Source organism: Pseudophryne corroboree, chromosome 1 (assembly GCF_028390025.1).
Source record: "Pseudophryne corroboree isolate aPseCor3 chromosome 1, aPseCor3.hap2, whole genome shotgun sequence".
Classification (NCBI taxonomy): domain Eukaryota; kingdom Metazoa; phylum Chordata; class Amphibia; order Anura; family Myobatrachidae; genus Pseudophryne; species Pseudophryne corroboree.
Genome location: NC_086444.1, coordinates 110,301,845 through 110,446,023, shown reverse-complemented (window position 1 = coordinate 110,446,023; position 144,179 = coordinate 110,301,845). Strand labels below are relative to the sequence as shown.

The 144,179-nt window shown below is 46.4% G+C and overlaps 1 protein-coding gene across 1 annotated transcript; it reads right to left on the bottom strand.

Annotated features, from left to right (window-relative positions):
* Nucleotides 1–46,987: 46,987 nt before the first annotated feature.
* On the bottom strand, nt 46,988–122,092 carry LOC135056579 (chondroitin sulfate proteoglycan 4-like). The gene is made up of 10 exons (XM_063961933.1): nt 121,771–122,092; nt 90,535–90,698; nt 78,875–82,423; nt 64,116–64,586; nt 61,325–61,501; nt 59,357–59,555; nt 58,360–58,491; nt 57,802–57,974; nt 49,760–49,943; nt 46,988–49,339 (listed from the first exon to the last, which is right to left on the bottom strand). The coding sequence occupies exons 1-10, from the start codon at nt 121,865–121,867 to the stop codon at nt 47,301–47,303; spliced, it is 7,185 nt and encodes a 2,394-aa protein (XP_063818003.1). The 5' UTR covers nt 121,868–122,092; the 3' UTR covers nt 46,988–47,300.
* Nucleotides 122,093–144,179: the final 22,087 nt, after the last annotated feature.

Sequence of the window (144,179 nt, the reverse complement as noted above, 5' to 3'; positions counted from 1 at the left end):
GTGAATAAAGTTGCAGTACTGTGTGGCGTAATTGGAATTGGGATTACTACTGTGTGGCCATGCCCCTTCTCAGCAAGAAGATGCCCGTTTTTGGGCTGTGCGTCAAATGTGCGAACTGTTCCTATTTAAAATATAGGGGGTACAAGGACTGCTATGGGTGAGGGGTGATGGTTCTGGGAAAGAGGTGCAAGGTCACCAGCCAAAATCTTGCCTAGGGCATCATATTGGTTAGGGCCGGCTCTGGCCTCAAGGCCCAAATGGCAGAGCATGGGGTGGTGGAGTGGAATCACGTCACAATAGACACCTGACAGCACACACAGCTCAGCGCCTTTAAAATGACCTTATTAGATGCCTCCTTGTCCCGGGCTACTTCTCACCTTTCATTGCTCCCAGCCTTCTTTCTAGGACAGGCCCCTCTCAGGCTCCACCATTCTAGGGAATGTCACTAAGAGAAGTTCTGCAGGTATATATATATATATATATATATATATATATATATATATATATATAGAAAGTGAGAGAGAGAGAGAGAGAGAGAGAGAGAGAGAGATAATGGTAGGACCCAGCGCCTCTGTGTTAATGGTTTCCAAGTGCAAATTAAATAATAATATGCGTACCACATCCAGTGTATATTCCAGCCTGTAGTGTAGATCTTTCCTTCTACTGGTCAGTTTTCTAGCTCTCTCAGTAGTCCGGTATGCAAACCGTAGGAGAAGTGAAAAATGATAATGGTGCAATATTGCCAGCATAATGTCTAGGTGTGCTCATATAATATTACGATATGGTTAATATTTATAATCATGCAGCAGTTTAGATAACGCACCCAGTGTTAGGTTTTTAGACAAATCGGTGTGCCTACAGCCTTAGGTAGTAATAAATGAATACCCTCAGGACTTGTGCTTCATATATGTAATAGATTCTTTATGAAGATCTCTCTCTTCTTCCAGATAATAACCGGGAAACCTTAAAAGTAAAATGTAGTCTCCCAACAATGGGAAGAAAGCCCATAGTGTAATAACGTTTTATTAAATTTTTAATATACACACATAAAAACAATATATACAAAATGGACCCGTACAATGAATAAACAAATAGAGAGGCTTATCTGATATCCTTATGGAGGAGTATGATGTCTGCCCAACGTGTTTCGTCCTTTAGCAGTTTGTGTAGGACTTCATCAAGGGGTTATATATGGAGAGAGAGAGAGAGCGCAAGTCACAGAGCTAGACTACACCTCCCAGCAGCTTAAGCTTCATTAGTTTCAATGTAGATCTGCCACTGTACTACGGACTGCATCAGCTGCAGCCCATAGAAGCCAAAAAGGGCTGACGTATCAGCAAGGGAGTGGCTTCCCATGGACAAAAACTCTCTGCTACTGCATATTGGACTGGTAGTCCCAGGGGAAGTAAACACCTTCCCCAGGTTCTGCGCTTCCTATGGTAAGTTACTGCCACTGCTAGTCAGTCCCTCCCTATAGGTGGCAGATTTTTCTGGGCAGGCTTGCAGCCCCTAGGTAAAATCGCAGAGTACAGCTCTTTCCAGAAGAGCTATCCTTTGTGATTTTAATCACAATTCTAGGTGCATTCCGGCGTTATTAATGCCTCTATGCACCCAATACGTGGCAGGATGTATTGCATACAAAATGTGATGTGTAGCACATCCCGTAAAATGATGTGATCCGCAGTGGTAAGGATGGGTTGTAGAGAGTGGGAATGCATTAGGCCACAGAGCAGTAGGCTAAAGTTTAACGGTGGGAATCAGTGATCAGATTGTCTGTAAAACAAAAGCCAGGAAAAGGTTTCCTTTTGTTTATAAATTCTTTATTTTAAATAAAAATAATTTGTACAACACGGGTGATAATAAAATTCAAGGTAAAGGCAAGTAATTCTACATAACCAAAACAATGCAATAACATCAAGAAATATAATCGGACAGTTACAGGTGTGTTGTAGTGATCATATGGAAAATAACGAGACCATGGAAGAAATGATAAAAGTAACCAATAGTAGAGAAGAAAGTAAATGGGGAAGAGGGGGAGGAGATAGACTATGCAGGTACACAGTGGGGACATATGGATCTGTGGAGACACTAAGGGGGTACAGTCCACTACCAAGGTGACTAGGAAATCATCCAGGACCTTGGAATCAGTACTACATACTGTACTTAGGTCTTAAAGTCAATCTAGGTAAAACACGTCTCCAGAAACTCAGATTGTTTCCTAGGTGAAGAGAGAAAAATGTCCTATAGAAAGCAATACTCTCTGGTGTTGTGTTAGAAGGCAAACTTGGGATCTGCACCAATAATTGCCACTATCATATCAAGTAACACTTTACAACGCTAGTGGTCAACCTAGGCACCTCCATTACTGGCTTTCCACCTTTAACTTGAGCAGAAAAGCAGTAACTGACCGCCACTGACCACTGTGTCTGCAAGTCTGTACAGCATAAATACATTGCTATGCACAGAACCATTCCATACAATGGTGAGCAGAGAGGGGAACCGTTACTAAAAGTGGTGCACAGATTACAATACTGTAATCACAATATACCTTTCAAATTAGTGATCCTGGAATCGGGTCACAGGGGTGTAACGGTGTCAAAGTGGTCATAGGCGATATCCACATGAGGCATGTTTACCACTTCTGTAGCGCTGGGCCGCCTCCTGTCTACAGAAAGCCCATTATATTGCCAGGCACCTGTCTCTACTGTATGTGGCAGGTACGTACCACCCAACCCTACTATCTGCATAAAGTCTAAAGCCACAAGAGCAACACATCATACAGTAAGGAAACACATAGCCGCACGACTACAGTAATGTGTATGGTCCTATGACAGTCCCCACACAAGGGAGGCAGCAGAGGACTATTGCAGAGGACTATTCAAGATATACGTCACTTCTGCACAGCAAAGATATAGTACAAATGGTCTTATTCATGATGTAGTGACAAGCCCTGTTTTGCCCCGGTTTTTCACTGTTTCCTCCCATACACAGATGGGGTTACTGTGGAGAAATCTCAGTTTTCCACAGTGGCTCCATGTCAGGATTGCATGCTTTATAGACAGTGAGTCCTCTAACAAATACAGGGGTGAGGGAATCAGCAAGGACAGGCACATACAAAACAGATTATTTTCTGGGACAGTGGAGAAAACTACATTTGAACTCTGACATAATGAGAAACCTAGTTAAAAACTCATCAGGGGTTTTGGGTACAAAGCTTTTGTTTCTATTCCTCCAGAATAAGGGGGCAAGCTATGAAATCTATCAGTGGAAGGGATTCTTATTGGATACAGAGTTCCAAAGGATACATCGACCCAGGAACAGGTAAGGTTAGTATTAAAAACTACATGGCTTCTGTTAAAGACCTAAGGGATGAATAAGTGACTTCACTAGATTTCGGTAATCAGGAGAAACTCAACACTGCAGATTATTGAGGTTAATGTAACGCAAGGCACTATGGATAAGAGCACAGTCAAGAAAAGAGGATGAAGTAAGGCACCCTACAAGACAACCACCAGACGCCTCTCAAAGAAAAAATTGCAATTACATTACTATATATAACCCAATATCCTTTAAAGATCTCTTCTCTTTCAGCTATGGAAGCCAATAGATGGACAAAAGCAGATGAAGAGGAAATAAAGTCCACATCTAGATACCTACCTGAACTGCCAGCAGAGAGGAAGGCTTCAAATAGTCATTCAAAGACAAAGTTATCACAGATGGCAAGGATGATCAAGGCCAAGCCTCTACCTGAAGAATAATATGGTGACACAGTGATTAACATTGCTCCTCACAGCACTGTGGTCATGGGTTCAATTCCAATGCCGAGCCTATATGTGTGGGGTTTTTATGTCCTTCCCTTTGTTTGCATGGTTTAAATCTGGGTACTCAGACTGCCACCCACAATATATATACGAGTAGGTTAATTGGCTTCTGTCAAATGAATCCTAGTGGTGTATGTCAGTCAGTCCATGTGGTAAGCAATATACAGCAGAATGTAAGCTCCACTGGGGCAGGGACTGACGTAAATGATTAAATATTTTCTGTAAAGCGCTGTGTAATATGTGTGCGCTATATAAATAGTGGTTAATAAAATAAAATAAAATCAGTAGTTACTAATAAAAATGGGAATATTTTCCGTTACTAGTTACATCACCGTATTTGTACAGTATGTGTTTACGTTTTCATTGAACTCAAAAGAGTTGAACCTTAATTCCATGATACTGTCTCAGGGTTGGACTGGCCCACAGAGATACAGGGGAAACCACCGGTGGGCCCTACTGTCTGGGACCCCTCCTCCTCCTCTAAGGATCAGGTTCCAGACTGTGCACTTGAATTATTCATTATACATGTTACCTTATACTGGACTATGGTGTATTTTCTACAGTGCATTGCTGATATTAATCTGGTACATTATCATGCATGCAGTAGCTGAATTGACTGTATATATTTATGAAGGGGCCCAGACCTTGAACTCTCTAATTGTTAGTCAAACCAATGTGGTAGCAGGCCACACCCCCTGTGCACACTGGCCACACCCCTAAACATGGGCGCCTACCACTGCATTCCTCCGGTGGGCCCTACATGTCCCAGTCTGACACTGTACTGTCTTCATTTCTTTCGCTTTTAGGAAGTCACAAAAACAAACTCAGCACATTACTGGTTAACAATTTAGTACAGCGATAGGTTCTGCAATGAAAAAATTCATAGCGAAATTTCCGAGAGGGACTTTGAGGTCAGCTCTTGGCAGCGCTCAGCAAGATTCTGCGTGCAAGGTCATTTTCCCCCTATACTATGACATGTCGGGGCAGCATTCCACCAGTAATTACCTTTCATTCCACACACAATGCATTGATTCACATAAACAGAGAATAAAAGAAAGCTTGGGATTAAAAAAGAAAAAAAAAAAAAACACGAAACCATACCTTAAGTATATAACGTAGGTATTGTTCTAGTATATTGCAGTAGGCTGAAAATGAGTCACCCTGTACAAAAACTTAAACTGCATAATATAAAATATCTGTATAAACATATTGCTGAAATTTCCATCCAGGTTTTAAAGCAAAGTTTATTTTACTTTAGATGGACAACTTCATTGTTCCCAAAGTAAATCCCATGATTCACTTTGCAGGAAAGTCAGCTGAGAGGACAGAAAGTCATCAGTGGCTGGTATATAAAATGATCCTGTAGGATATCATTACGAGCCTGCAAATCTGCGCTGGCTGCTTTTCTTGGTTTGTAAAATAACGTGTAGATTTCGTAGAGATGAGCGGGTTCGGTTTCTCTGAATCCGAACCCGCACGAACTTCATGTTTTTTTTCACGGGTCCGAGCGACTCGGATCTTCCCGCCTTGCTCGGTTAACCCGAGCGCGCCCGAACGTCATCATGACGCTGTCGGATTCTCGCGAGACTCGGATTCTATATAAGGAGCCGCGCGTCGCCGCCATTTTCACACGTGCATTGAGATTGATAGGGAGAGGACGTGGCTGGCGTCCTCTCCGTTTAGAGTGACTAGAGTACTAGAGAGAGACACAAATTTTGGGGAGCATATAGGAGGAGTACTACTTGCTGCTGATAGTGTGACCAGTGACCAGTGCCACCAGTTAGATTAGAAGAGAGAGAGAGAGAGAGATTGACCTGATTTACTGGAGCTTAGGAGTACTGTAGAAGTGTAGAGAGTGCAGAGTTTACTAGTGACTGACCACAGTGACCACCAGACAATGCAGTTTTATTTAATATATCCGTTCTCTGCCTGAAAAAAACGATACACACAGTGACTCAGTCACATACCATATCTGTGTGCACTGCTCAGCCCAGTGTGCTGCATCATCTATGTATATATATCTGACTGTGCTCAGCTCACACAGCTTATAATTGTGGGGGAGACTGGGGAGCACTGCAGTGCCAGTTATAGGTTATAGCAGGAGCCAGGAGTACATATTATATTAAAATTAAACAGTGCACACTTTTGCTGCAGGAGTGCCACTGCCAGTGTGACTGACCAGTGACCTGACCACACTGACCACCAGTATAGTTAGTAGTATACTATATTGTGTGATTGCCTGAAAAAGTTAAACACTCGTAGTGTGACTTCACTTGTGTGGTGTTTTTTTTTTTATTCTATAAAAAACTCATTCTGCTGACAGACAGTGTCCAGCAGGTCCGTCATTATATAATATATATACCTGTCCGGCTGCAGTAGTGATATATATATATTTTTTATATCATTATTTATCATCCAGTCGCAGCAGACACAGTACGGTAGTTCACGGTTGTAGCTACCTCTGTGTCGGCACTCGGCAGTACGTCCATAATTGTATACCACCTACCCGAGGTTTTTTTTTCTTTCTTCTTTATACATACATACTACTACATCTCTTTATCAACCAGTCTATATTAGCAGCAGACACAGTACGGTAGTTCACGGCTGTAGCTACCTCTGTGTCGGCACTCGGCAGTCTGTCCATAATTGTATACCACCTACCCGTGGTTTTTTTTTCTTTCTTCTTTATACATACATACTACTACATCTCTTTATCAACCAGTCTATATTAGCAGCAGACACAGTACAGTACGGTAGTTCACGGCTGTAGCTACCTCTGTGTCGGCACTCGGCAGTCCGTCCATAATTGTATACCACCTACCCGTGGTTTTCTTTTCTTTCTTCTTTATACATACTACATCTCATTATCATCCAGTCTATATTAGCAGCAGACACAGTACAGTACGGTAGTCCACGGCTGTAGCTACCTCTGTGTCGGCACTCGGCAGTCCGTCCATAATTGTATACCACCTACCCGTGGTTTTTTTTTCTTTCTTCTTTATACATACTACATCTCATTATCATCCAGTCTATATTAGCAGCAGACACAGTACAGTACGGTAGTCCACGGCTGTAGCTACCTCTGTGTCGGCACATGGCAGTCCATCCATAATTGTATACCACCTACAAGTGGGTTTTTTTTCTTTCTTCTTTATACATACTACATCTCATTATCATCCAGTCTATATTAGCAGCAGACACAGTACAGTACGGTAGTCCACGGCTGTAGCTACCTCTGTGTCGGCACTCGGCAGTCCATCCATAATTGTATACCACCTAACCGTGGTTTTTTTTCTTTCTTCTTTATACATACTACATCTCATTATCATCCAGTCTATATTAGCAGCAGACACAGTACAGTACGGTAGTCCACGGCTGTAGCTACCTCTGTGTCGGCACTCGGCAGTCCATCCATAATTGTATACCACCTACCCGTGGTTTTTTTTTCTTTCTTCTTTATACATACTACATCTCATTATCATCCAGTCTATATTAGCAGCAGACACAGTACAGTACGGTAGTCCACGGCTGTAGCTACCTCTGTGTCGGCACTCGGCAGTCCATCCATAATTGTATACCACCTACCCGTGGTTTTTTTTTCTTTCTTCTTTATACATACTACATCTCATTATCATCCAGTCTATATTAGCAGCAGACACAGTACAGTACGGTAGTCCACGGCTGTAGCTACCTCTGTGTCGGCACTCGGCAGTCCATCCATAATTGTATACCACCTACCCGTGGTTTTTTTTTCTTTCTTCTTTATACATACTACATCTCATTATCATCCAGTCTATATTAGCAGCAGACACAGTACAGTACGGTAGTCCACGGCTGTAGCTACCTCTGTGTCGGCACTCGGCAGTCCATCCATAATTGTATACCACCTACCCGTGGTTTTTTTTTCTTTCTTCTTTATACATACTACATCTCATTATCATCCAGTCTATATTAGCAGCAGACACAGTACAGTACGGTAGTCCACGGCTGTAGCTACCTCTGTGTCGGCACTCGGCAGTCCATCCATAATTGTATACTAGTATCCATCCATCTCCATTGTTTACCTGAGGTGCCTTTTAGTTGTGCCTATTAAAATATGGAGAACAAAAATGTTGAGGTTCCAAAATTAGGGAAAGATCAAGATCCACTTCCACCTCGTGCTGAAGCTGCTGCCACTAGTCATGGCCGAGACGATGAAATGCCAGCAACGTCGTCTGCCAAGGCCGATGCCCAATGTCATAGTACAGAGCATGTCAAATCCAAAACACCAAATATCAGTAAAAAAAGGACTCCAAAACCTAAAATAAAATTGTCGGAGGAGAAGCGTAAACTTGCCAATATGCCATTTACCACACGGAGTGGCAAGGAACGGCTGAGGCCCTGGCCTATGTTCATGGCTAGTGGTTCAGCTTCACATGAGGATGGAAGCACTCAGCCTCTCGCTAGAAAACTGAAAAGACTCAAGCTGGCAAAAGCACCGCAAAGAACTGTGCGTTCTTCGAAATCCCAAATCCACAAGGAGAGTCCAATTGTGTCGGTTGCGATGCCTGACCTTCCCAACACTGGACGTGAAGAGCATGCGCCTTCCACCATTTGCACGCCCCCTGCAAGTGCTGGAAGGAGCACCCGCAGTCCAGTTCCTGATAGTCAGATTGAAGATGTCAGTGTTGAAGTACACCAGGATGAGGAGGATATGAGTGTTGCTGGCGCTGGGGAGGAAATTGACCAGGAGGATTCTGATGGTGAGGTGGTTTGTTTAAGTCAGGCACCCGGGGAGACACCTGTTGTCCGTGGGAGGAATATGGCCGTTGACATGCCTGGTGAAAATACCAAAAAAATCAGCTCTTCGGTGTGGAGGTATTTCACCAGAAATGCGGACAACATTTGTCAAGCCGTGTGTTCCCTTTGTCAAGCTGTAATAAGTAGGGGTAAGGACGTTAACCACCTCGGAACATCCTCCCTTATACGTCACCTGCAGCGCATTCATAATAAGTCAGTGACAAGTTCAAAAACTTTGGGCGACAGCGGAAGCAGTCCACTGACCAGTAAATCCCTTCCTCTTGTAACCAAGCTCACGCAAACCGCCCCACCAACTCCCTCAGTGTCAATTTCCTCCTTCCCCAGGAATGCCAATAGTCCTGCAGGCCATGTCACTGGCAATTCTGACGAGTCCTCTCCTGCCTGGGATTCCTCCGATGCATCCTTGCATGTAACGCCTACTGCTGCTGGCGCTGCTGTTGTTGCTGCTGGAAGTCGATGGTCATCCCAGAGGGGAAGTCGTAAGCCCACTTGTACTACTTCCAGTAAGCAATTGACTGTCCAACAGTCCTTTGCGAGGAAGATGAAATATCACAGCAGTCATCCTGTTGCAAAGCGGATAACTGAGTCCTTGACAACTATGTTGGTGTTAGACGTGCGTCCGGTATCCGCCGTTAGTTCACAGGGAACTAGACAATTTATTGAGGCAGTGTGCCCCCGTTACCAAATACCATCTAGGTTCCACTTCTGTAGGCAGGCGATACCGAGAATGTACACGGACGTCAGAAAAAGACTCACCAGTGTCCTAAAAAATGCAGTTGTACCCAATGTCCACTTAACCACGGACATGTGGACAAATGGAGCAGGGCAGGGTCAGGACTATATGACTGTGACAGCCCACTGGGTAGATGTATGGACTCCCGCCGCAAGAACAGCAGCGGCGGCACCAGTAGCAGCATCTCGCAAACGCCAACTCTTTCCTAGGCAGGCTACGCTTTGTATCACCGCTTTCCAGAATACGCACACAGCTGAAAACCTCTTACGGCAACTGAGGAAGATCATCGCAGAATGGCTTACCCCAATTGGACTCTCCTGTGGATTTGTGGCATCGGACAACGCCAGCAATATTGTGTGTGCATTAAATATGGGCAAATTCCAGCACGTCCCATGTTTTGCACATACCTTGAATTTGGTGGTGCAGAATTTTTTAAAAAACGACAGGGGCGTGCAAGAGATGCTGTCGGTGGCCAGAAGAATTGCGGGACACTTTCGGCGTACAGGCACCACGTACAGAAGACTGGAGCACCACCAAAAACTACTGAACCTGCCCTGCCATCATCTGAAGCAAGAAGTGGTAACGAGGTGGAATTCAACCCTCTATATGCTTCAGAGGTTGGAGGAGCAGCAAAAGGCCATTCAAGCCTATACAATTGAGCACGATATAGGAGGTGGAATGCACCTGTCTCAAGTGCAGTGGAGAATGATTTCAACGTTGTGCAAGGTTCTGATGCCCTTTGAACTTGCCACACGTGAAGTCAGTTCAGACACTGCCAGCCTGAGTCAGGTCATTCCCCTCATCAGGCTTTTGCAGAAGAAGCTGGAGGCATTGAAGAAGGAGCTAAAAGGGAGCGATTCCGCTAGGCATGTGGGACTTGTGGATGGAGCCCTTAATTCGCTTAACAAGGATTCACGGGTGGTCAATCTGTTGAAATCAGAGCACTACATTTTGGCCACCGTGCTCGATCCTAGATTTAAAACCTACCTTGGATCTCTCTTTCCGGCAGACACAAGTCTGCTGGGGTGCAAAGACCTGCTGGTGACAAAATTGTCAAGTCAAGCGGAACGCGACCTGTCAACATCTCCTCCTTCACATTCTCCCGCAACTGGGGGTGCGAGGAAAAGGCTCAGAATTCCGAGCCCACCCGCTGGCGGTGATGCAGGGCAGTCTGGAGCGACTGCTGATGCTGACATCTGGTCCGGACTGAAGGACCTGACCACGATTACGGACATGTCGTCTACTGTCACTGCATATGATTCTCTCAACATTGAAAGAATGGTGGAGGATTATATGAGTGACCGCATCCAAGTAGGCACGTCACACAGTCCGTACTTATACTGGCAGGAAAAAGAGGCAATTTGGAGGCCCTTGCACAAACTGGCTTTATTCTACCTAAGTTGCCCTCCCACAAGTGTGTACTCCGAAAGAGTGTTTAGTGCCGCCGCTCACCTTGTCAGCAATCGGCGTACGAGGTTACATCCAGAAAATGTGGAGAAGATGATGTTCATTAAAATGAATTATAATCAATTCCTCCGCGGAGACATTGACCAGCAGCAATTGCCTCCACAAAGTACACAGGGAGCTGAGATGGTGGATTCCAGTGGGGACGAATTGATAATCTGTGAGGAGGGGGATGTACATGGTGATATATCGGAGGATGATGATGAGGTGGACATCTTGCCTCTGTAGAGCCAGTTTGTGCAAGGAGAGATTAATTGCTTCTTTTTTGGGGGGGGGTCCAAACCAACCCGTCATATCAGTCACAGTCGTGTGGCAGACCCTGTCACTGAAATGATGGGTTGGTTAAAGTGTGCATGTCCTGTTTATACAACATAAGGGTGGGTGGGAGGGCCCAAGGACAATTCCATCTTGCACCTCTTTTTTCTTTTATTTTTCTTTGCGTCATGTGCTGTTTGGGGAGGGTTTTTTGGAAGGGCCATCCTGCGTGACACTGCAGTGCCACTCCTAGATGGGCCCGGTGTTTGTGTCGGCCACTAGGGTCGCTTATCTTGCTCACACAGTCAGCTACCTCATTGCGCCTCTTTTTTTCTTTGCGTCATGTGCTGTTTGGGGAGGGTTTTTTGGAAGGGACATCCTGCGTGACACTGCAGTGCCACTCCTAGATGGGCCCGGTGTTTGTGTCGGCCACTAGGGTCGCTTATCTTACTCACACAGCGACCTCGGTGCAAATTTTAGGACTAAAAATAATATTGTGAGGTATTCAGAATAGACTGAAAATGAGTGGAAATTATGGTTTTTGAGGTTAATAATACCTTCGGATCAAAATGACCCCCAAATTCTATGATTTAAGCTGTTTTTTAGGGTTTTTTGAAAAAAACACCCGAATCCAAAACACACCCGAATCCGACAAAAAAAATTCGGTGAGGTTTTGCCAAAACGCGGTCGAACCCAAAACACGGCCGCGGAACCGAACCCAAAACCAAAACACAAAACCCGAAAAATTTCCGGCGCTCATCTCTAGATTTCTGGTACAATGGACAAGCCATTGTATTCATCCTCTAAGGTCTCCCTTGCCACATGCATTCTGCTTTCCAATGTACCCACTGAAATAGACAAATCCCAGGATGTCTGGTTTGAGCACTTTCTATAGAAGGAACATACAGCAAAAGGCTGTCAAGCGTTTTCCTTCATGTGTATATATATATATATATATATATATATATACTTTCTATCAATAAACAGCACCTCCCCAAATTCATGGAACTATACAGCTTTCCGCCTAGGTAACATAACTGTGGTTTTTTTCATACTTGTAGTTAGAAGTTTAAAATTGGAAGGTCCGTGACCTCCAATACAGCTCTGAGCCACGGTGGAAAGCATAGAATTTGATGGCAGATAAGAACCACTTGGCCCATCTACAGTAGTCTGCACTTTTAATTATCCTTTTGGTAACCTCAACCCTATTGGATCTTTAGTTCTTTGAAAGGATATTCATATATCTGTCCCAAGCATGTTTAAATTGCTCCACGGTTTTAGGGGGTCATTCCGACCTTATCGTAGCTGTGCAAAACTTAGCACAGCTACAATCACTTACACTGACATGCGGGGGGACGCTCAGCACAGGGCTAGTCCGCCCTGCAGGTCAGCGGCGATGCTTTTGCACTTGAAGAGTAACTCCCGGCCAGCGCAGATCTTACGGCTGGCCAGGAGTTACTGGTCGCTGCCTGGGTCGCACATGGTCCGGCCATGCCTGCGTTGGCCGGACAGCGCCCACAAAATGGCAGCCCAACACCGCCGTGCCGCCCCCTCCCACCCAGCGACTGCCTCTGCCTGTCAATCAGGCAGAGGCGATCGCTAGGCAACGACAGCCGTCGGCTGTTGACCATATGCCTTCGCATGTGCAGTTCTGACCTGATTGATGCGCTGCGAAGAACCGCAGCGAGCGATCAGGTCAGAATGACCCTCTTAGCCTCTACCACCTCCGACAGGAGGCTATCCACTACCCTTTCTGTGAAGTAATTTTTCCTCATATTCCTCATATTTCTCCTGAACCTCCCCCCTCCAGTCTCAGTGCATGTCCTTGTGTCCTATTGCTTCTCTTCATTTGGAGAATGTTTCCCTCCTGAACATTGTTAAAGCCCTTGATATATTTGAAAGTTTCTATCATATCCTCCCTTTCCCTTTTCTGCTCCAAACTATACTTATTAAGATATTTTAGTCTTTCTGGGTATGTTTTGTGATGTAGACCATGCACCATTTTAGTTGCCCTTCTCTGTACAGTCTCTAATGTATTTATATCTTTCTGGCAATAAGGCCTCCAGCACTGAACACAGTATTCTAGATGAAGCCATACCAATGACATATACAGTGGCATTATTACTTCTTTCTTTCTGCTGCTGATTCCTCTCCCAATGCAGCCAAGCATCTGACTCGCCTTCCTCATTGCTGTGTTACACTGCTTACCTGCCTTTAAGTCACCTGAAATTCTGACACCCAAATCCCTTTTCTCCTTTGCTGGTCCCATTATACCCTTGGTACTATATTTAGCCTTTGGGTTTTTGGGTATCGCACTAAACGCCACTGCTGCAGACTGTGAAAGAAAAATCCTGTTTCGATAAGGAACATTTACGACTACTCTTTCACAGTCACCGCATTGTTTTGTCAGCGAGCGTTTGGTGACAACGGAATGTGTATGTCACTTGGGCTAATCAGTCTAGACAGTAGGGTCAGACTGAGATATATGAGGACAATGCCAAATACGGAATGAAAAACCATCAAAACCAGATTCCAATGAAGCTAATATGTACAATGATATGAAACCGTACAAATAATTCACCCAGGATGAAATGATCAATGGTACATTCAGATAAATATATTCAATGGAAACAAGGGGTGATGTAAGAGCTATGGGAGCTCATGTGCTGTGCCCTCACACTATGTAGCATCTGGTGATGTGGCACATGTGCAGTAGAAGATATGGGGGGAGGGTGTGTGATGGGTACAGGCTGTGGCAAATTGGTCGCCTCCTGGACCTATGAGCTTGTGTGCTCCGCACTCATGATAGATATGTCAGTAATTCTAAAGTCACAGATGAAAATACAAAATATTCTCACTTACCATCCCTCCCCGTACAGAGGTTATTATAAGCATGCTATGGCGATGTCAGGGCCTTCATCCCGTTCTGCTCCTTCGCTTGAGCTCATACAACTCGTATTGAACAAAACTGAATGTACCTTAGACAGAACTCTGTTGGAACGAATGGTCATCATAGGGGCAACAGCTGCTGTTTGTCTATGTGTATGCACTCTTTTCTTAAGGAAACCCCACAAGGACCAGTTACTAAAATCCAGGGTAAATTGTACAGATCTGGCAATTCTGTCATCAGGATCAGGAAGCAGATCTTAAGAGGGTCCTGGAGGCAGTGGTTCGACGTCATCCTCCAACCAGATTTATGGTCATACCAAATTTCATTCAGATTACACTCCAGTATTGGTAACCTTGCTGCTTCTGCGTGAGTGTCAGGGAGACGGCATTTGTGCTGGATTACAGGGTGTGTGTGTTGCATTACAGGGCGTGTGTATGACATATTAGCGGAACCTGGTGGAAGACAGAGCGTTAGAGGGGGTCAGTAAAGATGCTAGAATTGATCGGAGTGCAGACTGGTAACACACAGTCACTCTTATAGCAAACTGTCGATGTCAAAAAATATTACAGTACACACATTACGTACAAACACCACATAGATGGCCTCTGTGTGCATACTTATTCGGCCGTGCATGCACATATTCGCAATTTGCGTATGGTCGCTTCCGCGGTCCTGCGTATTAGAGCGTGGTATGAGTAATTACAGTGGAATTTGTACTCGCATGGAAAAGCCACAAAGACATATCATATATCTAATCCATATATTGCATAAATCACCCACTGTTTGCTTTCTCTTCTAATAGCATGAAGATGGGTCACACATAAATTAAACTCCCAGAGCCTCAAATACAATGGCCTTATTTACACAAAGCTTTAAAATTCTATGAAGAAGGCAAACACCTTTGTTTACTCCTATTGTTCTAGGGTAGCCCAGTTTCTATTGAAGACAATAAATACTGGATTGTCATTGTCTTATCTGAAGAGAAGACAAACAAAAAGACAATACCCAGGAACCTAGTTTGAAGAGAAACTCAATTAGCAATAGCTAACAAAATTACAAACCAGACATTTAGAAATCTAAGGTAATAACATTCATAGTCTAAACTCTTGGAGATATATATATTTTTGTGTATATATATATATATATATATATATGATTCCCAACAAATTGTAATAGCAGGAGTATGTGTATATATATATATATATATATATATATATATATATATATGTGTGTGTTTATATGGATATATGTGGATATATGTATATCTTGAGGATGGAAATAGATAATCATATCATGTGTGGGATCATATTGTTCAGAGTCACGTAAATATTAATCTGGTGGGATTAAGAATATTATCACATATTACAACATTAAGTTATTAATAATACCAGATTTATGTATGATTAATGTGATGGGTTTAACTGGTCATGGGGCGGGAACTCAGATGCAAACAACAGAAATCGCATCTCAAGTCTTAGCCATCGCCCACCTCTTGAGCTGACCAATGATCCCCGGTGCACAGGATATGTCCCACCCCCGAACCAATGGAAGAAGAGCACACAGTGTCTATTGTATTAAGTTTTGATCCACTGTATAAAGAACCAGCTGCATGCCAGGTGACTATCACAGACTCTGAAGGTCATCTACCCTGATGACTGAGGACCAGACTGGGAAGCGCAGGTGAAACTAAACACGTATGTACCATTGACTAGCCATTATTCTATTGTATTGTATTGTTATTGTAACCCCCTTTCAGTAATTATATGTTGGTGTGTCGGAATCCGGCATTTTAAATACAATCTGGTGTCGTGTTTCCTTTCCCTGCTAAGGTTATAAGTGTATTACAATCACATGTGTAGCTGCTAAGGGCTCACGGAGTATCTTTGGGTGTGTACGCACTGAGTGTACTTTGTACAGCCAGCGCGGCATTTGTACGCAAAGTACGTACACGGTACGGGGCTCTGCATGCTAATGGTGTAATATGTACGTAGGTTGAGGATTGAGTATAGCGGTCGCAGCAGCTCCATTTTAAGTGTATTAAATGTCTTTTTAAAGTGTTGCTTTTAGTCCTGTAAGTAAACCAGCGTTTACAAAACCATCACATTAGTGAGTTCATAAACTACAGAGCGGACTTACTGGCCATCCGAGCAGGCTCTTTCTGTGGCCATTCCAGACTTTTTTGTGTTTGACAGGCGTGCATAGTTAAATACTTGGTTCAAAAGCTCAGTCTCCTATACATCTGCAGTTTTACATAAATATTTTAATGTCTGTCCCAGAGATGCGCAGTCAGAGACAGACAGTTGCGCACACGTGCCCTTCAATCACTGCACAACAGCTCCCTCCTTGTCTGGCTACTCCATCAGTGGCCATATTACTCAGTTGGCATCCCCCTGATGGCAGAACACCCACTAATCACCATGTCCCCTGCCACACTGTACTAATGGAACTACTGCAAATGTACAGATCACCACTTTAGCTGTACCCGCCGGAGCACAAGACCCTGGCCACGACAGACACTTCACGGACTATAGTGCTTTAGTTAAACCCCATTGTAAACCAGCAATCAAGGCCCAGACTTAGTGCCGTAACTAGGCATTTTAGCGCTGTGTGCAAGAAACGGCATTGGCGCCCCACCCTATGTAAAATATGGGCAGTGCGCGCCTTAGGCGCGCACAAAAATTAGGGGCGTGGCTTCATGGGGAAAGGGTGTGGCCACAAAAACAGGATCTTAATACCTACCGGTAAATCCTTTTTTCCTAGTCCGTAGAGGATGCTGGGGTCCATTTCATGACCATTGAGTATAGACGGTTCCGCAGGAGCCATGGGCACTTTAAGACTTTTCAAGGGTGTGAACTGGCTCCTCCCTCTATGCCCCTCCTCCAGACCTCAGTTATAGGAACTGTGCCCAGGGAGACGGACATTTCGAGGAAAGGATTTACTTTTATACTGATGGTGAGATTCATACCAGCTCACACCTCAACCATGCCGCACAACATGGCATTCAACATAACACACACCAACAGGCATGAACCATGTACAGCAACATGCTGAAAACAAATGTAACACACTTGTGTAACTAACTGAACAAAACTGCAGGTAAAGTATGCACTGGGTCGGGCGCCCAGCATTCTCTACGGACTAGGAGAAAAGGATTTACCAGTAGGTATTAAAATCCTGTTTTCTCATACGTCCTAGAGGATGCTGGGGTCCATTTCATGACCATGGGGTTGTTGGGAGCATAAAGGACTAACAGAGCCTCTGTTTTCCGTATCCAAGCTGTTCTAGCGACATAAATCTTCAAAGCCTTAACCACATCTAGAGACTTTGACTCAGTGAATGTGTCAGTAGCCACTGGCACCACAATATGATGGTTTATATGGAAAGACGAAACCACCTTTAGAAGAAATTGTTGACGAGTTCTTAGCTCTGCCCTATCTTCATGAAAGATCAGGTAAGGGCTCTTGTGAGACAAGGCACCCAACTCAGACACCCGCCTTGCGGATGCCAAGGCCAAAAGCATCACCACTTTCCAAGTGAGAAACTTTAATTCTATCTCCTGCAGATGTTCAAACCAATCTGATTGAAGGAACTGCAACACCACATTAAGGTCCCATGGTGCCACTGGAAGCACAAATGGAGGCTGGATGTGCAGAACCCCTTTCACGAAAGTCTGAACTTCTGGAAAGGAGGCCAATTGTTTTTGAAAGAAAACTGATAAGGTCGAAATCTGGACCTTGATTGACCCCAAACTAAGGCCAGCATCCACACCAGCCTGCAGAAAATGGAGAAAACGTCCCAACTCAAAAACTTTTCCGTAGGAGCCTTCTTGGATTCACACCAAGACACATATTTTCTCCAAATACGCTGGTAATGTTTAGACGTTACCCCTTTCCTGGCCTGAATAAGAGTGGGGATGACTTCCTCGGGAATACCCTTTCGGGCTAGGATCAGACGCTCAACAGCCATGCCGTCAAACGTAGCCACGGTAAGTCTTGATACACACACGGCCCCTGCTGTAGTAGGTCCTCTCGAGGAGGAAGAGGCCGAGGATCTTCTATGAGCAACTCCTGAAGATCTGGATGCCAAGCCCTCCTTGGCCAGTTTGGGGCAATGAAGATTGCTCAAACTCTTGTTCTTATTATTTTGAGAACTTTTGGAATCAGTGGAAGTGGAGGGAAAACATATACCGACCGAAACATCCTCTGGGACACCAGTGCATCCACTGCTATTGCTTGAGGGTCTCTCGACCTGGAACAATATCTCTGAAGCTTCTTGTTTAGACGAGATGCCATCATGTCTACTTGAGGAACTCCCTAAAGACTTGTCACCTCTGTGAAGACTTCTTGGTGGAGGCCCCACTCTCCTGGTTGGAGATCGTGTAGGCTGAGGAAGTCTGCTTCCCAGTTGTCCACTCCCGGAATGAAAATTGCTGACAGAGCTCTAACATGTCTTTCTGCCCAGAGGAGAATCCTTGTCACCTCTGCCATTGCCGCTCTGCTTTTCGTTCCGCCTTGCCTATTTATGTACGCGACTGCTGTTACATTGTCCGACTGGATCTGCACGGGATCTTGAAGAAGATGTACCGCTTGTAGAAGGCCGTTGTAAATGGCTCTCAATTCCAGAACGTTTATGTGAAGGCAGGCTTCCTGACTTGACCATTTTCCTTGGAAGCTTTCCCCCTGTGTGACAGCTCCCCAGCCTCGGTGACTTGCATCCGTGGTTATTAGGACCCAGACGTGAATCCCAAACCTGCGTCCCTCTAGTAGGTGAGAACTGTGTAGCCACCACAGGAGCGAAATCCTGGCTTTGGGGGGACAGGATTATTTTCCGGTGCATGTGTAGGTGGGATCCGGACCACTTGTCCAACAGGTCCCCCTGGAATACTCTGGCATAAAATCGGCCATACTGTTTGGCCTCGTAGGCCGCTACCATTTTCCCCAACAACCGAATGCATCGATGGATCGACACGCTTGTTGGTTTCAATATTTGTTTGACCATTTTCTGGATTTCCAGAGCCTTTTCCACTAAAAGAAATACTCTCCATACTTCTGTGTCCAGAATCATCCCTAAAAAGGACAATCTTGTCGTCGGTTCCAACTGCGACTTTGGAAAATTCATGATCCAACCGTGTTGTTGGAGTATTGACAGGGAGAGTGCGATGTTCTGCACCAACTATTCCCTGGATCTCGCTTTTATCAGGAGATCGTCCAGATAAGGAATTATATTGACTCCTTTTTAACGAAGGAGGACCATCATCTCCGCCATCACCTTGGTGAATACCCTCGGTGCCGTGGAGAGTCCGAACGGCAACGTCTGGAACTGGTAATGGCAATCCTGTACTGCGAATCTCAGATAAGCTTGGTGAGGAGGATAAATGGGAACATGCAAGTAAGCATCCTTTATATCTACTGACACCATGAAGTCCCCCTCCTCCATACTGGAAATCACTAACCTCAGGGATTCCATCTTGAACTTGAACCTTTTCAGGTAGAGATTCATATTTTTCAGGTTTAAAATCGGTCTGACCAAGCCGACCGGCTTCGGAACTACGAAGAGGCTTGAAAAAAAAAACCTTCTCCTTGCTGTGGCCAAGGGTGCCAGGACAATGACCTGATCCTGACAATTTTTGAATTGCCGTTGTTACTGCCTCTCTTCCCGGAAGAGAAGCTGGCAAGGTCGATTTGAAAAATCGGCATGAGGGGACATCTTGAAACTCTAGTTTGTACCCATGGGACACTATTTGTAAAACCCATTGGTCCAGGCCAGATTTAATCCAGATTTGGCTGAAAAGTTTCAGACGTGCTCTCACCCGAGCGGACTCCTTCAAGGGAGCCCCAGCGTTAGGCTGCATATTTGGCAGAAGCAGTGGTGGACTTCTGCTCCTGCGATCCGGGAGATGCTGCGGATTTCTTTCCTTTTCCCCTTCCTGCAAAAAAGGGGGAACCTTTGGCCTTTTTGTATTTGTTGGGCCTAAAAGACTGCATGTGAAAGAGTGATGTCTTTTTCGCCGGTGTAGGAGCATAAGGCAAGAATGTCGACTTACCTGCTGTAGCCGCCGAGACTAACGCATCCAGCCCATCACCAAACAAGGCCTCACCTTTATATGGGAGAGCCTCAATATTTCTTTTGGAATCTGCATCAGCATTCCACTGGTGAATCCACAACGCCCTCCGAGCCGATACTGCCATGGTAGCGGTTCTTGATTCCAAAAGACCAATATATTTGATGGTTTCTAGTACGTACGCAGCAGCATCTTTTATATGACTTAACGTTAGGAGTATCTCGTCTCTATCTATTGTGTCAATGTCTAATGACAAGTTTTCTGTCCACTTTTCAATAGCACTACTAACCCACGCATAGACAATGGTAGGCCTGAGTAGTGTCCCATTGGCCACATCAATAGATCACCTCACTCACTTGCGGTCTGTCGGCTCCTTAAGTGAAGCCATTCCACCTTTTCTCTTTTATGACAGGGCCCTGTCTAAAATGCGGGATGACTCCCACCTTTTGGAAAAAGGTAAGCTGCCTGAATTCCTTTTGGGAATCTGAAATTTCTTTTCAGGTTAAATCAGACTCCCTCCAAGAGACTGTTCAACTCCTGAGGTGGAGGGAAAATTACATTACTTCTTTACTAAAGTAAACCCTCTCCTTGTGGTAAAAGAGGGGGCTTTGTAACTTCTAACACCTCCTTTATAGCTAAAACATGTTTTGAATGCTTTTTGCTAACTTAGGACCTATTCCCCTGGAATCACTAGTGTCGACACAGGAATCAGAGTCTGTGTCGGTATCAGTTTGTACTACTTGTGCAAATTTGTATGTGACCCAGAGGGGTCCCTGTGGATGAAAGGCAGAACTATTAAAAATCACATCTTCAACAGATTATATTCAGTTTTCTGAATGAGATTCAGTCCAACCTCTTACTGATATGATTCACACTATCATGTAACCTTTCACCCAGTCAGGCTCTAGGTGTCATATTACACCTCTGTGTCTCTAACATGTCTCCCACAGAGGAAGAGTTCCCTGCCACAGACATGTCACACATGTGCACAACCACACCTCAGACACTCCGGGACTTATAGGGGACAGACCCACAGTAAAATCTGTCAGAGGGACACAGATCGGATTTGCCAGCTCACAACCCAGCGCCAGTAACACAATGTCTGTGAACACAAAATGCCCACTGACATGCAGCGCTTTTATAATGCTAATCACACAATTATATAGCACCAAATTCACTGGGGCCCCCCTGTTTTGCACCCTGATACTTGTTCAGTAGTGGAGGACCAGCGTTGTCTCTGCAGCCTGAGGAGAGAAAATGGCGCTGAGCAGTGTGCTGGCTGACTGAGGAGGAAGCTCCACTCTTCAATGGCGTGTTTCTCCTCAGCTTTTATGAGGTAATTTTTTATACTGGCGGGGGTAGGACTGTGCCTCAGCAACTTATGCCCCTTATTTATGCCAGTTTCCATAGGTTTTATGCTGCCCAGGGTGCCGCCCCCCCCCCCCCCCCCGAACCCTGCAGTGCCTGTGTATGTGTGGGCAACATGGCGCGCTGCGCTCCCACCAGCCGCGCGGTACCTTTAGCTGTCACTTGATGGATGATCCGTCTTCTAACACTCACCTGTCTTCTGGCTCTGTTAGGGGGTGACAGCTTGCTGTGGGAATGAGCATCTAGGCACGGCTAGGTTCAGTTCCCTTCAGAAGCTAATGGAGTCCTGTCAGCCAGAAGCAGAGCCATGAAACTCTTTAGGAAGTTGGTTCCTACTTCTGCCCCCTCAGTCCCACGAAGCAGGAAGACTGTTGCCAGCAGTTCTCCCTGAAAATAAAAAACCTAACATAAGTCTTTTCAGAGAAACTCAGTAGAGCTCCTCTGGAGTGCATCCAGTCAGCCTGGGCACATTTCTAAAACTGAGGTCTGGAGGAGGGGCATAGAGGGAGGAGCCAGTTCACACCCTTGAAAAGTCTTAAAGTGCCCATGGCTCCTGCGGAACCGTCTATACCCCATGATCATGAAATGGACCCCAGCATCCTCTAGGACGTATGAGAAATAATACCAATTCATACTACGGTGCACAGTAGTCTCCATTATTCAAAGGACACCGCACAGTAGCGCCACGACACCAGGTAGAGCCCCTTTTACACATTACGGCAGACAGCATCCCCTTTTTACACATTACGGCAGACAGCGTCCCCCTTCTTACACATTACGGCAGACAGCGTCCCCCTTCTTACACGTTACGGCAGATAGCGTTCCCCTTTTTACACATTACGGCAGCCAGTCCTCCTTTTTACACATTACGGCAGACAGCGTCGATAGAGAGAGACAGACAGATACTTACCATCTCTCCCCGCTGTCCTCTGTGACACTGGCTGGTGCTGTTGTGCTGTGCTGTGGCAGGCTGTGGCTGGGCAATGGAGCTGAGCGGCTCCTGCAGCTGGGGCATGTTGGCGGGTCCTCCCCGCTCTGAAGCTCCGTACAGTGGAGCTGAGGCTTGTGGCTGGAGCATGTTGGCGGGTCCTCCCCGCTCCCATGCTCCGTAGTACGGAGTATGGGAGCGGGGAGGACCCGCCAACATGCCCCAGCCGCTAGCCGCCTCAGCTCCACTGTACGGAGTCCGTACAGTGGAGCTGAGGCGGCTTGTTGTGCTGGGGCGGGCTGCGGCTGGGCAATGGAGCTGTACGGACATTTGGGCTGCGGCTGGCCAATGGAGCTGTACAGAGCTCTGATGCTCCGTACAGTGTGAAACAGGGCCATGACTGTGCGCTCCCCAGGGCTCTGCGCTGTGTGCGAGGCCCCTCTCGCACACACCTAGTTACGGCCCTGCCCAGACTTGTTTATATTAACACGGAACCTTTGCCACTTGCCCAGATTTGTACTCCTGAACTCGTCTTCTGATTACATCTATCTGTTATTACTAGCTGCCATTCAGTAAGGCTATAACAGGAGCTGTACCCCGTGGGTAGCCCATGACTCCTTTCTGCAGGTCCCTGGTGTAAAACAAGGTGATCTTTGGATATCACACTCTAGGTTAGTGAATGCCACTTCATTACATAAACATTCAATAAAACATCATGTTCAGTCCGGACTTCATTAAAAAACTATTCCATTGATACAGACTTATTATGTGGCTTGCATTTTAAACAAGCCTATTCAATAACATGAGCACATTGGTGCACACCTGACACAGGAAGGATATATCCAAATGCTTGTTTACTGCTAATAACTTTACAAAATGCAACGAGAAGTGACAAGATAATAATACATCTGGTAAGTTTTCCATTTGCTACATAATCATCAGATCCTATATAAGCTCATACTGAACAAAAGATACTGTAATAGTAATAGTAAGGTTGTATACGCCATTCAATTAAACAGATTACTGGAAATCCAGCATTTACCGATTCCAGTGACTCACAATCACAAGTTTTACTTAACCTGACCGAGTTTATTAAAAACTTACATGTTGAGTTTTGGATTATCAAATATTTCAAATGAAACATGGGCTCCCTCTAGTGGTCACTGAAGGTAATGACAAATAACGCAATTATTTTCAGGATAACAGAAGGGGATAAAACAATATAATTCCAGTTCAATAAACAAATCATTTTGTGAGATAAAAGACTAATAATGTATATAATTCATAGAAAAGAGTTAAATTACTTTAAATTAAAACTATTATTGAATGGAACAATGAGGAAAAAAATGTTAAACAAAAACGTTAATACACGAACACCTGTGTGTGCAAACCATTGTGTATTTAAAATAGTGGTGTATTATATAAGAGCAAGATTGGACATTGGTGCCAGTACTGAAATGCACACCTGGCTGACTAGGGTGATAAGTGGTCATGTGACCATGCAGAACAATGCCTTTAGAAAAAGGTAAGTGAGGAGGAGTCTGAGGGCTTTACAGTTAATGCTGAGTGAATTAAGGAAAAAGTCTAGGCATAAAGATACATCTGATATGGGTTGTTGCATGATAACTATAGGGGCTATATTTACAAAGCGGTGGCAAGTGTAAGCCACCGTTTCTCTGTAGGTTGGAGCTGAAAATGTATTGCGGCACACATTCAGCGTAAAGCATGCTCGATTTTACACTGAATGTTAGTTTAAATTTCCGCTAAAACCCACAAAGATGCAATGGCTTACAATTGCCGCCACTTCATAAATATAGCCCTAGGAGTAAAATGTTTTGAGGATTTGGGAAGGGAAACATTTGGAACAATTTTATATCTAGGTTTATACTTTCATCAGCTATAGCATTATAACCACTGACAGGTGAAGCAAATAACATTGATTATCTTGTCTTACAATGCATTATTCTGATGGCAGAGGTCTCTTTCAGCAGGAAAATGCGTCCTGCCACACTGCAAACATTGCTCAGGAATGGTTTAAAGAATACGATAGCGTTTTCAAGGTGTTGACTTGGCCTCCAAAGTCCCCAGATCTCAATCTGATCGAACATGTTTGGCCAAATGTAATGCGGTGCAGTTTTGCACAAATGTGCGAGTTTAGCGCTAAACTCGCACATTTTGCAAAGTCGACCAATGTAATGGGCTGCAGAAACATGCAAAATCGCATTATTATTATTAAATTGTATTTATAAAGGTGTCACAAGTGTTTCGCAGCACCGTACAAAGGACAGTACAGGGAGACAAAACTTCGCATTACAGTAAATAAATAACAAATAGAGTACAGGTAACAAAGAGCACCACAATTCTTAAGACATAATACATATGGCATAATACAGCTAAGATGTAAGTATTGAGGGAGTGATGATCGTACTACTTGGGGCTGGTGGCCATCGATGGAGATGAGCCTTTACCAGCAGGAGAAAAGCGGTAAAGATGGTCGCTGAGTAGGAGAGAGCTGCGAGTGAAATGTGTCGAGAAGAGGGCTTAGATAACAAGAGGAAAGAGGGCCCTGCTCTGAAGAGCTAACAATCTAGTGGGAAGGGTTGACAGACAGATGACATGAGGTGCAAACAAGCGGGAGGTAGCCTGATGGCAGTATGTAAGCAAAGCTGAGATGTTCAAGGCATGAGCCAGGGGGATGGAGGAGCGGCCTCGGGACTCGGTTGTGCGTCGGGAGGGTATGCTTTGATGCATGTTTCCTGCAGTCTAAAAAATTGCAATGGCAAAACTCGCATCCAGATGTTTTGCCATTGCAAACATACAACTCGGGCAATGTAATAGGATGCAAGTTTACAACACGCACCTAAAACATTACCAAAAAATCGCCAATAAAATCTGTCAATCTGGCTGGCGAGACTAACAGAAGCATGCATAGATCAGAGAGATCCGTGCATGCTTCTGTCTGTAAAAGTAAAGGAAGAGTTTACAAACTAAGTGCAGGTCCCCCCTAAAAGCATAACCAGCCCTGGGATCTTTGAGCTGGTTCTAGTTGCTAAAATACGGGTTCCCCGTATTTCAGCAACCAGCACCGGATAGGATATCCTATTGTCATCAGGATATCCTGATGACAGGGGCGTAGCCAGAACTTTGTGGGCCCCATAGCAACATTTTGAAGGGGCCCCCGTCCCAATGCTTCTAGAGAGACACTTCTCTGCAGTTAATTGTATGCCCTATAATAGTGCACTAGTTAATTTTCTGAACCATAGTAGTGCCCTAGTTTCTTTTATGAATCGCAGTAGTGCTTAAGTTCACCCTATGTCACATTTCAGAGCTGCCAGTACACATTATGCCGCACAGTACCCCCAATTCACATTATGGTATATAGTGCTCATTCATATTGTGCCTCATTACAGTGCCCCGGTTCATATTATATAACATTAAATGCCCTCCAGTTCATGTTATATCACACTACAATGGGCATTTCCAGGGGCATACCTAGATATATTGCAGGCCCCAAGGCAAAAGTTTGAAAGGACCCCTACGTACCACCCAATGGCAAAAAAATAAGATTTTACTCACCAGTAAATCTTTTTCTCGTAGTCCGTAGTGGATGCTGGGGACTCCGTAAGGACCATGGGGAATAGACGGGCTCCGCAGGAGACTGGGCACTCTAAAGAAAGATTTAGTACCATCTGGTGTGCACTGGCTCCTCCCTCTATGCCCCTCCTCCAGACCTCAGTTAAGGAAACTGTGCCCGGAAGAGCAGACATTATAAGGAAAGGATTTTGGAATCCCGGGTAAGACTCATACCAGCCACACCAATCACACCGTATAACTTGTGATACACTTATCCAGTCAACAGTATGAACAACAACAGGGCATCAAACAATGGATGCCAACATAACATAACCCATTATTAAGCAATAACTATATACACGTATTGCAGAAAGTCCGCACTAGGGACGGGCGCCCAGCATCCACTACGGACTACGAGAAAAAGATTTACCGGTGAGTAAAATCTTATTTTCTCTAACGTCCTAGTGGATGCTGGGGACTCTGTAAGGACCATGGGGATTATACCAAAGCTCCCAAACGGGCGGGAGAGTGCGGATGACTCTGCAGCACCGAATGGGCAAACTCAAGGTCCTCCTCAGCCAGGGTATCAAACTTGTAGAATTTTGCAAATGTGTTTGAACCTGACCAAGTAGCAGCTCGGCAAAGCTGTAATGCAGAGACCCCTCGGGCAGCCGCCCAAGAAGAGCCCACCTTCCTTGTGGAATGGGCTTTCACTGATTTTGGATGCGGCAATCCAGCCGCAGAATGAGCCTGCTGAATCGTGTTACAGATCCAGCGGGCAACGGTTTGCTTTGAAGCAGGAGCTCCCAACTTGTTGGGGGCATACAGGATAAACAGCGAGTCAGTTTTCCTGACTCCAGCCGTTCTGGCTACATAAATCTTCAAAGTCCTGACTACATCTAGTAACCTGGAATCCTCCAAGTCACGAGTAGCTGCAGGCACTACAATAGGTTGGTTCAAATGAAAAGATGACACCACCTTTGGCAGAAATTGGGGACGAGTCCGCAATTCTGCCCTGTCCATATGAAAAACCAGATAGGGGCTTTTACATGACAAAGCCGCCAATTCTGATACACGCCTAGCCGAAGCTAAGGCCAATAGCATGACCACCTTCCACGTGAGATACTTTAGCTCCACGGTCTTAAGTGGTTCGAACCAGTGGGATTTCAGGAAACCCAACACCACGTTGAGATCCCAAGGTGCCACTGGTGGCACAAAAGGGGGCTGAATATGCAGCACTCCCTTAACAAACGTCTGAACTTCAGGAAGAGACGCCAGTTCCTTTTGAAAGAAAATGGATAGGGCCGAAATCTGGACCTTTATGGATCCCAACTTCAAGCCCATAGTCACTCCAGACTGTAGAAAGTGCAGAAATCTGCCCAGTTGGAATTCCTCTGTAGGGGCCTTCCTGGCCTCACACCAAGCAACATATTTTCGCCATATGCGGTGATAATGCTTTGCTGTCACGTCCTTCCTAGCCTTTATCAGCGTAGGAATAACTTCCTCCGGAATGCCTTTTTCCGCTAGGATCCGGCGTTCAACCGCCATGCCGTCAAACGCAGCCGCGGTAAGTTTTGGAACAGGCAGAGCCCCTGTTGCAACAGGTCCTGTCTGAGAGGCAGAGGTTATGGGTCCTCTGTGAGCATTTCTTGCAGTTCCGGGTACCAAGACCTTCTTGGCCAATCCGGAACAATGAGTATTGTTCGCACTCCTCTTCTTCTTCTTCTTACGATTCTCAGCACCTTGGGTATGAGAGGAAGAGGAGGAAACACATAGACCGACTGGAACACCCACGGTGTTACCAGGGCGTCCACAGCTATCGCCTGAGGGTCTCTTGACCTGGCGCAATACCGTTGTAGCTTTTTGTTGAGACGGGACGCCATCATGTCTACCTGTGGCAGTTCCCAATGATTTGTAATCTGAATGAAGACTTCGTGATGAAGTCCCCACTCTCCCGGGTGAAGGTCGTGCCTGCTGAAGAAGTCTGCTTCCCAGTTGTCCACCCCCGGAATGAACACTGCTGACAGTGCTTGCACGTGATTCTCCGCCCACCGAAGAATCCTGGTGGCTTCCGCCATCGCGACTCTGCTTCTTGTGCCGCCCTGGCGGTTTACATAAGCCACCGCGGTGATGTTGTCTGACTGAATCAGCACCGGTTGGTTGCGAAGCAGGGGCTCCGCTTGACTCAGGGCGTTGAATATGGCCCTTAGTTCCAGGATATTTATGTGCAGACAAGCCTCCTCACTTGACCACAACCCTTGGAAGTTTCTTCCCTGAGTGACTGCCCCCCACCCTCGGAGGCTCGCATCCGTGGTCACCAGGACCCAGTCCTGTATGCCGAACCTGCGGCCCTCGAGAAGGTGAGCACTCTGTAGCCACCACAGAAGGGACACCCTGGCCCTGGGGCACAGGGTGATCAGCCGATGCATCTGAAGATGCGATCCGTACCATTTGTCCAACAGATCCCATTGAAAGATCCTCGCATGGAACCTGCCGAAAGGAATGGCTTCGTACGATGCCACCATCTTTCCCAGGACTCGCGTGCAGTGATGCACCGACACCTGTTTCGGTTTTAAGAGGTCTCTGACTAGAGTCACAAGCTCTTGAGCCTTCTCCGTCGGGAGAAACACCTTCTTCTGGTCTGTGTCCAGAATCATGCCCAGAAAGGGCAGACGCGTCGTAGAAATCAGCTGCGACTTTGGGATATTCAGAATCCAGCCATGCTGTTGCAACACTTCCTGAGGGTGCGCTACGCTGATCTGCAACTGCTCCCTTGACCTCGCCTTTATGAGGAGATCGTCCAAGTATGGGATAACTGTGACTCCTTGCTTTCTCAGGATCACCATCATTTCTGCCATAACCTTGGTAAATATTCTCGGTGCCATGGAGAGCCCAAACGGCAACGTCTGGAATTGGTAATGAGAGTCCTGTACCACAAATCTGAGGTACTCCTGATGAGGCGGATAAATGGGGACATGCAAGTAAGCATCCTTGATGTCCAGAGACACCATAAAATCCCCCTCTTCCAGGCTTGCAATGACCGCCCTGAGCGATTCCATTTTGAACTTGAATCTTTTCAGATAAATGTTCAGGGACTTTAAATTTAATATAGGTCTGACCGAACCGTCCGGTTTCGGTACCACAAACATTGTGGAGTAGTATCCCCTTCCCTGTTGAAGAAGGGGAAGCTTTACCACCACCTGCTGGAGAAATAGCTTGTGAATTGCCGCTACCACTACTTCCCTTTCTATGGGGGAAGCTGGAAGGGCCGATTTTAGGTAACGTTGAGGGGGCATCACCTCGAATTCCAGCTTGTATCCCTGAGACACAATCTGTATAGCCCAGGGATCCACCTGTGAGCGAACCCACTGGTGGCTGAAATGTCGGAGACGCTCCCCCACCGCTCCTGGTTCCACCCGTGTAGCCCCAGCGTCATGCGGTGGATTTAGTGGAAGCCGGGGAGGACTTCTGTTCCTGGGAACTAGCTGTAAGGTGCAGCTTTTTTCCTCTACCCCTGCCTCTAGCAAGAAAGGAAGCACCTCTGACCTTCTTGCTTCTTTGTGCACGAAAGGACTGCATTTGGTAATACGGTGCTTTCTTAGGTTGTGAGGGAATATATGGCAAAAAGTTTGACTTCCCAGCAGTAGCTGTGGAAACTAGGTCCGAGAGACCGTCCCCAAACAATTCCTCACCCTTGTAAGGTAACACCTCCATGTGTTTTTTTGGAGTCGGCATCACCTGTCCACTGCCGAGTCCACAGGACCCTCCTGGCAGAAATGGACATTGCATTAATTCTAGAGCCCAGTAGGCAAATGTCCCTCTGGGCATCCCTCATATACAGGACAGTGTCTTTTATATGCCCCAGGGTCAGCATAATGGTATCCCTGTCCAAGGTGTCCATTTCCTCAGACAGATTATCTGTCCACGCTGCTACAGCACTACACATCCACGCCGACGCAATTGCCGGCCTCAGTAGAGTCCCTGAATGTGTATAAACAGATTTCAGGATACTTTCCTGCTTTCTATCTGCAGGATCCTTTAGGGCGGCCGTATCCTGTGACGGCAGGGCCACCTTCTTAGATAAGCGTGTGAGAGCTTTATCTACCCTAGGGGAGGATTCCCAGCGCACCCTGTCCTCTGGCGGGAAAGGGTACGCCATAAGTAACCTTTTGGAAATCAGGACTTTCTTATCTGGGGAATCCCACGCTCTTTCACATAACTCATTTAACTCATGTGAAGGGGGAAAAGTCACCTCTTGCTTTTTCTCCCCATACATATAAACCCTCTTGTCAGGGACAGGGTTCACCTCTGATATGTGTACATCCTTCATCGCTATAATCATGTAGCGTATAGCTTTTGTCATTTTCGGTTGCAATTTGGCATCATCGTCGTCGACACTGGAGTCAGAATCCGTGTCGACATCTGTGTCAACCATTTTGGATAGTGGGCGCTTTTGAGACCCTGAGGGCCTCTGCGCTGTAGGATCAGGCATGGGTTGAGACCCTGACTGGCCCGAGGTATCAGCTTTATCCAACCTTTTATGTAAGGAGTTTACATTATCATTTAACACCTTCCACATATCCATCCAATCAGGTGTCGGCACCGTCGGCGGCGACACGTCAGTCAACTGCACTTGCTCTGCCTCCACATAGCCCTCTTCGTCAAACATGTCGACACACGCGTACCGACACACCACACACACAGGGGAACCTCTAAATGAGGACAGGACCCCCACAAGGCCTTTTAGAGAGACAGAGAGAGAGTATGCCAGCACACACCCCAGCGCTATATAACCCAGGGATTACACAGTAACTTAGTGTTTACCCCGTAGCTGCTGTATATGATTAATGCGCCTAAATTTATGTGCCCCCCCCCTCTCTTTTTTACCCTTCTACCGTGATTCTGCAGGGGAGAGTCTGGAGAGCTTCCTCTCAGCGGAGCAGTGGAAGGAAAATGGTGCTGGTGAGTGCTGAGGAAGAAGGCCCCGCCCCCTCAGCGGCGGGCTTCTGTCCCGCGATTTTGTGTAAAAATAATGGCGGGGGCTCATGCATATAACAGTGTCCAACTGTCTATATGCAGCTTTTGCCAGGAGGTATCATTTGCTGCCCAGGGCGCCCCCCCCTGCGCCCTGCACCCTACAGTGACCGGAGTGTGTGGGTTAGTGTGGGCGCAATGGCGCACAGCTGCAGTGCTGTGCGCTACCTCATGTGAAGACAGGAGTCTTCTGCCGCCGATTTCGATGTCTTCTCCGCTTCTGCCGGCTTCTGTCTTCTGGCTCTGCAAGGGGGACGGCGGCGCGGCTTCGGGAACGGATGACAAGGTCAGGTCCTGTGTTCGATCCCTCTGGAGCTAATGGTGTCCAGTAGCCTAAGAAGCGCAACCTAGCCGCAGTTAGTAGGTTTGCTTCTCTCCCCTCAGTCCCACGTAGCAGAGAGTCTGTTGCCAGCAGAAGCTCTCTGAAAATAAAAAACCTAACTAAAATACTTTCTTATTAGCAAGCTCAGGAGAGCTCACTAAAAGCACCCAGCTCTGTCCGGGCACAGATTCTAACTGAGGTCTGGAGGAGGGGCATAGAGGGAGGAGCCAGTGCACACCAGATAGTACTAAATCTTTCTTTAGAGTGCCCAGTCTCCTGCGGAGCCCGTCTATTCCCCATGGTCCTTACGGAGTCCCCAGCATCCACTAGGACGTTAGAGAAACGTATATAACACATAACTTTGACAGGGAAGGTGGGCCCTCCTTAGCTCTGGGTCCCATAGCAGCTGGAATGCCTGCACCTATGGTAGCTACGCCCTTGCTTGAAGACAATATGGACATATATTGAAACGTTGATAAGGATCTTCCGCAGTCGTGTGCTTATTTGAGATAGTAGTGCTGTATTACTATAAGTGCCGCACCTTTGCTGTCTTGTGTGTGTGTGTGTGTGTGTGTGTGTGTGTGTGTGTGTGTGTACTAAATATCTGAAGCATATTTAGTTTAACGATTCGGATTCCTTAATACTGTTCGGTTAATGTTGCCCTTTGTAAAAAGAAGGTATCTACATGGTCACTAATCACGCTCTTCCTAGAGTGCTGCAAACAACTTATGCTACAAAAACCAGTGTTAAAGGTGAAGTGTTCAGTATTCTATTCCACTATGTACAAGAGGCTGGACGTCTAGTTACAGCAGCTCCCAATCGCCTGTCCTAGGAGTGGCTATGAGTGCAGATGAAAGCCTCTTTTTTCTATGCCCTTATATCTGCTGACATGACAATAATCCTGACCCTTCCAGCTTGTTGTCATTCTTCACTAGAATTGTCCTTTCTTACTCACATCCAGTTTATATTCAAGTCCTGTTACACAGGTCTAAGAAACATCTCAAAGATATGCAGATATTTCACACAGGACACCTAATTATTGTGCTCAGTCTTCCACATTGGCTGCTGTATGGTTCTTCTTGCTGGTCTTCCTCTACCCAGACTCTCCCCTAGATGCCATGGAAGCAGAAGCCAGACTCATGGTCCACACTCAACGTTTCGCTACTGCTGTACCTATAATAGTCAGTTCCTATAATAGTTGCCTATACGTTACCAAATAATAGGATTTTAATTACCTACCAGTAAATCCTTTTCTCGTAGTCCGTAGAGGATACTGGGATTCCATTTAGTACCATGGGGTATAGACAGGTCCACTAGGAGCCATGGGCACTTTAAGAATTTGATAGTGTGCACTGGCTCCTCCCTCTATGCCCCTCCCACCAGACTCAGTCTAGGAAACTGTGCACGAGGAGACGGACATACTTTGAGAGAAGGATATAAAGGATAATGGTGAGATTCCAAACCAGCACACACAAACCAGAGGAAAGCTATACTAACCCAACTTTAAACAGGAACCGCTGAACCAACAATACTTAAACAAGTAACAGTGCAGAAAGAACAAAGTACCGGGCGGGCGCCCAGTATCCTATACGGACTGCGAGAAAAGGATTTACTGGTAGGTAATTAAAAATCCCATTTTCTCTTACGTCCTAGAGGATACTGGGGTTCCATTTAGTACCATGGGGATGTACCAAAGCTCCCAAACCGGGTGGGAGAGTGCTGAGTTTTCTGCAGAACTAATTGACCAAACTGAAGGTCCTCAGAGGCCAAAGTAGCGAACTTGTAGAACTTAGCAAGCCGAACCTTACCAAGTAGCCGTTCGGCTACTGCTGTAAAGCCGAGACACCCCGGCCAGTCGCCCAGGCAGAGCTGTAAAGCCGAGACACCCCGGCCAGTCGCCCAGGAAGAACCCACCGACCTAGTAGAGTGGGCCTGTACAGATTTTGGAACCGGCAAACCTGCCGTAGAATAAGCATGCTGGATAGTGAGCCTGATCCAGCATGTAATAGACTGCTTTGAAGCAGGACACCCAATTTTATTGGGATCATAAAGAACAAACAGCGAGTCCGATTCTCTGTGACAAGCTGTTTGCTTTACATACACCTTCAAAGCCCTCACAACATCCAAAGACTTTGAAGTAGCAGAGGTGTCGGTGACAACTGGAACCACAATAGGTTGGTTGATGTGAAACGCAGACACCACTTTAGGAAGAAATTGCTGACGAGTTCTGCTCTGTCCTCATGGAAAATTAAATAGTGGCTTTTGTAAGACAAAGCCCCCAGCTCCGACACACATCTTGCTGAAGCCAAGGCCAACGGTGTGACGGTCTTCCACGTAAGATATTTTTTGTCCACCTCCTATAACGGTTCAAACCAGTCCGATAGGAGGAACTGCAGCACCAAATTGAGATCCCAAGGTGCAGTGGGAGGCACAAAGGTAGGCTGGATGTGCAGAATACCTTTCAAGAACACCCGGACCTCAGGGAGAGAAGCCAATTGTTTTTGAAAGAAAATGGACAAGGCCGAAATCTGGACTTTTATGGATCCCAGACGTAGGCCCATATCCACACCTGCCTGCAGAAAAAGCAGGAAACGTCCCAGGTGAAATTCCACTGCAGAATAATTTCTGCTCTCACACCTAGAGACGTATTTCTTCCAAATACGGTGGTAATGTTTAGACGTTACCCCCTTCCTGGCTTGGATCATAGTCCGGACAACCTTGTTAGGGATCCCTCTTCTGGCTAGAATCAGCTGATCAACTTCCATGCCGTTAAATGTAGCCCCAGTAAGTCCTGATAGACGAATGGGCCCTGTTGCAGAAGATCCTTGCGAAGAGGTAGAGGCCACGGATCTTCGAGGAGCATCTCCAGAAGGTCCGCGTACCAGGCCCTTCTTGGCCAGGTTCAAGCAATGAGTATTTCTTCAACCTTTTCCCTTTTTATTCTTTTGAGAATTCTTGGGATCAGAGGAAGTGGAGGAAACACGTACACCATCTAATAGACACATGGAGTCGTCAGAGCATCTACCATCACTGCCTGTGGGTCTCGACCTGAAACAATACCGCTTGAGCTTCTTGTTGAGATGAGAGGCCATCATGTCGATCTGTAGATATCCCCATCGACATGTCAAACACCTGAACACTTCCGGGTGAATGTCCCACTCCCCCGTGTGCAGACCATGCCTGCTGAGGAAGACTGCTTCCCAGTTGTCTACTCCCGGAATGAAGACCGCTTACAATGCCAGTGTTTTTTTCTACCCAGAGGAGAATTCTTGACACCTCTGACATTGCTGCTCTGCTTTTCGTTCCGCCCTGACGATTTACGTACGTCACTGCCATCACATTGTCCGACTGGACCTGAATGGCGCGATCCTGAAGAAGATACGAGGCCTGCAGAAGGGCGTTGTATATGGTACCGAGTTCCAGAATGTTGATGACTTCCTGACTTGACCATCTTCTTTGAAACTGCACCCCCTGGGTAACTGCTCCCAAACTTCTGAGGCTTGCGTCCGTGGTTCACATAATCCAGTTCTGAATTCCGAACCTCCGAACCTCCGACCCTCAATGAGGTAAGAAATCTGCAGTCACCACAGAAGGGAGATCCTGGCTTTAGGCGACAGCTGTATCCTCTGGTGCATGTGAAGATGTGATCCGGACCATTTGTCCAACATATCGAGCTAGGAGGGTTTTGCATGAAACCTTCCGTATTGAAGCGCTTCGTAAGAGGCCACCATTTTCCCCAGAAGGCGAATGCATCGATGCACAGATATCCGTGTTGGCTTCAGGACATCCCGAACCATCGACCGGATTACCAATGCCTTTTCCAATGGAAGGAACACCTTCTGCGACTCCGTGTCCAGTATCATTCCCAGGAATGGAAGCCTCCGTGTTGGTGAGATTTCGGAAAGTTCAGAATCCACCCGTGATCCTGGAGAAGTTTGGTTGAGAGACCAATGTTGTCCAGCACCTCTCCCTGGACGGACCCTTTATCAGAAGATCATCCAGGTACGGAATTATATTCACTCCGTTTGCAGAGTAGAAACATAATCTCTGCCATCACTTTGGTAAACACACTCGGTGCCGTGGAGAGACCAAATGGCAGGGCCTGGAACCGGTAGTGACAGTCCTGCAGTGAAAACCGTAGATAATACTGATGAGGCGGCCAGATCGGACTGTGAAGTTACGCATCCTTGATATCCAGAGACACTAGGAATTTCCCTTCCTCCAGACCTGAGATCACCGCATCTTGAACTTGAACACTCTTAAGAACGGGTTCAAGGATTTGAGGTTCAGAATCGGCCATACCGAACCGTCCCATTTCAGTACTACATAGAATAGTACCCCTTGTTTTGCAGATGAGGTGGATCTAGAACAATGACTTCTGTCTGTACCAGTTTTTGGATGGCATGCTGTAGAGTTATACTTGCCTCGTGTGAAACTGGTAAGCCTGATTTGAAGAATCTATGAGGTGGGAGCTCTTGGAACTCCAGTCTGTAGCCCTGGGAAATAAGATTTAGGACCCAGGGATCACGGCACGAACTTGACCAGATGTGACTGAAGAATTTTAGTCGGGCTCCCACCTGACAGCCTTCCAGGCATCGCAGTCCACAGTCATGCTGAAGGCTTTGAGGAAGCAGAGCCTGAGCTCTGTTCCTGAGCACCTGCAGTTGCTGGTTTGCGTGGTTTACTACTTGCGCCTCTGGAGGCCGTAGAAGCACCTCTGGATTTGCCCTTAAACTTGGCCGTCCGAAAGGACTGTAAATTTACAGCTGAATAAGCTTTCCTGGCTGGGGGAGCTGCGGAAGGAAGATACGTAGACTTACCCGCAGTAGCTTTGGAGATCCATTTGTCTAGTTTGTCTCCTAACAAGGCCTCTCCTGTGAATGGTAGGCCTTCCACGCCTTTCCTGTAGTCCACATCAGCAGTCCACTGGCGTAGCCACAAGCCCCTGCATGCCGACACTGCCATAGCGGTGGTGCGTGCATTAAGCAAGCCTATTTCTTTTACGGCTTCCACCATAAAGTTTGCAGAGTTCTGTATATGCTGCATGAGTAAAACAACATCACCCCTAGACAAGGAATCTAACCCCTCCATTAGGTTACCTGACCATTTAGCAATGGCTTTTGTTCTCCACGCACATGCAATAGTGGGTCTCTGGGCCACCCCAGCAGCTGTGTACAAAGATTTGAGTATAGTCTCAATTTTACAATCAGCCGTGTCCTTTAGGGAGGCTGCATCAGGAACAGCCTAGAGATTGATGCGTCCACTACCGGTGGATTTTCCCATTTTTACCTATCCTCCAGAGGAAGAAGGTAAAGATGAGAGCAACCTTTCAGGGATTTGAAATTTCTTATCAGTATTAACCCACGGTTCTTCAAACAGGGTATTCAATTCCTTAGACACAGGAAAAGTGACTGAGGACTTCTTTTTTACATTAAAATAAGATTCCTCACACTCCTCTGACACCTTATCAGGAATTTGCAGAACATCTCTGATAGCCTCTATTTCCTGTGACAGAGTAGCATCCCCCCTCCTCCATGTCTGATCCGTCAGTCAGACCGCATGATATGGGCCAGAGATCGTTTTTGCGGACAAATAGGAGGGGATTGAGACACTGGTTTGGGGACTGAGTCTCTATACATAAACTCATATACAGTCTGTCTTAAGTATTGCGTCTCTCTCATTGCGGGATAATTTTGTAGAAATATTGGATATCATTCCTTTAATGGAATTAACCCACTCCTGTTCAGCCCTGCTATTCTGGGAAGGTGCACTGCCCTGAGTACCCAGCAGTGAGCTCCCTGGTGAAGAGGAACACTCCGCTGTACAAGAAACACACTCTTTGCCTGACATGTAATTGTGACAGCACACACACAGGAAAAGGCTAAGCACAATTAACCCACAAAGAGCCCTTCAGGCCAGCCGCCACCGCGCCCTTATCGCTAATGCCAAGCTTAGCCGGGTCGCAGACTAAGTAACCTGATAGGGGACTTAGCACACTAATAATTGCTCCCCCCTGCTATGACCCCCTGGTACCGCTGAGGTAAACTGGAGTCACTCCGGAGGAGCTGCGCGTCTGTCAGTCAGCGTCTGTGTCCAATGCAGAGGGAAAATGGCGCTGGTGAGCTGCTGGATCCCGCTTTTTTATACTGTCTGAGGTAATCTGGTGCTTAAGATGGAGAGAAAACAATTTTAAGGCTGTATTTGCCAGTGTGGGTACTGTGTACAGTGTACTGAGACGCAGCTGTGTACTGTGTCTGGAGACACATTCCACCCTGGTTAGAAGCCATACGTCTCAATACCCTCATGCCGTCATAATGGCCGGCGTCCCGCTAACCGGGGTGCCAGCTTAGTACTCACCACTCTTCATTCTTCTGGCTCGGTTAGGGGTGGCGGCGTGCTGCGGGAATGTACGCTCGCCCTGGTGGGGCTTGCGAATAGTTCCCTCAGGAGATCAGTGTCCTGTCAGCGGGGAACGGGACCATTAACCCTTCAAGAGGTTAGGACCCCTCCCCCTAAGTCCCACGAAGCAGGCAGGCTGGTGCCATCCTGCCCTGCCTGAAAATAACCAACATGTAAAATAAATGCAGAAAACTCTTCAGGAGCTTCCATAAGCGTGACCGGCTCCTCCGGACACATTTTCTAAGCGGAGTCTGGTGGGAGGGGCATAGAGGGAGGAGCCAGCCCACACTATCAATTCTTAATCCAAATTCCTCGACAACTTTGCTTCCTGGCTACCTCACTTCCTCTATTCTGACATTCCCTCCATTATCCTAGGTGATTTCAACATCCCTATCGATAACCCCACAAAACCACCTGCCTCTAAACTCCTTAACCTCACCTCTTCACTTGGTCTCTCCCAGTGGACCACCTCACCCTCCCATGTGAACGGGAGCTCACTGGATCTGGTTTTCACTCACCGCTGTGATATTTCTGATTTCTCCAATTCCCCTTTTCCTCTCTCTGATCACCACTTGCTCTCATTCAACTTATCTATCTCTGCTCCCCCATCTCTCCCTCCTAAGGCTACCATCACTAAGCGTAACATTGAGGCTATTGACACCTCATCCCTATCCTCCCTGTTTCACTCGCTTCTCTCTCCTCTTCTCTCTCTCACATGCCCTGAACAAGCCACATCTCTATACAATGCATCTCTTACTTCAGCCCTTGACTCTGTTGCTCCGCCAACCACTATTCACCCTCGCAGATCAACACCTCAACCCTGGCACACCAAATGCACCAGATATCTACAAAAATGCTCACGTACTGCCGAGCGACAGTGGAGGAAATCACGCTCTCAAGCAGACTTCCTCCATTTCAAATGCATGCTCTCATCCTTCAGTGCTGCCCTTTCCCTCGCTAAACAATCATACTTCAAAATCCTCATCTCTACCCACTCTTCCAACCCCCGGCGCCTCTTTGCCACTGTTAACTCCCTCCTCTGCCCACCACCATCTCCTCTCCCTTCCTCATTGTCTGCTCTTGACTTTGCCACTTATTTCACATCCAAGATTGACTCCCCGCTCGACCCTATCCACTCCCACCTCCTCCGCTACCTCTCTCCTTCTGCCTGTTCCCATCTTGCCCACCTTCTCAATCTCTCCCTCTCATCAGGCACACTCTCTCCAACTATCGACCCATCTCTCTCCTCCCCTTTGCCTCCAAAATTCTTGAGCGTATTGTCTATAATCGCCTCACTGCCTTTCTTTCCTCTCACTCACTGCTTGACCCATTCCAGTCTGGTTTCCGCTGTCTCCACTCCACTGAAGCTGCCCTCACAAAAGTCTGCAATGACCTCCATGCCGCCAAATCTAAGGGCCACTACTCTCTGCTTATTCTTCTTGACCTCTCTGCTGCTTTTGACACTGTGGACCACCCTCTCCTTCTGCAAATCCTTCACTCTCTTGGTCTACGCGATACTGCCCTCTCCTGGCTGTCCTCCTACCTCTCTGATCGTTCCTTCTCTGTCTCCTCTCATGATGCTACCTCGCCCCCACTTCCACTAACTGTTGGTGTCCCCCAAGGTTCTGTTCTTGGTCCTCTCCTTTTCGCTCTCTATATGTCCTCTTTAGGTGAACTCATTAGTTCTTTTAATTTCCAGTATCACCTCTATGCTGATGACACTCAAATCTACCTCTCCTCCCCTGATCTCTCCACGGCTCTCCTCACTCGTGCCTCTAACTGTCTTTCTGCTATCTCTTCCTGGATGTCCCAGCGGTTTCTTAAACTCAACATGTCTAAGACCGAGCTGATCATCTTCCCACCCTCCCGCACAACATTACCTCCCACAATTTCATTATCCAGTGATGGCACGACTATCTCCTCTAGCCCCCAAGTACGCTGTCTTGGTGTAATCCTTGACTCCTCCCTCTCCTTCAAACCACACATTCAGCACCTCTCACAAACCTGTCATTTTCATCTCAAAAACATTTCCAGGATCAGACCTTTTCTCACCCAGGATGCCACTAACATCATTATTCACTCACTGATTATTTCCAGACTGGACTACTGTAATCTCCTCCTAACTGGCCTCCCTGAAAAATACCTCCCCTCTCCACTCCAATCTATCCTCAATGCTGCTGCCCGGATTATCTTTCTCACCAAACGCACTACGTCCACCTCCCCTCTCCTACAAGCCCTTCACTGGCTTCCCTTCCCTTTCAGAATCCAATTCAAACTTCTCACTCTCACTTACAAAGCACTCACCTACTCCTCTCCCATTTACATCTCTGACCTCATCTCCCTTTACTCTCCCACCCGTCCTCTTCGCTCTGCTAATGCACGCCGGCTCTCCTGTCTTCTGATTACTTCCTCCCACTCCTATCTCCAAGATTTTTCACGTGCTGCTCCCTTCCTCTGGAATTCTTTACCTCTCCCCCTCAGACTCTCCACCTCTCTACAAAACTTCAAACGGGCTCTTAAGACCCATTTCTTTACCAAACCCAGCCAAATCTCATCCTAACCCTCTGTTCCACGCTCTCTATGTACCCCATCTGTGTCACCCCTGTCTGTCTACCCCTCCCCTTAGAATGTAAGCTCTCACGAGTAGGGCCCTCTTCCCTCATGTTCTTATCCTTTTCTTACTTTAATAATCCTCAACTGCCCAAATCACGCAGTTTTTTGACCACCTGGAACTTATCTCTGTCATTTACTGGTGTAGTTATGCTTAGTTACCCTGTACTTGTCCTAAATTGTCTTCAACTGTAAGTCACTGTTTTCCTGTTTTGATTATGTGCATATGTACTCTGTAATTGGGCGCTGCGGAACCCATATAAATAAAGGATAATAATAATAATAAAAAGTGCCCATGGCTCCTAGTGGACCCGTCTATACCCCATGGTACTAAATGGAACCCCAGTATCCTCTAGGACGTAAGAAAAAAAATAGGATTTTAATTACCTATCAGTAAATCCTTTTCTCGTAGTCCGTAGACGATACTGGGGTCCACATTAGTATCATGGCGTATAGACGGGTCCACTGAGAGCCATGGGCACTTTAAGAAATCAATAGTGTGCACTGTCTCCTCCCTCTATGCCCCTCCTACCAGACTCAGTCTAGAAACTGTGCCCGAGGAGACGGACATATCTTGAGAGAAGGATTCAGAAAGGATAGTGGTGAGATTCGAACCAGCACACACAAGAAGAAAATCATGTTAACCCAACATGAACAGGAACAGCTGAACCAACAATACTTAACCAAGTAACCATGCAGGAAACACGAAGTACTGGGCGGGCGCCCAGTAGACTCTACGGACTACGAGAAAATTATTTACTGGTAGGTATCTAAAATCCTATTTTCTCTTACATCCTAGAGGATACTGGGGTTCACATTAGTACCATGGGGATGTACCAAAGCTCCCAAACCGGGTGGGAGAGTGCTGAGGTTCCTGCAAAACTGATAGACCCACAGGGTCACCAGAGCGTCCACCGCCACTACCTGTGGGTCTCTTGACCTGGAGCAATACCGCTGGAGCTTCATGTTGAGACAAGAGGCCATCATGTCGATCTGAGGAGTCCCCCACCGACGAGTTAAGCACCCAAATACCTCCGAGTGAAGGCCCCACTCTCCTGGGTGGAGGTCGTGTCTGCTGAGGAAGTCTGCTTCCCAGTTGTCCACGCCCGGAATGAAGATCGCAGACAGCGCCACCGCGTGTCTCTCTGCCCAGAGGATGATCCTGGTCACCTCTGACATTGCTGCTCTGCTCTTCATTCCGCCCTGTCGGTTTATGTACGTCACATTGTCTGACTGAACCTGGATGGCTCGATTGTAAAGAAGATGAGATGCCTGCAGAAGGGCGTTGTATATGACCCATAGTTCCAGAACATTGATCGGAAGAATGGTTTCCGGACTACCATTTTCCTTGGAAGTGTTCCCCCTGGGTGACTGCTGCCCAACCTCTGAGGCTTGCGTCTGTGGTTAGCAGAATCCAATTTTGAATCCCGAACCTTCGGCCCTCCGTCAGGTGAGAAGTCTGTAGCCACCACAGAAGAGAAATCCTGGCTTTTGGCGACAGACGTATCCTCTGGTGCATGTGTAGATGCGAGCCGGACCATTTGTCCAGACGATCCAGCTGGAAGGACCTTGCGTGAAACCTTCCGTACTGCAGTGCCTCGTAAGAGGCTACCATCTTTCCCAGGAGACGAATGCACAGATGTACCGATATCCAGGGCGGCTTTAGGACGTCCCTTACCATTGATTGAATGACCAATGCCTTTTCCAGAGGAAGGAATACCTTCTGTACCTCCGTATCATCCCCAGGAATGGAAGCCTTCGTGTTAGTTCTAGGAGAGGTTCTGGCAGATTTAGAATCCACCCGTGATCCTGGAGAAGTCGTGTGGAGAGTGAAATGCTGTGTAACAACCTCTCCCTGGATGGCGCTTTTATCAGCAGATCGTCCAGGTACGGTAATATGTTCACTCCCTGCTTGCGGAGGAGAAACATCATCTCAGCCATTACTTTGGTAAACACCCTCGGTGCCGTGGAGAGCCCAAAGGGCAGGGCCTGGAACTGGTAGTGACAGTCCTGTAATGCAAACCTTAGATAAGCCTGATGAGGTGGCCAAATTGGAATTTGAAGGTACGCATCCTTCATATCCAGAGATACCAGGAATTCTCCCTCCTCCAGACCTGAGATCACTGCTCTCAGCGACTCAATTTTGAATTTGAACACCCGTAAATACGGGTTCAGTGACTTAAGGTTTAAAATGGGCCTCATCGAACCGTCCGGTTTCGGTATCAGAAACAGGTTGGAATAGAAACCCTTGTTTTGTAGTTGAAGAGGAACTGGAACAATGACCGGAGTCTGTACCAGTTTTTGAATTGCTGCTCGCAAGGTCATACTTGCTTCCAGTGAAGCTGGTAAGCCGGATTTGAAGAATCTGTGAGGTGAGAGTTCTTGAAACTCCAGTCTGTAGCCCTGGACGATAAAATCTTTTACCCATGGATCCAGGCATGATGTGGTCCATACATGACTGAAATATCGTAAACGGGCTCCCACCGACCTGTTGATCAGGCAGTGCTGTCCACCGTCGTGCTGAAGGCTTGCAGAAGCAGAACCTGAGGTCTGATCCTGTGACACTGCCTTTGCAGGTTTTCGGGGCTTGCCTCTATTGCCTTTGAAGGCAGTAGAAGAACCCTTGGCCTTACCTTTAAATTTCACTGTCCAAAAGTACTGCAAAGTAGCTGCAGAATAAGATTTTCTAGGCGGGGTTGCTGCGGAAGGAAGGTATGTAGACTTAACCGCCGTAGCCTTGGATATCCACGTACCCAGTTCATCTCCAAAAAGGGCTTCACCTGTGAAAGAAAGGCTTTCCACGTCTTTCCTGGAATCCGCATCCGCAGTCCACTGGCGAAGCCACAAGCCCTTGCGTGATGATAATGCCATGGCAGTGGTGCGTGCGCCATGCAATCCAATCTCCTTTATGGCCTCCACCATAAAGTTAGCAGAATCCCCCCTGGATAAGGAGTCTAATCCGTCAATTAGATTACCAGACCATTTTGCAATGACCCTAGTGATCCATGCACAAGCTATAGTGGGTATTTGGGCCACCCCCGCCGCAGTGTACAGATACTTGAGAGTGGTCTCAATCTTGCGGTCTGCAGCGTCCTTCAATGAAACTGCCCCAGTAACAGGTAAAACTATCTTGCGTGACAGCCTGGAAACCGAAGCGTCCACTATCTGTGGATTTTAAAAATTTTTCCTGTCATCCTGAGGGAACGGAAAAGATGTAATTAACCTTTTTGGAATCTGAATCTTCCTGTCAGGATTAACCCAAGTTGCTTCAAAGAGGGAATTTAATTCCTTAGAAGCAGGAAAAGTAGCAGAGGATTTCTTTTTCAAATTAAAAAAGGATTCCTCCTCATCCTCTGACACCTTGTCAGGAATGTGTAAGACCTCTCTAATAGCTTCAATCAGGGCCTGTATTCCCTGTGTTAAAGCTGCATCCCCTCCCTTCAAGTTCACCTCCCCCTCCTCTGGGTCTGATACATCATCGGTATCAGCTTGCATGATTTGGGCCAGAGTACGCTTCTGTGGACAAATATCAGGGGTCAGACGCTGGGATGACCACTGAATCTCTATTCATCAGGTCATCTACAGATTGCCTTAAATATTGCGTCTCCTTTTCATTTTGGGACAATTTGTTTGAAATATTTGAAATCATCCCCTTTAATGAATCTAACCATATAGGTTCAGATCCACTAGCCTGAGAATGTGTACTTTCCTGAGTACACTGTAATGATCCCCTTGATTGAGAAAAGCACTCTGCTGTGCATAATACACACTCCTTTGACATAATAGTGTAAAAGAACACACACAGAGAGGAATAGGTTAAAAGCACAGTTAACCCACATAGAGCCCTTCTAGGGAGACAGAGTATTGGAGCCAGCCACACAGCGCTCCTATAGCTAAAGTATAGACTTTGCTGGGTCGCAAATGGAGTACCCTTAATAGGGTTCAGTACACCAGATTATTGCTCTCCCCCCCTTTACTATGACCCCCTGGTACTGCTGAGAAGCTCTGGAGTCCGTGTGGAGGAGCTGCGCTTTCCTGTCAGGCTGCTTATTGTAAGCTGCAGAAGGGAAAATGGCGCTGGTGAGCTGCTGGATCCGCTCATAGTGAAGGCCCCACGCTCTTAATGGTGCGCGGTCTTCCCGCTTTTATACTGGCTGAGGTGACAGAATAAGGGTTACAGTGGGTTAAAACCCCTGTAATATGTGCCAGTAGTGGGTAATAACATTGTCTCCAGCCGCCCCTCACAGAGGTCACGCAGTGCCCCTTGAGGCCTGGAGAGCAGCGTGCATGCATCACTGCGCTCCTACCCTGATCCCACCATTACCGGCGGCGACCCGCTAACCTACTCACCACTCTTCAATCTTCTGGCTCTGTTAGGGGTGGCGGCGTGCTGCGGGTCTGTAGGCTCACCGTGGTGGGGCTTGCGAATAGGACCCTCAGGAGCTCAGTGTCCTGTCAGCGGGGAATGGGACCATTAACCCTAGGGAGGTTGGGTCGTTCTCCCCCCCCTCCTAAGTACCACGAAGCTGGCAGTCTGGTGCCAGCAAGACCTTCCTGAAAATAATAAAATAGAAAATAAATGCAGAAAACTCTTCAGGAGCTTCCCCAGCGTGACCAGCTCCTCCGGACACATTTTCTAAACTGAGTCTGGTAGGAGGGGCATAGAGGGAGGAGCCAGTGCACACTATTGATTTCTTAAAGTGCCCATGGCTCCTAGTGGACCCATCTATACCCCATGGTACTAATGTGGACCCCAGTATCCTCTATGACGCAAGAGAAATATAAAATACTTCTAATAACATAACAAAAGATATGTCCCATTTGCTCTGCACAATAAATCTAATCTCAAAGTTTAGATTGTTTTATACATAACCAATCCTCTAAACATTAGCTGGCAACACACTACACAATTTTATATGCAATCATGGCATGTGTAACCGTTCTGCTCAAGCACTGTGTAAGTGTGTACATACAATCCATCGTTTGAGGAATTGTGTGGCGGCATCTTACCATGTGATGTGCTGCAGTTCAGATGGGACAATGCGATGTACAATACAGGGCGGTAGGGTTCTCCACACACCATATATTGTGCTATCATACGGCAGATTGTGCAGTGTGTACGCTGACACGGTATACAACTGTGTCCTCGCACACCTAGCCTCAATATGCCATGCAGCACGAGTGATTCAGACGCAGGCGCATACAGTTATACAAGTGTCACATAACAAATGAATCAGTGCAGTCTTGTGATGCGGTTTATCTGATCGGTTTGAGAGTACAACACATTTTTCGTCTGAAGAGGCGCAACAAAAAATGCTCAGCACAAACCAGTATCACGGGACCCGGCACGCTGAGAAGGGCTGTTTGGCGCGACTGCAGCTATAGTATATGACCGTGATGGCTAACCATGACACTCCAGCTGTTGAACTACACATCCCAGCATGCCCTGCTACAGTTTTGCTATTTGCCATGCTAAAACTGATGCAGGGCATGCTGGGATGTGTAGTTCAACAACAGCTGGAGTGTCACTGGTATATGAGGACACATCTGTGTCGTATCGGCTGCTCAGTAGACTATCTGATTTGTCAAATGTGTACCCAGCTTGATACTGCGGTGTAGATATGCGCAATGGGCGATTCAGAGTTGTACGCTATGCCGATGTTTTCACAACTGAGCGAATATCGGCAGACACTGCATGCCCTGCGATCGCATTACGCATGTGTAAAGGTGCCTCTGCGGGTCCACTGGCAGTGATGATTTCATAGTAGAGTGAGGGGTATATTTACTACAGTGGAGATGATTTCCATAGCAACCTATCAGATTCAACTTAACATTTATCTAGCTGCTTCAAGAAGATTTAATCTAGAATCTGATTGGTTGCTATGGGCAACATCGCCACTTCTAAAAAAACCTGCACCTTAGTAAATATACCCCTTAGTGAGAGGAAGTGACCGTTTAGAGGGGGTAGTGGGGAGAGGCAGTAAAAACACAGGCATGTCATGGCTGTTTCTAGGGCGTGTATATGCTTTCAGCTGCGGCCATGTATGCAGAGAAATATGGTGCCTGCGTCGCTACTGCGCGTCCAGTCTGCACAGCCACAGACCTGCTTGAGCAGTTGATGTTCCTCATTTTTGCATTTAGGCTGTGAATGTGTACGTAATTGCGGTTGAGTTGCAATGGCTCCGGAGTCTCTTATTTCTGGGTGGCAGCCTCACTTACTAACATTCCGTAGTGCCAAGAATTGCAATTGCATTAGCGTACAACTCTGAATCAGGCACAATATCCTCATACAGAGTGTGTATGCTGGCACCAAGAGGTTGCTGGGAAAACATTACTGGTCTTCCAAGTTTCACTGAACTACAATTTCATTAAAAAAAAAAAAAAAAAACCGGCCCAGCACAAAAATGATTGGCCACATTTATAATCTGTTGTGCCATTAATGATGAAATGTGTCTACTTATACCAGATGCCTCCTGCTGTATTACCATATGTAAGCATCGCTGTTGCTTCCAAGGATACTTTCCACAACCGCACCTGAATCTCCCTCTCTATTTGCAGTTGACAAGCCTCCTCCTTTCCCATCTACCCGACAGCTCCCATTGGCTGGGCACCCATGCTGACCGCTTATGCGCCATAATCAGAGTTGTCTTGTGGCTATGTTAGGTTACGCCTATCTCTCAATCTCTCATCTCAGAGCAATATAATCATAGAAGAGATATAATAATGCTATATGATAAACACACATGCATGCCATTTATAGGACTAATAGCATTTAAAATTTGGTGCACAAAGTATACATTTCCAAAGGGATCACATGATAAATGTGTGTCTATTAACACACACAACATTTTAAATCAGGTTAACAGTCAAAACTAGACCATACTAGTTAACTATTACATGAATAAGAAAATGACGTATCTCTTACATAGCATATGAATTTTTTTTTTTAAATAAATATAATGGTTATTTCAGTAAATACCATAAATACACATATTTATAAAATATGTTAAAATATTATAAATGTTTTGGCAGGCACAGTCTGCTATACCCAATACTGGTTGTTCTTAAGAGTGGGGTTAGTCTTCCGACAATGCTCGATCATTTCAGGATCCATCTGCAACCAGTTCTGATGACTATGGGCACTGAAGGAGGGGGCTGAGCCTGTAAGTACATGGTCCTGTCTGACTGGCAGCGCCGGGCTTGCAGAACAGAGGTCAGTGGGTCTTTGCAGAGGGGTCACTGTCACGGTTGGTACAGTGGTGCTTCTTTCAGTGTACGGAGACGGGACCTGGGGCACCATGCTGTAGGAATGGCTGCGGACGTGTGGTACAGCTCGCTTTGCCTTTCGTTTCTTACGTAGAAACCAAACAATGAAGATGATCACAAGTATCAAGATGGCAAGAACTACCAGCGGGATGATGATGGAAAGCGGACTGCTCTGGCTCGGCTCTGCTTTTGGACTAGTGGCAACCGGTTTAGTGATGATCCCTCTAAAGGAAGTACTAGTGGACGTGACATCTGCAGATAGCAGGGGTTCCTCGCTTTTTTGGTTTCCCCAACGGTTGCGATTGCCGAATCTCTTTACGGCAACGTCTGTGTGGTTTTTTATCAGCCAGTGACCTGCTGTGCTTGTCCTGTACGCCAGACTGGTATACAAAGATGCAGCAGTGCTGGGTGACAGAGGTTCTACGGATGTGGTGGCCTCCACAAGTAGCTGTTCATATGGGACCACGGAATATCTGAAGTACCCCAAAGCCGGCGGCACTCCGTGTGCCGAGAGCTGAAAGACAAAGGAATCATTCACCATTTCCTGATCTGTGACATTGGCATCAACAGCCAACAATATACGTCCTGTCTCAATGTCGCTTTGTGTGAACATATCAGTATCCTCATAACCATTTTTTGGAAACACTTTCTTCTTAATTCTTCCATACACTGGTGCATCAAGAACATGATACTCTGGGTCACTGCTGGTCAGGTTGGACAGTTCCGTTGCATCTAAGTCCTTAGTCTTTAATGTATACATTATGCTTGTTGGTATTTTCAGTCCTGGTAGAACATTTACCAGCGGCTCCACTGTGATGTTCATTACCTGTCCCGTGAGGTTGGTTTCTGGAGTGGAGAGCAAAAGCTCAAAACTATCTTGAGATGAGGTGAAGTTAGCGATGTGGAAGGTTACTTTGCCCAGTTCTAGATCCACCTGATCAAACTTGGTCACTGGTATGCTGTCAATTACGATGCTGCCGAACCTGGAAGGCTGCGATATCTCATAACTTACCACTGTACTCTTTCCATCTGTTGTAGCTGCAAGATTGCTACTGGTAATGGTTACAAAAGTCTGCCCTTGAGTGAAGACCAGGTTTGTATTGTTCACCAGGGTAATGGAAACAGGTGTCACATCCAGATTAAAGAGTTTATACAACGGTTTGTGTTTGCCGTCCGTCACGCTAAAATAAAACACCCCAGAACTTGCACTCCCATCTTGAACAAACCACAGGTCACCTTTGTTAATGTCTGCTTGGGTAAAATACTGGACAGAAGCATTCAAGTTGTCAGATTTTGCCAAGTAACCATTGTTCGGTGGACTTATCACAGTGTACTTTATATCTTCTGGGGGGTTATCCAGATCTTCCACGTTTAGGTTTTCTGGAGCAAATGCCATCAGTTTCCCTTGCAGGACTCTCAGATTGGACCGTTTTGTCTTGAGCTCAGGAGCCTGATCATTAACAGGAATTACGGTGATATTAAACATCTCCTCTATCACATCAATGTCTGGCTTCACAGCCGATTTGCTTTTTAGATTTAGCCACGTGGCAAAAGTAAAGTTGTCCGTGGGCGACTCTGCTCCGTCATGCAAGTATGTAATCCCAAACTTACTCACAATGTACTGAGAGAAGTTGGGTTTTTCTTTAGTAATGTTCCGGTCCCCGACAACAATCACGCCGTGTCTGGGTAACGAGATCACCTGGAACCAGACTTCATAGGAGGCTCGCTGAGATTCCGGCAGTCTGGCCAGAAGATTTAAGGCATTTAACTTTGACTTGTCTATCTGAACTTTTCCTCCTTCTACAACGGAAGCACCTGATACAAAATAAGCAAAGTGTCAGTAAATTTGGGGGGACAAACAAATTTGGATATTTGCTTAGAAAACACATTTGGCACATACAAGCACACGAGGCAGAATAATATATGCAAGTTACGCACAGAAGAGGATACATTTGTGCCTGTTTTTATGTACGGCGATTGCCTACTTGCGCTAATGTGAAAATCAGACAATCGAATGGCATTCCCAGTAGGCATTCCCAACAGTTCCATGTGCCTGCATGGTCACCGCCCATTTCTGAAAAGAGTGGTCCTTGCAGTTTCCATCTGTGGGCAAAACCCTGATTTGGCGCATGTGCAGTTGTGCTCTTACTATAGCACGCATGCTGAAACCCGCAAAAGGCATCCACAAACCCACTTGTGTCCAACTCATAACCAGGCCCAGAGACTGTGTGTTACCTGTGTTGGCGATCAGACGGCTGTGCCAGCCGGGATCAGTGACCTCATACGACACTGTGATAAGGAACACCTGCTTTTCCAGGACAGCCGGAGAAGAGGACACTGTGAAAGTGAAGGAATCCTGTGTACTCCACACCAAAACTTCTGTGTCTGTATGCTCATACATAATTACACCTTCATCAACCTACAACATTGGAATGGACACAAAATAATAGAATTTCAGCAACATACAGTCTAACCTTTAAAAAAAGGAATTATTGACCTTTGGATTGAAACCGAGACAAGATGGGCGTATGAGATACATATAGAGGTAAAGGTGCATACACACGGTGAGATGCTTGCTATGCCCGATTTGGACTGCGATTTCCCTTGAACTCCCCCAGAAGCACCGATTTTGACTACTGTATTTACGATTTTGACTAAGTGTAAATTTTGACTATACTTTGTACTAGATAGTACACTAGATAGTACACTAGATAGTCAAGATTGATTTGCCTGCACAGTCTATCTAGCCTTGCGATACCGACCCTGTAATACCGTGCATCGGGATCGAATCAGGATCGCAAGGTGGCTAACACCTTGCGATTTGCAATAACTTTCCTTGCGATTTTGACTATATAGTCAAAATCGAAAGGAGAAATCTCACCTTAAGTATGATGTCACACTCTTCCATAACCAGTTTACACTATATCACATCACTACTGTGCAGGGCATTTTCTCTAGGTAACATTGCTCAAATAAAGCAGATACCAGGTCTCTAGCACTTTCCACGCTCCAGATAACTGTGCAATGATCACTGATCTCCATCTTCCTCTATCTGGAACCAGTTCTAAGAAATGAAACTGGACCAAAAGTAAAGGCGATGGTTCTGCGCACCCATACGTAGCACGACTAAAACAGCATTGAGTGCAACGGAATATGCTGCGCTATATAAGAAACTGTAAATAAATAAATTGCTACTTGGTTATTACAGGCTGTACCAGCTTCACCTCTCAGTAAAGCTGCTCTTGCTCATATAGCATGACGATGCGTATCACATACAGCAATTACATAATCTGATTTCATTACTTTTGGAAAATATATATTTTTCCAGAATATTATTATTAAAACAGACAAAAACAACTTATTGAAGAAAACCACAAATTAAGAAAACAGGAAATACATTATTATAGTAATCTAAAGACAGAGCTTACGTTTTCCAATGCACCTAACCTTGATGATAAGAAACGCACTGATGGTCACAAACCTGTATTTTGGAAATACAGATACTGATAGCAGATACTGAAAGCCAAGAGTCACATTCTTTGACCCAATATCACATATCTGTGAGTGCCAATTCTCCCTCAATAAAAGAAATAAGCACGTCTAATTTTTTTGTCCCATTTGTTTGATTTGCTTCTCTTTATCTACTTTTAGAACGTGTGAAAATCTGAGGAAGTTTTACGGCAAATTTCAGCAGAAGTAGGAAAATCTGAAAGGTTCACAAACTTTCAAGCACCACTGTACATATCTTCCTCGGTGGGTGAGAATTCTAGTATTATAACATTTATAGAGGGGAATGAGGGAAATTCAATATACCGATGCAATGTGATGCGGCGTTCTGGAAAATATGTGAGGTCGACGCTAAAATAAGTGCCCAATCGGTGTGCAGCTGAAAATCCCCATGGCACTTCCCATAGAATCACATTCCCCCATAGAGTGCTTTACAAATGGTAACAGTAATAAAATATGGCTTGATATTAACTGACCAATGAAAAGGTAAGAGGGTAATGCCAACAAGCATTAAGGGGCAGATTTATTAAGCCTGGAGAAGTGATAAGTGGAAGGTGATAACGCACCAGCCAATCAGCTCCTGTCAATTTGCACATTGGAGCTGATTGGCTGGTGCATTATCACCTTGCACTTATCATTGCTTTATCACTTCTCCGGGCTTAATACATCTGCCCATAAAATCCATTGTGGTTTTCAAAGTGCTGCCGCTGGACGTACAGCTTTGGCGACGCTCCCCTGGGCGCTCTGCTGACACCAATCTATTTTTACTAACCCCGTCCTTTCTGTTATGTTACATAGTAGTAGTGGTGGTTACTGGAGTCCCTAAGTCGGATCATATGATGATATTGCAATGTCCAGTCTATGATCATCTGGGATTGCTGTGCTGCGGCAATAAGGTCATGAGGTGATGAATTCGCCACAGCAACGCTATTCCAGCCTATCAGTGTATGAGAGCTGCATCATTATGTAACTGATTGCCATGACACCACCCATTTCTACTGTGTAATAAATAATAAGAATTTACTCACCGGTAATTCTATTTCTCGTAGTCCGTAGTGGATGCTGGGTACTCCGTAAGGACCATGGGGAATAGACAGGCTCCGCAGGAGACTGGGCACTCTTAAAAGAAAGATTAGGTACTATCTGGTGTGCACTGGCTCCTCCCTCTATGCCCCTCCTCCAGACCTCAGTTAGGGAAACTGTGCCCGGAAGAGCTGACATTACTAGTAAAGGATTTTGGAATCCAGGGTAAGACTCATACCAGCCACACCAATCACACCGTACAACTTGTGATAACTATACCCAGTTAACAGTATGAACAATAACTGAGCCTCTCTCAACAGATGGCTCATACAATAACCCTTTAGTTAAGCAATAACTATATACATGTATTGCAGAGAGTCCGCACTTGGGACGGCCTCCCAGCATCCACTACGGACTACGAGAAATAGAACTACTGGTGAGTAAATTCTTATTTTCTCTGACGTCCTAGTGGATGCTGGGTACTCCGTAAGGACCATGGGGATTATACCAAAGCTCCCAAACGGGCGGGAGAGTGCGGATGACTCTGCAGCACCGAATGAGCAAACTCAAGGTCCTCCTCAGCCAGGGTATCAAACTTGTAGAATTTTGCAAAAGTGTTTGATCCCGACCAAGTAGCAGCTCGGCAAAGTTGTAAAGCCGAGACCCCTCGGGCAGCCACCCAAGAAGAGCCCACCTTCCTCGTGGAATGGGCTGTTACTGATTTAGGATGCGGCAGTCCAGCCGCAGAATGTACAAGTTGAATCGTGCTACAGATCCAGCGAGCAATAGTCTGCTTTGAAGCAGGAGCACCCAGCTTGTTGGGTGCATGCAGGATAAACAGCGAGTCAGTTTTTCTGACTCTAGCCGTCCTGGAAACATAGATTTTCAGGGCCCGGACTACGTCCAGCAACTTGGAATCCTCCAAGTCCTGAGTAGCCGCAGGCACCACAATAGGTTGGTTCAAATGAAACGCTGATACCACCTTTGGGAGAAATTGGGGACGAGTCCTCAATTCTGCCCTGTCCATATGGAAAATCAGATATGGGCTTTTACAGGACAAAGCCGCCAATTCTGACACACGCCTAGCTGAGGCCAAGGCCAACAGCATGACTACCTTCCACGTGAGATACTTCAACTCCACGGTCTGAAGTGGCTCAAACCAATGTGATTTTAGGAAATCCAACACAACGTTGAGATCCCAAGGTGCCACTGGAGGCACAAAAGGGGGCTGAATATGCAGCACTCCCTTAACAAACGTCTGAACTTCAGGCAGTGAAGCCAGTTCTTTTTGAAAGAAAATAGACAGGGCCGAAATCTGGACTTTAATGGATCCCAATTTTAGGCCCATAGTCACTCCTGACTGTAGGAAGTGCAGAAATCGACCCAGCTGAAATTCCTCTGTTGGGGCCTTCCTGGCCTCACACCAAGCAACATATTTTCGCCATATGCGGTGATAATGTTTTGCTGTCACATCCTTCCTAGCTTTTATCAGCGTAGGAATGACTTCATCTGGAATGCCCTTTTCCAGTAGGATCCGGCGTTCAACCGCCATGCCGTCAAACGCAGCCGCGGTAAGTCTTGGAACAGACAGGGCCCCTGCTGTAGCAGGTCCTGTCGGAGCGGCAGAGGCCAAGGGTCCTCTGAGATCATTTCTTGTAGTTCCGGGTACCAAGTTCTTCTTGGCCAATCCGGAACGATGAGTATAGTTCTTACTCCTCTCTTTCTTATTATCCTCAGTACCATTGGTATGAGAGGAAGAGGAGGGAACACATAAACCGACTGATACACCCACGGTGTCACTAGAGCGTCCACAGCTATCGCCTGAGGGTCCCTTGACCTGGCGCAATATCTTTTTAGCTTTTTGTTGAGGCGGGACGCCATCATGTCCACCTGTGGCCTTTCCCAACGATTTACAATCAGCTTGAAGACTTCTGGATAAAGTCCCCACTCTCCCGGGTGGAGGTCGTGCCTGCTGAGGAAGTCTGCTTCCCAGTTGTCCACTCCCGGAATGAACACTGCCGACAGTGCTAGCACGTGATTCTCCGCCCATCGAAGAATCCTTGTGGCTTCTGCCATCGCCATCCTGCTTCTTGTGCCGCCCTGTCGGTTTACATGGGCGACCGCCGTGATGTTGTCCGACTGAATCAGCACCGGTTGGTTTTGAAGCAGGGGTTCTGCTTGACTCAGGGCATTGTAAATGGCCCTTAGTTCCAGAATATTTATGTGTAGTAGGGAAGTCTCCTGACTCGACCACTGTCCTTGGAAGTTTCTTCCCTGAGTGACTGCCCCCCAACCTCGGAGGCTTGCATCCGTGGTCACCAGGACCCAGTCCTGAATGCCGAATCTGCGGCCCTCGAGAAGATGAGCACTCTGCAGCCACCACAGCAGAGACACCCTGGCCCTCGGGGACAGGGTGATCAACCGATGCATCTGAAGATGCGATCCGGACCACTTGTCTAACAGATCCCACTGAAAGATCCTTGCATGGAACCTGCCGAAGGGAATTGCTTCGTAAGAAGCTACCATCTTTCCCAGGACTCGCGTGCAGTGATGCACTGACACCTGTTTTGGTTTCAGGAGGTCCCTGACCAGAGATGACAATTCCTGGGCCTTCTCCTCTGGGAGAAACACCTTCTTCTGTTATGTGTCCAGAGTCATGCCCAAGAACAGCAGACGCTTCGTAGGAATTAGCTGCGACTTTGGGATATTCAGAATCCAGCCGTGCTGATGTAGCACTTCCCGAAATAGTGCTACTCCGACTAACAACTGCTCCTTGGACCTTGCCTTTATAAGGAGATCGTCCAAGTACGGGATAATTATAACTCCCTTCTTTCGAAGGAGTATCATCATTTCGGCCATTACCTTGGTAAATACCCTCGGTGCCGTGGACAGACCAAACGGCAACGTCTGGAATTGGTAATGACAGTCCTGTACCACAAACCTGAGGTACTCCTGGTGAGGTGGGTAAATGGGGACATGTAGGTAAGCATCCTTGATGTCCAGTGATACCATAAAACCCCCTCTTCCAGGCTTGCAATAACCGCCCTGAGCGATTCCATTTTGAACTTGAACTTCCTTATATAAGTGTTCAAGGATTTCAAATTTAGAATGGGTCTCACCGAACCGTCTGGTTTCGATACCACAAACATTGTGGAATAGTAACCCCGTCCCTGTTGAAGGAGGGGAACTTTGATTATCACCTGCTGGAGGTACAGCTTGTGAATTGCCGCCAGTACTACCTCCCTTTCCTTGGGAGCAGCTGGCAAGGCTGATTTGAGGTAACGGCGAGGGGGAGACGCCTCGAACTCCAGCTTGTATCCCTGAGATACCACTTGTAGAACCCAGAGATCCACCTGTGAGCGAACCCACTGGTCGCTGAAGTTCCGGAGACGCGCCCCCACCGCACCTGGCTCCCCCTGTGGAGCCCCAGCGTCATGCGGTGGACGTAGTGGAAGCAGGGGAGGATTTTTGTTCCTGGGAACTGGCTGTCTGGTGCAGCTTTTTCCCTCTACCCCTGCCTCTGGGCAGAAAGGACGCGCCTCTGACCCGCTTGCCTTTCTGAGGCCGAAAGGACTGTACTTGATAATACGGTGCTTTCTTAGGCTGTGAGGGAACCTGAGGTAAAAAAGTCGACTTCCCAGCTGTTGCTGTGGATACGAGGTCCGAGAGACCGTCCCCAAACAATTCCTCACCCTTATAAGGCAAAACCTCCATGTGCCTTTTAGAATCAGCATCACCTGTCCACTGCCGAGTCCATAATACTCTCCTGGCAGAAATGGACATTGCATTAATTCTAGATGCCAGCCGGCAAATGTCCCTCTGTGCATCCCTCATATATAAGACGACGTCTTTAATATGCTTTATGGTTAGCAAAATAGTATCCCTGTCAAGGGAATCAATGTTATCTGACAGGGTATCAGACCAAGCAGCTGCAGCACTACACATCCATGCTGAAGCAATTGCAGGTCTCAGTATAGTACCTGAGTGTGTATATACAGACTTCAGGATAGCCTCCTGCTTTCTATCTGCAGGCTCCTTTAAGGCGGCCGTATCCTGAGACGGCAGTGCCACCTTTTTTGATAAGCGTGTGAGCGCCTTGTCCACCCTAGGGGATGTTTCCCAACGTAACCTGTCCGTTGGCGGGAAAGGGTACGCCATTAGTAACCTCTTAGAAATCACTAATTTCTTATCTGGGGAACACCACGCTTCTTCACACAATTCATTTAACTCATCAGATGGGGGAAAAGTCACTGGCTGCTTTTTCTCCCCAAACATAATACCCTTTTTAGTGGTAACCGGATTAATGTCAGAAATGTGCAACACATTTTTCATTGCCGTAATCATGCATCGGATGGCCCTTGTGGACTGTACATTTGTCTCATCCTCGTCTACACTGGAGTCAGACTCCGTGTCGACATCTGTGTCTGCCATCTGAGGTAGCGGGCGTTTTTGAGCCCCTGATGGCCTCTAAGACGCCTGGGCAGGCGCGGGCTGAGATGCCGGCTGTCCCAAAGTTGTTACGTCATCGAACCTTTTATGCAAGGAGTTGACACTGTCGGTTAATACCTTCCACATATCCATCCACTCTGGTGTCGGCCCCGCAGGGGGCGACATCACACTTATCGGCTTCTGCTCCGCCTCCACGTAAGCGTCCTCATCAAACATGTCGACACAGCCGTACCGACACACCGCACACACACAGGGAATGCTCTGACTGAGGACAGGACCCCACAAAGTCCTTTGGGGAGACAGAGAGAGAGTATGCCAGCACACACCAGAGCGCTATATAACAGAGGGATTTACACTAACACAAAGTGAATTTTCCCCCAATAGCTGCTTATATCACCTTTTGCGCCTACATTTATGTGCCCCCCCTCTCTTTTTTACCCTTCTTGTAGTGTATACTGCAGGGGAGAGCCTGGGGAGCGTCCTTCCAGCGGAGCGGTGAAGAGAAAATGGCGCCGGTGTGCTGAGGGAGATAGCCCCGCCCCCTCCGCGGCGGGCTTCTCACGCTTTTTTAATAATGTTAATGGCGGGGGATTAGGCACATATACAGTTTATAACTGTATTATGTGCACATTTGCCAAAAGGTATACTTATTGCAGCCCAGGGCGCCCGGCGCCCCCCCCCCCCCCCCCCCAGCGCCCTGCACCCACCAGTGACCGGAGCGTGTGGTGTGCTGTGGGAGCAATGGCGCACAGCTGCAGTGCTGTGCGCTACCTTATTGAAGACCGGAGTCTTCAGCCGCCGATTTTCTCCTGGTTCTTCCGTCTTCTGGCTCTGCAAGGGGGACGGTGGCGCGGCTCCGGGAACGGATGATCAAGGTCGGGCCCTGTGTTCGATCCCTCTGGAGCTAATGGTGTCCAGTAGCCTTAGAAGCACAAGCTAGCTGCAAGCAGGTAGGTTTGCGTCTCTCCCCTCAGTCCCTCGTAGCAGTGAGTCTGTTGCCAGCAGATCTCCCTGAAAATAAAAAACCTAACAAATACTTTATTTTCTAGTAAGCTCAGGAGAGCCCACTAGGTGCATCCAGCTCTGGCCGGGCACAGATTCTAACTGAGGTCTGGAGGAGGGGCATAGAGGGAGGAGCCAGTGCACACCAGATATAGTACCTAATCTTTCTTTTAAGAGTGCCCAGTCTCCTGCGGAGCCCGTCTATTCCCCATGGTCCTTACAGAGTACCCAGCATCCACTAGGACGTCAGAGAAAATACATGAATGAAAGGATGTCATACTAGATGAAATACTCACCATTAACTGTGTAAAGCTGGACACTTCCTCGGTTGTATTTTGTTGTCCTAACCTAATAATGCGGCCATGTTTGGGAGGACTGGAAACATCAAACCTTATCGTTCTGTTATTCAGACTGCCATCGTCATTAGTTACGGCTTTTAGTACATCAGAAGAAATGACTCTCCGCTTTCCTGGAAAATAACAGTTTAGTAAATATTATAAGCAATGTCTATAAATAACAGCTATATTATGTGATTTTTAAAACAACAACAGGGAACATGGACATAAAACTACTTCACATATACATAAGGATTCTAGGACTGCTTCAGGCCTTGATATAATGAGGGCATATAAACAATCAATGGGGCAGATGTATTAACCGGGAGAAGGCATAAGGAAGTGATAAAGCAATGATAAACGTACCAGCCAGTCAGCTCCTAACTGTCAATTTGCATGTTGGAGCTGATTGGCTGGTGCGTTTATCACCTTGCTTTCATCACTGCTTTATCACTTCCTTATGGCTTCCCCAGGTTAATACATCTGCCCCAATGTTCCTGATGAGCATGCAGCAATTACCTGGAAAAACACCCAGTCCTTTATTAGTTACTATACTGATAACCAGCGTCTTCGCGGTAATACTAAAAATTTGTCTTGGAGCAAAGTTCAAGCCATCTGTAACCTGGAAGTTGAATCCTCCGGACATAGACCCTGGAACAGGATAAAAGCAGACATACAGCATCAAAAAATGCAATCAACCAAAGAATTTTGCAACAACACTAGATGCAATTTACAGTAAACACAGTATCTTAAAGACTTTGGAGTAGATTCAGGGACGGATGCATGAGGAGGTGTTTTAAGTACAAAGATTCCCACTGCAGGCTCCCTGACACCACTGCTGCCCAGCACAAAGCAATAAGGTTGAGTCTCCCTTATCCAAAATGCTTGGGACCAGAGGTATTTTCGATATGGGATTTTTCCGTATTTTGGAATAATTGCATACCATAATGAGATATCATGGTGATGAGACCTAAATCTAAGCACAGAATGCATTTATGTCACATATACACCTTATACACACAGCCTGAAGGTCATTTTAGCCAATATTTTTTATAACTTTGTGCATTAAACAAAGTGTGTCTACATTCACACAATTCATTTGTTTCATATACACCTTATACACACAGCCTGAAGGTCATTTAATACAATATTTTTAATAACTTTGTGTATTAAACAAAGTTTGTGTACATTGAGCCATCAAAAAACAAAGGTTTCACTATCTCACTCTCACTCAAAAAAGTCTGTATTTCGGAAATTTCCGTATTTCGGAATATTTGGATATGGGATACTCAACCTGTACCTGCATCCCTCTCCTGGGGAGGAAACATTTCCCTGTTCCTCCCGTGATATAGATAGATAGATATGTATGTATGTATGTATGTATGTATGTATGTATGTATGTATGTATGTATGTATGTATGTATGTATGTATGTATGTATGTTGAGGATTGAGGTTCCATAGCTCAGAGAGAATAGGAACGGGAGCTATAAAAAATTGCAGAAACAGAATGCTTACCACCATGTACAAACACCAGGTGACCGTCATCTATGTGTTTCTGTGTGAAATTAAGAATACTTTTATCTGGATTGGATCTGAGCGCCAGGTGGCCATTACTGGGAGGTGTAATGGAGAAAACAAGATCTGCGGGGGAGGAGTCCTGGTCTTCTGCAGAAAGATCATTGGAAGTTATTTCTGTCACTGAGCCAACCCAGACCTGAGAGACAGAAAAGCAGGACCATTATACAGAAGAAAAGTCATTTTATTTTTCTAAAAGTAAGATACACCAAATATCTCAGTTATCTAATACATATATATTAATTCCAGGGTCACTGCTGTAAAATACGTTATTGTGTTAAAAAAAAAAAGAACAAAAAAAGAAAAAATAGTTCTTTATTAAATATTCTGCATATCTCACGGTTTAAAATTGCTGTGTGCATCTCTCAAAATATGCAAACTGATGCTGAACCGGGGCCTTAGACCAAACGCTAATGTGCTCAAATTGCTATTAGGCAATTTCAGCACATGCGTGCATTCAGTTGCGTGCATGTGCACATGTGCTGAAATTGCATTCTCTTCAGAACGCAGTCTATGTCCTGCCAGGAGGCGTTGACACCACATTTTGTGGGCGTAGATGCAGCTGCTGCGACAAAATAGATGGCGGCCCTCCTGCCTTCTCAGTTAGGCTGCTAAGGCAGGGGACAACCCTAATCAGGCGTGCGTTTCGTTGCTGAGAATGTTAGCTAGAGGGGTTGGAGGACCCGGCATGCGGGGTCCCAGAGTATGAGGGAACCAAAAGAGATTTGTGAGCTTGCAGGATGTTTTGGGAGAGTAGTTAGACTCCCCTGCTAAAATACAAACATTCTCCACAACTATCTGTCCAGAAACACCCATTTTGGGTCAAACTCTGCCCTCGTTGATGGATTTGTGAGTAAATGTGATGTTGCCATTAGACATTGTATTGTCAGGGGTGGTGGTGGGGGTGTTACTAAATATATATCTCATACAGTTACCTAGCTGCGGGTTGTAGATGGAGACAGTATAGTGCACCATGTCGTTAGACCCCTCCCCTTGGCAACAAAATGCTGTGATTTGTGGGTCTATTGAGTGGGGGCGGGGCCAAAATGAAGCGATTCTAATGTAATTAGTCAAATTGGCTCCGCCCCCCTCCCCACTGACCTGGGAATTGTGGAAAAAAATTGCAGTGAGGGGCATAGATTAATAATATGGTACTCATTCTGGTGTCTGTCAGGTTTCTTTGGGGGGGTACTGAAAATGTGTGTGTATAACGCTACGGATTTTTCTTAAATACAAATACAAAAACAGACAATTCAATAAATAGGTATTCATCTCTTCTGCCAACATATGCTGAACTAAAGGCTGTTGGACTAAGTGGTGTTTTGCAATCATTCATTGACTGGAGTAGAATTTGCATGTTTAAATTGATTAAACGTGGCTTAATCTGAAAAGAAATGGTCACACTGCTTATGATTACTAAGCAGTTTTCTTTAGCAATTTTTAGTTCGTTAGATAACTGGGGTCCAAAGAAATCAGCGACAAGTGACAAAGGACAGCGTTATCTTACCTGTGTTAAGGGCCAGTAAGTCCCTTCCGGTTTAGTTTATATGGCACGGTACTGCCTCGTCATCAGTGAGACAGATCCTCCATATTTAATGTGTACAGTCTAGAACAGAGTAGTGTTAGCACAACTCATGTGGACGGAGACTCGTCACACCTTCTAAAAAAGTGGAGAGGTCGCCTATAGCCACCAGTTAGAGTCTAGTTATCTTTTATCCAGTCCATTCTATAAACACAGCTAGAAATTGAAAGGGGGCTCAAGGCAACAACACTTCTCCCGTTTAGAAAGTTTCATAAATCCGCCCCCCCCCCAGAATTAAAATGCACCTGAAGTGAACTTATTGCATTCACAGATACAGAAAAGAAAAGGTAGCAGTACAAGACAAAATAAGAGAACAAGAAATGTACCTGGAAAATCCTGTTGGCCTTTATAACTGGGAATTCGTCATTTACGGGAGTGACGGTCACAAATATTGTCCGCGGAAGACTTTGTTTGGAGAGTTCAGTGTCATTCACAATTACAGTAAAGTTATCCTGTATTGTTTCACCATCATCATGCACGTAATATATCAGTTCTTGCACCACCTTACAATAAAAAAAGAAACAATTGGTAATAGCATATGAAGGACATTATAGAAAGACACTCATTCCATTGTATATTAAGTATATCAGACATTTCTACTCACATTCCATTTTACTTCACTCTATCCCCCAAAAGACAGGATAATGCAATGTTTAATACTCAATGAAGCTGCAAATCATATATGACTGTAATAAGCTGCTGCAGCATATTGTTTTGTATAAATGCATCAGGGTATAATAAACCCAATTCTCTCTCAGCTTAAAGCTGGGCATACACTATACAATTATCTGGCATATTATCTGACAGATCTGGCTGGTTGGAATGAAAATCTGGTAATGGATGAGAGGAAATGACAATCAACCATTTGCTCCCAAACACTGGAAAGCAGACAAAACCTGTCCAGATAAATTGATTAAATCACGGCTTTAACCAATTTGCATGAACAGTTTTTTTCTAGTATTTCAGTGTTTTGGAGAAAATGGTCGATTGTTATTTGCTCTCACCCATTACCAGATTTTCATTCCAACCAGCCAGATCTGGCAGATAATCTGCCAGATAATTGTATAGTGTGTACCTAGCTTTACTGTATCTCTCTGCAGCTCCTCTCTTTCCTTCCAAACTCTGAGTGGCATGTACACACGTCTGATCCAGTTTTCTCCATTCACTCTTTCCACTCTCAGCCTTCAGGCGTCCGCTCTCTAGCCTCCAGCAAGACCAACCACTAAAGTGACCAATGATCTACCCAAAGTGATGTTGGGTAGGGTATCTGCTCCCTTTAAACCCTCGTTGACCTCTCTGACACTTGCCATACAGTTGAACACACTCTTCTCCTCAATACTCTTCACTCCCTCGGGGGGAGATGTACAGTGAAAAGAGTGGAGAAGTTAGCAAGTGTAGAAGTTGCCCATAGCAACCAATCAGCACTGAAGTAAAATTTCGAATTTGTATACTATAAAATTATACAGAGAAGCTGATTGGTTGCCATTGACAACTGGCTCACTTCTCCACACTTTTCACAAAGCTAAAGCGCAACTCTTAAATTAATTAAAGGAGATTCGAGGTACAGCTATTAGTCCTTCTACAGATCGCAGAGCAGGGCAGTGAATCAGGAGTTGCCTCAGGTACCTTGGATCCTGGTTATGTAGGGCTTTGTAAGCCAATCCTGAAACAGATTTGCCATCTTAAGGCCCGTACACACTGGTCGATATATCGACCGTTCTCTTAAACGGCCGATATATCGCGGGACCATCGGCCAGTGTGTACGGACGATACGTATCGCGTTGGCCGCGCAGCACAGCCGATGGCCAATATATCTACCAATATATTGGCGCGTCGCTGTGTGTGTACGGGGCGGTCGGCCGACCGCCCGTACACATGCTGCGGCGGCTAGCGGTGATTGACAGCTGAACTGTGCGGGCGTGTGTACACGCCCGCCCAGTTCATGACGTCAGTCCCCGACGGATCGGGCAGTGTGTATGCTGAACACACTGCCTGATCCGTCCATAGATATATCTGCAGATCAATTGATCTACAGATATATCTACTAGTGTGTACCCACCTTTACAGGCAGCCAGTGAAGGGAGTAGGGAATGAGTGTTATGTGGCAGAATGAGGCTGGAAAAAGCCTGGAGCAAGGTACAGGGGATGCAATAAGATGTAAACCCTCTGTGACTAGCCTTTCATTTGGGACACCTATGACTTACACAGGTTCTGTGGCGGATTAAAACAAGGTGAAATGCAGGCTTAAATTTAGCCAGCCACAGAATCTGCCTAAACTATAGGGTCCTGATTCAAAGGGTTATTATGGCAAGCCTACCTATGACACCTACTTTTAATCTACCCCTAGTAAGACACCATCAAAAACAGCAGCAGTTCTTGCTGGTACGGGAACCAACAAGCTGCACGCTGGAACCGCCTTTCATGTGGAGAGGTGCTTAGCAGCACAAAACTCTTCAAACTATTTCATATGCATCCTCTCTCTCTCTATTGTGTGCTTAGGGGACTCCGCTGCCTTTACTGACCATCTTTCAGTCTATGGGGGAATTCAATTGTTATCGGGGGTCCCCGCCCACCAGTAGCTATTCAAATGTTTCTGCCGATAGGCGCGAGAACTTCATTTCAGCTCGTTACCCCCAGGGGTGGGGAGCTGAAATGCTCGAAAAGTGACCTGTTTGGGGCGCCCAAACAGATTGCGTCCCTTTTTTTTAGTTGGGTTTACTCGACTAATTTCGACTGATATGGGCGCGATAAATGGGATCAATTGAATATCGCCCCGCAGTCTCCTGTCACTTTAGATGGGAGATGGGGCGCGAGAAAAGAACTGAATTCACCCCTATGAATTCCAGCTTGCCTTCAATCCCTCTTATCACGGCACAGACGGTCACAGGGGCAGAGATTCAGTGACCCGATTGGACAGATAACTGCCTCCAGCAAACTCACCTTAAACCTCCCACATAAAAAACTGCAAGAGGACGAAAAGCTACATCAGTAAGATAATATCAAGGAAACTACATATCAAAACCATTAAGTTTACCGTACTTTTAAAATTTGTTAAAATATACATATTTTAAATTATTGGATTTTGGCGCTCATTAAATCATGTAATATACACTGTACCTGTTTCCTGGTAAATCTAGATAACCTTATCCCAGGAAATCTCGTGTTTTCAACATAGCCGTTTTTGGGTGCATCCAATAAAACAAACTCAGAAGTAAGGTCCTGGAAATGCTTGTTAGGAATGTACAGCTGTTCCTGTGTCAAAGCTTTGGCTGCTCCTTCCCTCACAGTAATGTTCTGGATCTGCAGTGGAATCTGGATAGGAATTATATCCACAGAGAGTGTAATCCCATTTATCTCTCGAACGCCGTTGGTGACATCCAGGGTAAAGTTATCGTGTAACCAGCCAGCCTCAGTCTGTACGTACTGGAGGTTCCCTCTGTTGATATCTTGCTGGGTAAACGTCACGATAGACTTTGGATCTTCGGGAAAGCGGCCTTCCGTAGGTTCAGATCTATGGATATATCCATGTGATGGACTTGTTATCACTGTAAAAACAATCTCGTCTGGCGTGTTATCCACATGGACAACCTGGATAAAAGGAGACACATGCAAGATGATGGGAGAACAGGTCTTACAATACAATAAAATTATTTATTGCAGAGCATAGGATTACATAGAGGGTTCAAATATATTTGTATGACAGTGCAGGTCCACAAAAACTACCAAACCAAGGGCGACACTGCAATAATGTACAAAATTATGGGCCTGATTCTGAGTTGGGCGTAAAGCACATAAAAATGAGTTTTATGGTAAGAACTTACCCTTGTTAAAACTCTTTCTGCGAGGTACACTGGGCTCCACAAGTCTGGACAATGGGGTGTAGAGTAGGATCTTGATCCGAGGCACCAACAGGCTCAAAGCTTTGACTGTTCCCAGAATGCACAGCGCCGCCTCCTATATCACCCCGCCTCCCAGCACAGGAGCTCAGTTTAGTTAACCAGCCCAATGCAGTAGAAGGAAAAGAGACGACAACGGTTAGTAGCCACATACACCACACTCTCACGACAAGAGACGTGTCAGCGGCTAATGCCATATCAACCCAAAGAAGCTAAGTGCGTCAGGGTGGGCGCCTTGTGGAGCCCAGTGTACCTCGCAGAAAGAGTTTTACCAAGGGTAAGTTCTTACCATAAAACTCGTTTTCTGCTGCGGGGTACACTGGGCTCCACAAGTCTGGACAATGGGGATGTCCTAAAGCAGTTCCTTATGGGAGGGGACGCACTGTAGCAGGCACAAGAACCCGGCGTCCAAAGGAAGCATACTGGGAAGCGGCAGTATCGAAGGCATGGAACCTTATGCACGTGTTCCCGGAGGACCACGTAGCCGCCTTGCACAATTGATCAAGGGTCGCACCACGTTGGGCCGCCCAAGAAGGTCCAACAGACCGAGTAGAATGGGCCGTAATGTGAACAGGAGCTGACAGACCAGCCTTCACATAAGCATGCGCAATCACCTTTCTAATCCACCTGGCCAGGGTCTGCTTGTGAGCAGGCCAGCCACGTTTGTGAAATCCAAACAAAACAAAGAGAGAATCAGACTTTCGAATAGAAGCAGTTCTCTTCACATACATACGGAGAGCCCGTACCACATCCAAAGACCACTCTTTGGGAGACAAATCAGGAGAGACAAAAGCTGGAACCACAATCTCCTGATTAAGGTGGAACGAAGAAACCACCTTAGGTAAATATCCGGGACGAGTCCTAAGAACCGCCCGGTCACGGTGAAAAATCAGATATGGGGAACTACAAGACAAGGCACCCAAATCCGACACTCTTCTAGCAGAGGCAATAGCCAGCAAGAACACCACCTTAAGGAAAAGTCACTTAAAGGTCAGCTGAACCAAGAGGTTCAAATGAAGGCTCCAGCAACGCCTCCAAAACCACCGACAAGTACCAAGGAGCCACAGGCAGGACATAGGGAAGTTGGATAGGCAACACACCCTGAGTGAGAATATGAACATCAGGTAAAGTCGCAATTTTTCTCTGAAACCACACCGACAAGGCAGAAATATGAACCTTGAGGGAGGCCAGACGCAGACCTAAATCTAGGCCCTGCTGTAGAAAAGCGAAAAGTTTGGCTGTACTAAACTTGGAAGCGTCATAATGGTTAGATGCGCACCAAACAAAGTAGGAATGCCAGACCAGATGGTAAATCCGAGCAGAGGCCATTTTCCGGGCCCGCAACATAGTTTTAATGATCTTTTCAGAAAAACCCTTAGCTCTTAAGATATACGCTTCAAGAGCCACGCCGTCAAAGACAGCCGGGCTAGGTCCTGGTAGACACAGGGGCCCTGAACGAGGAGGTCTGGGCGTTGTGGAAGTATAAGTGGACGCTCTGACGATAGGCCTTGCAGGTCTGAGAACCAGTGCCGTCTGGGCCACGCCGGAGCTATGAGAAGCAGATTTCCTTTTTCTTGTTTGAACTTCCGAATTACCCTGTGCAGGAGTGACACCGGAGGGAACACGTACGGCAGCCGAAACCTCCACGGCACTGCCAGCGCATCCACGAATGCTGCTCGAGGATCCCTTGTCCTTGCTCCGAAGACCGGAACCTTGTGATTGTGTCGAGACGCCATCAGATCCACATCTGGAAGACCCCACCTTTCCACGAGGAGTTGAAACACTTCTGGATGAAGGCCCCACTCGCCGGCATGCATGTCCTGACGACTGAGAAAGTCCGCTTCCCAATTCAGGGAATTCTGTCGTCAACAGGACCCAGTTGGATATCAAGAAGGGACGGCCTCTGCACAATTGTCGGTCCTGGAGCCACCAGAGCAGCGACAGACGGACCTCCGGAGTCAAAGAGATCATTTGAGACCTGATCCGGTGAGGCAGGCCATCCCACTTGGCTAGAATCAGCTTCTGAAGGGGGCGAGAATGGAATTGAGCATACTCCCCCATGTCGAATGCTGACACCATGAGGCCCAGCACCTGCATTGCCGAATGTATCGACACTTGCGGACGAGAAAGGAAGCAACGAATCCTGTCCTGAAGTTTCAGGACTTTCTACTGAGACAAGAACAACCTCTGGTTGTGAGTGTCCAACAGCAATCCCAGATGCACCATGCTCTGAGCAGGGACCAGGGAGGATTTCTTCCAGTTGATGAGCCACCCGTGGGCTTGTAGAAACCGGACCGTCATATCCAGATAACGCAGGAGAAGATCTGGGGAATTTGCCAGGATTAACAAGTCGTCCAGATATGGCAGTATCCTGACCCCTTGACGTCGGAGTACCACCGTCATCACCGCCATAACTTTGGTGAAGACTCGCGGAGCAGTTGTTAAACCAAAAGGTAACGCCCGAAACTGGTAATGGAGGTTGCCAATAACAAACCTCAGGTATTGTTGATGCGACACTGGTATAGGAATATGCAGGTAAGCATCCTGTATGTCCAGGGAGACCATGTAGTCCCCAGGTCCAAGGCCAGAACTATAGAGTGAAGGGTTTCCATACGGAAATTGGAAACCTTCACAAACTTGTTCAGTGCCTTGAGGTTGAGAATGGGCCGGGAGGACCCATTCGGTTTCGGGGCTAGAAACAGCGGAGAATAGTACCCCCGGCCCCTCTGAGCAAGAGGCACCCTTACTACGACTCCTGTATCCAGGAGGGTCTGTACCACCGAATGCAGAGTGTTTGCCTTTGTCTGATCCGACGGGACGTCTGTCTGGCAAAATCGATGAGGGGGTCGGTTTTTGAAGGCTATGGCGTAACCTCGAGTGACGACTTCCCGTACCCAGGCATCTGAAGTGGTCTTCAACCATTCCTGGGTATACCCTAGTAGCCAGCCCCCACCCTGGAATCCCCCAGGGGGAGGCCCGCCCCGTCATGTGGCAGGCTTATCGGTCTTAGCTGCTGGCTAACGGGCAGCCCAGGCTCTTTTGGGCTTCGGCTTACCAGGTTTGGAAGTGCGGCCTGCTTATGGTACGCCTGACCTTTTGCTTTACCTGAAGTACGAAAGGGGCAAAAGGACGTGCCTTTGGCCTTTGACACAGAAGGAGCTGTATTAGGCAGACAGGCAGTTTTGGCAGTAGCCAAGTCAGCCACTATCTTATTTAAGTCCTCCCCAAACAGAATATCCCCCTTGAAAGGGAGTACCTCCAGGGTTTTTCTAGAGTTCAGATCCACAGACCAGGATCTCAGCCACAATATCCGGCGAGCCAGGACTGATGTAGTAGAGGCCTTGGCTGCTAGGATACCGGCATCAGAAGCCGCCTCTTTAATATAGCGAGAAGCTGTGACAATATATGACAAGCATTGTCTAGCATGGTCAGAGGAGATTTCAGCTTCTAACTCCAAGTCCCATGCTTCAATAGCCTCTGCCGCCCATGTAGCTGCAATAGTGGGCCTTTGTGCAGCACCTGTGAGGGTGTAAATCGCTTTTAGACAACCCTCGACACGTTTATCCATAGGCCCTTTTAGAGACGTGACGGTAGTGACAGGTAGAGCTGAGGAAACCACCATCCTAGCCACATGCGAGTCTACTGGAGGAGGCGTTTCCCAATTCTTAGACAGCTCTGGCGCGAGGGGATAGCGAGCCAGCATCTTCTTTTGAGGCACAAACTTCGTACCCGGGCTTTGCCAGGGTTCCTGACGTATATCCACTAGGTGGTCAGAGTGAGGTAACTTGTTTAATCACCTTCTGACGCTTGAACCTATCTGGTTTCTTAGGAGGAAAGGATGGCTCGGGATCATCCGTAATCTGCAGAATTAACTTAATAGCCTCCAAAAGATCAGGAACATCCACATGTGAACTTCCCTCCCCATCAGCCGTATCTGAGTCAGAACCTGTGGGGTCAGTGTATGTGCTGTCTTCATCAGACGAGGTGTCAGTGACAGTAGTGGATTGTGAGGAGACGAGCGCTCGCTTAGAGGACCTCTTGGACTTAGGCGAGCGTTGGTCAGACTTTTTAGTAGTCAGTGACTGGTTCAACTTCTTCAATTGAGCAGATAAATCGTCCGCCCACGGCGGGTTAGCTGCAGGGACCACATACGGTTGTACCGGCATTGGGGGTCCCATAGGGGGTGTTAGTTTATGAACTAGCGTATGCAGAAGCATGGAAAAAGCGGCCCACGGAGGGTCAGTATGTGCCTCCGTTGCCACAGTCCCACTGGGGGGTGTCATGACTGATTTTGTGAACCCGGTGTTAGTGCAGTCTGTGCGGGCAACTGGGGAACCATGTGAATATTAGGCTGGTCTGTAGGAATCGGTGAGAAGAAGGAGCAATCCCTGACCGGGGATCGAACCCGGGCCTCGGCAGAGGAAGCCGTATCCTGACCACTGGATCACCAGGGACTTTGATAGCAGGATGAATGTATAGGTGAGACTGTACTGGATATAGTGTCACAGGAGCAGGTGCTTATGTACTCTAGGTTACTGGCAAGATGGTAAGACGGACTGGTTACTGGTGAGACTGGGATGCAACTGTAATGCGTGCTGGTACCGGATATAACTGGAAACGCAACTGAAAGTAGGACGATGACTGTGGCTATAACTCTAATACTAGGCTGAAGAACCCTGCGGCTGTGACGGTAGAACACTGCAGCTGTGGTTTCCAGTTGAGACTGTAGAACACTGCACCGTGCCTTTAAGATGAAACACTGCAACTGTGCATTTAAGTGGAGACTGCGGAACACTGTACTGTGCCTTTAAGATGAAACACTGCAACTGTGCCTTTAAGTGGAGATGGTGGAATACTGTACTCTGCTTTTAAGATGAAACACTGCAACTGTGCCTTTAAGTGGAGATGGTGGAATACTGTACTGTGCCTTTAAGATGAAACACTGCAACTGTGCCTTTAAGTAGAGATGGTGGAACACTGGATATCAATGGCAACACAAATGTAATCCAAACTGGGTAACAAAGAAACAGAGTTTTTACAGGAACCAAAGTACAAGGGTTACCTTTAGGGAGCTCAGCTTCAAAGCTCACACAGAGCTGTGTGTGACACGAGGAACTGGCCCAGTTTCCAACTCAGTCTCCCGACTTATACTTCCTGGTCCTTGGTGATTGGTGAGCAGTGTCAGGTGATGCAAAGAGTCTCAGGCTGGCAGAGGATTGGACAGCTCTGGGTCAGGTGAACAGTCACTGTCATGTGAGTACTCTAGCATAGGCTGTGATGTGGAGTGAGGCCAAGCAGGCCGAGAGAACACTGAAGCCTGAACTTCTGCAACACATAGGATGCTGGCTTTTAGGCCTAAACTTCAGATTGCTGAATTCAGACTCACACAGGAGATCACCACAGGTGGAGCTCGTTAACTATTACCTTCCAGGCAGAGAACTCGGGAAATTCATGGTATTGGCAAGCTGTTTATCCCAGTGAGCAGAAAGATGCAGGATCCAAGACAGAGATGGCAGAGGTAAGTCACTAAATATGAAAACTACAGTCAGGATTGTGACAGGGGGCAAGGAGACACAGCTGCTATATTCTCCCCATATGTGCCTGTGGCTTCAGCAACACCAGCAGTGTGTTGCACCCCAGAACCGTTACCCTCAGAAGCACACATGATATAACTTGCAGAATGAGGTAACACAGTACAATTATTAGCAGCACTATATCCCTAAACCCAAACCCCTGCGCAGTGTAGTCAGCACCAGCAGAGATAAAGGAGAGATATGGTGACTAAATCAGAGAAAAAATAAGATTTTACTCACCGGTAAATCTATTTCTCATAGTCCGTAGTGGATGCTGGGAACTCCGTAAGGACCATGGGGAATAGCGGGCTCCGCAGGAGACTGGACACTCTAAAGAAAGATTTAGTACTATCTGGTGTGCACTGGCTCCTCCCTCTATGCCCCTCATCCAGACCTCAGTTAAGGAAACTGTGCCCGGAAGAGCAGACATTATAAAGAAAGGATTTTGGAATCCCGGGTAAGACTCATACCAGCCACACCAATCACACCGTATAACTTGTGATACACTTATCCAGTCAGCAGTATGAACAACAGGGCATCAACAATGGATGCCAACATAACATAACCCATTATTAAGCAATAACTATGTACACGTATTGCAGAAAGTCCGCACTAGGGACGGGCGCCCAGCATCCACTACGGACTATGAGAAATAGATTTACCGGTGAGTAAAATCTTATTTTCTCTAACGTCCTAGTGGATGCTGGGAACTCCGTAAGGACCATGGAGATTATACCAAAGCTACCAAACGGGCGGGAGAGTGCGGATGACTCTGCAGCACCGAATGGGCAAACTCAAGGTCCTCCTCAGCCAGGGTATCAAACTTGTAGAATTTTGCAAATGTGTTTGAACCCGACCAAGTAGCAGCTCGGCAAAGCTGTAAAGCCGAGACCCCTCGGGCAGCTGCCCAAGAAGAGCCCACCTTCCTTGTGGAATGGGCTTTCACTGATTTTGGATGCGGCAATCCAGCCGCAGAATGAGCCTGCTGAATCGTGTTACAGATCCAGAGGGCAACGGTTTGCTTTGAAGCAGGAGCCCCCAACTTGTTGGGGGCATATAGGATAAACAGCGAGTCAGTTTTCCTGACTCCAGCCGTTCTGGAAACATAAATCTTCAAAGCCCTGACTACATCTAGTAACCTGGAATCCTCCAAGTCACGAGTAGCCGCAGGCACCACAATAGGTTGGTTCAAATGAAAAGATGACACCACCTTTGGCAGAAATTGGGGACGAGTCCGCAATTCTGCCCTGTCCATATGAAAAACCAGATAGGGGCTTTTACATGACAAAACCGCCAATTCTGACACACGCCTAGCCGAAGCTAAGGCCAATAGCATGACCACCTTCCACGTGAGATATTTTAGCTCCACGGTCTTAAGTGGTTCAAACCAGTGGGATTTTAGGAAACCCAACACCACGTTGAGATCCCAAGGTGCCACTGGTGGCACAAAAGGGGGCTGAATATGCAGCACTCCCTTAACAAACGTCTGAACTTCAGGAAGAGACGCCAGTTCCTTTTGAAAGAAAATGGATAGGGCCAAAATCTGGACTTTAATGGATCCCAACTTCAAGCCCATAGTCACTCCAGACTGTAGAAAGTGCAGAAATCTGCCCAGTTGGAATTCCACTGTAGGGGCCTTCCTGGCCTCACACCAAGCAACATATTTTCGCCATATACGGTGATAATGCTTTGCTGTCACGTCCTTCCTAGCCTTTATCAGCGTTGGAATAACTTCCTCCGGAATGCCTTTTTCCGCTAGGATCCGGCGTTCAACCGCCATGCCGTCAAACGCAGCCGCGGTAAGTCTTGGAACAGGCAGGGCCCCTGTTGCAACAGGTCCTGTCTGAGAGGCAGAGGCCATCGGTCCTCTGTGAGCATTTTTGCAGTTCCGGGTACCAAGGCCTTCTTGGCCAATCCGGAACAATGAGTATTGTTCTCACTTCTCTTCTTCTTACGATTCTCAGCACCTTGGGTATGAGAGGAAGAGGAGGAAACACATAGACCGACTGGAACACCCACGGTGTTACCAGGGCGTCCACAACTATCGCCTGAGGGTCTCTTGACCTGGCGCAATACCGTTGTAGCATTTTGTTGAGACGGGACGCCATCATGTCTACCTGTGGCAGTTCCCATCGATTTGTAATCAGAATGAAGACTTCTTGATGAAGTCCCCACTCTCCCGGGTGAAGGTCGTGCCTGCTGAGGAAGTCTGCTTCCCAGTTGTCCACCCCCGGAATGAACACTGCTGACAGTGCTTGCACGTGATTCTCCGCCCACCGAAGAATCCTGGTGGCTTCCGCCATCGCGACTCTGCTTCTTGTGCCGCCCTGGCGGTTTACATGAGCCACCGCGGTGATGTTGTCTGACTGAATCAGCACCGGTTGGTTGCGAAGCAGGGGCTCCGCTTGACTCAGGGCGTTGAATATGGCCCTTGGTTCCAGGATATTTATGTGCAGACAAGCCTCCTGACTTGACCACAACCCTTGGAAGTTTCTTCCCTGAGTGACTGCCCCCCACCCTCGGAGGCTCGCATCCGTGGTCACCAGGACCCAGTCCTGTATGCCTAACCTGCGGCCCTCGAGAAGGTGAGCACTCTGTAGCCACCACAGAAGAGACACCCTGGCCCTGGGGGACAGGGTGATCAGCCGCTGCATCTGAAGATGCGATCCGGACCATTTGTCCAACAGATCCCATTGAAAGATCCTCGCATGGAACCTGCCGAAGGGAATGGCTTCGTACGATGCCACCATCTTTCCCAGGACTCGCGTGCAGTGATGCACCGACACCTGTTTCGGTTTTAAGAGGTCTCTGACTAGAGTCACAAGCTCTTGAGCCTTCTCCGTCGGGAGAAACACCTTCTTCTGGTCTGTGTCCAGAATCATGCCCAGAAAGGGCAGACGCGTCGTAGGAATCAGCTGCGACTTTGGGATATTCAGAATCCAGCCATGCTGTTGCAACACTTCCTGAGAGTGCGCTACGCTGATCTGCAACTGCTCCCTTGACCTCGCCTTTAAGAGGAGACCTTCCAAGTATGGGATAACTGTGACTCCTTGCTTTCTCAGGATCACTATCATTTCTGCCATTACCTTGGTAAATATTCTCGGTGCCGTGGAGAGCCCAAACGGCAACGTCTGGAATTGGTAATGACAGTCCTGTACCACAAATCTGAGGTACTCCTGATGAGGCGGATAAATGGGGACATGCAAGTAAGCATCCTTGATGTCCAGAGAACCATAAAATCCCCCTCTTCCAGGCTTGCAATGACCGCTCTGAGCGATTCCATTTTGAACTTGAATCTTTTCAGATAAATGTTCAGGGACTTTAAATTTAATATAGGTCTGACCGAACCGTCCGGTTTCGGTACCACAAACATTGTGGAATAGTATCCCTTTCCCTGTTGAAGAAGGGGAACCTTTACCACCACCTGCTGGAGAAATAGCTTGTGAATTGCGGCTACCACTACTTCCCTTTCTAAGGGGGAAGCTGGCAGGGCCGATTTTAGGTAACGTTGAGGGGGCATCACCTCGAATTCCAGCTTGTATCCCTGAGACACAATCTGTATAGCCCAGGGATCCACCTGTGAGCGAACCCACTGGTGGCTGAAATGTCGGAGACGCGCCCCCACCGCTCCTGGCTCCACCCGTGGAGCCCCGCGTCATGCGGTGGATTTAGTGGAAGCCGGGGAGGACTTCTGTTCCTGGGAACTAACTGTAAGGTGCAGCTTTTTTCCTCTACCCCTGCCTCTAGCAAGAAAGGAAGCACCTCTGACCTTCTTGCTTCTTTGTGCGCGAAAGGACTGCATTTGGTAATACGGTGCTTTCTTAGGTTGTGAGGGAATATATGGCAAAAAGTTTGACTTCCCAGCAGTAGCTGTGGAAACCAGGTCCGAGAGACCGTCCCCAAACAATTCCTCACCCTTGTAAGGTAACACCTCCATGTGTTTTTTGGAGTCGGCATCACCTGTCCACTGCCGAGTCCACAGGACCCTCCTGGCAGAAATTGACATTGCATTAATTCTAGAGCCCAGTAGGCAAATGTCCCTCTGGGCATCCCTCATATATAGGACAGTGTCTTTTATATGCCCCAGGGTCAGCATAATGGTATCCCTGTCCAAGGTATCCATTTCCTCAGACAGATTATCTGTCCACGCTGCTACAGCACTACACATCCACGCCGACGCAATTGCCGGCCTCAGTAGAGTCCCTGAATGTGTATAAACAGATTTCAGGATACTTTCCTGCTTTCTATCTGCAGGATCCTTTAGGGTGGCCGTATCCTGCGACGGCAGGGCCACCTTCTTAGATAAGCGTGTGAGAGCTTTATCTACCCTAGGGGAGGATTCCCAGCGCACCCTGTCCTCTGGCGGGAAAGGGTACGCCATAAGTAACCTTTTGGAAATCAGGACTTTCTTATCTGGGGAATCCCACGCTCTTTCACATAACTCATTTAACTCATGTGAAGGGGGAAAAGTCACCTCTTGCTTTTTCTCCCCATACATATAAACCCTCTTGTCAGGAACAGGGTATACCTCTGATATGTGTAAAACATCCTTCATCGCTATAATCATGTAGCGTATAGCTTTTGTCATTTTCGGTTGCAATTTTGCATCATCGTCGTCGACACTGGAGTCAGAATCCGTGTCGACATCTGTGTCAACCATTTTGGATAGTGGACGCTTTTGAGACCCTGAGGGCCTCTGCGCTGTAGGATCAGGCATGGGTTGAGACCCTGACTGGCCCGAGGTATCAGCTTTATCCAACCTTTTATGTAAGGAGTTTACATTATCATTTAACACCTTCCACATATCCATCCAATCAGGTGTCGGCACCGACACGTCAGTCAACTGCACTTGCTCTGCCTCCACATAGCCCTCTTCGTCAAACATGTCGACACACGCGTACCGACACACCACACACACAGGGGAAGCTCTAAATGAGGACAGGACCCCACAAGGCCTTTTAGAGAGACAGAGAGAGAGTATGCCAGCACACACCCCAGCGCTATATAACCCAGGGATTACACAGTACTTTAGTGTTTACCCAGTAGCTGCTGTATTATGATTAATGCGCCTAAATTTATGTGCCCCCCCCCCTCTCTTTTTCAACCTTCTACCGTGATTCTGCAGGGGAGAGCCTGGGGAGCGTCCTCTCAGCGGAGCTGTGGCAGGAAAATGGCGCTGGTGAGTGCTGAGGACGAAGGCCCCGCCCCCTCAGCGGCGGGCTTCTGTCCCGCGATTTTCTGTAAAATAAATGGCGGGGGCTCATACATATAACAGTGTCCCACTGTCTATATGCAGTTTTCGCCAGGAGGTATCAATTGCTGCCCAGGGCGCCCCCCCCTGCGCCCTGCACCCTACAGTGACCGGAGTGTGTGGGTTAGTGTGGGCGCAATGGCGCACAGCTGCAGTGCTGTGCGCTACCTCATGTGAAGACAGGAGTCTTCTGCCGACGATTTCGATGTCTTCTCCGCTTCTGCCGGCTTCTGTCTTCTGGCTCTGCGAGGGGGACGGTGGCGCGGCTCCGGGAACGGACGACAAGGTCAGGTCCTGTGTTCGATCCCTCTGGAGCTAATGGTGTCCAGTAGCCTAAGAAGCGCAACCTAGCCGCAGTTAGTAGGTTTGCTTCTCTCCCCTCAGTCCCACGTAGCAGAGAGTCTGTTGCCAGCAGAAGCTCTCTGAAAATAAAAAAACCTAACTAAAATACTTTCTTATTAGCAAGCTCAGAAGAGCTCACTAAAAGCACCCAGCTCTGTCCGGGCACAGATTCTAACTGAGGTCTGGAGGAGGGGCATAGAGGGAGGAGCCAGTGCACACCAGATAGTACTAAATCTTTCTTTAGAGTGCCCAGTCTCCTGCGGAGCCCGCTATTCCCCATGGTCCTTACGGAGTTCCCAGCATCTACTAACTAGGACGTTAGAGAAATACGTAATACAGTATATCTTTGTGAAAATCCTATATTAAATAACACCTAACGCACCAAGCCCCCTCAGGTTATAGAATATAGGGATAGCAAGTTGAGTGAAAGACACGAGATGGACACCACTCAGCTATCAATGCACACACAAATAGTCACAGTTTGTACAATGCAGAGGTTATTACAGACAATAATACTGCACTGGACTAGCTTACACAGCTATATAGTCAATAGATATAACAGTACACAGTAAGAAACTGGATGTATATCACAGGGTAATTGTACTATAAACCCCTGACTAAATGCACTCTTTCTTAACTAACACTGACTAAAAAGGCAGGTAGAATACTTAAGTGTCATGTAAAGGCACAGCGCTGACAACCAGGCGGCTTTACATAGGAGGATTTGCCCAAGCAGTCCCAGGAACAGTGAGCTGAGGAGTAATGGCGCCACAGACACTGACAGGGAGTGAGGAAAAGACAGAGATGCAGCTCCAGGGCGGGAACACTTGCTGGAAATGGCACCCTGGGGCTGGGGGAGGGGCTTCAGGTCTAAGCCTTATCCCCCTTGCTGGCAAAACCACCGGGTACTGTGGGCGATATTAAAATCGGTTTTAAGAGAAAACCGGACCTGCGCCCATGCCCTGGTGATCTAGTGGGATCGCCTGTATTGCCACAGAGTCCACCGCCAGCGCGCGCGGCCCGCCTCCCACTGACAGGCTCGGATCGCGATAAAGACCGGGTCCCGCGAGCGGGACCCACTTACCACCTCCCGAAGCGCGGCCACGTGATCCTGGAGAGCCCCAGCCGTGTGTGCCTAACGTGAAGTAAACCGGAGCCTCCGCTGTAGGTACCCGGCAACCAGGGCTCGGGAGTGTACAGCGCCGCTGAGGAGAGCTGGAGCTGCAGCAGAGAATGTCAGAAGACACTTACCCCTGATGCTGCCCTTGAAGTCTTCACTTTTTCTTCAGAAAAAAAGCCTTTTTAGGGCTGCATGGAGCAGCCCCTCTGTTCAGTGCCTGCTTACTGCAGCACCAACTAACAAACTGAGCTCCTGTGCTGGGAGGCGGGGTGATATAGGAAGCGGCGCTGTGCATTCTGGGAACAGTCAAAGCTTTGAGCCTGTTGGTGCCTCGGATCAAGATCCTACTCTACACCCCATTGTCCAGACTTGTGGAGCCCAGTGTACCCGCAGCAGAAAAAGCAAGTAACGGTTTACCTGGTACAAACCATGCTGCAATGCAAGGGGTGCAAATACATATCATTTATTTTTGCATGCAAGGTAAATACTGGCTGCTTCTGCATGTAACCCACAAATACTGGACAACGTTATTGTTACACTGTATTTTGGACACGCCCCCGGCAAATCTAAATCTCTGCACATCTTACATCTGCCCCACCTGCAGTGCAGCATGCTATCACCAAGTTGCCCAATTACTTGCTCTTACTTACTTTATTCCAAACTCAGAATCAGGCAGTATTTGCTTAGTTGTGCCCTACACAGGAAAATGTATATTGCTAGATGTAGTTGTCTGTGTTCTCCCTGTACATACTATAAGGCAGTCTGAAGGTTGTGTGTTCCCCTCTGCCTGTTCGCCGTCAATAGGATATCTGGCTATACGCACAACGTAAGGCTACACCATGGGGTAAATTTACTAAGATTGGAGTTCTATTTAAGATGGGATGTTGCCCATAGCAACCAATCAAATTCCAGGTATTATCTTCTAGAAGGTGCTAGATAAATGATAAGTAGAATCTGATTGGTTGCTATGGGCAACATCTCATCTTAAATAGAACTCCCATCTTAGTAAATTTACCCCCATCAATATTGTCAAACCTTTCTTCTTGCCCCAATACTCTTCTCATTAGTTTCTGGCGAGTTTGGACACTATAGGAGAAGTCATAGGACAGAGACATAGAAAATACAGCACCCCACTCGCCAGAGATGAAGGCCTTTCTAGTAGCTTGTGGTGTATTACAAGAGATTTATACCATATTTGCATTATGCATTAGACCAAAATTATACAACATTTTAGTTTGGCTTTAAAAAGAAAAAAAAAACCTGTAAAAAGGATCCCATGATTTAAGACCAGACTGGCCAGAAGATGACACCTTCAGAATACAGAACGTCCATCTTTCCTAAAGCCAAAAGGTGACTTTCCATCCACAGCTCTACAGTACAGCAAGTACAAGCAATACTGGCTGCACTCCCTGGCTTTAGATAACAAGCTCCATGTTGGTTATATTATTCATATACAGCATTTTTACAAAGCATAACAATACATTTGGAACTACAGGCATTAGAGAGTCATAAACTTCCAGAGAAGCTACAGTAAACTTGTTTCATGATGTGGGATTTCAAACAAGGGCATTATCACCTCCAATAAAACAGGCGTCATTATTCCGACTGCTGGGATCCCGAACACAGGGATCCTAACCGGATCCCGTAATAATAAGTACAATGTAAGCTCATCAGAATAATGAAAAAATACTTACTTGCAACTTGTCTTTGTCTATTTTAACCGGTTTTCCTTCTTCTACTACGAGACTATTGAGATGTTGCACAGTCGGAAGCTGCTGATGACTTTCCAAATAAACACGAATTTTAACTTCAACATCCAAAGTCATAGCGTTAATGGTTACGGTAAGGTTGACTGTGTCAGAAAGATAACTGCCATCGTTATGTTTGTAAACCACGTGACTATTTTTCAAATCTTGGTGGGTGAAGGATCCCTGGATCAAGTTCTGTACATAAATGTTTCCATGTTTTGGTGGCAAGCGAATATTATAAATGATGTCCCGATCACTTTCTACGTACATGTTTGTAGCAATACTAAAGTTGGCTGTGGTTAGTATGTTCTCTTTCCCTTTCTGCACCAACAACCCTGTGTTAGTAATTACTTTAATGTACGGTTCTGATGCACTAACTTCTAGAAGTGAGGACGTGTAATGTTTTCCATCAGTTACAAACAGGACAAAGCGGCTGTACTCTACGCCATGGTGTATGAAGAGTACGCTTTTTTCCTCCAAGTCTTCCTGGGTAAACTGATAAAGCTTCTTTGAAGTATCATTAGCTAGAACAAGGTCTCCATTTGGAATACCACGCCTGGAATATAACAACCGGCCATCAGAAAAATCAGTGTCCGGATCATGGTAGCACAAGTCTTCTAAAGTCACCAACCTCTGACCATTCCTAACCACATGAAAAAGCTTGTCAACCACACGGATGGGCTTCTCGTCATTCTTCAACTCAATCAATATATTAAAAGTGAGTTCTGTCTTCAAGGGCACAGTGGTTAGGTCAACATTTTCAGTCTCGAAGGCTACAGAGGACGCAAGAACGACAAAGGAGTCTGCCACCGTTTCTGAGTTATCATGGACATACATGAGGCGCTCACCCAAAATATCACGACTGGAGAAGGCGGTGATGTTATCGTTGCTTAGAAGGGAATCTGAAAAATTAATCAACTTCAGCTTGCCATGGAGTGGACTTTTCAAAACCTTGAAAAAAAATTTTTTATTACTTAATGTTTCAACAAAGAGCTCATCTTTAGTTACAAGACGCGTTTCACCCTCTACTACTGACAAGGCCTTGTTTGTCAGAATGATGCTGTTCAAATCGGCTTTAATGTTGATAGTAAAAGTATATAATTTGGACTCCGCATGTTTTGTGAACAGTATGAAATTAAAGAAATCCTGGGTGTCTTCATGATGTGGATTGCTTAGTTCATACTCAATCTTTCCTTCTGTGACATCCCCCTGGGTGAACATGGCATTTTCATTTAAAACCTCATTTTTATCTAGAATTTTCCCTTTACCGGGCAAAGACTGTAACTTATAATAAATATCCTTGTCCTCCATTTTGATGCCCTCAACAACAGCATGTAGGTTGTCATATCCAATTATGGTCTTCTTTGCGCTTTCAATGTTTAGAGGAACATTTCTAAGCAATGTATATTTAAGCCACTGGACTTTAATTGGAAACACCACATCTTCACTGGATCGATTTGCTACAGTGACTTTCAATGTCACTTTTTCCATTACATCAGATTCTTGAATTTCCTTGTAAGTACTAAGGTATCGTACTCTGTCTCGCTCTAGAGCGCGCTGAGTAAATGAGGTTGCCAGCTTCCATTCATTACCAGAGCTTCTCCTCTGGATCTGGCCAAACCTTGGCATCACTATAATGTCATACTTGATTTCTATGTCCTGATTCACTGCATTGGTTTCCACTGCTACATTGCTAGTCTGGATTAAAGCATTTCCCCCTTGTGTCACTACAATCCCACTGTTATTCACTACTTTATAATTAAGAGGAACTGCCAAAATTCTCAACACAACAGTGTTGCTCACTTTATCACCATCGTTAACCCTTAGCACGAGCCTTGCATTCTTGACCCCATGGTGGACATAAAATATGTTGCCTTCAAGTAGATCGGAATAAGAAAATGTGGTAAGTGCCTTTTCTAGATATCTCACGTTTTCTAAAAAGCCAGCATCTTTATTGAGGTTACCAAGTACCACCAAATGTAGGTTCTGTGGCTCCGTGTCGACATCAGAAATGTTTAGCAGACTACCGGTAAGCTGTTTTTTGGAATTTTCCAGTAAGGTGAACAAGTTTCCATCCGGTAGTAGCAGTTCCGGAGAATCATTATATGGTGTCACAGTAATGTTGAAGATGTGGTGCTTTTGGCCTCGCAGATACAAGGGCATCTCATTTTTGCTGGTTGTAGTAACAGAAAAGCTAAAATGATCACTTGTTCCCTCTGAGCCATCGTGGACATACATTATTCGCCCATGCCACAGATCCAGCATAGTAAATGTGCCCTTATCTTGTTGAGAAGAAACATCCATTTTTAACTGGCCATGTAGTGGGTATTCTGCTACCTTAAATGAAACTTGTGACTGACGCAGGCCAAGCCCTTTAAAGTCCAAATTCAATTTGATATGTTTAGATTGTAAGGTGGCTTTGCTACCCTCCTGAACCACCAAGTTATTAAGGACAATAAAGTTATCTTTTCCATCATTTTTGGTTGTCAAAGTGGTAGAAACGGAAGTTATAGGATCCACAGTTGTTAATCGGAAGGTTCTAGCTACTATTGCCGGTACAGTACTCAACACAACTTCAGTTTTGCAACCCGCTGAAATATCTCTAGTGGCCAAGACATTTTTTAATCCATACTTAACCGAATTAACCTTTATGTTTTTAATGCAACCTTTAAATGCTCCTCCCTTCGCATGCTTTCCAGAAAACGTTGTTATGCCCAAGCGTTTTACATGGTCACGAGAAACTTCATCAACACCACCTACGTACAAAGAACCATGCGTTTTAACGTGAGAAGAGAGCAAAGCATTTTCTGTTTTTTCATCCAATGTCAGGTGAAGATGTCTTGGTGAGATTTTAAGTTTAATGTAATGCCATTTGTTTTCGGTAATGGCTCCGGAAGAATCAAGATGTACAATATGTTTGCCTTTTCTAATCGTGGCTCTTACAGTCCAGTCTATAATTTCCAGCGAAATAAAATCCTCAGCTTTTCCAGAATGATACAGAAGTAAACCTCTGCCAAAAGAGGCCTGCACCAAGCACTCCCAGACTGCTGCCTCTTCTATGGCCCAACGGGGGAAAACTAAGTAAGACTTGGAACTGAACAAACTGATGGGATCATCTTCGCTTATAAAGAACTCCTCACTGCATCCTAGGGAAACCTCATGGACATTTTTCAGACCAGGGTATGGCCGGAGGGAAGAAACTAATTCATACTCATTGAACACAACATCCTCCAGACACCCCCTGAAGTATTCATGAATGTCTTTTGCATATGGGACTTTCAGGTCTCCAAGGCCACCAACATAGAGACCATGTTGTACATCGAGTGTATTTGATCCACTGTGACTTATGACATTAGATTTCACATATTTATCAACTGTAAGTGTGACGTCTATCTTTTCCTGGTGTAACTTAACTAAGTGCCATTCCAAGTCATGTAATTGAGGTCCTTGGTCAATGAAAAGTACCAGTTCCCCTTCTCCAAGGCTCACTTTCACCTACAAAAATAAAACAAAACATTTTATTTTCACAGCATATTATCTTAAAATCACAAATTTGGAGTTTGAGATCAGCCAGACTATTATAATAGCAGCCTGAGCATGCTAAAGTGACTAGTCAAAAATACCTGTGGAAGGTAGCCCCCTCTTACCTTACCAACACGGAAAACTTTCCAGCATTTATCACACTTCCATTACACCTAAGCTTATGATAAATATTGGTCTGATTTACAATTGAGAGAAAAGTTTCAAAAGTCGAGCAATTTTTTTTTTTTTTTTTTTTTTTTTTACAGGTGGGTCAGATTTAAAATGTATAGAGGGATTTAGGGGTCTATTTACTAAGCCTTGGATGGAGAAAAAGTGGACGGAGATAAAGTACCAGCCAATCAGCTCCTAACTGCCGTGTCTCAGGCTGTGTTTGAAAAATAACAGTTAAGAGTTGGTTGGCTGGTACTTTATCTCCAGCCAAGGCTTAGTATATAGACCCTTTAGAGTTGGGTGGAGTGCGTTCCAGCTAAGCTATATATTGCAATGTAAAAATTAAGTGGTTCAGCATTCATTAGTTACATGCAGAAGCACAGTCTGGTCTGTATCTCAGCACTGAGATGTAGACCAGACTTGCTAGATGCACCACAGATTCTAGTTTGGACAAGTGCAAAATATACCGTTATGGTAAGAACTTACCGTTGATAACGGAATTTCTCCTATGTCCACAGGTATCCACAGGATAACATTGGGATATGCCGGAGCGACAGCGGAAATGGCACCAAATAGTCACAAGCTTTCTGGCCTCCCAGGATGCATCGGGCTCATCCATATAATCCTGCCCACCGACTCAGTCAAATCAGTTGTTTTCACAGCAATTAGGCAGGAGCATCATGTAGAACCCTATTCAGGCGATACGGACACACATGCACACCCTTCCATACAAGAGGGAAGAGGTTTAGTGATTGTAAAGACCCTCAAATCAGGTGCGACAGGGTGGGATCCCTGTGGATACCTGTGGACATAGGAGAAATTCCGTTATCAACGGTAAGTTCTTACCATAACGGTATATTTCTCCGGCTGGGTCCACAGGTTATCCACAGGATAACATTGGGATTCCCAAAGCCATTATTAGTGGTGGGGATGCTCCTGATTAGCCAGGAGAACCTTTCGCCCGAATTCCGCGTCATGAGAGGCAAAAGTATCCAAGGCATAATGTCTAATGAATGTGTTAATGGAAGACCATGTGGCTGCCTTACAAATCTGTTCTGCTGAAGCACCATGCTGTGCTGCCCACGAAGGACCTACCCTACGCAGAGACATTAGCCGGAGCAGGGAGATCAGCACAAGAATATGCTTCTGAAATCGTCATTCGAAGCCATCTTGCTAGCATCTGTTTAGTAGCAGGTTATCCTCTTTTGTGAAATCCGTAGAGAATGAACAGAGAATCTGTCTTTCTGATGGCACTAGTACGATCTACATAAATTCTTAATGCACGGACTACGTACAGCAACGCTTCTCCCGCAGAAAGTCTCGATACCTGAAAAGCCAGGACTACAATTTCTTCGTTCAGGTGAAACTTTGAGACCACCTTTGGAAAATAACCAGATTTAGTTCTGAGAACTGCTTTATCTGGATTAAAGATCAGAAAAGGAGACTTACAAGACAGTGCTCTTAAATCTGACACTCTTCTAGCTGACGCCATCGTCAGTAGAAAGAGAACTTTAGCCGTCAACCATTTAAGATCTGCTCTCTTAAGTGGGTCAAAAGGAGCCCCCTGAAGGATTTTAAGAACCAGATTTAAATCCCAGGGTACTGCAGGAGGAACAAACGGTGGTTGAATGTGCAACATTCCCTGAAAAAAAGTACGCACATCCTGTAGGTTAGCAATCTTTTTCTGAAACCATACAGTTAATGCTGATACTTGAACTGTCAAGGAAGCCACCTTTAAACCCTTATCCATTCCTGCTTGGAGGAAATCCAAAATCCTGGATACTTTAAAAGATCTTGGATCCGTACCTCTTTCGCTACACCAATGAATATAGGCCTGCCATATTCGATGATAAATACGAGCTGAAGAAGGCTTTCTTGCTCTAAGCATGGTTTGAATTACCTGTTGTGAAAATTCTCTTGATTTTAGGATAGAGGTTTCAACAGCCACGCCGTCAAAGACAGCCGTTCCAGGTGGCTGTGATAACAAGGCCCCTGCATTAGAAGATCTGGACGTTGAGGAAGCAGAATTGGAGCTTCCACGGACATCCTTAGTAGATCTATGTACCAATGCCTTCTGTGCCAGGCTGGAGCTATTAGAATTATGGCTCCCTTTGATAGCTTTATTTTCCTCACCACCCTGGGTAACAGGGAGATTGGAGGAAACAGATATGCTAGATTGCCCCGGGATCCTTTGTTCTTGACCCGTGTGCCGAAACTTTGTTGTTCAAATGGGACGCCATGAGATCTATCGCTGGAAGACCCCATCTGTTTACTAGAGTTTGAAATACTTCTGGGTGCAACGCCCATTCGGTCTTCTGAATGGTGTGTCGACTGAGAAAGTCCGCTTCCCAGTTCAGCACTCCTGGCACAAACACTGCGGACAATGCCGGAAGATGGAGTTCTGCCCATCTTAGTATGTGAGTTACTTCCTCCATCAATCTTTTGTTGTGAGTTCCTCCCTGATGGTTGAGGTACGCTACTGCTGTTGCATTGTCTGAACGGATCTGGACTGGTCTTCCATGCAGAATGTCCTTTGCCTGAACCAGAGCCAAATATATGGCCCTTATTTCCAACAGATTTATTGGCAGGCAACTTTCCCTTGTGGTCCATTTTCCCTGGAACCAGAAATTTTCTAACACTGCTCCCCAGCCTTGAAGACTGGCATCCGTTGTCAGTACTTGCCAATCTGCTATCCAAAAGGGTCTCCCCTTGTCTAGTTGGTCCATCTGTAGCCACCAAGTTAGTGACCTTTTTACATTTATTGGAAGCGTTATCATCTGTATTTGTATTGTCTGATGTCTTCCGTTCTGGTCAGAATGGGGTGCTGTAAAGGTCTGGAGTGGAATTGTGTATATTCCACCATGTCGAATGTTGACACCATCAGACCCATTACTCGCATCGCTGCATGGTCTGATACTGTCTGACTGTGCAACAATTCCTGAATCATTATCTGCACCTTGGATATCTTTTTCCCAGGTAAGATTATCCTTTGTAGACTTGAATCCAATATGGCCCCCAAGTGAACCATCCGTTGTGATGGACTCAGAGACGACTTTTCCCAATTTATGAGCCATCCGTGTCTTTGTAGACAAGCTATTGTCTGTTGGAGATGGCCCAAGAGTAACTCCTGGGATTGAGCCAGGATTAAAAGATCGTCGAGGTATGGAAAAATTCTTATCCCCTGCTTGCGGAGATAGGCTGCCATAACCACCATAATTTTGGTAAATACCCTGGGGGCTGTTACTAGCCCAAAAGGCAAAGCCTGGAACTGAAAATGTTGCTGGGGGATGGCAAACCTGAGGTAACACTGATGGGACCATGCTATGGGCACGTGCAGGTAAGCATCCTGTACATCCAGAGATACCATGTAATCTCCTGGTTCCATGGCCAAAACTATGGAGCGTAATGTCTCCATGTGAAACTTTGGAACCCAAATGTATTCATTTAACTGCTTGAGATTGAGAATTGGTCGGAATGATCCATTTGGCTTCTGAATCAAAAATAGTTTGGAGTAAAACCCCCGTCCCCTTTGTGTCAGGGGTACTGGGATAATTACCCCAAACTGAAGCAATTTCTGAACTGCTTCCTGCAGAGCTCTGGCCTTTTCGACTCTATACGAGACGGGCTGGTGCAAAAAAACCTTTGAGGAGGCTGCTTCTTGAAAGAGAAACCATAACCGAGAGATACCACCTTCTGCACCCAAGCATCTGTCGTCGACTGCTGCCATATGTGTGCAAAGTGAAGGAGTCGGCCCCCAACCCTGGAATCCTCCAGGTGGAGGCCCGCACCCTCAAACCGGATGGCTACTGTTCTGGTTTGGAAGCTGGCCGTCTATTGGCCCATTGCTTCCTACCCCTAGCTGATTTATTGTACTGGGGTTGTTTAGAATCATCCTTTCCTTTTGCTCTACCTTGCCATCGAAATGGCCGAAATTTTTAACCCCTAGGTTTAGGGTTATAACTAGCAGGAAACTACGAGCGGCTACCGTTAAGGCTGATGCTTTAGAAGCAATCGTACCCATATCAATTGCTGCTTCTTCCAAATATTGCGCAGCTTGTTTTATATGGCCTAGATGAGACCCCTGCTCCCTGGTAGGTGCAGAGAGGCCACTCTCAAGTTCCTCCGCCCATTCTACCATTGCTTTTGCCATCCAGACTGAAGCTATAGCTGGCCTTACAACAGCCCCTGACAGAGAAAAAATGTTTTTCAAGAAACCATCTACTCTTCTATCTGTGACATCATTCAATGAGGTAGAAGGTAACAGTAAAATAGATTTTCGCACAAGTCGCACGACATGTGCATCTACTTTAGGAGGAACTTCTCTTTTAGAACAGTCCTCAGCCGGAAAAGGATAGTAAGAATCCCACTTTTTCGGAATTCTATATTTTTTATTGGGTGTAGCCCAAGGTTCTTCCATGATTTCCGTCAGATCTTCTGACCCTGGAAACTCAATCCTAACTGCTTTTGGACATTTAAACACAGGTGCTTTAGATTTTGTTATTGCTTTGGCTGATTCTTCCAGAGACAGAACAGCCTTCATGGCATCAATAAGCTCAGCTATATCCTCTGAACTGAAACCCTCCGACTGGTCGTCAAATGGGGAATTTGAATACACAGTATCCTCATCTGTTGTATGGTCTTGTGTAGTCTGTAACATAGATGTATCTACCCTGGCTTCACTAGCCTGCTTACTTGTTGAAGCTGCTGGAATTAACCCACAAGAAGGGAGCTGCATGTAAGGGTTAATAGTGTATCCTACTGGGTGTGGCACCACAGGTGCTAATCTGTCAGCTATTGTAGACAAAGGGGTCAATTCTATTCGGCAATTTAAGAATAGCGCCGGGAATTAGCTCCCGACGCTATTCAATTCAGCTGCTAGTGACCCGCAATTGTCGGGAATTCTTCTCTCATCCCCGGGGGATGAGAGAAGAAACCCGACAAAAGTGCTGCCTCGCGGCCGGCGCGAGGCTGATTCTGTCGGGAATCAGCCTCGCGCCGGGGAGTTAAGTCGGAGAATGCCCGCTCTCCCGACAAAACTACCTGTTAAGTCGGCGAGAACGGGACATCGCCGACTTAACTGGAGCTGAATTGAATAACGTCGGGAGCTAATTCCCGGCGCTATTCTTAAGTTGCCGAATAGAATCGACCCCATAGTCTGTGCAAACACACCCTATGGTGGATCTGCTGGTTGCTGAACCTGTCTTTTATTTTGCTGATACGCACAACAGTTTGCACATAACCCGTCATAAGTTAGATACTGGGCTAACACCCCTACTTTACAAGATAGACATGTTAAGGGTGTAGGAGTCCCTGATAAAGTATCCTCGTCACTTTTGCCGCTCAGACATGGTAAATAATCTGTTTATACAATATACTACACTCTCTGTGACTGAGATCACTTATATAAATATAAAAGTGATATCAATCTGACCACAACCCGAGCATCCGAATTGAGGTTCAGAAACAATACCGACAAACAAATAAAAGTCAGCAATCACACTAGCAGTCACATGTTAAATATTAGCAATTGTCATATGAGTATATAATCAACCACAAAATTACTTGTCCAGTATGTAGGAGTACAATTTACTGTTTCTGTTTTTAAACAGCTATTTCAATAAGTTTTTCAGTCAAATAATGCAGAAAACCACAGTACTGCACAGGCCTCATATGCATTGTGTACCAAAATTAACTATTCATACTAAACAGTAGATAGAATGTTAGTACTGTATAACCCTTACTCAGTAGAGTGGGATACAGGGAGACTCACCCCACTTCCAGGAACGATCAATACGCTCAAAAGACGCTGAGTAGATTCAGACTCTACTAGTGTACACTGCCGCGCCGGTAAACGATAAGAGACACAGACGCTCAATAACGGACACAGACACTCAGTGAACGATCAGTGTATGCAGATGCTCCTGTCTGCGACCCTGTCTCGGCGGCAACTCTAATGTACACAACCGCAGCAGCCTAAGCTGCGACGAGTACCCTCGCGGTATGGTCTGAGACGGAAGTAAGGTTATCAGTTCATGGACGGGAGGGGCGACCAGGAGAGCGTCCGACTCCCCCTGCTGACAAACTCCAGGGATCGCGGCCTCAACCTAGTCCTGGCACCTATGATCCCTAAAGCATAGCGCTGGAGCACTTAAGAGTGGCGGCGCGTCAGCCACGGTTTGTGGTCTCCTCCAATACAGTGCGGCTGTGTCCGGAATCCCCTAGTAAGTGGAACCGATGCCTTGCCTTCTCCCCATGCTCCGGCCACAGTCTGGTAACGTCTGCTGGACCTGCTAGAACATCCGACACAGACGCCAGTCGAGACAGCACTAATACCCAGAGGTAATCGTTGTTGCGACCCGGTGGAGAGTTGTTGGAGTGACTCTTTCTAGCATGCGTTTAAGACGCTGTTAAGAAAGATCACTCAAAACATAGAAAGACTATAAAAATAAAGTAATAAAAGCTTAGGGTTGCCTTAACAGCAGCCCTGTGACCATGGTCCGGCTCCTGCCGCACCAAACAAAAAACTGATTTGACTGAGTCGGTGGGCGGGATTATATGGATGAGCCCGATGCATCCTGGGAGGCCAGAAAGCTTGTGACTATTTGGTGCCATTTCCGCTGTCGCTCCGGCATATCCCAATGTTATCCTGTGGATAACCTGTGGACCCAGCCAGAGAAATTGTACCCACTGGAAAAAACGGACGCATTATAAATGAGGTGTGCACTGGAAATTACATACAGGGGCCGATTGAATTATTTTGAGGGCGCCCAAACGCATTGGACGTCCGACGGGGCTATTCAACTGTTGTACCCGATGGGCGCGCATGCCGCATATGTGCGCCCATTAGTACTGGGTTTAGCTGCACAAAGCGGCTAAACCAGTGGTTCCCAAACGGTGTGCCGTGGCTCCCTGGGGTGCCTCGGGACACTTGCAGGGGTGCCTTGGATTGGTGGTCCAGCATCAATTCAAATTATTTATGGTCAATATAATATGCAAAATTAGTGTTAGTAGCGGTCAGTCATAAAATATGGGGACAAACAGAGGTAAATCTTGTCCCTCACCACACAATTGAGCCTAAGGATGACATATAAACACAATCTACTTAATTTAATATTTCTTTCTAAATTTCTCAATAAGAAATTTTTGGCCTAGGGGTGCCGTGAAAAAAATTCTGATACTCTAGGGCGCCGTGATTCAAAAGAGTTTGGAAACCACTGGGCTAAACCCATCTAAATTTCAGATTTGGGCACTCAACCACCCATTTGAGCGTCCAAACTGCAGCGTTTCTGCACATGGTCAGGTGGCTGCGAGCTGAAATGTGTCTCCCCTGCTGCCTGCACGCCTGAACAAAGCAACAATTGAATTGCTCCGTTGGGCGCCATGGATTGGCGGCCGGGGGAAACAAACAATTGAATCGACCCCAAAGTATAGGAGGGGAATTAATTGTTTCAGAGAATTAGCTCCGGTCTATAGTGGCTGGGAGCTAATTCAATTGTTTTGGATTACCAGCCTCAAGGCAGCGCTTAACATGGATTTCTGCTAGCACCCTTCTGAGAGGAGCTTTGGGGCTGCATGTGTGATCACTACAGCTCGTCTGGAATTTAGCACAGGAGAAGCTGCTTAATGCTCAAACAAATGAATTAGCTCTCGGCCACTTTAGACGGAAGTTAATTCTCTCAAACAATTCAATTGTCCCCATGATTGGTCCCCCGTGGGACATTAATTTGCTATTTTTGAGTAAGGACTGGGAAACTATTTAAAGAAGAAGTTTAATAAATCTCTGTGCAATCCTGAATAAAGCCTGCACTGAAATGAGTAAGAAGTACAAAGACAAAACGTCACAACGAAGATACCAGGTTCTGAACCAATTAAGAATAAGCAACTAGTGAAAGGATGTAATGTACATATCCCACCTGCACACGTCCTGCACGTAGCTCAACCAAGCTGTAATCATCTCTCCCAGCTGCCAAAAACAGTAACCCATCTGCTTTGCTGGTTCGGAAACGTAACTGAAGAGACAATCTGGCAAACGATTCAACTTTTTTCAATTCAATATAACTTTCACCATAAAAAGAAGCTATGACAGAGAAAGGGACAAATACAAAGAGAGAAGAAAAAAATTAAGCTAAAGTACTGGTACAGTCTCATGTAGCATACAAATTAATAGTAACAATGATAGTGTTACTCTGTTTAATAGTGTTATTCATCAGCGTGTTGTGGTAAAAACATGCAGTATAAATAAAAAGCATTACAAATGCGCTCATCTCTTGGCCTAGTAGAAGCCACTGGAAAAACCAAGCCTGCAGCCATGCCCCTGCATAGGAGCTATTGAGCTAACCAGATCAAGCCTCATTGAGGGACGGTTCTAGAGTCACATGGGCCTGGGAATGATAAAGGGTCTATTGTGAGGAGGTGTGGTCAGTGCCATGTGGGCGGGGGTGGCCAGCATCATGTGGGCGTGTACACCCCCTACACTATCACCCCAAAATCTCAATTACATTAACAGTAGAAAAATTGCATCAAATTGCTAAGCTCTGTGGGGGAAGAACAGTAGTCTGGAGATGGATTGGCTTTTATCCCTTGGTTCCAGGGAAGGGAAATCTTCATCTATATGCTCCGTCTTTACGGACATAAAGATGGAGCATGTTCAATTGACTCAAATGCCACACCTTTACCAACAATATCAAACGTATCTTTATCTAAGCATTTAGAGGGCGATTCAATTATTTTAGGCATCGATTTTTCCAGTCTACATGGGAAGGTATAGACACCCAAACAATTGTCAGGATTCAGTTGTGTTTGGGCGGCCAATTATGTTGCGCCCAAACAGACAAAATGGCCAAACCAATCTAAAGTCCTGCTCTGGGCGTCCAAACTCCCATTGGGACGCCAAAAGTGCTGACTTAACGCATGCCTCTTCTTGCACCTCAGGAGGCTGCAAGAAGAAATGGCACCCAGCAGCTAACGGGCATCTTAATGCAATAACAACTGAATTGCTGCTCTGTTTCACACCCCAATAATGGGGCAGATTCAACTGTTTTTTTCCCACGGAGTGTTAGCCGCAGGGGAAACAATTGAATTGGCCCCATAAGTATTATTATTGTTTATTTATATGGCACCACAAGAGTTCTGCAGCGCCTAACAAAGTACAAGACAATGTAGGACACATACATGCGGCAGGATGTAATGGAGTCAGAGATGGCCAAACTCAGACGTTTTTGTTTTTTTTAACAGTTACAAGGCACAAGCATTCCTTGTAAGTGATTGCCCCTTTAAAAACGTCCCAGATTGGCGGCCTCAATCATTTTCACATACAGCCGTTAAGGAAGAAGAGGATGCACATTTACATTATACATAGCAGGCAGAACTCTAATGCCTCTTTGCTCACTTCTTCATCTGCCATGTAACAGTGGTTGCCATGGTAGTCCATGATATGGCAGAATTATAAATCATTAATAGCAGCCCATACACACAAGGCAAAAAGGTTCATATCAACAGTCTTCTTATAGCCTGCCACAGAGATTTATTTCAAATAAAAAACACTCAGCTTTTCACGTGATTGCTACTTTAACAGAAGTATATAATTTAATATAGTATCTCAACTCCTACATACAAAAGGCTTGCTGGGTTTTGTGCAACTCACGTTAACAGCAATTTCTTTTAAACCAGATGTTTTATTGTGAATAAAAAGGGTTTTTTTGGAGGGGGGTTTGCGACTCATATTCCAAAGTCTGAAATTCCTCTGCTGAGTAAAGTCAAACAGTGATAAAAGAAACAGACCACATATCCACAATATTCCAGCATTCCAGGAGCTACTTGTTCAGACATGTAAATACTTAAAACAACTGGCAACATATATGCTATGGTGTCTTCTGCCAATTATTTTTCTTAATTATAATAAAAATCCATCATAGATAAGACTGCAAGGCACACTTGTCCTCAGCAAAGTGAAGTGGCATTAGTCCCAACCACAATAGTACAGACAACTATTCTCCCTCTTGGGGGTCCACGACCCCCCTGGAGGGAGAATAAATAGCGTGGCGCGCGTAGCACGCCACTGTGCCTGCAAGCGGCTCATTTGCGTTTGCCCGCGAGCCGGCCACTCATACTACACCCGTATAGAGATATCCAAGTGATTAGACTGCATTGTTTCAAAGTTCATCAGCAATAAATCAGAATCCACAGAACTGTGGGCTTAGGTCTGAGAGAGTCCACTGCTGGCAGTAATCCATCCTTTATCATTTAATTCTTTAACCTTTGTCATAGCGGTTGGTATCTATTTACTAAGCCTTGGATGGAGAAAAAGTCGCTGGAGATAAAGTACCAGCCAATTAGCTCCTAACTGTCATTATTCAAACACAGCATGTGACATGACAGTTAGGAGCAGATTGGTTGGTACTGAGGGGGTCATTCAGACATGATCCCACGCTAGGCTTTTTCGCTGCGCTGCGATCAGGTCAGAACTGCGCAGGCGCATCCTACAAGTACAAAGCGGATCGTTGCCCAGCGATGGAATGTACGAAGAATCCAAAGAAAAAAGAAGAAGAAAGAAGCATTTTCTTGGACGCACTCTACCATTAATTGTTTGCTTAAAATGTCTATTCTTTATTGGATATGCATTAAAATTCTTAGGAATTGGTGAAATATTAAAATATAGTGTGTATAGAAAAAACAGAATGTGATAATAAAAACTACTCGTTTCCGGATGGTGATCCCTCAAAGTTTTGTCTAAATAAAGGCTATATTGCCTATACCATAATATCCATGTCTTTTGCTGGTGTTGTCCTATAAATTGTTTTTTGGTATATCAGGCTATCAGTATTGTTGCTTGTCCTTTTAGCAACAGTTTCAAGTATGCTCTCATACAAAGTAGCTACTATTGTTGCTCTTATAAATTGTGGCTTATACACATTGCTGGCTCTCATACAGTGTAGCTACTATTGCTGTTTTTATAGATTGTAGCTTATAAATATTGCTGGCTCTATTGAAAGGATGTGTCACTGTTAATCTTTCATACAAGGGAGATATTTCCTCCACTAATTATCCTTAATACCCCAATTAATTTCAGATATATTCTTATATGTTGTAGCCATCAATTATTAGCTGGATTTTATTGTATATTGCCCAATTGTCTATGATTAACACACCTTCCTTTCTGTGTTAGTCTAGGGATATCTTTCCCAACGTATCTAGTGTATTGTCTTATAAGCTATTCAATAAATCAATTAGCCTGTATGTATCAACCATTACACTTCCATCCCATCTGAGTGATTGTATGTGTTTTAAGCAACTGTGCATGACCCTATTATTTCATTATAATCTCCCACTATCAGTATATTTTCTATTCATTTATTGCTTTGTCTAATAATACTGATTATTACTGGAGAGCATTTGGATTTAATATATTGTGATCACAGCACTATGTAACTTTATAGGCCGTGATCACAAAAGATGCTGCTGCACACTGAAAGCCGGCCGCCCGTCTTATTACCGCTGGCCGCACTGAGCTCAGCGTGTGTGCGGGCTGACGCCGAGACTCCCTGCTCTCTCTCTCCGTCTGACGGCTTCACTCACGAAGCCGCTGCCGGCAGCGGAGATCGTGAGAGGGGGCAATCACAGTCTGTTGCTTATCTCAGAGGAGGACAACACTATTACATTAGCATTTATAATTATAGACACATTTGTAACTTTTGTTTAACTTTGAGTTCTAACACCACCCGGAAGCAGCCCACGGCCGTTCCACCTTAGGCTTCCTCAGGGCGCTAACCAGAGCCAGGATTTCCGTCTCCTTATATCCCCCATACATTGTTTTGATTGGATCCGAAGGCTGTCAATCATTTAGATCCTGCTGCATATTCATAGCATGAATCCTGATACCACTGCATTATTAAATCCATTGGTATTCATGCTATTAATGTAATGGTGATACATTCTATTATATTATACCCATACAACTGTCACCAGAGAAATCAGATATATGTTTGTAAAAATAATAAATAAATAAAATAAATAAATAAATAAATAAATAAATAAAAAATAAGAATTTACTCACCGGTAATTCTATTTCTCGTAGTCCGTAGTGGATGCTGGGGACTCCGTAAGGACCATGGGGAATAGACGGGCTCCGCAGGAGACTGGGCACTCTATAGAAAGATTTAGGACTATCTGGTGTGCACTGGCTCCTCCCCCTACGACCCTCCTCCAAGCCTCAGTTAGGAACTGTGCCCGGAAGAGCTGACACAATAAGGAAGGATTTTTGAATCCCGGGTAAGACTCATACCAGCCACACCAATCACACCATATAACACGTGATAGGAACCCCGGTTAACAGTATGATAACAAATGGAGCCTCTGAAGAGATGGCTCACAACAAAACCCGATTTTTGTAACAATAACTATGTACAGGTATTGCAGACAATCCGCACTTGGGATGGGTGCCCAGCATCCACTACGGACTACGAGAAATAGAATTACCGGTGAGTAAATTCTTATTTTCTCTGACGTCCTAGTGGATGCTGGGGACTCCGAAAGGACCATGGGGATTATACCAAAGCTCCCAGCTGAATAGTGCTACAAATCCAGCGCGCAATAGACTGCTTAGAAGCAGGAGCACCCAGCTTGGTGGGTGCATACAGGATAAACAGCGAGTCAGTCTTTCTGACTCCAGCCGTCCTGGAAATATAAATTTTTAGGGCCCTGACTACGTCCAGCAACTTGGAATCCTCCAAGTCCCTAGTAGCCGCAGGCACCACAATAGGTTGGTTCAAGTGAAAAGCTGAGACCACCTTTGGGAGAAACTGAGGACGAGTCCTCAATTCTGCCCTATCCATATGGAAAATCAGATAAGGGCTTTTTACAAGACAAAGCCGCCAATTCTGAAACCCGCCTGGCCGACGCCAGGGCCAACAGCATGACCACTTTCCACGTGAGATATTTTAAATCCACAGTCTTAAGTGGTTCGAACCAATGTGATTTCAGGAATGCCAAAACCACATTGAGATCCCAAGGTGCCACTGGGGGCACAAAAGGAGGCTGAATATGCAGTACTCCTTTGACAAAAGTCTGAACTTCAGGCAGTGAAGCCAGTTCTTTTTGGAAGAAAATTGACAGAGCCGAAATCTGGACCTTTATGGACCCCAATTTGAGGCCCAACGTCACCCCTGCTTGCAGGAAGTGCAGGAATCGACCCAGTTGAAATTCCTCCATCGGGGCCTTCATGGCCTCACACCAAGCAACATATTTTCACCAAATGCGGTGATAATGTCTTGCGGTGACATCCTTCCTGGCTTTGATCAGGGTAGGGATGACTTCCTCCGGAATACCCTTTTCCTTCAGGATCCGGTGTTCAACCGCCATGCCGTCAAACGCAGCCGCGGTAAGTCTTGGAACAGACAGGGTCCCTGCTGCAGCAGGTCTTGTCTGAGCGGCAGAGGCCAAGGGTCCTCTGTAAGCATCTCTTGAAGTTCCGGGTACCAAGCTCTTCTTGGCCAATCCGGAACCACGAGTATGGTTTTCACTCCTCGCCTTCTTATTATTCTCAGTACCTTGGGTATGAGAGGTAGAGGAGGAAACACATAAACCGACTGATACACCCATGGTGTCACTAGAGCGTCCACCGCTATCGCCTGAGGGTCTCTTGACCGGGCGCAATATCTTGTCAACTTCTTGTTGAGGCGGGACGCCATCATGTCTACCTGTGGTTTTTCCCACCGGTTGACCAGCATTTGGAAGACTTCTGGATGAAGTCCCCATTCTCCCAGGTGGAGGTCGTGCCTGCTGAGGAAGTCTGCTTCCCAGTTGTCCACTTCCGGAATGAACACTGCCGTCAGTGCTAACACATGATTCTCTGCCCATCTGAGAATCCTTGTGGCTTCTGCCATCGCCATCCTGCTTCTCGTGCCGCCCTGTCTGTTTACATGGGCGACCGCCGTGATGTTGTCTGACTGGATCAGTACCGGCTGGTTTTGAAGCAGGGGTCTTGCCTGGCTTAGGGCATTGTAAATGGCCCTTAGCTCCAGGATATTTATGTGAAGAGAAATCTCCTGATCTGACCACAGTCCTTGGAAATTTCTTCCCTTTGTGACTGCCCCCCAGCCCCGAAGGCTGGCATCCGTGGTCACCAGGACCCAGTCCTGTATTCCGAATCTGCGGCCCTCTAGTAGATGAGCCCTCTGCAGCCACCACAGCAGCGACACCCTGGTTCTGGCCGATAGGGTTATCCACTGTTGCATCTGGAGATGGGACCCGGACCATTTGTCCAACAGGTCCTACTGGAACGTCCTTGCGTGGAACCTTCCGAATGGAATTGCTTCGTACGAAGCTACCATTTTTCCCAGGACTCGTGTGCATTGATGTACCAACACTTTTCCTGGTTTTAGGATGTCTCTGACCAGAGATGACAATTCCTCGGCTTTTTCCAGTGGAAGAAACACTTTTTTCTGGTCTGTGTCCAGAATCATTCCCAGGAACAGAAGACGTGTCGTCGGGACCAGCTGTGACTTTGGAATGTTTCGAATCCAGCCGTGCTGTTGTAGCACTTCCTGAGAAAGTGCCAACCCCACTATCAACTGTTCTTTGGACCTCGCCTTTATCAGGAGATCGTCCAAGTACGGGATAATTAAAACTCCCTTCTTGCGAAGGAGTATCATCATTTCGGCCATTACCTTGGTAAAGACCCTCGGTGCCGTGGATAACCCAAACGGCAGCGTCTGGAACTGATAGTGACAGTCCTGCACCACAAATCTGAGGTACTCCTGGTGCGGAGTGTAAATGGGGACATGCAGGTACGCATCCTTGATGTCCAGAGATACCATGTAATCCCCCTCCTCCAGGCTCGCAATAACCGCCCTGAGCGATTCCATCTTGAACTTGAACCTTTTGATATAAGTGTTCAAGGCTTTTAAATTTAAAATGGGTCTCACCGAACCGTCCGGTTTCGGTACCACAAACATTGTGGAGTAGTAACCCTTTCCTTGCTGAAGGAGGGGTACCTTGACAATCACTTTCTGTGAATACAGTTTTTGAATAGCCACCAACACTGCCTCCCTGGCAGAGGGAGTTGCCGGCAAGGCAGATTTTAGGAAACGGCGGGGGGGAGACGTCTCGAATTCCAGCCTGTACCCCTGAGATACCACTTGAAGGACCCAGGGATCCACTTGTGAGAGAGCCCACTGTATGCTGAAAAACCTGAGACGTGCCCCCACCGTTCCCGATTCCGCCTGAGCAGCCCCAGCGTCATGCTGTGGACTTACCGGACGCAGGGGAGGACTTCTGCTCCTGGGAACTAGCTGTGTGCTGCAGCTTTTTCCCCCTTCCTCTGCCCCTCGGCAGAAAGGATGAGCCTCTAGCCCGCTTATTTTTCTGGGGCCGAAAGGACTGTACCTGATAATACGGTGCTTTCTTTTGCTGTGGGGTAGCCTGTGGCAAAAAAGTCGATTTCCCAGCAGTAGCTGTGGAAACGAGGTCTGAAAGACCTTCCCCAAAAAGTTCCACCCCTTTATAGGGTAAAACTTCCATGTGCCGCTTGGAGTCGGCATCCCCTGACCATTGCCTAGTCCATAACCCCCGTCTGGCGGCAATGGACATAGCGCTTATTTTTGATGCCAGCCGACAAATATCCCTCTGTACATCACGCATGTATAAGACAGCGTCTTTTATATGGTCAATCGTTAGCAAAATATTGTCCCTATCCATGGTATCAATGTTTTCCGACAGGGAGTCTGACCACGCAGCAGCAGCACTGCACATCCAAGCTGATGCAATAGCGGGTCTCAATATAATGCCAGTGTGTGTGTATATAGCTTTTAGGGTACTTTCCTGCTTTCTATCAGCAGGTTCTTTTAGGGCGGCCGTATCCGGAGACCGTAGTGCCACCTTCTTTGATAAGCGTGTCAGCGCTTTATCTGCCCTAGGGGGTGTTTCCCAGCGTGACCTATCCTCTGGCGGGAAAGGGTACGCAGCCATTAACCATTTAGAAATGATCAATTTCTTATCTGGGGAAGTCCACGCTTCCTCACACACCTCATTTAATTCGTCAGATGCAGGAAAAACTACTGGTAGTTTTTTCTCACCAAACATAATACCCTTTTTTGTGGTACCTGGGGTATCATCAGAAATGTGTAATACATTTTTCATAGCCTCAATCATATAACGGGTGGATCTATTGGAGGGTACACTCGTCTCATCATCGTCGACACTGGAGTCGGTATCCGTGTCGACATCTGTATCTGTCATCTGAGGTAGCGGTCGTTTTATAGCCCCTGATGACATTTGAGACGCTTGGACAGGCACAAGCTGAGTAGCCGGCTGTCCTATGTCGTCAAACCTTTTATGTAAGGAGCTGACACTGTCACGTAATTCCTTCCATAAGTCCTTCCACACTGGTGTCGACCCCGCAGGGGGTGACATCACATTCACAGGCATTTGCTCCGCCTCCACATCATTATCCTCATCATACATGTCGACACAGCAGTACCGACACACAGCAGACACACAGGGAATGCTCTTACAGAGGACAGGACCCCACAAAGCCCTTTGGGGAGACAGAGGGAGAGTATACCAGCACACACCAGGGCGCTATATAACACAGGGATATCACTATACAGAGTGTTTTCCCCTATAGCTGCCTATAATATATATATACTACGCCTAAATTGTGCCCCCCCTCTCTTTTTTTACCCTTTCTGTAGTGCAGGACTGCAGGGGAGAGCCAGGGAGCTTCCTTCCAGCGAAGCTGTGAGGGAATAATGGCGCCAGTGTGCTGAGGGAGTTGGCTCCGCCCCTTTTTCGGCTGGCTTTCTCCCGCTATTTTATCGTTTCTGGCAGGGGTTAATATACACCTATATAGCCTCTGGGGCTATATATGGTGTTAGTTTTGCCAGCCAAGGTGCTACTATTGCTGCTCAGGGCGCCCCCCCCAGCGCCCTGCACCCATCAGTGACCGCAGTGTGTGGTGTGCATGAGGAGCAATGGCGCACAGCTGCAGTGCTGTGCGCTACCTTGGAGAAGACAGAAGTCTTCAGCCGCCGATTTTCCGGACCACCTTCTTGTTTCTGGCTCTGTAAGGGGGACGGCGGCGCAGCTCCGGGAACGGACGACGAGGTCGGGTCCTGTGTTCGATCCCTCTGGAGCTAATGGTGTCCAGTAGCCTAATAAGCCCAAGCTACCACCACTTAGGTAGGTTCGCTTCTTCTCCCCTTAGTCCCTCGTTGCAGTGAGCCTGTTGCCAGCAGGTCTCACTGAAAATAAAAAACCTAAACTATACTTTCTTCTAGGACAGGCATGTCCAAACTGCGGCTCTCCAGCTGTTGTGAAACTACATATCCCAGCATGCCCTGACACAGTTTTGCTGTCAGAGAATGCTAAAGCTGTGTCAGGGCATGCTGGGATGTGTAGTTTCTCAACAGCTGGAGGGCCGCAGTTTGGATATGTCTGTTCTAGGAGCTCAGGAGAGCCCCTAGTGTGCATCCAGCTCAGCCGGGCACAGAAATCTAACTGAGGCTTGGAGGAGGGTCATAGGGGGAGGAGCCAGTGCACACCAGATAGTCCTAAATCTTTCTATAGAGTGCCCAGTCTCCTGCAGAGCCCGTCTATTCCCCATGGTCCTTACGGAGTCCCCAGCATCCACTAGGACGTCAGAGAAATAAAAATAAACATTATTTGGAATTTTATTATTTTAAATTGCCAAATTAAACCAATGATAACTCCTGTAGAACATTTCTTCCCACAAAAATTCCTCTGTATCAACATGTGTTTTTTTTTGTTATTAATATTCTAACCTAAATTCCAGATAATCATATATCTTTTAATCTTAAGAATTCTCTTACGTTTGAATTATCATAATTTCGGGTTTACTCATCCAACCCTATTCTACTTGCATTTCTATCAACTATTTATTTTAGTGTTGTTTTATCATTCCATCACCCCATTGAATAAACTATTTCTAATATATTATTATATATCAAAAGTTATTCCTTTGATTTAATACTACATACTGGTGTCCTAATATTAATCACTATCTTATGTATGATATATTAATTTTTATCCTTTACACTGATGATTCCTTTTCATCATTATGTGAAAAAAAGTGCTATTTCTTTTTCTGTGCTCCATTGTTCTAAGTGAATACCCTACATTGTTCCCTCCTCTTAATCCTTATGTGCAATTCATCTCCAAGTCTCATTTATTGGAGGTAGTGTAATAAATCTGAATAGTATAAGCATGTGCGATGATGCATTAGTGTTCTATCTCATTGTTATGTGTTGATTCATTAGATATAATACGTGTTCTTGCTATCTTTTCCCTCTCACCCCTAGTGAAGTGCCCAAAATCCAATTAAACACTCTGTGCCACTGTCACTCTGTGTTTTCAACTCATGATCCCAGGATATACATCATTCCTATCAATTATCCTGATTCTTTGATATTCCTTAGTATTCCTTAACCCACAATTACCACCTACGTTCGAATAAGGGCTGTTAATAATTCTTTTTCTCATTCCATATTGAGTCATTCTACCCCAATGGATCATAAAACCAAACTTCCAATTTGTGTGAGACTCTTTAATAATTATCATATTGTGATGTTTCATCCCATCTTTGATCCATCTAATTCCTAAGACTCTCTGGGCCAGTTGTCGGTCATTCCCATATTCTTTTGTGTATATATGTATCGCCTTTACCATTACAATTTCTTTATATCCTCCTGCTTCAGAAAATTTATGAGTATTAATATCAGAAATTGCAAAGTTCAGTTAGAACCACTGAGCTCACAGTGATTCTATATTTCTGAATTGTTTTATAGAAAAGAGGAATAATGATTATAATCATTCATCCCGTAGGGATCCACGCTGTTCATAAGGAATATCCACTTCGTCTCCTTTTTTAAGAGTTCCTTTGTGGTGTCCCCACCTCTGATACCAAGATGTATCTGCTCTATGCCAAAGGCTTTTAAATCTCTTTCAATTCCTTGGTGAGCCTTCAAAAAATGGCTTGGTGTCCCCACCTCTGATACCAAGATGTATCTGCTCTATGCCAAAGGCTTTTAAATCTCTTTCAATTCCTTGGTGAGCCTTCAAAAAATGGCTTGCCACACTGGTCATTTTCTTGTGTCTCTGTAGGTCCATTGCAGCATTTCTGATGTTCCTGATGTGTTCCATGACACGTATCCTTAATTGTCTACCAGTCATGCCCACATATCTCTTACCACAGGGACACACCAAACAGTAAATCACTCCCAGATATGTGGGCATGACTGGTAGACAATTAAGGATACGTGTCATGGAACACATCAGGAACATCAGAAATGCTGCAATGGACCTACAGAGACACAAGAAAATTACCAGTGTGGCAAGCCATTTTTTAAAGGCTCACCAAGGAATTGAAAGAGATTTAAAAGCCTTTGGCATAGAGCAGATACATCTTGGTATCAGAGGTGGGGACACCACAAAGGAACTCTTAAAAAAGGAGACGAAGTGGATATTCCTTATGAACAGCGTGGATCCCTACGGGATGAATGATTATAATCATTATTCCTCTTTTCTATAAAACAATTCAGAAATATAGAATCACTGTGAGCTCAGTGGTTCTAACTGAACTTTGCAATTTCTGATATTAATACTCATAAATTTTCTGAAGCAGGAGGATATAAAGAAATGGTAATGGTAAAGGCGATACATATATACACAAAAGAATATGGGAATGACCGACAACTGGCCCAGAGAGTCTTAGGAATTAGATGGATCAAAGATGGGATGAAACATCACAATATGATAATTATTAAAGAGTCTCACACAAATTGGAAGTTTGGTTTTATGATCCATTGGGGTAGAATGACTCAATATGGAATGAGAAAAAGAATTATTAACAGCCCTTATTCGAACGTAGGTGGTAATTGTGGGTTAAGGAATACTAAGGAATATCAAAGAATCATGATAATTGATAGGAATGATGTATATCCTGGGATCATGAGTTGAAAACACAGAGTGACAGTGGCACAGAGTGTTTAATTGGATTTTGGGCACTTCACTAGGGGTGAGAGGGAAAAGATAGCAAGAACACGTATTATATCTAATGAATCAACACATAACAATGAGATAGAACACTAATGCATCATCGCACATGCTTATACTATTCAGATTTATTACACTACCTCCAATAAATGAGACTTGGAGATGAATTGCACATAAGGATTAAGGGGAGGGAACAATGTAGGGTATTCACTTAGAACAATGGAGCACAGAAAAAGAAATAGCACTTTTTTTCACATAATGATGAAAAGGAATCATCAGTGTAAAGGATAAAAATTAATATATCATACATAAGATAGTGATTAAAATTAGGACACCAGTATGTAGTATTAAATCAAAGGAATAACTTTTGATATATAATAATATGTTAGAAATAGTTTATTCAATGGGGTGATGGAATGATAAAACAACACTAAAATAAATAGTTGATAGAAATGCAAGTAGAATAGGGTTGGATGAGTAAACCCAAAATTATGATAATTCAAACGTAAGAGAATTTTTAAGATTAAAAGATATATGATTATCTGGAATTTAGGTTAGAATATTAATAACAAAAAAAAAAACACATGTTGATACAGAGGAATTTTTGTGGGAAGAAATGTTCTACAGGAGTTATCATTGGTTTAATTTGGCAATTTAAAATAATAAAATTCCAAATAATGTTTATTTTTATTTTTTTTATTTTTATTTTATTTATTTTTTTTATTTTTTTATTATTTTTACAAACATATATCTGATTTCTCTGGTGACAGTTGTATGGGTATAATATAATAGAATGTATCACCATTACATTAATAGCATGAATACCAATGGATTTAATAATGCAGTGGTATCAGGATTCATGCTATGAATATGCAGCAGGATCTAAATGATTGACAGCCTTCGGATCCAATCAAAACAATGTATGGGGGATATAAGGAGACGGAAATCCTGGCTCTGGTTAGCGCCCTGAGGAAGCCTAAGGTGGAACGGCCGTGGGCTGCTTCCGGGTGGTGTAAAGCCCAGTACTCACGGGCCGATCAAGGAGAGATGCGTGCTGAGCGAACCGCTCAGCACACATCTCTCCTGCCGCTCAGCACAGCGCGATCTGTGCTGAGCGTGCGGGGGGAGACGGGGGGGCCGCTCACTTCACCCAGCGGGTGAAGTGAGCGACCCGCTAGATTGGCCTGCATGCAGGCCAATCTAGCAGCGGCGATAGCGATGTGCGGGGCCGCGCATCGCTATCGCCGAGGGGGCTACACACGGAGCGATCCTGCCGATATTCTAAGCAATCTAGTCAGATTGCTTAGAATATCGCTCCGTGAGTACCCCCCTTTAGAACTCAAAGTTAAACAAAAGTTACAAATGTGTCTATAATTATAAATGCTAATGTAATAGTATTGTCCTCCTCTGAGATAAGCAACAGACTGTGATTGCCCCCTCTCACGATCTCCGCTGCCGGCAGCGGCTTCGTGAGTGAAGCCGTCAGACGGAGAGAGAGAGCAGGGAGTCCCGGCGTCAGCCCGCACACACGCTGAGCTCAGTGCGGCCAGCGGTAATAAGACGGGCGGCCGGCTTTCAGTGTGCAGCAGCATCTTTTGTGATCACGGCCTATAAAGTTACATAGTGCTGTGATCACAATATATTAAATCCAAATGCTCTCCAGTAATAATCAGTATTATTAGACAAAGCAATAAATGAATAGAAAATATACTGATAGTGGGAGATTATAATGAAATAATAGGGTCATGCACAGTTGCTTAAAACACATACAATCACTCAGATGGGATGGAAGTGTAATGGTTGATACATACAGGCTAATTGATTTATTGAATAGCTTATAAGACAATACACTAGATACGTTGGGAAAGATATCCCTAGACTAACACAGAAAGGAAGGTGTGTTAATCACAGACAATTGGGCAATATACAATAAAATCCAGCTAATAATTGATGGCTACAACATATAAGAATATATCTGCAATTAATTGGGGTATTAAGGATAATTAGTGGAGGAAATATCTCCCTTGTATGAAAGATTAACAGTGACACATCCTTTCAATAGAGCCAGCAATATTTATAAGCTACAATCTATAAAAACAGCAATAGTAGCTACACTGTATGAGAGCCAGCAATGTGTATAAGCCACAATTTATAAGAGCAACAATAGTAGCTACTTTGTATGAGAGCATACTTGAAACTGTTGCTAAAAGGACAAGCAACAATACTGATAGCCTGATATACCAAAAAACAATTTATAGGACAACACCAGCAAAAGACATGGATATTATGGTATAGGCAATATAGCCTTTATTTAGACAAAACTTTGAGGGATCACCATCCGGAAACGAGTAGTTTTTATTATCACATTCTGTTTTTTCTATACACACTATATTTTAATATTTCACCAATTCCTAAGAATTTTAATGCATATCCAATAAAGAATAGACATTTTAAGCAAACAATTAATGGTAGAGTGCGTCCAAGAAAATGCTTTATTCTTCTTCTTTTTTCTTTGGTAACTGTATACGAGTCTAGAACTCAAAAGCATTTGGAGGGCACCTGCGTATAGGATCATACAGGGTCGAGAGAAAAAAAACCTAAATATATTCAATAACGCAGAAAGTACCATAATACATCTGAACTGTATATATAAGAAAATTATAGTTAGAATACTGGTGCGGGATTACACAAACTACATGTACGTATGTACGAAGAATCTGTTCGCACAGCCGATTGCAATGAGAGTGACCGGAAGAAGGCTTTATGGGTGTCAACTGACCGTTTTCTGGGAGTGTTTGGAAAAACGCAGGCGTGTCCAGGCGTTTGCAGGTCGGGTGTCTGACGTCAATTCCGGCCCTGGACAGGCTGAAGTGATCGCAGCAGCTGAGTAAGTTCTGGGCAACTAAGAAACTGCACAAAACTTTTTTGTACCAGTCGGCTGCACAAGCGATCACACACTTGCAAAGCGAAAATACACTCCCCTATGGGCGGCGACTATCTGCTCGCAGCAGTGCAAACAACCCCTAGCGAGCGATCAGGTCTGAATGACCCCCTTTATCTCCAGTTACTATCTCCATCCAAGGCTTAGTAAATAGACCTCATTGTCTGGTATCAGCCTATGATTCCCAGACAACACCATGCAGTGAAGGAATATTAGTAGAACCAAGGGCATGAAGAGGGGCGGCAGTTCGCTGGGATCCCGGCAGTTGATATACAGACACTGGGACCCCGAAGTAGGAGGCAATGCTGGCGTCGAGATACAGACCCTGCACGGGATGCCGGTGTCACATTACCGACAGCCAGCATCCCAACCACGCAAACAGCGGGATGCGCTGATGTCCTGCTGCGGGGTGGGGGGGGGGGGTTGGGGTAGGTTTAGGCAGAAGAAGAGGGGTTAGGATTGGGGTTAGGCTGCAGGGGCGGGAAAGTTAGTGTTAGGAACCGGGGAGGGAGGATTAGGGTTAGGCATATAGAAGGGGAGGTTAGGGTTAGGCATCAAGTGGGGAGGGTTAGGTTTAGGCAGCAGGGAAGGGAGGGTTAGGATTAGGCACCCACAAGGGAGGGTTAGGGTAGGGGGCAGAGGAGGATTAACGGGATTACTGGGGGGGGGGGGGGGGCTGTCGGGATTCTGATGGACGGGATGCCGCTGACGGTATTCCAACAACAGACATCCCGTCCATCGGCAAATCATACTGATCCCATGAAGAGGACTCATACACATTTTGAAGCATCCTTGTTTGAAAGATGGAATTCCTTTAAAAACAAAAACAAAAAATAAGAATTTACTCACCGGTAATTCTATTTCTCGTAGTCCGTAGTGGATGCTGGGAACTCCGTAAGGACCATGGGGAACAGACGGGCTCCGCAGGAGACAGGGCACTCTAAAGAAAAGATTAGGTACTATCTGGTGTGCACTGGCTCCTCCCTCTATGCCCCTCCTCCAGACCTCAGTTAGGGAAACTGTGCCCGGAAGAGCTGACATTACAAGCAAAGGATTTTTGGAATCCAGGGTAAGACTCATACCAGCCACACCAATCACACCGTACAACTTGTGATAACCTTACCCAGTTAACAGTATGAACAACAACTGAGCCTCACTCAACGGATGGCTCATAACAATAACCCTTATTTAAGCAATAACTATATACACGTATTGCAGAAAGTCCGCACATGGGACGGGCGCCCAGCATCCACTACGGACTACGAGAAATAGAATTACCGGTGAGTAAATTCTTATTTTCTCTGACGTCCTAGTGGATGCTGGGAACTCCGTAAGGACCATGGGGATTATACCAAAGCTCCCAAACGGGCGGGAGAGTGCGGATGACTCTGAAGCACCGAATGAGCAAACACAAGGTCCTCCTCAGCCAGGGTATCAAACTTGTAGAACTTTGCAAAGGTGTTTGAACCCGACCAAGTAGCCGCTCGGCAAAGCTGTAAAGCCGAGACCCCTCGGGCAGCCGCCCAAGAAGAGCCCACCTTCCTTGTGGAATGGGCTTTTACTGATTTTGGATGCGGCAATCCAGCCGCAGAATGAGCCAGCTGAATCGTGCTACAGATCCAGCGAGCAATAGTTTGCTTTGAAGAAGGAGCACCCAGCTTGTTGGGTGCATGCAGGATAAACAGCGAGTCAGTCTTCCTGACTCCAGCCGTTCTGGAAACATATATTTTCAAAGCCCTGACTACGTCCAGCAACTTGGAGTCCTCCAAGTCCCGAGTAGCCGCAGGCACCACAATAGGTTGGTTCAAATGAAACGATGATACCACTTTTGGGAGAAATTGGGGACGAGTCCTCAATTCTGCCCTGTCCATATGGAAGATCAGATATGGGCTTTTACATGACAAAGCCGCCAATTCCGACACACGCCTAGCCGATGTTAAGGCCAACAGCATGACCACTTTCCACGTGAGATACTTTAGTTCCACGGTCTTAAGTGGCTCAAACCAGTAGGATCTCAGGAAATCCAACACAACGTTAAGATCCCAGGGTGCCACTGGTGGCACAAAAGGGGGCTGAATATGCAGCACTCCCTTAACAAACGTCTGAACCGCAGGCAGTGAAGCCAGTTCTTTTTGAAAGAAAATGGATAGGGCCGAAATCTGGACCTTTATGGACCCCAATTTTAGGCCCATAGTCACCCCTGACTGTAGGAAGTGCAGGAATCGACCCAGCTGGAATTCCTCTGTAGGGGCCGTCCTGGCCTCACACCAAGCAACATATTTTCGCCATATACGGTGATAATGCTTTGCTGTCACGTCCTTCCTAGCCTTTATCAGCGTAGGAATAACTTCATCCGGAATGCCTTTTTCCGCTAGGATCCGGCGTTCAACCGCCATGCCGTCAAACGCAGCCGCGGTAAGTCTTGGAACAGACAGGGCCCTTGTTGCAGCAGGTCCTGTCTGAGAGGCAGAGGCCATGGGTCCTCTGTGCGCAATTATTGCAGTTCCGGGTACCAAGTCCTTCTTGGCCAATCCGGAACAATGAGTATTGTTCTTATTCCTCTCTTTCTTACTATTCTCAGTACCTTGGGTATGAGAGGAAGAGGAGGAAACACATATACCGACTGGTACACCCACGGTGTCACTAGGGCGTCCACAGCTATCGCCTGAGGGTCCCTTGACCTGGCGCAATATCTTTTTAGCTTTTTGTTGAGGCGGGACGCCATCATGTCCACCTGTGGCAGTTCCCATCGCTTTGCAAAGCAAGAAAGGATGCGCCCCTGACCCTCTTGCCTTTCTGAGAACGAAAGGACTGCATTTGATAATACGGTGCTTTCTTAGGCTGTGAGGAAACCTGAGGCAAGAAAGTCGACTTTCCAGCTGTCGCTGTGGACACGAGGTCCGATAGACCGTCCCCAAACAATTCCTCACCCTTATAAGGCAAAACCTCCATGTGTTTTTTAGAATCAGCATCTCCTGTCCATTGCAGAGTCCATAAGACCCTCCTGGCAGAAATGGACATAGCATTAATTCTAGAGCCCAGCAGGCAAATGTCCCTCTGAGCATCCCGCATATATAAGACGACGTATTTTATATGTCCCAGGATTAGCAAAACAGTATCCCTGTCGAGGGAATCTATGTCGTCTGACAGAGTATCTGTCCATGCTGCTACAGCACTACACATCCAGGCTGAAGCAATAGCAGGTCTCAGTAGAGTACCAGAGTGTGTATACACTGACTTCAGGATAGCTTCCTGCTTTCTATCCGCAGGCTCCTTTAGGGCGGCCGTATCCTGAGACGGCAGGGCCACCTTTTTAGATAAGCGTGTCAGCGCCTTGTCCACCCTAGGGGATGTTTCCCAACGTAACCTGTCCGTTGGCGGGAAAGGGTACGCCATCAGTAACCTCTTAGAAATCACTAGTTTCTTATCAGGGGAACTCCACGCTTCTTCACATAATTCATTTAATTCATCAGATGGGGGAAAAGTCACTGGCTGCTTTTTCTCCCCAAACATATAAACCCTCTTGGTATTAACAGGGTTAATCTCAGAAATGTGTAATACATCTTTCATTGCAATAATCATGTATCGGATGGCCTTGGTCATTTTAGACTGTAAATGTGCCTCATCATCGTCGACACTGGAGTCGGACTCCGTGTCGACATCTGTGTCAACCATCTGAGATAGAGGGCGTTTATGAGCCCCTGACGGTTTCTGAGTCGCCTGGGCAGGCGCGGGCTGAGACCCCGGCTGTCCCAAGGCTGCAGCGTCATCAAACCTTTTATGTAAGGAGTTTACATGGTCATTTAAGACCTTCCACATATCCATCCAATCAGGTGTCGGCCCCGACGGGGACGACCCCACACTTATCTGCCCTTGCTCCGCCTCCACGTAACCCTCCTCATCAAACATGTCGACACAGCCGTACCGATACACCGCACACACACAGGGAATGCTCAGACTGAGGACAGGACCCCACAAAGTCCTTTGGGGAGACAGAGAGAGAGTATGCCAGCACACACCACAGCGCTATATAACACAGGGATTTTCACTTATAATAAGTGATTACCCAATAGCTGCCTTATACTTTTTATTTGCGCCTAAATTTATGTGCCCCCCCTCTCTTTTTTACCCTTCTTGTACCTGGATACTGCAGGGGAGAGCCTGGGGAGCTGCTTCCAGCGGAGCTGTGAAGAGAAAATGGCGCTGGTGTGCTGAGGAAGAAGGCCCCGCCCCCTCAGTGGCGGGCTTCTGTCCCGCTTTCTGTGTAAAAAAATGGCGGGGGTTTTTACATATATATAGTGCCAGATTGTATATATGTATTTTTATTGCCAAAAGGTACTTCAATTGCTGCCCAGGGCGCCCCCCCCCCCCCAGCGCCCTGCACCCTACAGTGACCGGAGTGTGTAAGTGTGCTGGGATCAATGGCGCACAGCTGCGGTGCTGTGCGCTACCTTAAATGAAGACAGGAGTCTTCTGCCGCCGATTTCGTCGTCTTCAAGCTTCTGTTCTTCTGGCTCTGCGAGGGGGACGGCGGCACGGCTCCTGACGATCGAGGACAGGTGCCTGTGTTCGAACCCTCTGGAGCTAATGGTGTCCAGTAGCCTAAGAAGCACAAGCTAGCTGCAAGCAGGTAGGTTTGCTTCTCTCCCCTTAGTCCCACGCAGCAGTGAGTCTGTTGCCAGCAGAAGCTCACTGAAAATAAAAAACCTAATAAATACTTTCTTTACTAGTAAGCTCAGGAGAGCCCACTAGGAGCACCCAGCTCTGGCCGGGCACAGATTCTAACTGAGGTCTGGAGGAGGGGCATAGAGGGAGGAGCCAGTGCACACTAGATAGTACCTAATCTTTTCTTTAGAGTGCCCAGTCTCCTGCGGAGCCCGTCTGTTCCCCATGGTCCTTACGGAGTTCCCAGCATCCACTAAGATGTCAGAGAAAAAACAAGCAGACTTGTATCTCGCAGACCATACGTGTATCTCGCAGGGTTCCGGTATGAATGGTCGACCATGTTATGGTCGACAGTCATTAGGTCGACCACTATTGGTCGACATTGACATGGTCGACATGGACACATGGTCGACGCATGAAAATGGTCGACACATGAAAAGGTCGACATTAGGTTTTGTTTTTTTTTCTTTTATTGTGTCGTTTTTTGCGTAAAGTGTCTGGGAACCCCAATTAGTGCACCGCGTCCCCTCGCATGGCTCGCTTCGCTGGCCATGCTTCGGGCATGGTGCCTTCGCTCCGCTACCGCTTCGCTCAGCACAGATTACTGTTCCAATCGTAGTCCACGTGGATCGTAAAGTACGGAAATGTTCCCCAAAAGAAAAAAAAGAAAAAAAATTCATGTCGACCATTTTCATGTGTCGACCATTTTCGTGTGTCGACCATGTGTCCATGTGGACCATGTCAATGTCGACCAATAGTGGTCGACCTAATGACTGTCGACCATAACATGGTCGACCATGTGAACGGATACCATCTCGCAGGGTATCATATAAGCTCCTGTGTGTCCTGTGAACTTGCAGACTGGAAATCGCCAAGAGATGAACTTCTGGAACTTGTGGGTAAATTTACTAAGCAAGAAAAAAAGAAATGACTGATTGCGCTATCTCTCCAGGTGCGTATATGAATAAAGACACGTTTAAATCACCTCTCTGGTTTTTATTTTAATGCAAAAGTTATATCTTATACAACCATATATTAAAAAACTCAATATGCATGCATACTTATTAAGAACTCGTTCTAAAAGTTATAATATTATTTCTCTGTTTAAACATCCAGTGCTCAGACCTGTTAGGAACAATTGTTAGTTCCACTGAAATCAGTGCAGCATAGCTTGTATTTCCACAGCATTAAATGGTGTTTTTCCAAAGATAATGGAACTCAGTCCTTTGTATAAGGCACAGTTCTTATTCATATACTGGGCATAGTCCATAAACTGACAGTTTATTCACTGTAATAAGCCGCTTACCACCGTGTCCGTGAATACAGACGTGCTGGGGAGATCCTCGCTGTGCACAGCGGCAGTGTTTACTCTCCCTTTCCCCGTCTGTCCTCCGTGGTGGTAGCGGTACTGGATGGTCTCTACCTCTCAGCGTGTTGGGGCCGCTTGTATGTGGACGCTTGCAGAGCAGACTCTCCACCTGGCTGGCCGCGTCTCCTCTAATTGCGGTTCAGCTTAGGTAGCAGGTGTGTGAGGTCTCGCTGGTTGTCCTTAGCTCCCAATCCGGCAGGGTAGATCCCAAATTGTGGTGTCGCTTGTCACTTGGCAGGGTAAACAGCAATTCTCTAACGCGTTTCGCACACAGGTGCTTTAAAAAAAAAAAAAGCACCTGTGTGCGAAACGCGTTAGAGAATTGCTGTTCACCCTGCCAAGTGACAAGCGACACCACAATTTGGGATCTACCCTGCCGGATTGGGAGCTAAGGACAACCAGCGAGACCTCACACACCTGCTACCTAAGCTGAACTGCAGTTTCTTGTTTAATGAGGAGGGAGAACAAGTTAGTTCTCCACCTCATGATCAAGTTTGAGCTGTACGTACACAGGTACAGCTGGACAGAGATTGCAGCTTATAGTTTATTTAAATTATAAATTAAAAATTAAGCAGTATAATTAATCAATTAGCGCCTGGATCAGGGTTGTTTTTTTAAATTTACTAAGCGGCGTGATTTGCTTTGACTAGCATTGTCATTTTACTTTTCCTGCTTGAACACATCAAGAAGTGGCTTGTTGGTACATTTACCCCTTGGGGTCAAACCTCCTGTATGTGCAGCACCTTGTGCACTAAATCACAGTTTAGGTTTCGTTTCAACTAAACAAATTCAATTTAAATTATCATGCCACACAAACAAAACTAAAAAGGACACATTGACCCATTAAAAATATTCTTTATAATAATAATAATAATACTACTAATAAAAATGTTATATTATTAATGCTTCAATGTGCCTTGTTTATTTGTGCGGCATACATTTTTAAATTATGCTGTTTTAGTACAAACCTACTCTCTGTGACTATAATGAGTAAAAGAATAGATTTATAAGATTAACGATTTCTCTGGGGACCGTGGCTTTGAAGTTTTCCTTTTTAATCTGTTCTATGTACTTTAAAGCATTAGCAAGTGGCTTTTCAAAAGCAGCAGGTTCCCTGGTTATAATTATTTAGCATCAGGCTTTTGGTGCTTTTATACGGAATTTTTAGTAATTTTTTTTTCACTTTTCACGTTGTTTACCTTCATATGGGCTAGGAAACCCCCAAAAGTCTGCAGAGCTCTCTTATGGGAGCGGCGCTGTATATTTATTGTTAATTATGTAATCAACAAAATTTAGGAACAATTAACTTAAGGCCCATACACACTTGACGATGTTGCTCTATGAGCAACCCGGGCAGGGCGGTCGGCGACCGCCCGTACACACTGAGCGATGACTGCTCATATCGCTCAGTGACGTCACGCAGCCGCCGGCCGTGCATGCAGCTCCTGGACGACAGTCCAGATTGAGCTTGCATGCATTGCTGACAGCGACGATCGTTGCCAACCCGCAGGGCCGCGCATCATTCGGCGCCGGCGGCAAACACACTTACCGATAAAATGAGCGACTATGCTCAGAAAGGGGGAAAATAAGCAACGTCGCTCATTTTATCGGCAAGTGTGTATGGGCCTTTGGGCAAACCTCCAGACCATCCTGATTGGGCAGGACAGTCTCACTTTTCAAGCGCTGTCCCTCCCGCGGGCTGCAGTGTCCCTCAGGGGAGAAAAGTTGGGAGATCACTCTCCCTCACCCACTGCTCTGCACCCGTACACTTTAGAGAGAGGCTGGGGTCAGCCCAGCAGCTCAGAATGAACTGGGCACGCCCCAAGTGTGATGCGTGACCAGGACCCCAATATATCACACCATGGGGACATTGTGTACGGGCACATGCCCACAAATACTCAATTATTGCTTACCAAATGTTAGGTGGTATGACTTAGGGACAAATTTGCTTTTAATGGATAGCAACCAATCAGAAAAAAGATTGCATCTGCCTAGTTCAAGTTACAAGTAAAGCCAAAGTCTAATTGGATGTTATGGTTTAGCACCTAAATGCGATGCTGGTAACCTGGTAAAAATGCTTTAGCTTAAAAGCCCATCTTCACAAGAACTGTCAGTGTTCCCAAATTAATGGTTTCTAATCCACATCATCTGAATGATAATTAGCATTTATAGGGACATATTGTATTGCATATTCTTAATGCAGAATGGTTTGGTAATATTCCACCAAATAATTTTCTGGCATGGAATGTGTTAAGGCGTTAGAACTACAGATCTGCACTTCTGCGTATTTTAGGAGGGTGAATGGGTCTCAGCTGTTGGTTGTTAAAGTAGTACATGACATCTGCTTTCTAATCCTTGTAACTCCTCCACACATTACAGACTACAGAAATGTAGATGACAGGGGAGACACAGCCACAATCGCTGCAGGGAAACACACTACATAGTGGGAAAATTAGTAGAGACATAACTTACTAACAACTGCAAAGCATTTTCTATGTATTTATTTTCCGGTCAGGGATAAAATGGTCCATGATCCATTCTCAGTAATGTTTGGAACCCAGAGCTTTAGTTTATAGGGGTATTTCATGTTATTAGGAGCACCATGCTTAGAATAAACATACTGACAATTAATTTGTCTTTTCTACACTGGGATTCAACACCAGCTTCTAGTAGCCTCTGGGATCCCACGCTGGCAGCTTGCAGCCACAAGGATTCCACACCAGCTTCTAGCCACCACAGGGATGCCACACCAGCAGCTAGCTACCACAGAGAACCTAACCCAGCAGCTAACCTTACTGGGATCCAATGCCAGCAGCTAGCCACCACAGGCTTCCCACCCCAGCAGCTAGCCACCACAGAGAACCCACCCCAGGAGCTAACCTTACTGGGATCCAATGCCAGCAGCTACCCACCACAGGAATCCCACGCCAGTAGCTACCCACCACAGGAATCCCACGCCAGCAGCTACCCACCACAGGAATCCCACGCCAGCAGCTAGCCACCACAGGATTCCCGCCCCAGCAGCTAGCCACCACAGGAATCCCACCCCAACAGCTATCCACCACAGAAATCCCACCCCAACGGCTAGCCACCACAGGAATCCCACGCCAGCAGCTAGCCACCACAGGAATCCCACGCCAGCAGCTAGCCACCACAGGATTCCCGCCCCAGCAGCAATCCACCACAGGAATCCCACCCCAACAGCTATCCACCACAGAAATCCCACCCCAACGGCTAGCCACCACAGGAATCCCACGCCAGCAGCTAGCCACCACAGGAATCCCACGCCAGCAGCTAGCCACCACAGGATTCCCGCCCCAGCAGCTATCCACCACAGGAGTCCCACCCCAACAGCTAGCCACCACAGGAATCCCACCCCAACAGCTAGCCACCACAGAAATCCCACCCCAACAACTAGCCACCACAGGAATCCCACCCCAACAGCTAGCCATACTGGATTCCAATGGCAGTAGCTTGCAACCAAAGGAATACCACACCAGCAGCTACAGTAGCCACCACAGGGAAACCACACCAGCAGCTAGCCATATTGGGATTCAATGCCAGCGGCTAGCCACCACAGGAATCCCACCCCAGCAGCTAGCTATACTGAAATCCAATACCAGCACCTTGCCACCAAAAGAATACCACACCAGCAGCTACTGTAACCACCACAAGAATCCCACCCTAGCAGCTAGCCCACACAGGGATTCCATTCCAGCTGTGAGACTTATCACAGCGTCCAGGGGAAAGTGGTTGGGGGGTAATTCTGAGTTGATCGCAGCTTCAAGTTTGTTAGCAATTGGGCAAAACCATGTGCACTGCAAGGGAGGCAGATATAACATGTGCAGAGAGAGTTAGATTTGGGTGTGGTGTGTTCAATCTGCAATCTAAATTGCAGTGTAAAAATAAAGCAGCCAGTATTTACCCTGCATAGAAACAAAATAACCCACCCAAATCTAACTCTCTCTGCACATGTTATATCTGCCTCCCCTGCAGTGTACATGGTTTTGCCCAATTGCTATCAAAAATCCTGCTGCGATCAACTTGGAATTACCCCCATAGTGTCCTCTTAGGCTTAGAATAAGGAAGGAATAAGGCAGCGGTGGCCAACCTGTGGCTCTTGAGCCACATGAGGCTCTTTCTTTACTCAAATGTGGCTCCCAACACTCAAAGTCACATGACCACAACAGATACAGAAACCGCTGCACTCCAGCCAGACACACAGCAACACTACAGGGACTGAAAACTGAGGGAGCCAAATACTATAGGTGAGAAATCCACTGGCAAATATAGGACACATAAGGGGCTGCTGCAATCACGGGCTTGGAAACTTTTAGCCTGGGGTGCAGACTCAAGCAAGCGGCCCCATTTTTTTTATAGGGAATCTGCAGTCAAGTGGCCCTGGAACACTTATATTGCACTGGCCCAGGGGTCAGATGGCACCTTTATATGGATTTGGCTTTTTCAATTATTTTATTATTTTATTATTTATTCAATGTATTTTATGTTGGATTTGGCTTTAAAATGTATCTTATGCTGAAACTAGCCTTTTCAATGTATTTTATACCGGCAGTGTGTCCTAGCTGGCATAAAGCCACACCCCATTTTTGCACACGCGCCTTCGGCTCGATGTCGACTCTTTGACGTACCTAACAAGATTTTTTGGCTCTTTGTCTTTGCCTGGTTGGCCACCCCTGGAATAAGGATACTCCACTCCCTCCCTAGCTGGCAGAGCAGCTTTAAATACCACTGTGCATTAGCTACAAAAACATCAGTATCTTAAACTGAAGATTTGATACAATGTTATGCTAATACACATAAATATCACCGTATAAACAATACATTCTGATGTCCTCACTTTGTCTTATGCTTGACATACACCAGGCATTTTGGGCATTTTGGTCGTGACTGGCTGTAAGGTGTGCCGCAGAGCCGGAGCCGCTGCTCAGTGGAGTGCGGTGAGGTCAGCGGCTAGTGAGGCACTACAGCCATAATGTCCGCCGAATCCTGCCGATGACCCCTAGCCAATGCCCGCTACTGCCTCTGAGCCGGTACCCGCTGCCACTGACAATGGCTTACAAACTCGCCCACAATCAACTGACCCAGCCCTCCGCCACTAATTTCTATCTCAGTCCGATGCCGCCAATGCCCGCTGCCTGCCTGCTCATCATACTTGTGATATATTGAAAATTTTTATAGAAAAAAAAAAAAAATTAGTGTTTGGGACTGGGAAGGGAGTGGGAGGAGGACATGAATGCAATTCTGTTGTCCTGGGCTTCCCTTAACTTAATGGAGAAGGGTCTGAATGGGTTAAAAAAAAAAATTAAAAAATGCGTGAGGTCCCCCCTCCTAAGTATGACCAGCCTCTGGCTCTTTGAGCCGGTCCTGGTTGTTTAAATACTGGGGGGGGAAATGGACAGGGGTTTCCCGTATTTAGACAACCAGCACCGGGCTCTTAGACCGGTCCTGGTTCCAAAAATACGGGGGACAAAAGATGTAGGGGTCCCCCGTATTTTTAAAACCAGCACCGGGCTCCACTAGTCAGAGAGATAATGCCACAGCCGGGGTACACTTTTATGTAGGTCCCTGCGGCCGTGGCATTAACCCCCCAACTAGTCACCTCTGGCCAGGGTACCCTGGAGGAGTGGGGACCCCTTAAATTAAGGGGTCCCCCCCCTCCAGGCACCCAAGGGCCAGGGGTGAAGCCCGAGGCTGTCCCCAGCACCCCTGGGCGGTGGGTGCCGGGCTGATATACCATGTGTGTAAAAAAAGAATATTGTTTTTTGTTGTGGAACTACAAGGCCCAGCAAGCCTCCCCCGCTTGCTGGTACTTGGAGAACCTCAAGTACCAGCAGGCGGGGAAATAACGGGCTCGCTGGTACCTGTAGTTCTACAATAACAAAAAATACCCAAATAAAAACACAAACACACACACACCGTGACAGTAAAATTTTATTAAAACACACTTACACACTCACACATACTTACCTACATCCCACGCCGGTCACGTCCACTTGTCCAGTAGAATCCAATAGGGGTACCTGTAAAAATGAGAGATTACTTACCTACATCCCACGCCGATCACGTCCACTTGTCCAGTAGAATCCAAAGGGGTAGAGGCACCTGTAAAAATGAACATTACACTGACATATGTATGATCCACGGGAGGGAGAGGGAGAGGGAGAGGGAGAGAGACGAACTAACTAACCTGCTGCTGCTGGAGCCGGCGGAGGAGGACAGCCGCACGTACTGTACGGCCACCGCTGCTGCCTGTCAGGTGACCGGGAGGACGGAGCCAGAAGGGGAGAGCTGCACGCTCCGCAGGACCGCCGCTGCTGGTAGTGAGGTGAGCGGTAGCCGGAGCAGGAGGACGGGGGGGAAGGGGGGAGCCGCACACACTCAAGGCCCACCGCTACTCCCGGCTATCATTAACGCCGGGACCCGCCGCCTCCAGTGCCGCATGTGGGTGATTGGACAAGCGGATCCAGCCCTGGATCCGCTGTCCAATCACAGGTGCCTTGCTGACATGGGGGTGGTGTCCCTGTCAGCGAGGCACTTGGAACAGTGCCGCTTTCCCTATGTTTTTTCATGGGCTTTTACAGCCCAGTGCTAGGCTCCGCCCCCCGCACTGTCTCCGTTCCCATTATCCACGGGAGGCACTGCTATCAGTGCCTCCCAAAGTACTTTAAAGCAGTAACATGATTAGGATTCAATAAAGAAGATACTTATGACACAGAATACGTGTCATAAGTATCTTCTTATCACAGGGGAGGCACTGCACGTCCCTGCCGCTGCTGTACCTTTAAAACAAACTGTGAGCCCAGGCAGCCACAGCGCTGGGATCATCTGGGAGGCTCAGACTCAATCGTGCATAGGCCATGACCTATGCCATGGAGATGCGGCGGTGACATCATAGGTCACGCACGCCATATCCCACAAGCCAGGCAGCCCACCCACCCACCTTCCACATCCAAACCCCTCCCTCCCGCCACCCTCCCGCATCCACACCTGCCCTCCCACCCACCACCCTCTCGCATCTACACCTGCCCCCTCCAGCCAACTACCCTCCCACATCCACACCTGCCTCCTGCCTGCCCGCATGCATCTGCACCTGCCTGCCCGCTGCTCAGTACTCGCAGCACTGGAAGCAACCCCGCCACTGAGGGACAGACAGGGAGGAGGACAGATGACTGTAGGGCTAATATTTGTGGGGAATAATGGATGTGGGGGAACAATGTAACTTATATGTGGAGGAATATATTGTACGTATGGAGCAATGTAATTTTTGTGTGGGAGCAAAATTATTTATGTGGGGTGTAATGTGATTGCTTCTTCTATGGGGAATAATGTAATTGTTTTTTCTGTGGAGGCCAATGTGTGTGTGTGTGGGGGGGGGGGGGGGGGTTTACTGTGGGGGCCAATGTGTGTGGGGGGTTTTCCCTGTAGGAGACTGATGGTGTGCCTTGGCAATTTCAAAATAATGTACAGTGTGCCGCGAGTTAAAAAAGGATGAAATTCACTGGCTTACACGCTATGATTATATGCCGATCCACCCGATATTGGAGAATAAGATAATTGTAGTGTGTATGCAGGTGACCGATCCAACAATATTGATCAGTCGGGAATGCCAGATCATCCAGCATATCTGTTGCTATATTGTCTGAGCTGAAAGTCGGCCGCACATGCAGTGTATGCCCTACCGTGGCTGACTCACATGGGAAGGACCAGGGAAATGTCTCCTGAGGTGCGCAGATATCATGGACGATACCTGGGGAGATAACTGCAGCTTCCGAGGCCGCCAGATAAAATGCCTGCCGGTCTGATCGGCATTTTATCTGTAAGTGTGTGCCCGGCATTACTGTAACATATTGCCCACATATACAGTCATGGATTGCTATATCTGAGATAGTGAATAATCAGTGGCAAAAATGTATAAATCCAGGATGTCAGCAGAGTATTACTACTTACAGAGGGGTGACATACTGTATTACGCAGCACTTTTATATGTAATGCTTTATCACCCACATCACTCCTTGCACCAGTGGAGCTTACAATCTACATTTTTCTAGCTCAAAAAACAAAACAGCAGACATTATTTTCGGCCAAATCTATTAAACTAATAATATATCTTTTTGGACTCTGGAAGGAAACTGGAGCACACAGAGGAAACCCATACAAACAAGGAGAGACTATAAACTCCACACAGATTGTGCTCTGGTTGGAACAAAGCTCATTGAACCAGCAATAAGCAAGCTACCCAATAAGCAAGCCCACTGTGCACAGTTTCCAAGCATTTCACATCACATGAAAAGTACAAGGAAATTAAAATGACTTTATAAATAAATGACACAGTCATCCCTGATGCTGGTACCCATGCAGGCTACATCACTGATTTGTTGTAGGAAGGTCGTTTTCCTTTATAGATTACAAATTTGACATCTAAATCATTTAAAGGTATACGTTCAGGATCCCGGCAGCCGGAATACCGACAGCCATCAGAACACAGATGACGGAAACCCGACAGTCAGGATCCCGAACGTATTAACGGCCGCCTTAGGTTTAGGCAGCGGGGTGGGGGAGTGTTAGGGTTAGGCAGCGGGGTGGGGGAGTGTTAGGGTTAGGCAGCGGGGTGGGGGAGTGTTAGGGTTAGGCAGCGGGGTGGGGGAGTGTTAGGGTTAGGCAGCGGGAAAGGGGGGGTTAGGTTTAGGCACCAACAGGGTTAGACAACAATAGGGAGGGTTAGGCTGCGGACAGGGAGGGTTAGGGGGTAGGGGAGGGAGGTTACGGTACTGCCTCAATCAGGATGCCGGCGTCGGGATCCTGACCGTCGGCATCCCGACCGTCAGCTTTTCATACTGAATCCCATTTAAAATGTACATTACCACAATAGGATTCTAATAAGGGGTGGTCTTCAGTATGCAGACTATCGGGATCCCGGCGCACAGTATACCGGCGCCGGACTCCCGACAGCCGGCATACCGACACTTTTTCTCCCTCGTGGGGGTCCACGACCCCCCTGGAGGGAGAATAAAATACGCACCACCGTGCCCGCAGCGTGGCGAGCGCGAGCCCGCAAGGGGCTCATTTGCGCTCGCCACGCTGTCGGTATGCCGGCGGTCGGGCTCCCGCCGCCGATATGCTGGTCGCCGGGAGCCCAGCCGCCAGCATACCATACTACACCCCTAATAAGTGTGCATGTACACAAATGTTTTTTTTTTTTGCAGACACCTAGCGCTAGCACCCATCACCTTGTTGCTGCTGGTGTTACGATCACTGCATAAAAACTGTGTGATTATACGCTCAGCAGTCAACTTCCATTTAACCCTTTCAAACATATATAGCAAGCGAGTTAAACCCCTTACTTACTGTATAGAGATTAGTGCACAAGGTTTGTTCTAAGTATGAACTTTAAACGATATAATCAACGAAGCCCTAGGCTAATATCTATGAGTTCCAGACAATGCAGCAACTTAAATATAAATTAGTAATTTAAAGTAGTAGGGAACACAGGTGGGCTGCACAGTATCAGTGTATATACAGGGTGGGGGTACAGGTGGGGCTGCACAGTGTCAGGGTATATACAGGGTGGGGGTACAGGTGGGGCTACATAGCATCAGGGTATTCACAGTGTGGGGCTGCACAGTGGCAGTGTATACATACACATTGTGGGGGCACAGGTGGGGCTGCACAGTGGCAGTGTATACACATGGTGGGGGCACAGGTGGGGCTGTACAGTGACAGTGTATACAGTGTGGGGGGCACAGGTGGGGCTGCACAGTGACAGTGTATACAGTGTGGGGGGCACAGGTGGGGCTGCACAGTGTCTGGGTATACAGTGTGTGGGGGGGGGGGGCGCACAGGTGTGCTGCAGTATCTGGGCATACACAGTGTAGGGGCACAGGTGGGGCGCACAGTGCCAGTGAGTGTACACAGTGTGGGGGGCACAGGTGGGCTGCACATTGTCTGGGTATACAGTGTGTGTGTGGGGGGGGGGGGGGAGGGGCGCACAGGTGTGCTGCAGTATCTGGGCATACACAGTGTAGGGGCACAGGTGGGGCGCACAGTGCCAGTGAGTGTACACAGTGTGGGGGGCACAGGTGGGCTGCACAGTGCCAGTGAGTGTACACAGTGTAGGGGCACAGGTGGGCTGCACACTGTGCTTCTTACCTGCTCTAGTCTGCAGGCAGCAGCAGCACAGCAGGACACCCAGTGCAATCACTCCGGAGGGGAAGGCGGCCCAGCAGTTCATTCTCCGTGCGGGCATATCACATATTCCAGAGTTCTCCCAACTCCATCGCCCTCTGTGCCCCCAGCAGCCGGCTCAGCCTGTGCGAACTCCGGGAGCACGCAGAGCGGCCTGACGTCAGCCGGTGCTGGGGGTGGGAGAGGAGGGGAGTGTGGGCTGCAGGCTGCAGGCTGCAAACTTTTCCCCTGTGTACAGTCTGCTGCAGAGATTACTCCTGGGAGGGGGAGACACCAGCAGGCTGGGCAGGGGCACAGGGGCGGGACATGAGGATTTGTTTGGGTTGTAGAAATACAGCCGGGGGAGGGGGGTGTTACTATCATGTAATACTCACTGTAGTCTATATGCATCAAGCAATGTTATCCTATAGGTGCACCATTGGTGACACAAATACTGTATATTGTATGGGCATTCCCTAGTAGTGTGTAACACAACCAGGAGTGCACAGTGTACATGCAATACATACAATTTACCTGTGCACAGCTGCAGTGCTGAATGGAGTCATTTATCAGCAACTTGTATTAGAAAACCAGAGAGACATTTTTTATTTAGATGTTTACAAAAAAATTATTTCTCATATTAAAATGACATTGTGCTTCTTTTTACATACCAGAAACATGGGACAGTGGAGGAATGCATTCTGTATTTCCATCCAAAACAGTTTCGTTTTGGTCCTTTGATACAGGGGGTTCCCTTAAGGCTCCAATGTTCACCTCTGCTTTCCTATATCTCAGGCTGGGTACACAAGATTATCTGTCCAATCTTTCTGGTTGGAGTGATAATCTGGTAATGTGTGGACAATAAAGCATTTGCTCCCAAAACCCGGATAATGGTAAAAAATGGTAATTCTGATAAATTGGTTAAATCAAATGGATTTAACCAATTTGTCTGAACGTACCTTTTTTTCTGTTTTCTAGTGTTTGGGAGCAAATGGTAATTTTTTATTTGTTCTAATATTTTACAAGATTTTTATTCCAAAAATAAATATTGGACAGATAATCTTAAACTGGGTACATATTAGACAATTTTTGGAAGGATTGCCCGATTACTGAAGTATCGGAACGAGAAATCGTTCAAATCGTCAAATGTGTACGCACTTATGCGTGCTCTCAAGGGTTGTCCGTCGCATCTTCATATCTACATGCAGCCCTATCCAGTGGCGCACCCAGGGGGGGTTTCCGAGCACTCGGAAACCCCCCTCCACCCAAAAAATTTTTTTTATTTTTCTTATTTTTTTAAGCTGCATGAGTATTATTAATGGCTGTCTAGCGTCCTCTGCAGCCTGCTTTATTCCTGGTGGCACTTGTAAGTGCTTAATAAAAGTTTACTTTATTTTAATTATAGTACATATATATCCATGTGCAATTTGTGCATACATATATACACATGTATATACATACATACATATAAACACACACATATGATATATATACGTGCGTATATATATGTGTACTGTGTGTGTGTGTGTGTGGGTGTATGTATGTATATATATATATATATATATATATATATATGCATGTTTAATATCCTATATGTATATGTATATATATATATACATAGGTGTATATACGGTGTATATACGTGTAGATATGTATATATATATATATACACACACACACACAGACACACTAGTTTTACGGACCCAGCATATACTGGGTCACCTCAGTCCCCACTCCTGTGCTTGGCTCCACCCAGTTCTGGAAACCCCCCCCCCCCCATGCAAATCCTGCGTTTGCCACTGCTATCTGAGGATGTGGCTGACGACCCCATGCATTTGGATGAATCGGGGGAACGATATATCGCACGGCCGTTCGCCAGATCGTGTGTACTGGCTGCATGATATATCGTTCCGTTGCATCTGTAGCAGTGTAGATGATGTGGCTACTGTGACCAGGAATGTCTCAGTATAGGGGATTTGATGTTACCATTGTCTTATACAGGAGCCTTGTCTTACTTGCAGGTGGGAGAGTAGTAATGGAACACTGGAGCCTTAAGGATGATCATCTGGAATAAAGAGGGTAGAACATCTACCTGCAGTAAGTAACCTCGGGATCCGTCTCTTACCGCTGTTCGGGGCGCCGGCAGTAGGAATACCGACGCCGGAATAATGACACTGGTCAGAATACCAATACGGGGATCCTGATAAGGATGACAATGCCACGCCGGAATTCTGACTGTCGGCATCCCGATCGAAAGTATGCCAATTATTTATTTATTATTTATTTCTTTACAGTTTCTTATATAGCGCCGCATATTCCATTACGCTTTACAATTAGAACAACAGTAATAGAACAAAACTGGGCAATAACCGACAGACATAGAGGTAGGAAGGCCCTGCTCGCAAGCTTACAAGCTATAGGGAAAGTCTGTGGGGGGGGGGGGTAGGTTTAGGTACTAGAGGGAGGGTTAGGGTTAGGCTAGGGGGAGGGGGGCTTAGGGTTAAGCTGCGAGGAGGGAGGGATAGGGAAAGGCACTACGGGGGAGGATTATGGTAAAGCCCCGTACACACTAGACGAGAAAGATGTCGCTCAGAAGGCCCAGAGCGAGATCACAATCTTGTCCAGATTGTACACTCTATGTCGTTAACGATGCGCACTCCCACGCACCGTTAACGACCCCCTCCCTCATCTGAACATGTACAGACGAGGGAGGTCCTCGTTAACGACAGTCATGCTGCAGATGCAGTATGGGTGTTGTTCCCCCCACCATCACTCCCTTCCCCGTAGTCGCTCCGTTCCCCCTGGCATCGGCAAGTGTGTATGCACTTGCCGATGCTGGCACCCCGCCGACGCCAATATTGGCATCGGCGGGGACTCGTTTAGTGTGTACTGGGCTTTAGGCTGCAGAGAGGGAGGGTTAGGTTTAGGCACTAAGGGGCAGATGTATTAAGCCTGGAGAAGTGATGAGGCAGTGATACGGGGAAGGTGATAATGCAACAGCCAATCATTACGGGTTTGAAAAATGACAGTTAGGAGCTGATTGACTGGTGCGCTATCACCTTCCACTTATCACTGCTTTATCACTTCTCCAGGCTAAATGCATCTGCCCGTAAGTGGGGAATGTTAAGGTTGGGCTGCGGAGGGGGATGGTTAGGGTTAGGGGGGCTAGAGACTAGAGATGAGTGCCTGAAATTTTTCGGGTTTTGTGTTTTGGTTTTGGGTTCGGTTCCGCGGACGTGTTTTGGGTTCGACCGCGTTTTGGCAAAACCTCACCGAATTTTTTTTGTCGGATTCGGGTGTGTTTTGGATTCGGGTGGTTTTTTCAAAAAACCCTAAAAAACAGCTTAAAACATTGAATTTGGGGGTCATTTTGATCCCATAGTATTATTAACCTCAATAACCATAATTAACACTCATTTTCAGTCTATTCTGAACACCTTACACCTCACAATATTATTTTTAGTCCTAAAATTTGCACCGAGGTCGTTGGATGACTAAGCTCAGCGACCCTAGTGGCCGACACAAACACCTGGCCCATCTAGGAGTGGCACTGCAGTGTCACGCAGGATGTCCCTTCCAAAAAACCCTCCCCAAACAGCACATGACGCAAAGAAAAAAAGAGGCGCAATGAGGTAGCTGTGTGAGTAAGATTAGCGACCCTAGTGGCCGACACAAACACCTGGCCCATCTAGGAGTGGCACTGCAGTGTCACGCAGGATGTCCCTTCCAAAAAACCCTCCCCAAACAGCACATGACGCAAAGAAAAAAAGAGGCGCAATGAGGTAGCTGACTGTGTGAGAAAGATAAGCGACCCTAGTGGCCGACACAAACACCGGGCCCATCTAGGAGTGGCACTGCAGTGTCACGCAGGATGTCCCTTCCAAAAAACCCTCCCCAAACAGCACATGACGCAAAGAAAAAAAGAGGCGCAATGAGGTAGCTGTGTGAGTAAGATTAGCGACCCTAGTGGCCGACACAAACACCTGGCCCATCTAGGAGTGGCACTGCAGTGTCACGCAGGATGTCCCTTCCAAAAAACCCTCCCCAAACAGCACATGACGCAAAGAAAAAAAGAGGCGCAATGAGGTAGCTGACTGTGTGAGAAAGATAAGCGACCCTAGTGGCCGACACAAACACCGGGCCCATCTAGGAGTGGCACTGCAGTGTCACGCAGGATGTCCCTTCCAAAAAACCCTCCCCAAACAGCACATGACGCAAAGAAAAAAAGAGGCGCAATGAGGTAGCTGTGTGAGTAAGATTAGCGACCCTAGTGGCCGACACAAACACCTGGCCCATCTAGGAGTGGCACTGCAGTGTCACGCAGGATGTCCCTTCCAAAAAACCCTCCCCAAACAGCACATGACGCAAAGAAAAAAAGAGGCGCAATGAGGTAGCTGACTGTGTGAGAAAGATAAGCGACCCTAGTGGCCGACACAAACACCGGGCCCATCTAGGAGTGGCACTGCAGTGTCACGCAGGATGTCCCTTCCAAAAAACCCTCCCCAAACAGCACATGACGCAAAGAAAAAAAGAGGCGCAATGAGGTAGCTGACTGTGTGAGAAAGATAAGCGACCCTAGTGGCCGACACAAACACCGGGCCCATCTAGGAGTGGCACTGCAGTGTCACGCAGGATGTCCCTTCCAAAAAACCCTCCCCAAACAGCACATGACGCAAAGAAAAATAAAAGAAAAAAGAGGTGCAAGATGGAATTGTCCTTGGGCCCTTCCCACCCACCCTTATGTTGTATAAACAAAACAGGACATGCACACTTTAACCAACCCATCATTTCAGTGACAGGGTCTGCCACACGACTGTGACTGAAATGACGGGTTGGTTTGGACCCCCACCAAAAAAGAAGCAATTAATCTCTCCTTGCACAAACTGGCTCTACAGAGGCAAGATGTCCACCTCATCATCATCCTCCGATATATCACCGTGTACATCCCCCTCCTCACAGATTATCAATTCGTCCCCACTGGAATCCACCATGTCAGCTCCCTGTGTACTTTGTGGAGGCAATTGCTGCTGGTCAATGTCTCCGCGGAGGAATTGATTATAATTCATTTTAATGAACATCATCTTCTCCACATTTTCTGGATGTAACCTCGTACGCCGATTGCTGACAAGGTGAGCGGCGGCACTAAACACTCTTTCGGAGTACACACTTGTGGGAGGGCAACTTAGGTAGAATAAAGCCAGTTTGTGCAAGGGCCTCCAAATTGCCTCTTTTTCCTGCCAGTATAAGTACGGACTGTGTGACGTGCCTACTTGGATGCGGTCACTCATATAATCCTTCACCATTCTATCAATGGTGATAGAATCATATGCAGTGACAGTAGACGACATGTCCGTAATGGTTGTCAGGTCCTTCAGTCCGGACCAGATGTCAGCATCAGCAGTCGCTCCAGACTGCCCTGCATCACCGCCAGCGGGTGGGCTCGGAATTCTGAGCCTTTTCCTCGCACCCCCAGTTGCGGGAGAATGTGAAGGAGGAGATGTTGACAGGTCGCGTTCCGCTTGACTTGACAATTTTCTCACCAGCAGGTCTTTGAAACCCAGCAGACTTGTGTGCGCCGGAAAGAGAGATCCAAGGTAGGTTTTAAATCTAGGATCGAGCACGGTGGCCAAAATGTAGTGCTCTGATTTCAACAGATTGACCACCCGTGAATCCTTGTTAAGCGAATTAAGGGCTCCATCCACAAGTCCCACATGCCTAGCGGAATCGCTCTGTCTTAGCTCCTCCTTCAATGTCTCCAGCTTCTTCTGCAAAAGCCTGATGAGGGGAATGACCTGACTCAGGCTGGCAGTGTCTGAACTGACTTCACGTGTGGCAAGTTCAAAAGGTTGCAGAACCTTGCACAACGTTGAAATCATTCTCCACTGCGCTTGAGACAGGTGCATTCCACCTCCTATATCGTGGTCAGTTGTATAGGCTTGAATGGCCTTTTGCTGCTCCTCCAACCTCTGAAGCATATAGAGGGTTGAATTCCACCTCGTTACCACCTCCTGCTTCAGATGATGGCAGGGCAGGTTCAGGCGTTTTTGGTGGTGCTCCAGTCTTCTGTACGTGCTGCCTGTACGCCGAAAGTGTCCCGCAATTTTTCTGGCCACCGCCAGCATCTCTTGCACGCCCCTGTCGTTTTTTAAAAAATTCTGCACCACCAAATTCAAGGTATGTGCAAAACATGGGACGTGCTGGAATTTGCCCAGATGTAATGCACGCACAATATTGCTGGCGTTGTCCGATGCCACAAATCCACAGGAGAGTCCAATTGGGGTAAGCCATTCCGCAATGATCTTCCTCAGTTGCCGTAAGAGGTTTTCAGCTGTGTGCGTATTCTGGAAACCGGTGATACAAAGCGTAGCCTGCCTAGGAACGAGTTGGCGTTTGCGAGATGCTGCTACTGGTGCCGCCGCTGCTGTTCTTGCGGCGGGAGTCCATACATCTACCCAGTGGGCTGTCACAGTCATATAGTCCTGACCCTGCCCTGCTCCACTTGTCCACATGTCCGTGGTTAAGTGGACATTGGGTACAGCTGCATTTTTTAGGACACTGGTGACTCTTTTTCTGAGGTCTGTGTACATTTTCGGTATCGCCTGCCTAGAGAAATGGAACCTAGATGGTATTTGGTACCGGGGACACAGTACCTCCAACAAGTCTCTAGTTGGCTCTGCAGTAATGATGGATACCGGAACCACGTTTCTCACCACCCAGGATGTCAAGGCCTCAGTTATCCGCTTTGCAGTAGGATGACTGCTGTGATATTTAATCTTCCTCGCAAATGACTGTTGGACAGTCAATTGCTTGGTGGAAGTAGTAAAAGTGGTCTTACGACTTCCCCTCTGGGATGACCATCGACTCCCAGCAGCAACAACAGCAGCGCCAGCAGCAGTAGGCGTTACACGCAAGGATGCATCGGAGGAATCCCAGGCAGGAGAGGAATCGTCAGAATTGCCAGTGACATGGCCTGCAGGACTATTGGCATTCCTGGGGAAGGAGGAAATTGACACTGAGGGAGTTGGTGGGGTGGTTTGCGTGAGCTTGGTTACAAGAGGAAGGGATTTACTGGTCAGTGGAGTGCTTCCGCTGTCACCCAAAGTTTTTGAACTTGTCACTGACTTATTATGAATGCGCTGCAGGTGACGTATAAGGGAGGATGTTCCGAGGTGGTTAACGTCCTTACCCATACTTATTACAGCTTGACAAAGGGAACACACGGCTTGACACCTGTTGTCCGCATTTCTGGTGAAATACCTCCACACCGAAGAGCTGATTTTTTTGGTATTTTCACCTGGCATGTCAACGGCCATATTCCTCCCACGGACAACAGGTGTCTCCCCGGGTGCCTGACTTAAACAAACCACCTCACCATCAGAATCCTCCTGGTCAATTTCCTCCCCAGCGCCAGCAACACCCATATCCTCCGCATCCTGGTGGACTTCAACACTGACATCTTCAATCTCACTATCAGGAACTGGACTGCGGGTGCTCCTTCCAGCACTTGCAGGGGGCGTGCAAATGGTGGAAGGCGCATGCTCTTCACATCCAGTGTTGGGAAGGTCAGGCATCGCAACCGACACAATTGGACTCTCCTTGTGGATTTGGGATTTCGAAGAACGCACAGTTCTTTGCTGTGCTTTTGCCAGCTTGAGTCGTTTCATTTTTCTAGCGAGAGGCTGAGTGCTTCCATCCTCATGTGAAGCTGAACCACTAGCCATGAACATAGGCCAGGGCCTCAGCCGTTCCTTGCCACTCCGTGTGGTAAATGGCATATTGGCAAGTTTACGCTTCTCCTCCGACAATTTTATTTTAGGTTTTGGAGTCCTTTTTTTTCTGATATTTGGTGTTTTGGATTTGACATGCTCTGTACTATGACATTGGGCATCGGCCTTGGCAGACGACGTTGCTGGCATTTCATCGTCTCGGCCATGACTAGTGGCAGCAGCTTCAGCACGAGGTGGAAGTGGATCTTGATCTTTCCCTAATTTTGGAACCTCAACTTTTTTGTTCTCCATATTTTATAGGCAGAACTAAAAGGCACCTCAGGTAAACAATGGAGATGGATGGATTGGATACTAGTATACAATTATGGACGGACTGCCACGGTTAGGTGGTATAAAAAAACCACGGTTAGGTGGTATATATTGTAATACAATTATGGATGGACGGACTGCCTGCCGAGTGCCGACACAGAGGTAGCCACAGCCGTGAACTACCGCACTGTACACTGGTTGATAAAGAGATAGTAGTATACTCGTAACAACTAGTATGACTGACTATGACGGTATAAAGAATGAAAAAAAAACCACGGTTAGGTGGTATATATTGTAATACAATTATGGATGGACGGACTGCCTGCCGAGTTCCGACACAGAGGTAGCCACAGCCGTGAACTACCGCACTGTACACTGGTTGATAAAGAGATAGTAGTATACTCGTAACAACTAGTATGACACTATGACGGTATAAAGAATGAAAAAAAAACCACGGTTAGGTGGTATATATTATAATAATACAATTATGGATGGACGGACTGCCTGCCTGCCGAGTTCCGACACAGAGGTAGCCACAGCCGTGAACTACCGCACTGTACACTGGTTGATAAAGAGATAGTAGTATACTCGTAACAACTAGTATGACTGACTATGACGGTATAAAGAATGAAAAAAAAACCACGGTTAGGTGGTATATATTGTAATACAATTATGGATGGACGGACTGCCTGCCGAGTTCCGACACAGAGGTAGCCACAGCCGTGAACTACCGCACTGTACACTGGTTGATAAAGAGATAGTAGTATACTCGTAACAACTAGTATGACTGACTATGACGGTATAAAGAATGAAAAAAAAACCACGGTTAGGTGGTATATATTGTAATACAATTATGGATGGACGGACTGCCTGCCGAGTTCCGACACAGAGGTAGCCACAGCCGTGAACTACCGCACTGTACACTGGTTGATAAAGAGATAGTAGTATACTCGTAACAACTAGTATGACTGACTATGACGGTATAAAGAATGAAAAAAAAACCACGGTTAGGTGGTATATATTATAATACAATTATGGATGGACGGACTGCCTGCCGACTGCCGACACAGAGGTAGCCACAGCCGTGAACTACCGCACTGTACACTGGTTGATAAAGAGATAGTAGTATACTCGTAACAACTAGTATGACACTATGACGGTATAAAGAATGAAAAAAAAACCACGGTTAGGTGGTATATATTATAATAATACAATTATGGATGGACGGACTGCCTGCCGAGTTCCGACACAGAGGTAGCCACAGCCGTGAACTACCGCACTGTACACTGGTTGATAAAGAGATAGTAGTATACTCGTAACAACTAGTATGACTGACTATGACGGTATAAAGAATGAAAAAAAAACCACGGTTAGGTGGTATATATTGTAATACAATTATGGATGGACGGACTGCCTGCCGAGTTCCGACACAGAGGTAGCCACAGCCGTGAACTACCGCACTGTACACTGGTTGATAAAGAGATAGTAGTATACTCGTAACAACTAGTATGACTGACTATGACGGTATAAAGAATGAAAAAAAAACCACGGTTAGGTGGTATATATTATAATACAATTATGGATGGACGGACTGCCTGCCGACTGCCGACACAGAGGTAGCCACAGCCGTGAACTACCGCACTGTACACTGGTTGATAAAGAGATAGTAGTATACTCGTAACAACTAGTATGACACTATGACGGTATAAAGAATGAAAAAAAAACCACGGTTAGGTGGTATATATTATAATACAATTATGGATGGACGGACTGCCTGCCGACTGCCGACACAGAGGTAGCCACAGCCGTGAACTACCGCACTGTACACTGGTTGATAAAGAGATAGTAGTATACTCGTAACAACTAGTATGACACTATGACGGTATAAAGAATGAAAAAAAAACCACGGTTAGGTGGTATATATTATAATAATACAATTATGGATGGACGGACTGCCTGCCGAGTTCCGACACAGAGGTAGCCACAGCCGTGAACTACCGCACTGTACACTGGTTGATAAAGAGATAGTAGTATACTCGTAACAACTAGTATGACTGACTATGACGGTATAAAGAATGAAAAAAAAACCACGGTTAGGTGGTATATATTGTAATACAATTATGGATGGACGGACTGCCTGCCGAGTTCCGACACAGAGGTAGCCACAGCCGTGAACTACCGCACTGTACACTGGTTGATAAAGAGATAGTAGTATACTCGTAACAACTAGTATGACTGACTATGACGGTATAAAGAATGAAAAAAAAACCACGGTTAGGTGGTATATATTATAATACAATTATGGATGGACGGACTGCCTGCCGACTGCCGACACAGAGGTAGCCACAGCCGTGAACTACCGCACTGTACACTGGTTGATAAAGAGATAGTAGTATACTCGTAACAACTAGTATGACTGACTATGACGGTATAAAGAATGAAAAAAAAACCACGGTTAGGTGGTATATATTATAATACAATTATGGATGGACGGACTGCCTGCCGACTGCCGACACAGAGGTAGCCACAGCCGTGAACTACCGCACTGTACACTGGTTGATAAAGAGATAGTAGTATACTCGTAACAACTAGTATGACACTATGACGGTATAAAGAATGAAAAAAAAACCACGGTTAGGTGGTATATATTATAATACAATTATGGATGGACGGACTGCCTGCCGAGTGCCGACACAGAGGTAGCCACAGCCGTGAACTACCGCACTGTACACTGGTTGATAAAGAGATAGTAGTATACTCGTAACAACTAGTATGACTGACTATGACGGTATAAAGAATGAAAAAAAAACCACGGTTAGGTGGTATATATTATAATACAATTATGGATGGACGGACTGCCTGCCGACTGCCGACACAGAGGTAGCCACAGCCGTGAACTACCGCACTGTACACTGGTTGATAAAGAGATAGTAGTATACTCGTAACAACTAGTATGACACTATGACGGTATAAAGAATGAAAAAAAAACCACGGTTAGGTGGTATATATTATAATACAATTATGGATGGACGGACTGCCTGCCGACTGCCGACACAGAGGTAGCCACAGCCGTGAACTACCGCACTGTACACTGGTTGATAAAGAGATAGTAGTATACTCGTAACAACTAGTATGACACTATGACGGTATAAAGAATGAAAAAAAAACCACGGTTAAGTGGTATATATTATAATAATACAATTATGGATGGACGGACTGCCTGCCGACTGCCGACACAGAGGTAGCCACAGCCGTGAACTACCGCACTGTACACTGGTTGATAAAGAGATAGTAGTATACTCGTAACAACTAGTATGACTATGACGACGGTATAAAGAAAGAAAAAAAAATACCACGGTTAGGTGGTATATAATTATACAATTATGGATGGACGGACTGCCTGCCGAGTGCCGACTGCCGACACAGAGGTAGCCACAGCCGTGAACTACCGCACTGTACTGTGTCTGCTGCTAATATAGACTGGTTGATAAAGAGATAGTATACAACAATATACTACTATACTGGTGGTCAGGCACTGGTCACCACTAGTCACACTGGCAGTGGCACTCCTGCAGCAAAAGTGTGCACTGTTTAATTTTAAATTAATATAATATTATGTACTCCTGGCTCCTGCTATAACAACCTGCAGTGCTCCCCAGTCTCCCCCACAATTATTATAAGCTTTTATACATTGATGTGCAGCACACTGGGCTGAGCTGAGTGCACACAGACTGAGTCACACTGTGTGACTGCTGTGTATCGTTTTTTTCAGGCAGAGAACGGATATAGCAGAGAACGGATATATTAAATAAAAGTTAACTTAACAACAACTGCACTGGTCACTGTGGTAAACTCTGTCTGCACAATCTCTCTCTCTCTCTCTCTCTTCTAATCTATTCTAATGGAGAGGACGCCAGCCACGTCCTCTCCCTATCAATCTCAATGCACGTGTGAAAATGGCGGCGACGCGTGGCTCCTTATATAGAATCCGAGTCTCGCGAGAATCCGACAGCGTCATGATGACGTTCGGGCGCGCTCGGGTTAACCGAGCAAGGCGGGAAGATCCGAGTCGCTCGGACCCGTGAAAAAAAAACATGAAGTTCGTGCGGGTTCGGATTCAGAGAAACCGAACCCGCTCATCTCTACTAGAGACGCAGGGTTAGAATGCTTATCTAGCAGGTGTCGGGATTCTGCATGTCGGGATGCTGTCAGTATTCTGTCTGCCGACATCCCAAGCATCAGTATCCCAATACCATCCCATAACCTTATAATGAACAGAAAGCCATTGAGTGGAGATTCTATTTCCTTTCATGAATGTGCCATTTAAATGTCTAATGCGCTATTGGATAGCACCTCCCTTTTAATATTTGTCCACATGAAGTAATACAGTGACGCTTTCTCGAAACTGATACAGTTACAGTTAACACTGCTCCCTGTTGCCAAACATATAATGACGAGAGCTCCATAAGTATATGATTTTGACTAGGGGGGTAATTCAGAGTTGATCGCAGCAGCAAATTTGTTAGCAGTTGGGCAACACCATGGCCCTCATTCCGAGTTGTTCGCTCGCAAGCTGCTTTTAGCAGCATTGCACACGCTAAGCCGCCGCCTACTGGGAGTGAATCTTAGCTTAGCAAAATTGCGAACGAAAGTTCTCAAAATTGCGAATAGAAATTTCTAAGCAGTTTCTGAGTAGCTCGACACTTACTCTGCCACTGCGATCAGTTCAGTCAGTTTCGTTCCTGGTTTGACGTCATAAACACACCCAGCGTTCGCCCAGACACTCCCCCGTTTCTCCAGCCACTCCCGCGTTTTCCCCAGAATTGGCAGCGTTTTTTCACACACACCCATAAAACGGCCAGTTTCTGCCCAGAAACACCCACTTCCTGTCAATCACACTCCGATCACCAGAACGAAGAAAAAACCTTGTAATGCCGTGAGTAAATTACCAAACTTCTTAGCAAATTTACTTGGCGCAGCCGCAGTGCGAACATTGCGCATGCGCAGTTTGCGGAAAATCGCTGCGATGCGATGAAAAAGAACGAGCGAACAACTCGGAATGAGGGCCCATGTGCACTGCAGGTGGGGCAGATGTAATGTGCAGATTTTGACTATATTAGAAACTAGATTATACACAATATAGTCAAAATTGTCTTGCCTGCACAGTATATTTTTTCTTGCCATACCGACCCCACGGGAGCGCGCATCGGTATCGCAAGCTGTGTACACACGGTGCGATATGTGCTAAAAAAAAAATTACGATTTTGACTATATAGTCAAAATCTTGCAATAAATACAGTAAATGCAAGATTATAATTTTGCACTTTGGAATATAATGCTTTATTATAATTATTAGTAAAAAGTACAATACTTAACACATTTCCTTTCTGTTTTTATCACATGACTAATTAGAAGCAGGGTTGGACTGGCCCACAGGGGTACAAGGGAAACCCTCGATAGGCCCCGCAGCCTGGGGCCCCACCGCCTCTTCTAGGGATCAGATTCAATACTGTGCACTTGTAGTATACATATGTTACCTCATATTGCACAGGACTATGGTGTATTTTCTAGAGATGAGCGGGTTCGGTTCCTCGGAATCCGAACCCGCCCGAACTTCAGGGTTTTTTACACGGGGCCGAGCAGGCTCGGATCCTCCCGCCTTGCTCGGTTAACCCGAGCGCGCCCGAACGTCATCATCACGCTGTCGGATTCTCGCGAGGCTCGGATTCTATATAAGGAGCCGCGCGTCGCCGCCATTTTTCACACGTGCATTGAGATTCATAGGGAGAGGATGTGGCTGGCGTCCTCTCCGTTTATAGAGATTCGAGAAGAGAGTGAGACAGTCTCACTAGAGAGAGACACAGTAGTAATTTTGGGGAGCATTAGGAGGAGTACTACTACTACTAGTACTTGCTGAAGTGAAGTGATAGTGTGACTGTATTGTATTATCTGACTTGTGGGGGAGACACTGACAGTGGGGAGCAGTTAGAGTCTGAGAGCAGGACTCAGGACTCAGGAGTACATACTACATATAATGTACAGTGCACACTTTTGCTGCCAGAGTGCCACACCAGTATAATATATATTGTGATTGTATGCTTAGGAGTACTACTTGCAAGTTGCTGATAGTGTGACCAGTGACCTGACCACCAGTTTAATAATCACCACCAGTTTAATTAATATATATATATATATATATATATATATAAAATTGTATATAATTAATATATATATAATATTATAATTGTATACCACCTACCCGTGTTTTTTTTCTTTCTTCTTTATACATACTACTATAGTAGCTTACTGTAGCAGTCTGCGGTGCTGCTGAGCTGACAGTGTCCAGCAGGTCCGTCATCAGTCATTACATAATAAATATATATACCTGTCCGGCTGCAGTACTAGTGATATTATATATACATATATATATTGATTTCATATCATTATCATCCAGTCTATATTAGCAGCAGACACAGTACGTTAGTCCACGGCTGTAGCTACCTCTGTGTCGGCACTCGGCAGTCCATCCATAAGTATACTAGTATCCATCCATCTCCATTGTTTACCTGAGGTGCCTTTTAGTTGTGCCTATTAAAATATGGAGAACAAAAATGTTGAGGTTCCAAAATTAGGGAAAGATCAAGATCCACTTCCACCTCGTGCTGAAGCTGCTGCCACTAGTCATGGCCGAGACGATGAAATGCCAGCAACGTCGTCTGCCAAGGCCGATGCCCAATGTCATAGTACAGAGCATGTCAAATCCAAAACACCAAATATCAGTAAAAAAAGGACTCCAAAACCTAAAATAAAATTGTCGGAGGAGAAGCGTAAACTTGCCAATATGCCATTTACCACACGGAGTGGCAAGGAACGGCTGAGGCCCTGGCCTATGTTCATGGCTAGTGGTTCAGCTTCACATGAGGATGGAAGCACTCAGCCTCTCGCTAGAAAAATGAAAAGACTCAAGCTGGCAAAAGCAGTAGCACCGCAAAGAACTGTGCGTTCTTCGAAATCCCAAATCCACAAGGAGAGTCCGACTCCAATTGTGTCGGTTGCGATGCCTGACCTTCCCAACACTGGACGTGAAGAGCATGCGCCTTCCACCATTTGCACGCCCCCTGCAAGTGCTGGAAGGAGCACCCGCAGTCCAGTTCCTGATAGTCAGATTGAAGATGTCAGTGTTGAAGTACACCAGGATGAGGAGGATATGGGTGTTGCTGGCGCTGGGGAGAAAATTGACCAGGAGGATTCTGATGGTGAGGTGGTTTGTTTAAGTCAGGCACCCGGGGAGACACCTGTTGTCCGTGGGAGGAATATGGCCACTGACATGCCTGGTGAAAATACCAAAAAAATCAGCTCTTCGGTGTGGAAGTATTTCAACAGAAATGCGGACAACAGGTGTCAAGCCGTGTGTTGCCTTTGTCAAGCTGTAATAAGTAGGGGTAAGGACGTTAACCACCTCGGAACATCCTCCCTTATACGTCACCTGCAGCGCATTCATAATAAGTCAGTGACAAGTTCAAAAACTTTGGGTGACAGCGGAAGCAGTCCACTGACCAGTAAATACCTTCCTCTTGTAACCAAGCTCACGCAAACCACCCCACCAACTCCCTCAGTGTCAATTTCCTCCTTCCCCAGGAATGCCAATAGTCCTGCAGGCCATGTCACTGGCAATTCTGACGATTCCTCTCCTGCCTTTGATTCCTCCGATGCATCCTTGCGTGTAACGCCTACTGCTGCTGGAGCTGCTGTTGTTGCTGCTGGGAGTCGATGGTCATCCCAGAGGGGAAGTCGTAAGACCACTTTTACTACTTCCACCAAGCAATTGACTGTCCAACAGTCCTTTGCGAGGAAGATGAAATATCACAGCAGTCATCCTACTGCAAAGCGGATAACTGAGGCCTTGGCATCCTGGGTGGTGAGAAACGTGGTTCCGGTATCCATCATTACTGCAGAGCCAACTAGAGACTTGTTGGAGGTACTGTGTCCCCGGTACCAAATACCATCTAGGTTCCATTTCTCTAGGCAGGCGATACCGAAAATGTACACAGACCTCAGAAAAAGAGTCACCAGTGTCCTAAAAAATGCAGCTGTACCCAATGTCCACTTAACCACGGACATGTGGACAAGTGGAGCAGGGCAGGGTCAGGACTATATGACTGTGACAGCCCACTGGGTAGATGTATGGACTCCCGCCGCAAGAACAGCAGCGGCGGCACCAGTAGCAGCATCTCGCAAACGCCAACTCTTTCCTAGGCAGGCTACGCTTTGTATCACCGGTTTCCAGAATACGCACACAGCTGAAAACCTCTTACGGCAACTGAGGAAGATCATCGCGGAATGGCTTACCCCAATTGGACTCTCCTGTGGATTTGTGGCATCGGACAACGCCAGCAATATTGTGTGTGCATTAAATATGGGCAAATTCCAGCACGTCCCATGTTTTGCACATACCTTGAATTTGGTGGTGCAGAATTTTTTAAAAACGACAGGGGCGTGCAAGAGATGCTGTCGGTGGCCAGAAGAATTGCGGGACACTTTCGGCGTACAGGCACCACGTACAGAAGACTGGAGCACCACCAAAAACAACTGAACCTGCCCTGCCATCATCTGAAGCAAGAAGTGGTAACGAGGTGGAATTCAACCCTCTATATGCTTCAGAGGTTGGAGGAGCAGCAAAAGGCCATTCAAGCCTATACAATTGAGCACGATATAGGAGGTGGAATGCACCTGTCTCAAGCGCAGTGGAGAATGATTTCAACGTTGTGCAAGGTTCTGCTGCCCTTTGAACTTGCCACACGTGAAGTCAGTTCAGACACTGCCAGCCTGAGTCAGGTCATTCCCCTCATCAGGCTTTTGCAGAAGAAGCTGGAGACATTGAAGGAGGAGCTAACACGGAGCGATTCCGCTAGGCATGTGGGACTTGTGGATGGAGCCCTTAATTCGCTTAACAAGGATTCACGGGTGGTCAATCTGTTGAAATCAGAGCACTACATTTTGGCCACCGTGCTCGATCCTAGATTTAAAGCCTACCTTGGATCTCTCTTTCCGGCAGACACAAGTCTGCTGGGGTTGAAAGACCTGCTGGTGAGAAAATTGTCAAGTCAAGCGGAACGCGACCTGTCAACATCTCCTCCTTCACATTCTCCCGCAACTGGGGGTGCGAGGAAAAGGCTCAGAATTCCGAGCCCACCCGCTGGCGGTGATGCAGGGCAGTCTGGAGCGACTGCTGATGCTGACATCTGGTCCGGACTGAAGGACCTGACAACGATTACGGACATGTCGTCTACTGTCACTGCATATGATTCTCTCCCCATTGAAAGAATGGTGGAGGATTATATGAGTGACCGCATCCAAGTAGGCACGTCACACAGTCCGTACTTATACTGGCAGGAAAAAGAGGCAATTTGGAGGCCCTTGCACAAACTGGCTTTATTCTACCTAAGTTGCCCTCCCACAAGTGTGTACTCCGAAAGAGTGTTTAGTGCCGCCGCTCACCTTGTCAGCAATCGGCGTACGAGGTTACATCCAGAAAATGTGGAGAAGATGATGTTCATTAAAATGAATTATAATCAATTCCTCCGTGGAGACATTGACCAGCAGCAATTGCCTCCACAAAGTACACAGGGAGCTGAGATGGTGGATTCCAGTGGGGACGAATTGATAATCTGTGAGGAGGGGGATGTACACGGTGATATATCGGAGGATGATGATGAGGTGGACATCTTGCCTCTGTAGAGCCAGTTTGTGCAAGGAGATATTAATTGCTTCTTTTTTGGTGGGGGTCCAAACCATCCCGTCATTTCAGTCACAGTCGTGTGGCAGACCCTGTCACTGAAATGATGGGTTGGTTAAAGTGTGCATGTCCTGTTTATACAACATAAGGGTGGGTGGGAGGGCCCAAGGACAATTCCATCTTGCACCTCTTTTTTCTTTAATTTTTCTTTGCGTCATGTGCTGTTTGTGGAGTGTTTTTTGGAAGGGCCATCCTGCGTGACACTGCAGTGCCACTCCTAGATGGGCCCGGTGTTTGTGTCGGCCACTAGGGTCGCTTATCTTACTCACACAGCTACCTCATTGCGCCTCTTTTTTTCTTTGCGTCATGTGCTGTTTGGGGAGTGTTTTTTGGAAGGGCCATCCTGCGTGACACTGCAGTGCCATTCCTAGATGGGCCCGGTGTTTGTGTCGGCCACTAGGGTCGCTTATCTTACTCACACAGCTACCTCATTGCGCCTCTTTTTTTCTTTGCGTCATGTGCTGTTTGTGGAGTGTTTTTTGGAAGGGCCATCCTGCGTGACACTGCAGTGCCACTCCTAGATGGGCCCGGTGTTTGTGTCGGCCACTAGGGTCGCTTATCTTACTCACACAGCTACCTCATTGCGCCTCTTTTTTTCTTTGCGTCATGTGCTGTTTGTGGAGTGTTTTTTGGAAGGGCCATCCTGCGTGACACTGCAGTGCCACTCCTAGATGGGCCCGGTGTTTGTGTCGGCCACTAGGGTCGCTTATCTTACTCACACAGCTACCTCATTGCGCCTCTTTTTTTCTTTGCGTCATGTGCTGTTTGGGGAGTGTTTTTTGGAAGGGCCATCCTGCGTGACACTGCAGTGCCACTCCTAGATGGGCCCGGTGTTTGTGTCGGCCACTAGGGTCGCTTATCTTACTCACACAGCTACCTCATTGCGCCTCTTTTTTTCTTTGCGTCATGTGCTGTTTGGGGAGTGTTTTTTGGAAGGGCCATCCTGCGTGACACTGCAGTGCCACTCCTAGATGGGCCAGGTGTTTGTGTCGGCCACTAGGGTCGCTTAGCTTAGTCATCCAGCGACCTCGGTGCAAATTTTAGGACTAAAAATAATATTGTGAGGTGTGAGGTATTCAGAATAGACTGAAAATGAGTGGAAATTATGGTTTTTGAGGTTAATAATACTTTGGGATCAAAATGACCCCCAAATTCTATGATTTAAGCTGTTTTTTAGTTTTTTTGGAAAAAAACACCCGAATCCAAAACACACCCGAATCCGACAAAAAAAATTCGGTGAGGTTTTGCCAAAACGCGGTCGAACCCAAAACACGGCCGCGGAACCGAACCCAAAACCAAAACACAAAACCCGAAAAATTTCCGGCGCTCATCTCTAGTATTTTCTACAGTGCATTGCCATTATCAATCTGGTACATTATCATGCATGCACTACCAGTATTTACTATACTTTACTATACTATTTACTCTCTAATGATCAGCCAAACCTTTGTGGCAGCTGGCCACGCCCCCAAACATAGGCCCCTATAACGGCATTCCCTGGTGGACCCTTCATGCCCCAGTCCGACACTGTGTGTGTGTGTATATATATATATATATACACACACACACACACACACACACACACACACACACACACACACACACACAGAGCAATAGGACACGAGAACATGCACTGAGACTGGAGGGAGGCAGGTTCAGGGGAAATTTGAGGAAAAATTACTTCACAGAAAGGGTAGTGGACAAGTGGAATAGCCTCCCATCAGAGGTGGTAGAGGCTAAGACAGCAGAGCAATTTAAACATGCATGGGATAGGCATAAGGATATCCTTAAGAAGAAATAAGGATCAAATAGGGTTAGAGATAAAAAATATGGTAAAAAAATAATAATAAATAAAAAGGGGCAGACCAGTCGGGCCAAGTGGTTCTTATCTGCCATATGTTTCTAGGTATATATATATATATATATATATATATACACAGAATCCTCTGTGCAGTCCGGCACTCACCTCCCCCAACAGGCTACTGGCTTCGGTGCCCTCCTTAGAGGTGTTTGAAGCCTCAATATATGCAGAGAAGAAAGGCCTTTCTTCTCTGCATATATTTATATACATACAGATCTGAGGGCATTACATTAATGATACCATTCCAATATTGTGATACAATGATTGTTTAACCAGGGCCGGTGCTAGGGTGTTCGGCGCCCTCCTGCAAACTATAAAATTGCGCCCTACCTCCCTTAACTCATAAAGGGTCAGTGTGCGTCACAAAAGAGGGGGATTTACAGGGAGAGTGAAGGCAGGGGCACTGACAGTGAGTTACAGGAAGAGTGAAGGCAGGGGCAGTGACAGGGAGTTACAGGGAGGGTGAGGGCAGGGACGCTGAAGGGTGGTTACAGAGAGGGTGAGGGCAGGGACGCTAAAGGGTGGTTACAGGGAGGGTGAGGGCAGGGACGCTGAAGGGTGGTTACAGGGAGGGTGAGGGCAGGGACGCTGAAGGGTGGTTACAGTGAGGGTAGGGATGCTGAAGGGTGGTTACAGGGAGGGTGAGGGCAGGGATGCTGAAGGGTGGTTACAGTGAGGGTAGGGATGCTGAAGGGTGGTTACAGGGAGGGTGAGGGCAGGGATGCTGACGGGGAGATATAGGAAGAGTGAAGGCATGGGCACTGACAGGGAGTTACAGGGCGGGGGGAGTTAGAGAGAGGGTGAGGGCAGGGATGCTGAGGGAGAGTTACAGGGAGGGTGAGGGCAGGGACGCTGAGGGGGAGTTACAGAGAGGGTGAGGGCAGGGACGCGTGCGGTGGGCTTCCTGGGCAGACCGGCGCAGTGGCAGAACTAGAGAATAGTGGGCCCAGGTGCAACAATATGCATTGGGCCCCATCGCATATTAAAAATAGGGAAATGATATCCCCCAAAATATGGTTTGTCTCACTAACAAGGGGTGTCACCACACAATAGTACTCCCAATTCACATTACACCACACAGTAGAGAGCCTTATACACCATATGCCATACAGTAGAGAAGCTTAAACATGGTGCACCACACAGTAGAGAGCCTTATACATGTTGCGCCACAGTTTAGAGCCTTTCACAGGGTACGCCACACAATAGAGAAGATTATACATGTTACAACACATAGGGGGGTATTCAATTATTGCCAGATTTTTCGACCAGTCGAAAAATCGGCAATTTATCTTCCGTTTTTAGGGCGAATTAGATTCGCCCTATTCAATGCCTGTGCCGATTTTTCGACTTGTTGAAAAGTCCGGCACTGGCAAAAACCACATGAATCTGCGAATTTGCAGTCGATCTATGAGTTTTGACGAATTTGGGGGCGTTTTCGCCCATGCCAATTCGACAAAAAAAAGGGGGGAAATTCATGGGCGAAAAGGGATTCAAAATCGGTCTCAAAACACCCGCAATTGAATACCCATGGTCCAATTTGGCACATAATTGAATACCCCCTATAATAGAGAAGCTTATACACGTTACGCCACACAGTTGAGAGGCTTATACACGGTACGCCACACAGTACAGAAGCTTATACACGGTACGCCACACAGTACAGAAGCTTATACATGGTACGCCACACAGTACAGAAGCTTATATACGGTACGCCACACAGAACAGAAGCTTATACACGGTACGCCACACAGTTGAGAGCCTTATACACGTTGCGCCACAAAGTAGAGAGCCTTATACAGGGTACGCCACACAGTAGAGAAGATTATACATGTTATAAATTCAATTATTGACGGATTTTTCGACCAGTCGAACAATCGGCAATTATCAGCCGATTTAGGGCAAATTAGATTTGCCCTATTCAATGCCTGTGCCAATTTTTCGACTTGTCGAAAAATACGGCACTGGCAAAAACCACATGGATCGGCGAATTTGACGCCGATCCATGTGTTTTTTTGAATTTGTGAAAACACCTGCAATTGAATACCCTTGGTCGAATTTGTGCCATTTTTTCGGCTAGCCAAAAAAACAGCACATAATTGAATACCCCCCATAGTAGAGAAGCTTATACACGTTACGCCACACAGTTGAGAGACTTGAACACAGTACACCACAGAGTAGAGAAGCTTATACACGGTACGCCACACAGTAAAGATCTTAATAAACGGTACGCCACACAGTAGAGAGCCTTATACACGGTACGCCACACAGTAGAGAGCCTTATACACGGTACGCCACACAGTAGAGAGCCTTATACACGGTACGCCACACAGTAGAGAGCCTTATACACGGTACGCCACACAGTAAAGATCTTAATAAACGGTACGCCACACAGTAGAGCCTTATACACGGTACGCCACACAGTAGAGAGCCTTATACACGGTACGCCACACAGTAGAGAGCCTTATACACGGTACGCCACACAGTAGAGAGCCTTATACACGGTACGCCACACAGTAGAGAGCCTTATACACGGTACGCCACACAGTAGAGAGGCTTATACACAGTACGCCACACAGTAGAGAGCCTTATACACGGTACGCCACACAGTAAAGATCTTAATAAACGGTACACCACACAGTAGGGAGCCTTATACAGGCTACGCCACACAGTAGAGAGCCTTATACACGGTACGCCACACAGT

Excerpts from the sequence above, each read along its gene's own strand:
- LOC135056579 (XM_063961933.1), bottom strand. The coding sequence starts at position 121,867 with ATGCCCGCACGGAGAATGAACTGCTGGGCCGCCTTCCCCTCCGGAGTG. Across the intron at positions 49,944-57,801 it reads CCAGCTTTACACAGTTAATG|GTTGATGAAGGTGTAATTAT; the intron begins GTGAGTATTTCA and ends CCAATGTTGTAG. Across the intron at positions 49,340-49,759 it reads CCGTCTGATCGCCAACACAG|GTGCTTCCGTTGTAGAAGGA; the intron begins GTAACACACAGT and ends ATTTTGTATCAG.